Source organism: Gopherus evgoodei, unplaced genomic scaffold (assembly GCF_007399415.2).
Source record: "Gopherus evgoodei ecotype Sinaloan lineage unplaced genomic scaffold, rGopEvg1_v1.p scaffold_32_arrow_ctg1, whole genome shotgun sequence".
Lineage (NCBI taxonomy): Eukaryota > Metazoa > Chordata > Testudines > Testudinidae > Gopherus > Gopherus evgoodei.
This window is the reverse complement of record NW_022059994.1, coordinates 5,461,482-5,584,181: the sequence shown is the minus strand read 5'-3', so window position 1 is coordinate 5,584,181 and position 122,700 is coordinate 5,461,482. Positions and strand designations below refer to the sequence as shown.

At 47.0% G+C, this 122,700-nt stretch overlaps 5 protein-coding genes and 1 pseudogene across 10 annotated transcripts; 3 read left to right on the top strand and 3 right to left on the bottom strand.

Annotated features, from left to right (window-relative positions):
• Nucleotides 1-3,962: 3,962 nt before the first annotated feature.
• Nucleotides 3,963-8,861, top strand: LOC115640900 (annotated as a pseudogene).
• A 1,802-nt stretch (nt 8,862-10,663) lies between these two features.
• Nucleotides 10,664-21,488, bottom strand: LOC115640699 (killer cell lectin-like receptor subfamily F member 1). Its single transcript, XM_030543573.1, is given in 9 exon segments — nt 10,664-10,917; nt 11,868-11,980; nt 13,135-13,292; nt 13,985-14,155; nt 17,916-18,014; nt 19,110-19,255; nt 19,800-19,861; nt 19,863-19,958; nt 21,435-21,488. Coding segments are annotated over 9 exon segments (1,023 nt in total). The 3' UTR covers nt 10,664-10,793.
• A 2,052-nt stretch (nt 21,489-23,540) lies between these two features.
• Nucleotides 23,541-40,430, bottom strand: LOC115640828. Of its 2 annotated transcripts, none has more exons than XM_030543853.1 (2): nt 40,346-40,430; nt 23,541-25,210 (listed from the first exon to the last, which is right to left on the bottom strand). In XM_030543853.1, the coding sequence occupies exon 2, from the start codon at nt 25,027-25,029 to the stop codon at nt 23,923-23,925; it is 1,107 nt and encodes a 368-aa protein (XP_030399713.1). In that variant the 5' UTR covers nt 25,030-25,210; nt 40,346-40,430; the 3' UTR covers nt 23,541-23,922. The 2 variants fall into 2 exon arrangements, with proteins under 2 accessions (XP_030399713.1, XP_030399712.1); XM_030543852.1 differs by lacking the exon at nt 40,346-40,430 and adding an exon at nt 28,016-28,085 and having other exon boundaries at nt 23,541-25,225.
• A 4,158-nt stretch (nt 40,431-44,588) lies between these two features.
• LOC115640881 (C-type lectin domain family 2 member D-like) lies at nt 44,589-66,166 on the top strand. The gene is made up of 6 exons (XM_030543962.1): nt 44,589-44,633; nt 46,498-46,699; nt 57,183-57,281; nt 59,370-59,542; nt 61,449-61,555; nt 64,270-66,166. Exons 2-6 carry the CDS (start codon nt 46,621-46,623, stop codon nt 64,436-64,438), a joined length of 627 nt encoding a protein of 208 aa, XP_030399822.1. The 5' UTR covers nt 44,589-44,633; nt 46,498-46,620; the 3' UTR covers nt 64,439-66,166.
• Nucleotides 66,167-69,795: 3,629 nt separating this feature from the next.
• On the bottom strand, nt 69,796-92,523 carry LOC115640857 (killer cell lectin-like receptor subfamily F member 1). 2 transcript variants are annotated; one of them, XM_030543913.1, is made up of 8 exons: nt 91,796-92,523; nt 80,996-81,188; nt 80,302-80,888; nt 77,569-77,667; nt 75,337-75,507; nt 72,480-72,634; nt 71,806-71,918; nt 69,796-70,657 (listed from the first exon to the last, which is right to left on the bottom strand). In XM_030543913.1, exons 3-8 carry the CDS (start codon nt 80,384-80,386, stop codon nt 70,534-70,536), a joined length of 747 nt encoding a protein of 248 aa, XP_030399773.1. In that variant the 5' UTR covers nt 80,387-80,888; nt 80,996-81,188; nt 91,796-92,523; the 3' UTR covers nt 69,796-70,533. The 2 variants fall into 2 exon arrangements, with proteins under 2 accessions (XP_030399773.1, XP_030399774.1); XM_030543914.1 differs by lacking the exon at nt 77,569-77,667 and having other exon boundaries at nt 80,302-81,188.
• A 6,794-nt stretch (nt 92,524-99,317) lies between these two features.
• Nucleotides 99,318-114,176, top strand: LOC115640849 (C-type lectin domain family 2 member D-like). Of its 4 annotated transcripts, none has more exons than XM_030543899.1 (7): nt 99,318-99,924; nt 101,305-101,420; nt 107,846-107,973; nt 109,746-109,844; nt 112,900-113,090; nt 113,742-113,848; nt 114,053-114,176. In XM_030543899.1, exons 2-7 carry the CDS (start codon nt 101,416-101,418, stop codon nt 114,159-114,161), a joined length of 639 nt encoding a protein of 212 aa, XP_030399759.1. In that variant the 5' UTR covers nt 99,318-99,924; nt 101,305-101,415; the 3' UTR covers nt 114,162-114,176. The 4 variants fall into 4 exon arrangements, with proteins under 4 accessions (XP_030399759.1, XP_030399760.1, XP_030399758.1 ...); XM_030543900.1 differs by having other exon boundaries at nt 99,318-99,966; XM_030543898.1 differs by lacking the exon at nt 99,318-99,924 and adding an exon at nt 100,530-100,683.
• Nucleotides 114,177-122,700: the final 8,524 nt, after the last annotated feature.

The following is a 122,700-nucleotide window of genomic DNA, read 5'->3' as shown; positions in this document are numbered from 1 at the left end:
GACTGAGAGGGAACATGACAACTGTTGTTAAGTACATAAAAGGTTGTTAAAGGAGGAGGGAGAAAAATTGTTCTTCTTAACCTCTGATAGGACAAGAAGAAATGGGCTAAAATTGCAGCAAGGGAGGTTTAGGTTGGACATCAGGGAAAACTTCCTGTCAGAGTGGTTAAGTACGGAATAAATTTCCTAGGGAGGTCGGGGAATCTCCATCATTGGGGATTTTTAAGAGCAGATTGGACAAACACTTGTCAGGGATGGTCTAGATAATACTTCGTCCTGTCTCGAGTGTGGGAGACTGGACTAGACAACCTTTCGAGGTTCCTTCCAGTTTTACGATTCTATCTCTGTGTGCCATCATTATATAAACAGTAAATCTTCATTCATGACCCAGCACAGCTGTGTTAAAGCAGCGGTTCTCAACCCATGGTATGTGTACCCCTCGGGGTAGGCAGAGGCCTTCCAGGGGGTACATCAATTCATCTATTTGCCTAGTTTTACAACAGGCTGCATAAAAACACTAGAGAAGTCAGTACAAACTAAAATGTCATACAGACAATGATTTGTTTATATTGCTCTATAGGCTATACACTGAAATGCACACTTCCAAATGATTTATTTTTATAATTACCGGGTAAAAATGAGAAAGGCAGCAATTTTTTCAGTAACAGTGGCTGTATCACTTCAGCATTTTTATATCTTGTAAGCAAGCCGTTTTTAAGTCAGGTGAAACGTGGGGGTAACACAAGCAAATCAAGACTCTTGAAAGGGGGTACGGCAGTCTGGAAAGGTTGAGAACCGCTGTGTTAAAGAATAACCTCCCTTGGCCCCTCCGCCCTGAACCAAACCCTGCTCTGTTCACTTGGCGAGACACAGTCAAACTGTTAAAAACAAGTTTTGTGGTTTTAGGGTGAATCACTCGCCGGAAACAAGGACAACAAACACCAGCCAAGGTTTGAAAGGGAGAAGCGGCAGCACGAGATTGGGTCAGTTCGAGCAGATGGGAGCCAGGTGGGGCATGCGAGCCCCACATAACTGGCCCGGCCTGGGGGCAGTTTCAGTTACTTTCAACCTCCTGAAGCGGAGCCATCCCTGGATCCACGATGGGAGGGGAGGGCCTCCCACAGACCCTCCCCCCCCAAGTCTGGCTCTGACTTGGGAGGTGAGAGGGGGAGCTGTGGGAGGTGCATCCTGATGGGGGGGTGACTTCTAGGCCCCCTCGCCTGGATCCTGGGGTGGGGGCGGGAAGTAGGGACGCTGAACTGGGGGGGACACCTGCTAACTGGGGCACACATGGGGGCGGCATGAGCCTGAGTGGGGTGGGGCTCTATGGGGCTCACGCAGCTGGGGGGTGTGACAACGGGGTTGGTGGAGCGGCTCCTCCGACAACACGGGATCCGGGGTGGGGGGTGCTCAGCCCAAAGCACCGCTATTCTCACCTCTAAAAAATGGTGGGGGGGACCGTATATAAAAGAAATGCCTCTGCCCTCTTAGTACAGCAAGCTGGAGGGGAGATGCTGCTCGCCTTTCACGGAACCACCACGGCGCATGCACGGGAGACAGGGCTTGGGTGGGAGGGAGGCGTGTCTTCCCCCCGCCCCTTCGAATCAGCTGGGGGAGTCCCATAAAGGGGGGTGTCAACGGGGGACGCTGAAGAGGAGGAGATTAACGGGGAATTCCTGAGGGAAGAGGCTGCTAGTGGGGTCAATGGAGGAATCCCAGATGGAAGGGGTTAATGGGGGGAGTGCTGCTAATAGGCGCCAATGGAGGAATCCTAAGGTAGAGGGTCAATGGGGGGCTGCTAATGGGGGAGTCTAAGTGGGGGGTGCTGCTAATAGGCCTCAGTGGAGGAGTCCCCAAACCACTGTGTTAACAGAGGCAGTCTTCTGTCGATGTAGCGTCTATGCCGGGTGTTATGTTGGTGTAGCTCTGTTGCTCTGGGATATCTGGGGTTTCCCCCCCCCCTCACTTCTTATCAACATAGCTATGCCAATACCACATTCAAGTGTAGACCCAGGCCTGGTCCCTGTTACAGAGTTAGGTCAGAGGTGAAAGTAAGTCAGTACAGCGTACCAGCAAGAGGCAGTATGTCGTGCCAGACCTGACCGGCAGGTGATTTAAAGGGTCTGGCGCTCCCTGCAGCGGCCAGAGCACCGGGCTCTTTAAATCGACTCCTGACCCCTGCTGCCAGAGCCCTGGGGTGGCAGCGGCAGGGCTCCAGCAGTGGGACCTGGGCAGCACTCTAAAAGGCCTAGGGCTCTGCTGTGGCAGGGAGCCCCGGGCCCTTTAAATTGCCCCAGGGCTCCCAGCTACCTCTGCAGCTGGGAGCTCCTGCGGTGATTTAAAGGGCCCAGGGAATTTCAAGGCTACGCCTCTCCCGGTTCAGGCCATGCCCCTTGCTCAGGACTCTGGAGTACCGGTAAGTCCTTTCAGTTACTTTCACCCCTGGCTTAATTACAGCGCTCAAGGCTGTGAAAAATGTCACACCCTGTGCAATATCGTTAAGCCAACCTAAGCACACTAGGTGGAGGGAAGAATTCTTCTGTCGACCCAGCTACCACCTCTGGGAGAGGTGAATTTACTACACAGACAGAAGAGCCCCTTCCATCGCTGTAGGAAGTGTCTATGCTACAGTGCTACAGCAGCACATCTGTAGAGTTTCAACTGTAGACAGACCCCAAGGCTTAGATTGCAAACTCTTTGCGGCAGGAGCTGTCTTTTTTTCTTCTGTGTTTGTACAGCACCTAGCACAGAGGGATCCTGGTCAATGATAATACAAGGAGACAACAGCTTGGGAGAGTCTCCCTGTTGGTTGAAATTGACGTGGTCCTGCAGCACATTTTGATTTTTGTCAAATCAATTTTATCTGATGGAAAATTCTTCCGTTGGAAAGTTTTCAACCCGCTCTGATTACTTGTATAACAATAGCTTAAGAACTAAATCATGGACCAGCCATCAAATAAACCAGAGCCTTCTGCTGGCAGCTGTTTGACTTTAAAGCACAATGGGTTTAACTGACTTGTAATCATTGATATTCTGCAATGCTGAATGTGGACAAGGCCTTTCCCTGGTAAAATAGTGGTGTAAATTGCTTACTGCACTAATGTAGCAGGCTTCTTAGGGGTCTGCAAGTATAGCTACACTAGTGCAATTGCCTCTAATGTAGACAGGACTGTATTCTGGAGGTGACAGCTGTGACACCATTTCACTGTCTTAGCTCTAATCGTGGTAGGTGGCAGGCAGCTGGGGTGCTGTCAAAACAATGTGAGAGGGAAAGCGCTGGGTTACATGCAAGACATGAACTCCCCAACCTACTGTTAAAGTAGCATCCAGAGCCAGGCTCAACCAGGCCTGTCTGGGGCTCGAACCCTCCAGAGCCCCTAGCCCCTCCTCTGGCTGTGCGGCTGAGAACCCCAGGCTGGGAGGAGCCCGAGGCTGATGGGGTTTCACATACACTCTGCCTCGCCTCATCATATGCTCTGCCCCAGTGAAACGCCCCCACTGAAATCAGCACCCTTAGGTCTCTGTCCGGAAAATGCTGATTACACCCTGATCCAGGCCAGATTTGAACAAAGTAAATGATTTTCTACTTCCTTCAAATTCCCTCTGCAGTTTCTTGTGCATGTAGGCCGTTAACAGTTTATGATAAGATTTTATTTTCCCCCCTGTAGCTATGTGCCATTAACCAGCTGCCCCAGGAGTGCCTGCATTCAGTGACTGGCTGAAGAAATCCTTGTCCATAGTGTGCAGCAATGTTTCGAAGATATTTTTAGATTGAAGGTGCCAATGCAATGTAAGACTTGCCCCTGCTGTTTGTTTTGAGCACCGGGTGGCAATGAATGACAAAAACCCAAATGTCCTGACTCTTAAATCTTGGATTTCAGGTCTTCAAATGACTACGGTTCCTCTTCTACACACAGCATCAGCCTGAGAGAGAGTTGAGCAGAGCCCAGTGTTCATAGACCATGTGTCTCACTCAGAGAAGAAAGCCTGAGAATTCTGCTGAGGACCCTCTTAATAACAATGGGGATCAAAAGAGGGCAGGACAACCAGGTAACCAGAGCCTCACTGCTCAGATACAGGGTGGTGGTAGAGACAAATGTAAGACCCATCTACACTGGAAGAACAGCCATGTTTAGACACAGCTCTGAAACGTGGTCATGGCTCTTCTGTGTTATAACAAAATTCTTCTTGACAAGTGGACAGGACAAACATGTTTTAGCCTAGGTGTCTGGCAGGATTAGAAGAGGGTTTATGGCATGGTTAACCTGCCTTTTTCCCCCCTCTGTCCACACTAACCATAACACAGGAGAGCCATAACCTTGTTTAAATACTGAGGTTGCCTTTTCAAAGGAGGATGCAGCATTTGCAAGTGCAGTCAGGTGTGTCTGATCACTCCCAAACCCTCTCCTATTTGTTGTTACCTCATTTTGTACCTGCAACTCTATGCACAGCTGTGGGAACGTTGTGGGTTATTAAGTAGGTTCACGTACATTTCTGGGCTGGAGCATATATTGCACCTGCACTTGATGATTTGGCCCTTGAGCCCCCTCCTTTCCCTCTTTACGGCCAAAGACGGAAGTGGGTGTGATTAATGCATCCAAGGCATTGCGAGCCCAGTATTCTGCATTTGCACATACAAAAGAGGAATTTGGTTCGCATAGGGGATGTCTCTACTGCATAGTGTACCCGGGTCTGTGTACTTGGGCGTGCAAGCCTGTGCTTTCCAACTCACCTGTGAGCATCCGTATTGCACACCTCATACCTGCCCTATGTCCTGGCAGCTGCATCCATACTGGGGATGCACCGAAGCCTGTCATACAAGGTGGCTTCTTGGGGCATGTCCCAGGGTTCTTAGTGCCTGGCTAGCTAGAGCAGTTCTAGGGCTTGGTTCGTGGTGTATTATGGGAGAACGTCTCTGTCCGTCCTGCGACACGCTGGTCGATAGGCATCTTCTTTGCTTTTTTAACAAACGAGGTGGAGCTGTGTTTCAAACCAAGTCATCCGTGTGAAAATGAAGGGTTAAACGCAGGGCAACTGTATTTGAGCCAGCAGGTTGCTTCCAGCTCATGGGAGACAAGCGGGAAGATGGGAGACAGAAGGACAGGAACACGCAGACCCTGGGAATTGTGGGATAGCTTTGTCTGAACACAAGTTAGGCCACGGGAACTTTGACTACATCAGCAGCAAAGTTGGCAGGGTTGGGTGCATGTGACAGTGGAACACAGGTTCGTAGCCACACCACTGGGTGAGCCAGCCAGCCCCTGTTCTGAGGTGTGTGTCTTTCGCTTACAGGAATCTTAGGTCTGGCTTACAGCACTAGTCTCTTTAGAAAATGTTTGGACAAATGGTGATATTTTTAAACTGCAACCTCCCTTGAATGCATGGCTGTTTATAGAGCAACTTAGGTGCCTTGTATCAGAGGGGTAGCCGTGTTAGTCTGGATCTGTAAAAGCAGCAAAGAATCCTGTGGCACCTTATAGACTAACAGACGTTTTGGAGCATGAGCTTTCGTGGGTGAATACCCACTTCGTCAGATGCCTTGTATAGCATAGGCCAGAGGACTTCCCTGAAACAATGTCAAGAGCAGATCTGTTAGAAAAACGTCCAGTCTTGTGTTAAAAATGGCCATTGATGGAGAAACCACCATGACCCTTGGTAAATTGTTCCAATGGTTAATTACTCTCCCTAGTAAAAATGTGCCTTCTTTCCAGCTGACTTTGTCTGCCTTCAACTTCCAGCCCTTGGATTGTGTTGTACCTTTCGCTGCAAGACTGGAGAGCCCGTTATTAATTATTTGTTCCCCATGTTTACCAAGTGATCTAGATTGCTCTGAATCAAAGACCTGCCCTCTTCCTTCAGAGAGATCTGAAGCGCTTCGTAAGCTGGGGGCAAGCAAACGGGAGGTGTTTGAACACAGCTCAGTGTCGGCGTGTACATCTGGGAACAAAGAACGCAGGCCAGGCTTACTGGATAGGGGACTCTCTCCTGGGAAGCAGGGACTCTGGAAAAGATTTGAAGCTCATGGTGGATAAACAGCTGAACGTGGACTCACCGTGCGATGCTGGGGCCAAAAGGGCTAGTACAATCCTGGGATGCATAATCAAGCGAATCTCTAGTAGGAGATGAGAGGTTATTTTCTATCTCTATTTGGCACTGGTGTTTCTGATCTATTGTATAAATGCCTTCTAATGCAGTATAGGTGTAAATCAACATAATCTATCAGACTAATGGCTGCAGTCCCTGTAGTATGGAGTGGGAACATTTTCCATCCTTTAGCAATTTCTCTGCTCTTTCAGGACACCAATACTGAATGTACATTGCTTCTCCTCCTAAGGGAGTCAAATTTCAAGCATCTCTCCCCCACATGGTTTGGCTTAGAGCATCCTGACTTAATGTAGGGCCACTAGGTTTGTGGGCTCAGTGTCTGAGAGAGTCTGATGTCCTGGGTAGGGGGCACAGACAGGGCATAGGGAAGAGACTGCAGAATGAGACACATTCCCCTCCCCTGTTAGTTGGGAGCCAGGCAGTCCTGGGATACTCGGGATCACAGCTCCAGAGAGCCTGGAGTGGAACAATGAGCGTAAGGGAGAGAAAGCAGGAGCCGTTTAACTAAATGCCCTGTCTGGCAGCTGACATGCTGGTATTAATAACTCCGGGTCCTCCCATCCACCTCCTCCAGGAGACCCAACAGGTTTCTTTCTTTCAGGTGGCCAGCGTTGGGCCACACCCTGGAAACACTGCACACGTAAATTCCTCTTTATGCTCTTGACTATTGCTGTCGCCGTCATCGTGGCTTTGTCAGGTGAGAGAGTTCAGCGCTCCTTGCTCCTTTCTGTTTTCCATTCGGCCCAGGAGTTGCTGCAATTGCACGTTTTTCTCCCTTCTTGCCTCAGATAGTTGGGCCACAAAGTGGATTTATACAAGACTCTTGCTCCAACTGCCCTAAACATGACTGCTCATTTGCCCTTCAAACCATCTCTGTGATGTGGTTCATGGATGCCAGTCCCTAAGCCTCCTTTTTTGCCCTGAAAGGGTTAGAATTTCAATGAGGTATTTAGTTTTGTTGCTTGGTCATCTTTTATATCGGATGCAATATCCAATAAAGAGGCCTCTAAATGAGGGTGGACTACAGGCCGGAAACAGAGAACTGCGGCCACTGGGAACTGCAGGGGGCGGTGCCTGTGGATGGTCAATGTCAGCAAAATGACTCGTGGCCAGCAATCAGATTACCCTGATGGGCCGCAGGTTGCCCGCCACTGAGTTAAAACCTTTCTCCAAGCCAGTCAGTGCAAACATTTGTGATGAGGCTCTGATGCCATCTTGTGGCAGGACTTTATCTAGGGTTTTTTTTTTTTTAAATAATGCAGGCTGAATCAAATCTACAGATCTGAGCACTGGGCACAGGATGGTCTGGGTTAATCTCAGGGGGGAAAGTGTGTGTGTGTGAAATTCTTACTGCTGCGTGTAATTGCATAAGAACAGATGGGTCTCTGTCACCCTGTGTCTGTTACTTTCTCTCTTTCCCCCCAGGGGTAGCACTGAAACTTCAGTTTGATCCTCCGGGCTCCCCTGCTGTCCCTTGGTGCCCTGATGGCTGGGTCGGGTACCTAGGGAAATGTTACTATTTCTCAGAGGCCGAATGTGCTAACCACCTCACTTGCTCTCGGCCCCAGCAACTGTTCAGGTGTCCTGTACAATGTGGAACAGCTTCAGCAGGAGAGAGTGAGAGGGACCCACCCAGAAATAACATCTTCCTTTTTCTGTTCTAAAAAGGCTTTCATGCTGCGCTATAAAGGCCTTTCTGAGCACTGGACTGGCCTGTGGAGGAAAGACGGCCAGCCCTGGAGATGGGTGAATGGTACAGAATTCAACAACCTGTGAGTCTTCTTTCTTTCTAAGTGTTGGGATGCAGGTGACTTGAATAAGCATTGAATTGGACCAGTCTAAGATTGGTTGGAAGACAAAACCAGCGATAATCTTTTTCTGGCATTAAAAAGACTGGACACAGTATTTTGGAATTCATACTCATTGCTGGCTGATGTGTGCGGTGGGTGGAGGGCTGAACTGTTTAATGGGTCTGGCTTTGAGGGGACATTAGGTCTTCTGTATGTGGGCGTTTGTTTGCATTCTTGTAGCAGCATTATTGGCTGATGTCCCTCGTGTAACAGACCTGGCCCAAGAAACCTTTTATTAGTAGTATTATTGATGTTGGTATTATGGTAGCACCCAGAGGCCCAAGCTGAGATCAGGGCCCCATTGTGCCGGGTGCTGCACAGACACCCAGCAAGAGACAGTCCCTGCCCCAGCTTAGATCAGGGCCCCGTTGTGCTATGCGCTGCACAGATACACAATGGGAGACAGTCCTTACCCCAAAGAGTTCACAGTTTAACTAGACAAGACAGACCAAGGGTTGGGGACAACAGAAGGTACAATCAGACTGAACAGTGTGATGGGCTGGAAACATCCTACCTATGATCTGATCCCCATCCGGCCTGTCGTTTTGCCTGCATTAGGGACATACCAGTGCTAACTCCAGGCTGCACACTCCACATGGGAAGACATCATGAAATGAACTGAATTTGCTATTAAAACAAATAACAAGGGGATGCTTGGCCCAGATGCAGCGGGGAAAGCAATGGAGAGTGGGGTCATTAAGGCCCCGTTGCTGCTTGCTTTCATCTGCTGCGCTACCCAGAATGCGGAGCCGGGACTCACAGCCCCGATGCGCTTGTGTGGCAGGTTTGAAATCCGAGCTGACGGCAACTGTGCCTATCTGAACGACAAGGCCGTCGGCTCCTCTGTGGTGCCACATGCTGCTCAACTGGATCTGCGCCCAACGCGACATGTACACAAAGGGCTAGGGAAAAACCGACGCTGCGGCGCACGGTGCCTGACATGCATAGGATTGGCCAGGCCAGGCCAGGCCAGGCTTCATTCAGCGGTAGCCCAGAATCTGGAACTCGCCAGCCAAACCTTTGTATATAAGTAGGTTTTTGTATTCTTTTTGGCACTTTGTGTAAACAAATGACCTCACTGCTAGGTCTATGGTTTTGTTCTGTCATCTTCCCTGCATTCGCTTCGGCGCCTCCTGGTTGCCAGTGGGGCTGTGTCCAGGTGGAAGGAAGAAAAGGGGATTTTCTAGCAGCTTTCCAACTCATTTGATGGGGAGAGGAGTCAGAGTTGCCTAATCAACTGCAGAAGCAGCCAGCACCACCCAACCTTCCCCTCCTCACCTGGGGTGGAATCTGGAGCATGGGATGGTTCTGAATGGTCCTTAGCAACGGGTTGGAGGTGGTTTAGGTGACAGGGGAGGGGTGGAAGGAGAAATAGATGTTAAAGATAGTGACTGTGGTAACGAGGGCTCTGTATTAAGTACCTTAGATTTAAAAAAAAAAAAAGAGAGAGAGATTACATTAGACCTTTAGGAAAAACTTTCTAACTGTCAGGTAATTAAGCACTGGAACAAATTACATAGGGAGATGATGGAGTTTCTATCATTGGAGGTTTTTAAGAGCAGGTGGGACAAACACCTGTCGGGGGTGGTCTAGATAATACTCATTCCTGCCAGGAGTGCACGGGACTGGACTAGATGATCTATCGAGGTCCCTTCCAGTGCTACATTTCTGTGATTCTCTCTCTGCCTCCATTTCCCCTTCCACCTCTACAGTAATGGTGATCACTTGCCTTTTGTAAAGCAACGAGATCTGCACAAGAAGGGTGCTACATGCTAAGGATGATGGTTATTGGGGGTTGTCACGGTTCCACATGCCCAGTGCTTTAGAACAGTCCCTGGGAGGACCCATTCAGGGTGCCAGACCCCCTTACGGTCTCATTCTGTCACCAAGGCAAGCCCTTTGGCTTTACCACCTCCTTGGACCGAACCTCAAAGTCTCCAGCCCCCCTGATTCATGCTGTGGCTCCTTTCAATGAGGCCACCTGAGATGGGGCTCTGAGGGAGACTTGTACCCCCAAAAGGAGCCAGGCACCCCTCCTTCAGCGTCGGCCATGACTCCCAGCCAGTGTAGTAAAAGCAGGCGGGTTTATTAGCTGCTGGGAACACGGTGTAGAGAGTCCTTGGTTAACATAGAGAAAAGAAAGTTGCAGCAAGGTCCATTCTGGTTGGCCCAGAACCCCAGCCAAGGTGGTATGTCCCCTCCTCGCTCCCGCTCTGGCCTCTTTGGTCAAGATCTCAGACCAGGCCCATTCTGGATCCTTTGTTGTCCAGCTGCTCGAACACAGCTGGCTTCCTGCGGAGAGGTGGGCCATCCATGGTCATTCCTAGCTTGGTAGCAAATGTCCTGGGGGTTGGCTTTGCCAGTGTCTTCATGGGCTTCCAACGACATGGGTCCCACACTCAAGACCAGCATCAGCCACTCCTGCCTGAGCGTAACCAGCCCTTTTCTGGTGATGATGCAGCATAGAGGGGAAACTGAGGCACACACAGGTATCATACAAAAATATTACAGAAAATTCCCACTCTGTCATGGGTGAGCTGGGCCTTTCAGAGGACTAGGAGTAGAGTGACCAGATAACAAGTGTGAAAAATCGGGAAAGGGGGTGGGGGGTAATAGGAGCCTATATAAGAAAAGGCCCCAAATAGCGGGACTGTCCCTATAAAATCGGGACATCTGGTCACCCTAACTAGGAGGAGCATGTGGCTTTCTCCCATCGGCTTTTTACTGAGTGACATTCGCTGGCCTTTGTTATGCAGGAGGTCAGAGTAGACAATCGGAATGGCCTTTCTATCTGGGAGTCTGTTATTTCTAAGGGTACCGCCCCCCTACTATCACTGCTTAGATCATAACGGCTTCTTTCTGACAAATCCACTTAAATTCAGCGCTGCACATTTCCGAACGCAGCTGATTCCCCTTTATCACCCCACAGCTGTTTCTCACAGCTGGACCAGATACCGGAAACCTGTGGAACAAAGGGGGTGGGGGGGGGAGAAATAATCTGTGTTAGTGACTAGACCTCTCAAACAAAGGTCCAGAGAAGCATCTCTTTGTATTAAATCTAATGGCCTGCTTAGCTGTAGGTTTCCCATTAGCTCTGCGTTTTCCCCTGCAAGGCTATAAATGTCACAAAGCTCCCACTGCATCTGGTTTCCATGCGGCTGTTGGGGACTGAATTTACCACCACGTCTGGTCTCCATGCGGCTGTTGGGGACAGAACTCACCACTCTAGCCTAGAGGCACCAGTGGGAAAGCATGTGTTGGAAGAAAGGTTTCAGAGTAGCAGCCATGTTAGTCTGTATCCGCAAAAAGAACAGGAGTACTTGTAAGTACGTTGCAAGGTCGACCTCCCCCCTAGCTGTAGCTAGGTTGATGTAAGAACCGTCCACTGCCTCTTGGAGAGGTGGACTACCTACAACAACGGAAAAACCCCTTCGGTTGATGTGTAGGAAGGGTCTACAGTTTGGTGCTACAGCGTCACACCTGCTGAGCCGTAGCTGCTGTAGCGTAGACGTTCCTAGAGGGAAAGTTGTTCCGTTGGGATTTTTTCCCCCCGGCTCTCTGTATTATGTGCGTTCTAGTAATGCTTAGAGACCCCAACCAGTATCAGGACTCCATTGTGCTGGGCGTTTTATCTATACACTTAGCAAGAGGCAGTTCTTTCCTCCAGAAGCCTGCAATCTAAATACACAAAACACCCAAAGAATAATTATTCCTTATGACAGCTGGGGAGTGGAGGTCTAGAGAGTTTAAGTGATTTGGCCGAGGTCATGCAGGGAGTCTGTTCGTAAATCCAGATTGCCTGAGCCCCAGTTCAAGGCCAGCCTTTCTCTCCGACTCGGCAAACATCCACAGCTACTTAATTATAAGCTTTTCTCTAGACACATGAAATATTGAACAGCAAGAAACACTCACAGAGTCTGGTTTAAGATGGAGCCATCCACCCAGGTCCATTTCTCCTCTGGGGACGTTACATTAAGCCCAATCCAAACGGGATATTTCCCTTGTGTGACATTCTGTATGAACTCCTGTGGAGAATAGCAGGAGTGTGAATTTAGCCTGGGGGAAAAGCAATCGTTCCAAAGGACACAAGAGTACTTAATCCACAGTCCCCAAAGAGGCTTTCAGTTGAACCCAAAACAAGCAAGGGAATTGTTTTTCCCTATAGAACTGGAATATAACACTTGTTAGGATGCTAACTGCTAGGTCTCAAAATTTAATTGCAAACAGGGAATCGTCACTGAGCAGGTGTGTTTTCAATGGCGTCCCACAGGGACTGGTTCTTGGCCTTATGCTATTGAACATTTTTACCAAGGACCTGGAAGAAAAAATAAAATCATCATTGATAAAGTTTACAGCGGACACAACAATTGGGGGCGCGGTAAATAATGAGGAGGACAGTTCAGGGATACAGAGCGAGCTGGAAGGGCACAAGCCAACAATATGTGTTTTTAATATGGCTAAATGTATATAGCTAAGAACAAAGAATGCAGGATGGGGCCTCTACCCTGGGAAGCCGTGACGCTGAAAAGGATTTAGGGGTCATGGTGGATAATCAGCTGAACATGAGTTCCTAGTGGAACGCTGTGACCAAAAGAGCTAATGTGATCCTGGGATGCTTAAACAGGGGAATATTGAATGGGGCAGAGAGGTTATTTTACATCTCAATTTGGCCCTGGTGTGACCACTGCTGGAATCCTGTGCCCAGTTCTAGTGCCCACAGTTCAGGAAGGATCTTGCTACATTGCAGAGGGGTCAGAGAAGAGCCATGAAAATGATTAAAGGATTAGAAAACCTGCCTTAGAGTGATAGACTCATGGAGATCAATCTAGTTAGCTTAGCAAAGAGAAGGTTAAGGGATGATGTAATCATAGTCTGTAAGAACTTGCATGAGAAACAGATATTTAATAATGGACTCTTCAATCTAGCAGACAAAGGTAGAACATGATCCATGGCTGGAAGTTGAAGCTAGACAAACTCATACTAGAAATAAAGTGTAAATTTTTAAGAGTGAGGGTAATTAACCATTGGAAAAATTTACCAAGGGTCGTTGTAGATTCTCAGTCACTGACAATTTTTCAACACAGATTCAAAACAAGAGGCATTTTTCACACGCCTGAGGAACATAGCTAGGTTGACCTAAGTTTTAGGTGTAGGTGGCCCACTTTATTTTTCACATTACCATCTCATCCTGGTCCTGGATCACCAGGATGTGAGACTTCTTCCTTGGACAGTCATCACGGCTCCCATTCCAGTCCTTATTCCCTTTAGAGAACCAGTAGCACTTTCCTCTGTGCGACAGCCAGTCCATGGGACAGAGTTTGCACTCAGAGCCTTCATCTGGGGGAAAGGGACCCGGCATTAATGGGGCCAAAGACAAGTCATGGTTCAACACTTTCCATGCAGCAGGTTCAGGCACTTGACTGCGAGTCAGGTGATCAGGCTTCAGTTCCCAGCTCTGCCATACACGCTACTATGTTACCTGGGAAAAAGTCATGGCAACCTGCTGTGCCTCAGTTTCCACATCTGTCATATAAGGATAGTACTACTTTGTTCATCTGTCTTGTAAGTTCTTTGGGGCAGGAACTCTCTCACTGTGTGTCTGTGCAGCGCCTGACACAATGGGGCCCTGATCTCAGCTGAGGCAGGGACTGTCGCTCGCTGGGTGTGTGGCATGATGGGTTGACACCTGATGTCCCTTCATGCCATGTCCCAGCACAGCCTCTGCCTTCTTTCTCACTCTGTTCTAGCCCATCTCTTCCCCTCCCACTCTCCTGTGATCCCCCCCGTGGTACTGTATATACCGAGAGCTACCCTAACTGGCCATGAGGTGTCACTGCTGCTCCCCACAGTCCCATCTGAAAATGCTTGTGAACAGCACTCATGTGTGGTACCCAGTGCAGAGAAGCTCTGGAGGATGGGTGGGTGGTGGCACATGTGAGCCTAGTAGCAGGAAGGGACTGTTCTAGGAGGAGCTCTGACAGATGCACTAGACAGGCGGACAGCTCAGGCATGGAAGGAGCTGCAGTTACCTGCGCTGCTGTGCGTTTGCAGCTCGCACAGATTCTGTCTCAGATGAGTGAGGACGTCCTCTGGGCTGCTGCTGCCTTCTGCACTGTTCAGTCTTCTCTGCCCAGAATCACTGTCCGCAGGGGCGTTTGGGGGTGTTCCTGTCTGGCCTTCATGAGAGCCGCACTGGAAAACTTCCCCACACAGCATCCGTGTGAATAGAGGTTAGAGAACTGCCGTGTATGTGTGTGTAATAAAGCACTGAATAATATGGATCCCAGTCAGTCACTTTGGAGAAAAAACTGAACTGTTAAAAATCCAGAGGCAAATTCTATTCTGTTCCTATTTAAATACAAAGGTGAAACAGGTACGTATCAGTGTTTACATCCCCCTTTTCCTATTACATGTAGTAATCTCTTAGCGCTTTCACATTTCTCTCTCCTGCTTTTGTCTATTTCCAGCTGGCCCTGTAGTTCTTTTATTTTAAATGATTTTCCCTGGGCTCAGTTTGCCTCTGCCTCTTTCGTTTCTTTCTTTGGCATCAGCATCTTTGCTTTATGTTATCAGTAGAAGGGTTCTGAAAAACCTGACGGAACAGTTTTCTGTGGGAAAATGCAGTTTCATCAAAATTGAAACATTTTGCAGGAATTTATCTGCTTCCATGAAATTTTTGATGAGGAAAAAAATCTAAAGAAATTGTTTTGACATTCTCATTTTGTTTCAAAATGTTTCAATAAGGTAAAAAAAATTTGTTTTAACTTTATTGTTTTGTGTGAGTAATAGTAGGGGGAAAATTAGACTGGGAGTGGATGAGTCATTACACTAACTAAAAACTATTTCCCCATACTAATTTTCATCTAATTTTCCCCCTACTGTTACTCACACCTTCTTGTCAACTGTTTGAAATAGGCCATCTTGATTATCACTACAAAAGTTTTTTTTCTTCTGCTGATAATAGCCCACCTTAATTGATTGGTCTCGTTAGAGTTGGTATGGCAACCTCCATTTTTTCATGCTCTCTGTGTATATATATATTTTCCTACTGTATTTTCCACTGCATGCATCCGATGACGTGGGCTTTAGCCCACGAAAGCTTATGCTCAAATAAATTTGTTAGTCTCTAAGGTGCCACAAGTACTCCTCGCTCTTTCTGCTAATTATGATACTTTAAATGTCAACGTCGTTAGCTATCACTGTGCAAGATCACATGTGAGAAAGGAGAAGGAAGATCATATTTTGAAGAGACTCCAGCTGATAGGCCCAGAAGCAGGGACTGCTGCAGTGAGGGGAGGAGAATAACTGGGGAATAGCAGGCTAGGATTGGGGAATAAGAGGCTCGGTGGCGGTTACAGTGGATCATAAATGGAATATGAGTCAACAGTGTGAGGCAGTTGCAAAAAAGGCTACTATCATCCTGGGTGTATTAACAGGAGTGTCGTATGTACAATACAGAAGGTGATTGTCCTGCTCTGCTCAGCACCGGTGAGGCCTCACCTGGAAGACTGTGTCTGATTCTGGGTGCCACACTTTGGGAGACAAATTGGGGAGAGCCCAGAGGAGAGCAACAAAAATGATCAACGATTTAGAAAGTCTGACCTAAGAGGCAAGGCGAAAAAACCTGGGCCTGCTTAACCCTGAGAAAAGAAGACTGAGCAGGGTCTTGATAACAGTCTTCGAATATGTGCAGGGCTGTTATGAAGAGGAGGGTGGTCAATTGTTCTCCATGGCCACTGGAGGCAGGACGAGAAGTAATGGGCTGAATCTGTAGCAAGGGCAATTCAGGTTCGATATTAGGAAGAACTTTCTAACTGTAAGAGAAGTTAAACTCTGGACCAGGCTTCCAAGAGAGGTTGTGGAGTCCCCATCACTGGAGTGTTTAAGGACAGGTGGGACAAATGCCTTTCAGGGACGGTCTAGGTGTATTTGGTCCTGCCTCATTGCCGAGGGCTGGACTTGATGACACTTATTCCCCAGTGTGTAGCTGTGCATTTGATTTTTTTCTTCTCAAGTGTAGCAATGTGCACTTGTCTTTATTGAATTTCATCATATCGATTTCAGACCAATCCTCCAATTTGTCAAGTTCATTTTGAATTCTGATCCTTTCTCCAAAGTGCTGGCAACCCCTCTCAGCGTGGCGTCATCTGCAAAATTTATAAGCCCACTCTCCACTCCATTGTCCAAAGTCACTAATTACTTCTGAAAAGTGTGGTCTAAAGTCTCACAGGGGAGGAAAAACACTCTTAAAAATATAGGAAATGAGATTGTAAATAGAGCTGGTTGAAAATTTTCTTTTTTATTACAAATTTCAAAAATATAAAAACTATCTGTTTGCACACTAGACATATTTTGTTTCATAAAATTTGTCCTGGTGTTTGAAAACCACAGAGGCTCGTGTGTGAGACACAACGAGAGAGTGTCAAGAATTGACATGAACATTCATTGTATCAAGGAGTCAGATTAAAAACACCTTGTGCCAACATATCACAACCTGCGCCGACCAAAATCTACACAGTGGCAAACCGAAAACTGAAATGATTTTGACAAATGGAAAAAAGCCCAACATTTTTTTCACAAACAGAACAAAGCACTGAAAACTTTTCAGTGAAATTGTTTGTACAACTGACAAGTTGTTGAAACCAAAAAATTGTTTCCAGATATAAAAGATTTTTTGTTTAATGAAAAAAATTGTCCACAAAATTTTGACCAGCTTTAATTGTAAAGGGTCTGACAGTCAAGAGAACCCAGCAGCAGTGACACTTTTAGCTTGTTTTTCTCTTTTAAATTGACAAGATTTAAAGGTGATGGTCTCTTTAAGGCCCCTAATCAGGAAACCACTGAAGCACATCCTTAATTTTAAAAGCGTCCATATGTGTTTACCTGAACTGGGGCCATTTCCTGCTCAGGGGCCATTTCTTCATGATGTTACTAATGATGTGGTATCTGAATATAGGACAGCAGTTCTCAAACTGTAACCCATGATGAACCAGAGAGCACTTGGTGGGAGTAAAAGCTGGCTACATCGGACTAAATCTCTTTGCTTTCACCTGCTAAATTACTTTACATAATAGCAACAATTACATTATTTTCCTAACGTTACTCTTTCCAGTAAGCAATAGTTGTCATTGGCACAGGGATTATAAATGTAAGAGATTATGTTATGTGCACCAGGGAATCTGTAATCCCTGCTTCCCGCAGCTTCCATTGGCTGGGAATGGTGAACTGCGGCCACTGGGAGCTGTGGGTGGCTGTGCCTGCGGATGGTCAATCTAAACAAACTGTCTTGTGATCTGCCAGTGGATTACCCTGATGGGCCATGTGCAGCCCTTAGGCTGCAGGCTGCCCCCCACTGGTCCATGCTATGGTGCACAGCTACGTGTCAGGGAAAGGTTCTGGCAGGGAGGAGGCGGTGGGGTGAGGCGCGGTAGCAGGGAATTGCCAGGGACTTTCCTCACTGCTAGAGTCTCTCCCTGCAACGGGTAAAGGCTCCATAGCAGGGAGCTGCCGGAGCCTTTCACCGCTGACTTCCCATTGCCAGAGTCTTTCCCCACTTCTGAACCTTCCCCTTTGGCGGGGAAAGACTCTAGCAGTGGGACACTACACTGGGAAATAGAAATGTAGATGGGGAGCCACTGCTTGGGTGAGTAGAGAGCTGTGTAGGGGGCATACCTGAGACGCTGAACCCTGTGGGTATGTAATCTTAATTCCGTTCCCCTAAGCAGGGCCTCATCACCTACTCTGCCATTTATACCCAAGTTAGGGGGGGGCATGTAGTATGTGCTCTGCATACTGCCGAAAAGAGTGTGCAACATAAATGGACCTTCACAGGCGGACTGCACCATGGAAAACTTTGAGAATCCCAGATCGATGAATAGAAAATAGCTAAGCTGAATTACTAAGGCATAAGAAACTTCACCACCTGCGTATTTACAAAACAGACGGGATCCAGACGCTTACCCAGGATAGTCAGAATGATCACGGCTAATGTCAGAATGATGCAAACAGCTCCCAAAATCACTAGCATGCGTTTACAGCACTGGGAACTCAAAGGAGAACCTGTAAAAAATGGAAAGTTTGATGAGACGGCTTCAACCTTATCTTTGCCTTTTAAAATATGGTCTCACGTTATGTCCTTAGGCATTGTTAGTCAGATAATATCCATAATGCAATGCAAACTGAACTTTCTCATGCAACCCTATGTCTGGTAATTTACTGTACAGTTGCATAACCAGTCCTGGCTTGATTTTTTTTTTTAAGCCTCAGTGAAATCTACTAAAGTCAAGTGAAGAAAATGCTGCATAACACTTCAAGTTATGGGTGAAGATTTTCAAAAGTGACAAGTGATTCTGGGTGCTCAGATTTAGAGACCTTAAAGGGGCCTGGTGTTCAGAAAGCATTGAGCTCCTGCCCTCTGAACCCTCCGCAGTTTATCAAGATCCTTCTTGAATTGTAGATATCAGAACTGGACACTGTATTCTAGCAGCAGTCACATCAATGCCACATACAGAGGTAAAAAACCCTCTCTACTCCTACTCAGCATTCTCCTGTTTATGGCTCCAAGAATCACATTCGTGTTCAGTTGCAACCCCACACAAGGAGCTCACGTTCAGCTGGTCAGGAATTTGCCAACAAAACTGTTTTTGTTGGAAAAAGCTGATTCATCTAAACTTCTCATGGAAGCGTATCAGTTCCAGCAAAGCTCTCTCAGGTTCCGGGGTGGTTATGGCATTTCCCCTGGGATGTGAGGGAGCCAGGCTCGCATCCCTGCTATATCAAAGGATCTTATTTTTGTTCTGCTGCAGAATTAAAACAAATGTCGAGACCACTACATTTTTCACAAAAGGGAATTCCTATTGTCCAGCCAGCCCTAAAAATAAGCAGCTTTGAAAATCAGAGCCTGTGGGAATTGAATGTCCAAATCCCATTGATTTTGATTCCATTTGGGTGTCCAGATTTCTTTGGCAGCATTGAAAATCTCAATCTTCAAGTGCAAATATATCTATTTCTGAACAGGAACAGGGAATGTCTGGTCACAGAGTGAAAGAAAAGCCTGTCTGACACACATCCGAATAATGGCGCTCTGCACTTATGCTCTGCACTCATTCTCTCCTTGCGACATGTTCATGAAGTACAACTTTCTAATGTCCGTACCTTGGATCCTCCCTGGTGACAGGCGGGTGGTGGTTTTCTCCTGGCATCGGGGGTTTAATACCGTGTAACCTTCTTCGTCCTCCATCTTCCAGGTTTGCCCAGAAAACGATGAGAAGAGAAGAAAGCAATGACCCTCCACAGACTCACTCTGTCCAATTGTGGGCTCAAGGCTGCAGAGGAAGTGCTGGCCTCATCTCGAGCTGTCAAACCACAGGATCTGCTCAGATGCAAGAGGCTGACCAATCTGCTAGCGAGCTGCAGGGCTTGGCACTTTGAAAGGGCAAGAGGATCAGAGCATGGGTCAGAACATAACGCTAAGTGGGGGAGCACGTAAAGGGAGCAATCACAGGGCAAAGCTGGAGCTGATGTCCTGAAATAAGTCACAGGAAAGTTGCAAGCTGCAGGCCGGACCGAGAACAGCCAAGGCACTGGGGGGGCTATTCTTGAGTCCGTCCCCATGCCCTGCTGTGCCTGCCAGTGATGAACACATCTCTAAACATGCAATAAACAACATCACTGGCCCAGTCTCATGGTGGTGTAAATTGGTATCGCTCTTCTGAAGTCAACGAAGCTTCACTGATTGACAACCAGCTGAGATCTGGCCCCATTGAGTCCAATGGAGCTATGGCCCATTGACACCAGCTGGGGGATCTGGCCCCATTGACCCCAATGGAGCTACGGCCGATTCACACCAGCTGGGGTATCCGGCCCCCAAAAATGTTGGTTTGAAAACACAGAGATGAGCGTGAACGTGTTAGACCCAGACCTTGCAAACACGGAAGCATTTGCTTGGCACAGGTGAGTTGTTTGCCACGACTGCTTGGACTGGGAACTCTTCAGGGCTTTCTTCTACTGATGTTTCTTTGGACAGCACCCAGCACAATGGAGCCAGATTATGATGTTTCTTTGGACAGTACCCAGCACAATGGAGGCCTTGGGCTTGGCATTATGGGCCTGGTATAACTGTGCTGCCATAATGCAAATAAAAATAATAGCCAAACGGGAGTCAATAAAGTTCTGTGCATAAAGATAGCCACGTGCATAAACGTTTGCAGGACTGGGGCTTCTTAAGGAATGTTGCAGTTGCTGCAATTGCACAGTGGATTTGAAGAGATCGGTATGATTCACAGACACTATGTATCATGCCAAGTTTTGAGTAGGGAAGACTTTGCTAAATGACTGATCTATCTTTCGTGTGCTGTATTAGGCACCTCACCGATGGCTACGTGCATTGAATGAGATTTTCAAAGTTGCCTAGAATGTGTTTAAAACCAGTGGTGGGTTTGAATATTGCAACCATAATGTTCAGATAATGCCTCCATGCAGGGCTGTATCCGGGGCAGGGCGAGCAGGGAGGCCGCCCAGGACACAAAACCACAAAGATGGAAAATTGGGGTGGAAAAATTATGGAGAAAAAGTGCTCAGTGCTCAAATTTGCTTGCTCACCCCGGGTGCTAAAATGCCAAGTTACAGCTCTGCTTCCCCATTGGTCAGGACAGAGGGGCACCAGCAGAGCTGTGTGTGCAAGAGAAGCCCAGGGTTAGGGTAGCAGGAGACTGTGGGTTGCAGTTGAGGGGCACTGGCAGAGCTGGGCAGGGAGGGAATCCCAGGGCTGGAGCAATAGGGGGTTGTGGGCTGGGGTTAAGGGGCATTGGCAGAGCTGTGGAGGGAGCTGATGGGTGGGATAGCAGGTGGGTTGTGGATCAGGACTGAGGGGCACCAGCAGAGCTGGGGGTGGATGAGGGTGAACCCGGAGGGAGCGAGCTGTGGGTCAGGAGTACCTAACGGATTTAGATACTTTTGAAAATCCCACTAGGCCCCTCTCTGCATCTTTAGGAGCCTAAACCCCTTTGGATGTCTGCCCCCTCCGTCCTGTTGACATGCAATGAACCACAGGCTCCAGGGCCACTTTTGATAAGGAGACTGTGGCTCTGAAGTCACTCGGGCAGTGTCTTCGCCCCCATTAGACCCCAAACATGACGAGAGTTCAAGTTCCTGCAGGGAGGAAACAGGGGTGGGCGCAGGATGTGGTCACTCTGTTGCCGAGGCTCCTGTGACAGAGTTTCCAGTAGGTTCTGCAGGGACGGCCAATAAATACCAGGCCTAGAACTGCAGGACATGAGGATGTTCTAAGAAGAATCTCTTGTTTCTACACTTCGCACGGCGAGTGACACTGTGTCACTCCTCTGGATGGAGCCCGGTGCATCCTTTGCATGCCATCCTCCTACCCCCTCTGCTTCAGGGACTCCCTGCAACCCTCCCCCCATGCCAGGGTCTCTGTGTGCCCCCTATTCCCTCCTCCCCCATACTCTATGCACCCCCTGCCTTCTGCCAGGGGTTCTTCTCCAGGTCACAAAGGGCCTCTGTGTTCTCCCTCATTCTATCCCACACCCCATGCCAGTCACTGTGTGTGCCCTCCCCCTTTCTTTGTATTCTCCAGCATCCCCAGTTCTCCTCCCCCATGCCAGGGTCTCTGTGTTCCCCACATTCCCTCCTCCCCTATTCTCTATGCATCTCCCTGCCTTCTGCCAAGGGTTCTCCTCCAGGTCACAAAGACAGTCTGTGTTCTCCCTCATTCCCTCCCACACCCCATGCCAGCACTGTGTATGTTCCGTCCCCGTCCCCCCCCCGCCATTCTCCAGCATCATTCCCAATTCTCTTCTCCATGCCAGGGGCTCTGCTTGCCACTCAACCCCCCAGGCCAGAAGCTGTGTACACCCTTCATTCCTCCTTCTCTCCCATAGCAGGGCCCCCTTCTCCACCCTGTCAGGCGTTCTGGGTATGCTCTTTTTTTCCCCAGATATTGTTATTTCTTGGTCAACAGTGTCGGAGAAAAACTCAGTTCTCGCTTTTAGTTTGGGTGCAGCAAAATCAAATACTTTATTATTTCTCAAGCAATATTAATTGAGGGAGGGAGTGCCGTAGGACACTGGCTTGCCCCAGTCCCGGACAGGTCTCTCCACAGGTAAACAATTACAGCAAGCATTTATACCTTTGTTACAGACAATAGCAAGCAATAGTACAGACATGATGAGCAACAGATGCATTTTGTTTATGCATAGGCTATCCTGCTATCTTATTTTTCTCAGCTTCTGGGCACCAGTCTACAGATTTAATTATCAGTGCAAGGTCGTAATAACTTCTCACACAGTTCTTTTCTGCTCGCCTCACACAATCCTCGCTTCTACAAGTCTCACGTCATTAGGGTTACAGCTGGCCTAACTCTTGTTAACAAACTGACATGTATTAAGATCCCCTACAAATTCTTGTCAATTCTTTCCCTTCTTCCACACTCCCCCCTTTTGTACTTCTAGTACAACAGATATTCTCAAATCTCTATTTGCATTAAGCCATCGATTTCTGATTTTACATCAGATGTTTCAACCGTAGGGGTTTTCATTGGATGAAATGACAATGCATGATTAGCATGGACATGAAAGGTATTACTATTACTACATCTTTTACAACAACAATAACATAATCCTAAACTGACTAACAGCAATGCAAGCAATAATATACTCAGAGCAAGCATATGATGAGGTTGTTGTACAATTCTGGTTACAAAGCATAATACATCATACTTAGTACACAAAGTAGATACTCTATAAGCTGTATGAAAGGCATTCTTTTCAGCTTGATATATATTCTGAAGTATGTGAATTTGTCCTTGTAATTCAGAGATTCTTTGAACCTCTGGTAATAATGAAAGCAAATTTTGAAATCAATCAGGCATTACTTTAATCCAGTTAAATGATACCTGAAACCTAAGAGCTACTTGCAACATTCTATCTGCAGGCCAGTAAATGATATGATTGCCTGCAGCAGTGGTAAGATTAATGTGTATATCTTGCAATGTGGTGGCTTTGACATACACACAGCTATCATTAGCTTGAAAAAGTGGGTGTCCTGTCAGGGTAGTTCCTTGTCCTTTACCTTCCCAGCAGATGCTATCATAAACAGTGACAACTTCCCCTGGCTTCAGTTTCCGTACACACTGAAGCTGTGGTGGTTCTAATGGCCAAAATGTCCATTGATTTCCTAATCCCATCCAAATATCAGTTGTAATCCCAGGGGCACTAACTAAAAATCGATTAGGCCAATCAGGTGGTCTAACTTCCCAGATATCTCGATGAATCACCCAATCCCATAAGCATCCTCCCCATGGACCTGGCAGGATTCGGTACGTGGGAGCCCACACTCCCTTAACCGGTCCATATGCTTGGAAGGAGCACTGTGAATGTCTACACTTCCACTCAGAAAGTCTCCAAGTATGTCTCCATGGCCACAGATCAGATGGTATTCCTGACGTGTCTGTAAGGGCAGTGGGCCAAGCCTGGTGCTCAAAATCACTCCGAATGGCCATCAGCTGGTCATTCAGGAAATCCTGAATTTCTGAACATGCTAGATCCCACTGCAATGCCTTCCCAGCCTCAGTGATATTCAATACCATCTCTCTCAGTAATTTCTGGGTCATAGAACTAAGGGCGGAAAGAATATGTAACTCACCCACTCCAGCCTCTACTTGGGTTAGTTGAGTTCCAGAAATAAGGCCAGTAGCCTTCTGTAGTTGACCCAATTGCTCATCATGTTCTTGATTCTTAAAAATATTCCAAACTGCTGCTGCACTGTTGGCCCCATCCCATAAGGATCCAGTCAGGTCCCTTTTCTTTCTAGAGGAAATAACCCAGGCCCTCTGTTGTGCTAATCTAATGGCAGCCCCTTGTGAACAATTTGGATATGTAGAGGTGATCTGGAAATTAGATAAGGGCAATGTAAACTTAACAGTTCCTAGTGTAGTGTTGATTACAGTCCATCAATAGTCCGCTACATCTCTCTTTGGTGTAGGGTTATACCACATCTGTTGGTTGTATACCTTTATATATTTCCGGGAGGCATTAATATTAATAGCATAAGAGGGTGTGTATTGCAATAAGGTACAGGTTACATTATCAATCACTGGAATGGTTTCAATACAAGTAAAATTTCTAGTGGCAGAACAAACTCTTTGGGTATTCGTTTGATCATTCACTAATTGGGTGACCAAATAACAATAAGGGCCTCTTTCAGGTAGCATAGTACAAATTCCAGGGATAGCCATCATATCTACTTCACTATGAAACCCATCTATTCCAATTATAAATTTTTGGGATTCATTTGCAGTAATATTGTGGATCTTTATTTCTACTGATCCATTTGTTTTCCACTCAATTATTTGCTCATATGAATTCCTGTGAACCTTAAAAAATAATCTTTCTGAGCAATATTCTAATAGGTCACTAAGATGGGAAGGCCTTGGCCAATAAATTTCATTAGAATGTACAATTTTGTTTGTATCTGGATAAATTACAGAGGTGATGGCAAGGGTTGAGGGGCTAGTGGGGGTAACAGTTGTGGTAGCAAGGTGCTTTCGGTATTCATCATCTGAAAGCCAATTAGGGAGGGCAGTACATCCCCGAGGTACTTGTCCATAAGCACAAAGCCCTTCCCCTGGAAGAAATCCAAACCACCATTCAATCCCACATTCCCAAGAATGATCACCACAGTTTCCTCCTTGCCAAGTAACAATGCTTCGTTTCTTCCACCAGGGCCAGTTCTTAATGTCTCTTGTGGTCAGGAATCCCTGGAGTTTGGAGGTTTCTGCAGAACGAATGTTTCTTCTTTTCTTTTCCCAGGATAATTGTGGTTTAGCATGATATAGGGGAGAGGTTGCTAGCACTTCACCCTGTAATGTTGGAATTCCTTTAGAAAAATTCAAAGGCACAGTAGGTCTGTCAGTGGACAAGGGAGAGGTTGCTAGCACTTCACCTTGTCCTCCTTCCTCGCTGTCCAGTAGGTACAGTAGGGCTGGAAGAAGTAGTACGTTGGTCATCAGCAGGAGTGTCCTCCCAAGGTGGAGGGGTCTTTTTGCAGTGAGACGCATGGGTCCAGGCAGGTAGTCCTTGACACTTCACAGCAGTGTTGGTGGTTAACAGGACTTGGAAAGGGCCTTTCCAGCGTGGAGCCAGAGCAGTCTTTCGTTGATGGACCTTTATGTAGACCCAGTCTCCTGGTTCCAACGAGTGGCAAGGTTGTACAGGATCCTTGGGTAGTGCTTCTTTCACCTGTATATAAAAAGACTTAACACATTTCATTAGTGCCTGACAATACTTAAGCATTATGTCATCCATCAAATGAATGTCCATCTGAGCTAGGGTCAGTGGGGGTGCAGCTGGTAATCGCATCGGGCGCCCCGTTAAAATCTCATGAGGGCTGAGTCCAGTCTTTCGATTGGGAATGGCTCTCATACTCATCAGTGCTAGAGGAAGAGCATCTGGCCATTTTAAGTTTGTCTCAGCACAAATCTTGGCTAGTTTATTTTTTAAAATCCCATTCTGGCGTTCCACTGTCCCAGCAGACTGTGGGTGATGAGGGCAGTGAAGGTTGTGCTGGATCTGCAAAGCTGCACATAACTCCTTTACAATTTGTCCAGTAAAATGAGTTCCATGATCACTGTTGATACTCACAGGGATGCCAAACCGTGGTACAAAATCTTTAAGCAAAAGTTTCACAACAGTCCTGGCATCTGCTTTCCTGCAGGGAAAAGCTTCAACCCAATTGGTAAATACATCAACTAAAACTAACACATATTCATAACCACAACATTTAGACATTTGAATAAAATCAATCTGAATATTTACAAAAGGTCCCCAAGGAGGAGGGTGAGCTGCCCGCGTAGCTTTAACAGCTTTACCAATGTTGTGTTGTTGACAAATCACACAGTGTTGACAGTAGGAATGTGCTACAGATGGGAAACTGAGTGCACACCAATCTCGGTTAACTGCAGCAATCATCCCCCCTTTGCTCACGTGTGCCATTCCATGGTATATGTGAGCAAGATAGGGCATTAACATCTTCGGTGCTACCAGGTGACCATCTGGGACACGCCAAAGATGATCAGTATGTAGAGTGCATCCAGCAGCACTCCAAGAGCGTTTCTCAGTTCCTGATACTGCCTCCTGGATCTTAGCCAGATCCTCAAGGGAGGCTAGTGGAGGCTGCTCAGTTAAGACACAAGTATGTTCAGCCTGAGGTGCAGAAAGGGCCGCTGCTTTGGCTGTAGAATCTGCCAAAGCATTTCCACGGGTAACTTCATCATGAGGGGTTTTGTGAGCAGCACATTTAACAACAGCAATAGCTTTAGGCAATAAAAGAGCATCCAAAAGAGCAGATACATAAGAACTATTCTTAATAGGAGAGCCCGTGGATGTAAGGAAACCTCTATATTTCCAGAGCAAACCATAATCATGTACCACTCCAAAAGCATAACGAGAATCTGTATAGATAGTAACTGCTTGATCTTGAGCCAAAGTACAAGCTCGAGTTAAAGCCACAAGTTCAGCCACTTAAGAGGAAAACACTGAAGGAAGAAAAGCACTTTCAACAACAGCATAGGCAGTACATACAGCATAACCAGCAACCAATTTACCCTTAGAATCCCGCAAACACGAGCCATCCACAAAATAAAGGAGATTAGGATTTTGCAAAGGCACATCTAGCAAATCATCTCTAGGATGGGTGAGGACAGATGTTACAGACACACAGTCATGTGGTTCTCCATCTTCTGGCCCTGGCAATAAAGAGGCCGGATTAAGAACAGGGCAGCGAGCCAAAGTAATATGAGATGAAGATAGTAAAATAAGCTCATATTTTGTAAGACAAGAAGTGGATAAATGCTGTGTCCTAGATTGTAACAGAAGTGCAGCCACAGCATGAGGAACAGCAACAATCAAAGCAGATCCTAAAACAATAGATTCAGATACCTGAACAGCAAGGGCTGCTGCAGCCACAGCCCGAAGGCAAGGGGGAAATCCAGTTGCCACAGCGTCTAGGGCAGTACTGTAATAAGCAATGGGACGCTGTTTATCTCCGTGCTTTTGCGTTAGTACAGCCAAAGCAAACTCATTACGCTCATGACAGAAAAGAGTAAATGGTTTAGCATAGTCAGGAAGTCCCAGGGCCGGTGCACTGGACAGTTTCTGTTTGATAGTAATAAAAGCTCTCTCAGCTTCTGGTGGCCAAGGAAGTGGCTCAGGGATACCTGACTTAGTCAGATCTTGTAAAGGTTTAATTACTGTTGCATAACCCAAAATCCACTGTCTGCAGTATCCAGTCATACCAAGAAAAGTACGCATTTGAGAAACAGTACCAGGCCTAGGCATATTTAGAATAGCTGAAATATGAGAATCCGATAAATGACGTGTGCCATGGGAAATATCATGACCAAGATAATGAACTTTAGGTTGACATAATTGGAGTTTTTCCTGGGATGCCTTGTGACCTTTGGCAGCTAAAGCAATTAAAAGTATTAAAGTATCAGCTTTACAAGATTCAAAAGAGTAAGATGCAAGCAAAAGGTCATCCACATATTGTACAAGTACTGATTTACCAGGGAAGACCACATCATCCAGATCCTTCTTCAGGATCTGGGAAAACAGAGATGGAGATTCAGTATATCCTTGGGGTAATCTGGTCCAGGTATACTGACATCCTTTGTAAGTGAAGGCAAACAAATACTGACTGTCTGGGTGAATGGGAATAGAAAAGAAAGCTGAACACAAATCCACGCCAGTAAAATAAGTGGCTGATGGGGGAATACAAGAAAGAATTGTAGCTGGATTTGGAACCACAGGGAAAGAAGGCAAAACAACAGCATTAATCGCGCGAAGGTCTTGGACAAAACGATAAGTGTTCTTTCCTGGCTTCTTTACAGGAAAGATAGGAGTATTACAAGAACTAATCGTGGGAATAATAATACCCTGTTGTAACAGAGACTCTATGACTGGAGCTATTCCTTCCTCTGCTTCAGGACGGGGTGGGTATTATGGAACCTTTGGTAAACCTTTAGCAGGGTCAACAAAAATTTTTACCGGCTCGGCTGTCCGAATCTGTCCCACTTCGTTTGCATGTTGAGACCAGAGATGGGAGGGTACTTGTGATAGCAAATGCACAAGATCGGAGCTGAAAGCTATCTTTGATTTAGCTGGCTCTGCTATATGGAGTGTGGCCAACACCAGATTAGTATTCTCATCGGGAACTTGTAAGAATACGCCATCTGGTGTACAATACATGGTACAACCTAATTTACACAACAGATCTCTTCCCAGCAAATTCACGGGAGAGGAGGGACTGAGCAAAACCTCGTGCTCATCGGCGAGGGGCCCTAGCGAAACAGCAAGGGGTTTGTGACAGGATGTGAAACAGGACAGTTTGAAATGCCTACAGCATTAACAGACAAAGTTGACAAAGGAACAGAGGGAAACTCTGAGGATCTTAAAGCAGATCTACTAGCTCCGGTATCCACAAGACAAGTGACAGATTGTCCTGCAATTTTACAATCAACATATGGGCCTTCCTGATTAATAGGAATTAAAGGATTCATGATGCAGTTACGTTCCCTCAGACTGTCCTAGTAAGTGGTATTTTGTGATGAAAAAGCTGGCGCTTCAGGATTTGGGAACGAAGGGTTTTGAGACAATCGGTTTGGACACTTATTTTTCCAGTGTCCCTCCTGACCACAAAAGTGGCATGCAGTGTTCCCTGTCAGGGCAGGATACTGAGTAGGATATGAAGGACCCTTCCCTCTACCTCGCCCGCGACCTAGTCCTCGTCCTCCTCTCATTCCCCCACGGCCCCTGTTTTGATAAGTCTGTAATTGCAAAGCCATAAGTTTTGTTTCAGTATTTTCTTTCTTCTGCTCTATGCAAGCTGTACAATGATTGGCAACTGTCACCAATTCAGACAGGGGTTTAGTTTGCCAGCCAATACAAATAGTTCTTAACTGTAGCTGAACTTTTGGTAAGAGTCCCTGAACAAAAGCAGCTCCTACTGCTTCTCTGGCATTTTCAGCTGGCTGAGCAATTCCCGAATGCTGTTCAAAGACCTTAGTCAGTCTATCTAGATAATCAGCAGGGGACTCTCCTTTGTTCTGTTTGCAGTTAGTAATTTTTGTCCAATCTGTTTTCTTAGGACAAACCTCCGTAACAGAGGTTAAAAGACGGTATTGTTAGGCCTGAATAAAGATATAGCAGACAAAACCAGGAATGCCAACCTGACCAAAGTCAGGCTAACAGAGGTTTGTGGGTAATCCCTGAGTGGAAAACACTGAGAAGCAGCAGCATGTCTCACAAGCGCTGGGAAAAAGTGAGATAAAAGAGAAGCTGCATTCCTGGCATAGTACCAGATGCGCTGTGTTCGGGCAGCTCCTTCGAAGAACTGATAAGAGCCCTAGTTTCCCAGCCTCCTTGTTTTCACTCCCTGGTTTTGTTCTTTGTTTGTTTTTAACTCCCCTACATCTCTAACTTTAGGCATGCATGTATACTAAAGGTGTCTAGTTTCTAGTTGTTAGAAGAAGGAGGTGGGTTGCTCCAGTGAATAATTTATGACGCGATGGAACTGTCTATATAGGCTTATACTAAGATGTAAAGAGGGGGCTGGTTCTCTCCGGAGAGGAGCTGCTCTCTATTGATGCGTGCACTTGTCAATAAAGAGCTTTTGATCGGACCTTGCTGGTGTTGCCTGTCTCTCTCGCGGTCAGACAACGAACTTTGCCGTCGGGGTTAGAGTCCCTGACATCTTTGGCGACTCCGCCGGGACCCGTCTGACTCTCCGGCGGGGGATCAGACCCTGAGGCAACGCAGCGCGCATCCTCCAGTTTAGAGGAGCCTTGCCTGGTGATCTGATCTCTGCGTTGGCGATAAGGCGTGTTCTGTGAACCAGCTGAAGCTCGTAGAAATCCAGCAACGTCCACCTACCCTTTGAGTAGGGTCCAGGTTGTCGGGGTTAGAGTCCCTGACAACTTAGGTCTGGGTTAGAGTCCCAGTCCAGGTCTGGGTTAGAGTCCCAGTCCAGGTTTGCGCAGGATCCAAGTTGTCTGGGTTTGAGTCCCAGTCCAGGTGTTCAAGTCCCTGGAGAGGTAAGCGAGCGCTCAACATGGGGAGGTGGGGGTTAAAGTCCCTTTACCTCGACCCGGGAAAGAGGGGTTAGAGTCCCGTCATTAAAATGGGACAAGTTGGCAATAAGTGCCCGGGGGACGCCCCGTTGTCTCTGATACTTAGAGATTGGAAAGAGATTTCTAAGACAGCTGGCCTAATTAAATTTAAAATGAGAAATCTGTATTGGATCCAATGGCCATCATTTACCTTTCATTTGTCCCCGACTAGAGACTGGCCGGAGGGTAAAACCTTTTCCACAGATAGGATGAACTCCTTAAGGGATATTTTGGTTGATCTTAGGCCGGGACAAATGGATTACTTGTTTGTATGGTATAATTATGAACCCATGGAGGGATGGATAGCTTTTGAAGCTGTTTGTATGGAGAGCTCTTGTAAAAAAAATCCCCCACCATATGCCCCAGAGCCGCACCGGGAGGAGGACAATTTTGTTCCTGTTTTTCCCCGCCTGATGGAGTGCAAAGATTCAAAAGCAGGTTAGGGACAGTTCAGGGACAGAGGAGAATCAAGTGGGAGCTCAGAGTGATGGTCCCTCATCTTCAGAAGAATCAGGCAGCCTCACCCCATCTGTGCAGCCTCCAGCCAGCCTTTTGCAAACTTGGTCAGGGACTGCTTTTCAAACACCCCCAATATTACAGCAGCCCTCGTCCTTGCCCTTGTGGACCCCCACTAGGTTACTTAACTCCATGAGGGAGAATGTTTCTGAGACACCCCTGATATGACAAGCCTCGCTGAGAACTTATCTGGTTCTACTGGTTGCTGGGGAACATGAGATGGTTTCACCCATATCCTGTTTGCAACTTCAAATATGTTTAACTGGCAGTGCACTATGCCTCACTTATGAGACAATCCTGAGGCAGTGGAAAGAATGTTCTGCACAATCTTTTTCACTCATGTGCCCACTTGGGCAAATGTAAATCAGTTATTAGATACTCTCATGACAAAAGATGAAAGACAAAAAGTAAAAGAAAAATCTGCAGCTCATTTGAATGCACCTTGGCTAATTACTGACCCTAACTGGAATCCCAATAATCCAGCTCAAAAGACAAAGTTGGATGGATTTTTAAAAGCTGTTTTTAATGGTATTAGAGATGCAGGGGAGGCTACTTCAAATTGGAGCAAGGTGACTGCTTGTGTTCAGCATCCAGATAAGCACCTCTCTAACTTTTGTGCTCGACTAATTTGTGAAGTTAAAAAGCATGGGAATTTAAATCCTGAAACTGATCATGGAAAGGAGATGGTTAAAATGGTTTTCATGTCACAATGTGCAAAGGATATTGCAAAAAGATTTAGAGAGCATCCAGATGGTACGCAAGGGAAAAGTTTGTTTGAAGTAGTTAGCATTGCTACTAGAATATTTAATGGGAAAGAGAAAAAGAAAGAAAAAGACATAAGGAATGGGTTAATTTAAAAATCATCTTGGTCCCGGGATGGAAGGAGGGGGTTGCTCTGCGTTCAGGGTCAGGAATCGGCGCGGACTGTGCTTGGTGCAGGGAGGGGCTGCTTTCGGCCCCAGCTGGCTGTAAAGGAAAAAATATAGACAGAGGCGAAGCAAAAGAAATACAAGTTACAGAACTGAAATTACATTTGCAAAGCTTAACTGTCCAGTAAGATCCAACAGAGTGCCTTTGTGACCCTGGAGTCGGTGTGGCTTGGTGACACCAAAGAAGCCACAGGCAGCCGACCTGGACTGGAATCTCTGAAAGAGACGCCGCAGGAGATTCCAGGGTGTAAGAGAACAGCCCTCCCAAGAGAAGAAGCATGTTGGAAATTCTGGATGAGCTGTAAACAGGATAATCTCCCTTCCACCTCTCCCCCTTCTCTGAACATTATACACAGAAGTGGCCAGTCTGAACGTACGTGTGTGAGTATGAAAGGAGCTTCGGGCTTGGGGTATTAATATTTTCCTGAGTGATGTGGGAGCGTTCCCAACACTCTCCGTTGTTGTTTTATTATTTTATTAATGAAGCTTTAAAATTCAGTTATATGGTGTGTTTTCTTTATCTTCCCCCAACGATCCTGTAGTGTCAGCCTGATCACCTGACACAAGGGATAGATTGGTAACAGAAATTTGTCACAGTTTGGTGAGCAATTAAGAAGAGGGGAGCCCTGCAGAATTTACACCATCTATTTGTTTTACCCTTGTTATTTTGTGTTTGCTTTGCTTGGTACTGTTGGTGTTATATGCTGAGAACTGCATGAGTAAAAGTGAGTCCTAATAGGATAAGGAAACACTATCTGGTTCTGGTTCTGTTCTATTTAACCAGTTACTGTTGGTTTTTTTTTGCTCTGTTCATTTGGGTGTTAGGAGTGTGGGCGGAACTGAACCTCTCGTTCGTAATTCCTCGGAGTGGAAGCCATGTGTGCGAGAGAGCTCTGAGGTGGAATTGAGATCCTTCTGTCCCGTCCCCTGTAGCGGTCAGTGTATAGAAGTGGGAAAGTCTGGCTTAGACTGTAATTCCCTCTGCGCTCTGTGTAATTCTCTTTTCTGTTTAAGTGTCAAACAGATGAATGAGTCTCTGGGTAAACCCTCTAAGAGTAGTCCTTTAACTTATATGTTAAGTAAATGGCCTTTGCCCAATGGGCCATGTGTCCAGGTGGCAAGCCTCATGAAGGAGGACTCGGGTAGTTTTGTAAGTAAGAATGTCTAAGGCAAGAGACCAGGAGGGGTGGGGGCTAGTTGAGAAGCCCACCCTCCTAGCTAAACTGGTAGTGGAACAAGTTGGTGCCTATGGAAGGGACAGTTCAGTGAGAAAAGCAAGATCGGGCCCAGGCGGGCAGGCAACAGACAGAGAGATTGGAAAACAGGTTGGAAAACTTTAAGGGTGTAGTGGAAGGAAGGAGTAAGTAAGTGTAAGCATGGGGATTTCAAATACCCAGGACTTACTTGAAATGGTGATTTGAGTTAATAAAAGTGGCTGTTGGGAGACAAGCAAGTAATTTAAGGGAGAGTAAGAAGTTAACTCTGTAGTTGCTGAAGAAAACAGCAGTTGAACTTTGTAAAAATGCTAAAGAGGAAAGTTCTTGGTGTCTTTGAAATGTTTGTAAATAAATTGAGGCAAAGAAATTGTTAATTGCAATCATTTAGAATTTAGTTAAATTATCTGAAAAATGTATATAGTGCTATGTAATTAAAATTTTATTAGGCTGTAAGGGCACTATAAGTAGTGATGTTTTCTTTCAGTGTTTGAAAGCAACAGTTAAAAGTAAAAAGCAAGCCAGAAAGCATCTGTATTAATGCAAATTATCTAACTGATAAGGTAGGAGCCACTGAAACCTGGGCTGCCTATGAAACACATAAAATATGGGATAAATCCTCTGTTTTTCCTGAAATCAACAAGGGTATTTGTCTATTTTAAGCAATGATTGACTGCCCAGAAGGGGTAGACCTCTGTTTTTTTTGTCTTTCAGATAATCAGAGAAAACTGATGCCAGCTGAACAGCATTCAACGTACCATGCATTTACTGGCACAATAGGAATTATGTTTTGTGTTCTATGTTCTGTCTTGTGGTGTTTGTCTTGTGGCCAGAATTGTTGTGTTTAGTGTTTTCATGGGATGGTCTGGTTTGGAATCAGGCAAAAAAAGGTTAAATTAAAATGCACATACTTGTTTTGTTCAACTTGAAATACAAAGTGTTTAAATAAATCAGGACAATGTGATATATTAAAGTCTAATGCATTTCCTTAAGTAAGAAAAAGAAACTTCATTGGCCAAATTGTTAATTGCAAAAATTGTTGTTAAAATTTGCATACCAACAGTCTTTGAAAGCAAAGACATGAAAAGTTAACCCACTCCCCATATTGCACATGGGATCCTTCTGGCTACCTCAGATTTCTAGCCAGAGGGCTGGGGATGGTGGGAAGCTATTGGACTACAGGTTGTATTAAGTGAACTCCTCAAAGTGGGTGTGCTTGTCCTGGCCTGTTGCTCCAAAGTTCTGTAATAAAGTTATTTTAGTGAAAGGGTATATGTGGCATACATTAAATAATAAAACTAATGTACTGTATAATGACAATGTGTAGGTGTTCATTGTTGGGAAAAAGGTGTATAAGTAAAAAGTGAAAGTTTCCTTTGCAGGTTAAAAGAAGCCAAGAAGGAAAAAAGAACAAAGAACAGAATAAATTAACTGAAAAAATAAAATAAAATAAAATAAAATAAAATAAAATAAAATAAAATAGCAAGCTCAGGCTATAAATAAGACACTGACTCCATTCAAGGACACTGCTCACAGTTAAGACTTGGTTAACAACCAGGAAAAGGAGAGCTTGAATTTGCCCATGCAGCTATGAGATCTGAAAAACACTGCCAGGCACTAATAAAATGTGTTAAGTTTCTTTTCTCACAGGTAAGGAATCACTACCCAAAGACCCTAGCAGCCCTGCCACTCCTTACAACCAGGAGACGGGATTGATGTAAAGGTCCACCAACGAAAGACTGCCTTGGCTCCATGCTGGAAAGGCCCTTAAGTCCTGATGACTACCAACACAACGGTGAAGTGCCAAAGACTGACTGTTTGGACCCATGATTCTCACTGCAAAAAGACCCCTCCAACTCGGGAGAATTCTCCTACTGATGATTAGCCTATTTCTCCTTCTAGCTGCACTGTGTCTTCTGGACAGTAGGGAAAAAGTACAAAGTGACGTGCTAGTAACCTCTCCCTTGTCCACCGACAGATCTATTGTGCCTTTGAATTTTTCTACAAAAAGCAAAGCCATTACAGGGTTATGTGCTAGTAACCTCTGCCCTATATGATGCTGCACCACGACTGTTTTGGGAAAGAAGAAGAAACACTCACTCCACTGAAATTGCCAAAGTCCAGGAATTCCTGACTAGAAAGGACATTAAGAACTGACCCTGGTGAAGAAACAAAGAATTGTACACTGGCAGAAAAAATTTGTGGGACCCATGCTTGGGAATGTGGTATTAATTGAATTTTGGGGTTTATTCTACAGGCTGTGCTCTGTGTTCTGGATAAATTCTTCAGCATGTATTGGATTTTAAATAACAAGTACCCGAAGAGTTTGTTCTGCCACTGGAAATTTTACCTGTATTGAAACCATTCCAGTGACTAATAATGTAACCCCCTCCTATGCTATTAATGTCAATGCCTTTTAAAAGTACCTAAAATAGTTAAATAACAAATGTAATATAGTACTACACCAAGGAAAGATGGTATTAAATATCACTGAGGCTGGGAAGGCATTGCAGTGGGATCTAGTATGTTTGGAGATTCAGAATTTCCTGAATAACCAGCTAATGGCCATTCGGAGTGATCTTGAGTACCAGACTTGGCCCACTGCCCTTACAGAAACATCAGAAGTACCATCTGATCTGTGGTCATGAAGATATACTAAAGACTTTCTGGGTGGAAGTGTAAACATTTACAGTGCTCCTTCCAAGCATTTGGACCGGGGGGTGTGGGCTTCCACATACCGAATCCTGACGGGTCCATGGGGAGGATGCACATGAAACTGAATTATTCACCGAAACATCTGGAAAATTAGACCACTTGGTATATCTAACTGATTTATAGTCAGTGCCCCAATCCCTTAGTTGTCAGACAAACAAAATTCCGCTCTTTTGTCCGTGCACTCATTCCTGGATTGTGGGTGGCTAAGCTCAAAAGAGCAGTTGTAAATATTTCTGCAGAGCTTAAAAAAACAGCTAATGCATTAATAGACGCTTTCCAAAAGTTGCAACAAAAAACTGATAAAGTAGCAAAAGTAACTTTGCAAAATAAACGTGTGCTAAATGCCATGAATGCTAAATTAGGGAGAAGCTTGTGCTCGCATCGGGGAAAAATGTTGCTTTTCTGTTAATCACTCTGGCTTAATTGGCAAGGATTTACAAGCTATTAAAAATGTTGCTTTTGTTTTCCATGCTATATCTCTTGATCACACTTTTAGTTTTAAGGACCTCCACTCAGACCTTGGGTCATGGTTTACTAGCCTCCCCCGTACAATTGTTAAATAAATATGTGTCCCAAGAGTCCCATTATGGTCCTCTAGGGACAAAGGGGGGATTGTTAGGCCTGAATAAAGATATAGCAGACAAAACCAGGAATGCCAACCTGACCAAAGTCAGGCTAACAGAGGTTTGTGGGTAATCCCTGAGTGGAAAACACTGAGAAGCAGCAGCATGTCTCACAAGCGCTGGGAAAAAGTGAGATAAAAGAGAAGCTGCATTCCTGGCATAGTACCAGATGTGCTGTGTTCGGGCAGCTCCTTCGAAGAACTGATAAGAGCCCTAGTTTCCCAGCCTCCTTGTTTTCACTCCCTGGTTTTGTTCTTTGTTTGTTTTTAACTCCCCTACATTTCTAACTTTAGGCATGCATGTATACTAAAGGTGTCTAGTTTCTAGTTGTTAGAAGAAGGGGGTGGGTTGCTCCAGTGAATAATTTATGACGCGATGGAACTGTCTATATAGGCTTATACTAAGATGTAAAGAGGGGGCTGGTTCTCTCTGGAGACGAGCTGCTCTCTATTGATGCGTGCACTTGTCAATAAAGAGCTTTTGATCGGACCTTGCTGGTGTTGCCTGTCTCTCTCGCGGTCAGACAACGAACTTTGCCGTCGGGGTTAGAGTCCCTGACAGTTTCTAGCCTCTCTTAACTCACGCTCAATTCCAGGGTCGGCATCAGGCCAAGCAGCCTGTCTGCTAAGCCGTTGATGAACTTCAGCTGGCAGAACTGCCCTCAAGAGTTGATTAATATCTGCCCAAGATGGATTATAACACTGAATTACTGTTTGAAGCTCTTCTCTAAACTTTTCCGGTTCCTCTCTAATCTTAGGAAATTCCTTTACCAAGTTTCTAAGATCTCCGGGTGTCCAAGGGGCATGCACTATAACTAACCTCCCATCTCCAGGCAAGTCTCTCAAAGGAGCCTGGAGTGCCTGTGCCCTGCTTCTAAGAAAGTAGTGGGCATTTTCATCAGAAGGATCAGATTCGGGTGGACTAGTGGGAGGATCAGAATCACTCACAGGTGGAGAAGAAACTCCTTCCGTAGGAGAGGAAAGAATTTGTGTAGGGGAAACTACCGGGGCAGGGGGATGTGACGGCTGTGGCCGTGGAATGCTGCTGAAAAAGTCTACTATGTCTTCAGCAGTCTCCTCCTCACTATCAGCTTTAACTAATTGGGGATAAAGAGGAGCAGAGGGATTTGCTCGAGCAGGAAAACTTTCAGACGTCTTACATTTATGTATCAAACCCTGTACTTGAGTTTTTAATTTTTCTTGGGAGTCCTTTAGACTCCACACTCGAGACTCATGGAGTCTTTTTGTTGCTTCCTCCCACCAATACATAAACTGCTCCCGCTGTGTGTCAGAGGCTTTTTTTTGAAGTTAGGATTCCTCTGAGGTATGTAAGTTTATCTAAATTGAAGGTACCTTCTAATGGGCATTGTTTAGATGAATTTTCACGCGTGTACAGATTCCAATTGTCTAAATGTCTGCAGGTTTCAGGACCATAATGTACGTACATGTAATATGCTGGGGTACCCTTAGGGGGTGAGGTGGAATATTTAGACTGTCCCCCACCCATTTTCCACTTACACACACACAGGGAGGGTGCCCTGTTCGCGCTAGCGGCTCATAAACTAAGGATTTTTCCCTACAGGGTACTCACACAGGAAAGGCTCACGAGGATGGCCACGACCCTCCTACACCTCCCTTCAGCAAAGAGCATCAGCCAGTCTCTGGGAGACGGCGCCGCTTACTCTGATTGCATCCAGTGAGATGATCAGACTGTCAGTAGCCCACACGGAAAGGAAAAGGGGTGGGAAGATGGGTACACACATTCCTAGACCCAGGTAGCTTCCTCACCGGACGATGCCAGGCCAAGTCAGCCCACCATGGGTCGGACCTCCTAGAGATCCACTAGTTACCGGGCTTGCGTTAGAGTAGTCCTGGTCACGAGCTTTCGCTTCACAGAGTACTCTGGGCGTCTTCCGGTAACAGTCACTCACACTGGTGTACACACACACACACCAAGGCCTTTATTTCCTATTACCACGATGCATCTGTAAAAGCAGCAAAGAATCCTGTGGCACCTTATAGACTAACAGACGTTTTGGAGCATGAGCTTTCGTGGGTGAATACCCACTTCCTCAGATGCAACTATTGCATCTGAGGAAGTGGGTATTCACCCACGAAAGCTCATGCTCCAAAACGTCTGTTAGTCTATAAGGTGCCACAGGATTCTTTGCTGCTTTTACAGATCCAGACTAACACGGCTACCCTCTGATACTTGACACGATGCATCTGTACTTTATGTCCGGACCCAATACTATGAGGCGGTATGACAACCCCTCTTCAGGCGGTAAAAACCCCTCAGCACCGGTGCATCTCTAATGCATCTCACTATGCATTACCTAATGCATTACCTTATGCATTGCCTTGTTGGCCAACCCAGCAGTTTCCCAGTACTGCTATAAACTAACCTGATTGGGGCTTTCCCCCAATACTACTCTGCATCTGATCTTGCTGCACAGTCAATAAGTTCAGATGGCGTGAGCCCAACAGACACAGAGGTCCCCACAGACAGTCCTTCTCCGACATCCCAATAGAGATTTCAAAAGGTCTCTTACCTCTATTGTGGCGCCATGGGGTTCGAAGGGGAACGATCCGTAGCAGCTGCCTGTGGGTCCGTGGACGTTGCCATCCCGGACGAGCCCCCAAATTGTCGGAGAAAAACTCAGTTCTCGCTTTTAGTTTGGGTGCAGCAAAATCAAATACTTTATTATTTCTCAAGCGATATTAATTGAGGGAGGGAGTGCCCTAGGACACTGGCTTGCCCCAGTCCCGGACAGGTCTCTCCACAGGTAAACAATTACAGCAAGCATTTATACCTTTGTTACAGACAATAGCAAGCCTTATTACAGACATGATGAGCAACAGATGCATTTTGTTTATGCATAGGCTATCCTGCTATCTTATTTTTCTCAGCTTCTGGGCGCCAGCCTACAGATTTAATTATCAGTGCAAGGTCGTAATAACTTCTCACACAGTTCTTTTCTGCTCGCCTCACACAATCCTCGCTTCTACAAGTCTCACGTCATTAGGGTTACAGCTGGCCTAACTCTTGTTAACAAACTGACATGCATTAAGATCCCCTACAAATTCTTGTCAATTCTTTCCCTTCTTTCACAACAGTAACCATTCATCCTACAGGTCATTGCCTTGCATGAGGCTAGAAGTGGAGAATTTGGTGCCAAACTACCCAGAAACACTCACTGGTTTTTTTTTGTCTTAAACTTCATTCAAAACCCCTGCCCTTGAAATCAAGGAAGTGAATAGTTAAGGATCATGCCAATCTTAGTTTGCCCACATGACACAGATGTTACAAAGTACAGAGAAATGCATCTTGCATCACAACACCCTTAACTCTGACCCCTGGATTTACATTTTTCCCCATGGATTTTTGTGATCTCTATTTCGGTATCTTGTATTTATTCCAATTTAAAGGAAAATATAAAAACTTGGCTAGGCAGGCTCTAGGGTCCCTGCCCCAGAGAGCTGACAATCTAAGAGACAACAGAGAGATACAGATTGATGAGGGAGCACAAAGAAACAGTGACACACTAGTGGTCAGCATGCTCGGCCGTGGTCGCAGCACACCAACAGACTGACCGTTGTGAGGTTTGCTGCAGGTATCACAGCAGAAGAGAATTTGGAGAAGAGATTTAAAGGTGGATAATGAGCTCGTTTTGCAGATTTTTACAGGGAGCTTTTCTAGGATTTCATTTGTTCAAAGAAGAGGGGCTGGATGCAGGAGCAGCTGATGATGGTTTCCTCTGCCAAGCGTGAACTTGCACACATCGGACGTGCGAGGTCACACCTCGCACGCCTGGGAAGAGGAGGTGCCAGGCTAAGCGCTGAGCTCCTCCCAAGGGTGGGGAAAGCCTCAAGGGGTTTGTGTGAAAATACTGTGTGAGTAGCACTGCTGGCTGAGAGGGTCTTAGAAGTGAGAGCCTGTCTCTTGGTGAGTTGTGACATCTCCAGATGTATGGCGAATGGGGAAGATTTGAACCAGCTTTATTCCCAGTGTTGTTGTCAGGCTGAAGGAGGTACATCAGATAGTCACAGTCTTAGCTAAAGGTTCTGTCTATAAATGGTTAAGAAATGAGTAAATGCTAGAAACGTAGAGATGACTATATGCAGAGCAGTAAATGACTAGTATTGTTTCACTGTTCCCTGGTACTCCCCCGTCCAGCTACCTGCACCCACCCATTGTCTCCTCTCATACTTACATTAGAAGCATGGACCATCCTTGTTCTGTGTTTGTCCCGCACCTAGCACAGGGAGATCTTGGTCCATGACTTCGACTCCTACTTGCTGCTGCAATTTAAATAATAAAGATGCCATGGGGCTTATCTATGTGAGAAAGTTGAACTGAAATCAGATTAAAAATTACTGCAGCTTAACTAAACTGAAACGTGTTTTTACCTGCTCTTTTTACAGTTTGAGTGGCTGGTTTCAGTTTGTTTCAGATAAGAAAGGAATAGGTTTAAGCTAAACCAGAATGAACTGTCCTTAAACTCCGAACCAGTGTCCAAGTGGGGTGAGGGTGAGGGGTGCATTAACCAAATCAGTTTAGAAATTGACTTAAAAGTTAGGTGCAGCTTTGGGTTGCTCTCCACTACAGAGTTAGGTCGATGTAGCTATTTCGCTCAGAGGTGTGAAAAATTCACCCCCCAGAGATACATAGTTAAGCCAACCTTACTTTAGGTGTAGATAGCCCTACGTCATCAGGAGAATACTTCCGCTGGCCTAGCGACCACCTGCGCAGAGGTGGATTATCCACAGCTACGGAAGAACCACTTCCATTGCTATGGTGCCAATACAGCAGCTGCAACACTGCAGTGTTTCGAATGTAGACGTACCCTATCTCATGTAGACAAGGACTTAGTTACATCTGTGCAACTCAGAATCTAGACAAGCAGTCAACCTCTGGAGCTGATTCTGGCTTGTGTTCTCACAGGGCAGGATCCCTGGAATTGGGATCTCTGCTGCTTTCAGTGGTGGATTTCTGTATGTTGTGACGTTGTCTCCAGGGTTCTGTTTTGCATCTGGTGGCTGCCGGGTTTCTTTTTTGATGTTGCCACGCTGCACACATCTGGCAGGTCAGTGTGCGTTGTGGGTGTTCTGATTTTTGTTACAAATAATCAGTGGTTGTCAGGATAATTACTGCTAAGGCGCTTCCTCCCGGCTGCTCTGGAGATTTGCCCTTTTCAGGTGTGATATTCCCTTCTGGAGCTGCTTGTGCACCTTCCCGCCTCTCTCCCTCACTCTCTGAGATACCAGGTGCTCTCCCTCCCTGGCTCAGCCCTCCGGCCAGGTCACTGTTCTCGGGACATCAAAGTCTTTGCTTGAGACAGTTTCTATGGAGCCTTCTCATTCACTGTCCAGGCAGTGCTGCTTCCCCAGTGGCCGGGAGGGGAACCCAGGCCCACCCTCTACTTCAGGTTCTAGCTCAGGGACCCTTTAATCAGTAGCCAAGAAGATGGACCAATCTTAAACCTTTCTGCCCTTTCCCTCAGCCTTTTCCTACACCCTCCCCCCTAGGTTTCCTCCTTTCCCTCTCCAATGTCCACAGAGCATCTACAGGCTCCTTCACTATAGCCCCTTCGGCTACCAGCTGCCTGTTGACACCAGCCCTGCCTGTTCCTTCTCAGCTGGCTCCATTATCATTCAGCCCCCTATTTCCCCTCAGCTGGGGCCTATCCACTTCATTGTCCCCTTTGCAGCCACATTAACCCCCTTCTAGGCTAGCATGGTGGAGAACATCCCATCTCGGTCCTGTGAGGAGCTTTGCCTGTCCAGAACTGGCTGGAGGATTTGGGTTTCTGAGTCTGATGCCTTGCACCTTCGCTGGATGGAAACCAGACTTAGCTCATTTGAAGGGGGAGTGGGATTTCTGATTTATTTGTTGCATTTCTTCTTGGAAAGAGCAATAGCCTCTTTTGGCCGCTCAGATTGAAACAACAGCTCACTGCACTGAAAGGCAGGAATCAGCTAAAATTCTTCAGCAAGTCCTGATCGTAGGGCACCGAGTTTAACTGAGGGGCTGATATTAGAATCATAGAAATGCAGGGCTGGAAGGGGACTCGAGAGGTCATCAAATCCAGCCCCCTGCGCTGAGGCAGGACCAAGTAAACCTAGACCTTCCTTGACAGGTGTTTGTCCAACCTGGTCTTAAATACCCCCAATGATGGGATTCCACAACCTCCCTTGGAAGCTTGTGCCTGAGCTTAACTACTCAGGAAGTTTTTCCTAATATCGAACCTGAATCTCCCTTGCTGCAGCTTAAGCCCATTATGCAAAGAGTCACCACTGGAACTGGTTAAAGGTCCCAATTAAACTTGCCTCCCGAGTTGTAAGCAAGGTTTAAAACTGTCCCTCTCTTTTTCCTATATGCTCTTAGCTGATTCTCACGCAATAGGGAGCATGCTGCAGGTGCGGGCCAGCTGCAGAGGGAAGGGACTGTTCTCGATTCAGTGCTAAATATGGCAGGGAAAGAAACTTTTCCCCCCAAAAAGAAATACCCGTAAGAAACCCAACCAACACCAGCTGTGAGCCTGAGGTGGGGAGGCAGAGATGGGGATGGGAGTTGGAGTGAACAGTGTATCAGTGCCGGGGAGAGACGTGGCATTTACAGGGTCGTTGACCCTTGCAATGGTTTTTTCTCTGCGGGCAACGGGATTTCTGAGGGTGCTGGAGCTCGTCTGGCAAAGCTCAGAGTTTCTCATAGGAGGGGAAGAGGGAGCAGAGAATGGGGCCCCCCACAGGGCCGGCTCTGGCTTTTTTGCCACCCCAAGCCAAAAAAAAGTAGGGGGGTGGCTGGAGTGGCAAAGCAGTGGGGGGACAAAAAAACCGCACGGCTGGCGCAGCAAAGCGGGGGAGGGGACAAAATGGCAGAGAGAAGGGGGGCGGCCAGTGCTTCAGCGGGAGGGCTCCGCGCCGCTCTGGTCGGCGGGAGGGAAGGACGCGGGCTGCCCTGCTGAGTTTGCCACAGGGCGCTCCCCTCCTCCACGCCGCCGCCCCCTACAGGGCAGCCAGAGCAGCGAATAACAACAACGGTTTGGGCGGAATGCCGCCCGGTACAATCTGCCGCCCCAAGCATGGGCTTGCTCAGCTGGTGCCTGGAGCCGCCCCGATCTTCATTAATGGTCTGGAGGAGGGCGTGAACTGCACTCTCAGCAAGTTTGCAGATGACACTAAACTGGGAGGAGCGGTAGATACGCTGGAGGGTAGGGATAGGATACAGAGGGACCTAGACAAATTAGAGGATTAGGCCAAAAGAAATCTGATGAGGTTCAACAAGGACAAGTGCAGAGCCCTGCACTTAGGACGGAAGAAACTCATTCACTGCTACAGACTAGGGACCGAGTGGCTAGGCAGCAGTTCTGCAGAAAAGGACCTGGGGATTACAGTGGACGAGAAGCTGGATATGAGTCAACAGTGTGCCCTTGTTGCCAAGAAGGCTAATGGCATTTTGGGCTGTATAAGTAGGGGCATTGCCAGCAGATCGAGGGACAGGATCGTTTCCCTCTATTCGACATTGGTGAGGCCTCATCGGGAGTACTGTGTGCAGTTTTGAGCCCCACACTACAAGAAGGATGTGGAACAATTGGAGAGTCCAGTGGAGGGCAACAAAAATGATTAGGAGGCTGGAGCACATGACTTCTGAGGAGAGGCTGAGGGAACTGGGATTGTTTAATCTGCAGAAGAGAAGAATGAGGGGGGATTTGATAGCTGCTTTCAACTACCTGAAAGGGGGTTCCAGAGAGGATGGATCTAGACTGTTCTCAGTGGTACCTGATGTCAGAACAAGGAACAATGGTCTCAAGTTGCAGTGGGGGAGGTTTAGGTTGCATATTAAGAAAAACTTTCTCACTAGGAGGGTGGTGAAGCACTGGAACGGGTGACCTAGGGAGGTGGTGAAATCTCCGTCCTTAGAGGTTTTAAGGTCAGGCTTGACAAAGCCCTGGCTGGGATGATTTAGCTGGGAATTGGTCCTGCTTTGAGCAGTGGGTTGGACTAGATAACTCCTGAGATCCCTTCCAACCCTGATATTCTATAAGCAGAGGGGCGCACTCGGGCTCAGGCTGGGCTCTGACAGCCGGATCGCTGCAGCGGGAGCATCTCTCAGAAGCGGGGGTCCCGCTGCAGGTGTCTGTGTCCAGCCACCAAGTGCCGGGGGAAAGGGTCTCTGGGGAGCGGAGCAGGAGGCACTGGGGGTGGGGGGGGGAACAAAGGGCATTTGAGCAGCGCAGGGGGTGACCAGTCGCGCGCAGGAGTAAACGGGGCCCTGGCAGAGCTACAGGCGGGAGCGGCTGCGGCTGGAGGGAAACTTCTGGGGAATTTTCACAAAATGTCCCCGCGGCATTGGAGGCGAATTTGTTTCCCCGCTACCCCGCCCTCTGAGGCTGATTGGTGGAGAGCTGCCCCGCTCCCACCCCGCTCCCCGGTCCCTGCTGCTGAGCGCTGGTCCCGGGTCCGGCAGCGCAGCAGCATCTGCTCCCAGCCGCGTGCCAGGTACGAGCGCTGGGGCTGGGGCGGGGGCCCAGGTTTGCGGGGGGCTGAGCCATAACGGGGCTGCTCAGGCTCGGGGGAGGCAGCTGGGGCCCAGACCCCGCTGGGCAGTGGCCGGATCCCATGGAGCCCGCAGACCAGCAGAGCTGCCCGGGGCACGGCGGTGGAGGGAGATTCCCCCTTCCTGCTGCTGCACCGGGGGCCCGCAGGCGAGTGGGGCTGGTGGGTGTGTTTGGGGGTGGGGGGACAATTTGGCCGAGGTGCTGTGAGGGGGCCTAGTGTAGATCCAGAGTGGAGAGCGGGTGGCTGGTGTATTGGGGCTGGAACTGGCGCCCCCCCAGACCCGGTTTGCTGTCTGGTTCAGTGGCTCTCAGCACCCTGGGCGGTGGGGTGGGGAGATCACGGGGCGCTCTCAGCACTGAGGCTGGGGTCCCTGTGCAGCGAGGCCGGCTGCAGGGGTGCTGGGAGGGAGGGTGTGGGGGATGGGAGAGCATGGACTTGGCAAGTGGCTCCCCTTAGGAGGGCCCAGGAGGTGGTGGGGACCCACTGAATCCTAGTGTGGATGCTCTGGGGTGAAAACATACCTTTCCGATCGGTGCTATTCCCTTTGTGAAGGTGGGTTTTTTTTTTTATAGTGCTGGGACACGTCTCTGCCACGACTGCACAGCCACCTGAAAGCAAAACATTTTTACTGCTCACAGAAAGCAGCAAAGAATCCTGTATCAGAGGGGTAGCTGTGTTAGTCTGGCTCTGTAAAAGCAGCAAAGAATCCTGTGGCACCTTATAGACTAATAGACGTTTTGGAGCATGAGCTTTCGTGGGTGAATACCCACTTCCTCAGATGCATGACCCACTTCGTCAGATGACATGCATCTGAGGAAGTGGATATTCACCCAGGAAAGCTCATGCTCCAAAACGTGTTTGTCTATAAGGTGCCACAGGATTCTTTGCTGCTTTTTACAGATCCAGACTAACACGGCTACCCGCCTCTGATACTTGCTAACAGAAAGTTCTCCTTTTAGAATCTGACCGCCGTATTTCCTTTTCAGTCCTGGGAATTGCAGCTGTGTAGAACTTGCTAGCTAGCTGGGTGAGGGGGGCATGAGATAGGAGGATTCAGTAGCGTTGTTGAAGGCAGTGTGGAGCAGGGAATGCAGGGGCAGGGTTGTGTGCAGGGGGCTCCTGTGTTGAAGAGACTAGGGCTGTGCACAGGGCAAGGGTCCGAAATGGGGACCTTAGTCCCACCATGCTGAGACATCAGCGCTTAAAGGCTGCTTTGCACACCGAGGCAGCACTGATGGGAAACTCAGGCAGGAGTGCCAAGAGATCCTGGTGCTTTGGGTCTGGTGTCCTTCCCTGCTGTGCACCTTTCTGCGCGTGAGGTCTCCCTGAAACAATCCTCCTAGGCCCAAAGCTCCCCCCACAGCATTGCTTCCCTCTCCCACCAGAAGTGTGTGTGGGGAGGGATAAATGGCTGTGTGAGGGCATAAGGGGATGGAATATGGAGTGGGGGGGGTAGGATAGGCCTGGTGGGGAGAAGAAAGGGCTGTGCTTCTGGAAAGTGCAGGGGTACTATGCAAAGGGAGAACCTGCATCTGGGGAGTCACTCAGAGGCCTGATGTGCTCCTGCCTCAGTTTCCTCTGCCAGTGCATCTGAGGCCGCAGTGTCTTGGGGAGCAGTTTCTACCTAGCATGTGGCCTCAGAATCTTTTAAAGAGCGGGGAAAGTCAGGTCTAGTAATCTGCCAATGGGAACTTTCCATGCCCCATGTCCCATGTCGATAACAGTGATGACTCTGTGACCCACCTAGTGATGATCCACAGAAACTGCCCTTTACATGTTCCATCTGTTCCCTCTTGTGTTGCAGAACAGCCACGTCAGGAGCCAGAAATCTCTCCAGCCGACCAGGACTGAATCCCTGCTCTGGGTATAGTGAGAAAACGAGGAGCCCAGCGCGTGCCCACGTGTCCCACTGAGACGAGAGAAAATAATGGATCCCACTGGGACGAAACTGGGGCCGGAGTTTTATCCTGAGATCCCAGGAAACCCCAAGAGCGGAGCGGAGCCAGGTAACTTAAGCCCCCTTCTGAGCACTTAAATGGGATCTCTAGTTTCATCGTTTGTAAAGCCAAAAGGGACCACTGTGATCACCTGTTCTGATATATCTATATATCTATATCTATATATATACATACACACACACAGACCCCCGCCCACACACCCCACTGCTGCACAGCACGGGCCATTGAATCTCACTCACTGCCCCCTGCATCCAGCCCACACCTGCTGGGGGGAAGCTAGCAGCTCTTGTAAAAAACATGTGCAAACCTCTGGCTCTGTACAGATGGGGCTCTGCCAATACCAAAGAGCGAGTGTAGGAGGAGTCTCACCTTTCAGTGCCTGTCACTGTTACACCTGTGTGGGTGGGGGAATTTGCTGGAGCATCTGCTTTGCCTTAAACACGACTCTGGAAAATGCTGGCAAAGGACCCATGGAGAGACTGAAACTGTTTTCTCAGCCCCAGATGGCCGGGTACCCTGGGTTTATTCCCCCTGGGTAAGCAGTTTGACTGGATGCCAGGCCATCCAGCTTGCCCCAATCAGGAGGTTGTTCAGGAGTGTGCGTGTGCATGTGGGGTTAGGGGCACAGGGAGAGCAGGGGCCCTGGTGTCAGATGTGAGACCTTGCACACATGTCTCTGCCCACCCCATTGCAAGCCTTAAGAAGCTGGTCTGCCTCCAGCAAGCTACAGCTACAATCTCAGATGCTCATCAAACCCTCTTTTATCCCTCTCGACCTGAGCAACTCGCCAAAAATGTGGTTTCTTGCAGTTACGAGGAGAAACAGACAGTGGGGTCTGGTCCCCTTTCATAGAGTCTGGCTTATTTACAAAGTACAAAGTCGTGTTACCCCAAACACAGGAGGAGTCAAATGATGGGAGACAATTTCCTTGCTCATAGTTCCCCGCCTCTTTCAAAGCGCGCTCTCAAGGTTTCTTCTCAGGGTCCCACTGCCAGCACTTCTGTGTCTGGCTTTCTGGCTTCCTGCTCCCTCCACTTCTCTGGTGTTTTTTCTTCTCTTTCTTGTGCACATGTACACACGCACACACATCTATTCACAAACAATACCCGGGCAAGCCCCTCTCCTACATAGCACAAACTCCTGAGTAGCCCAAATGTGCCTCTGTGTTGGGATAGGGGTGTGTAGTTTCATAAAGGAGCTTAGCTATAAGAAAGAATTATTGTAAAGGAAGGATGGTGGTTACACCCAGCAGCTTCAGCAACAACACAACCACCTACAACGTGATAAAGTCTCTGAGGATCTGCTAAGCCTACTAAAGCTGCTTGTTGGTGATGGTTGTCACAGGACAAGCCAGACCAGTGTTGCCAAGGTGTTGGAAGAAGCCAGTCCCCAGGTGTCTGTCAGAGGCAGGTATGCCCCACCCAGGATGGGGTCACATGCAGTGTTTGGGGGTTGACCTCCTGTACCCCGTTACCGTTGCTGTCATTCCTTTTCCGGTGGCAGGTCACTCTGTAGTACAATGTCTCCAGGGTCAGCCTTGGTTTTTCCTTGATGCTTTTCAATGAGACTTATTGCACTTGGAGACAACATCTGTCACTCCCTGATATGTGGGACGTTGCAGTGGAAAATGCCTCTGTTACATCTAGTCCACAGTCTCCCCTCTCTACTCAGCACTCCAGGTTTGTGGAGGGGTGTGTGCTGCAGGGATAGGACTGCGTTATTCGTTATCGGGTTTTTCTGTTGGGCATTTTGTACTGCACCCAGAGCCGTGGTCCCTGGTTTTTAGGATCTATGGTATAAATTAACAAAACAGGATGTTTTTACCAAGAATAGGTGAGGAAATTGTCAGTTAAGGTATTTTTATAACCGAAAATGACAACAGTCATCACATTCCCCATTTCATTAGTTCAAAGCTCGCATGAGTCATGTTTTCCAGTGCAACGCAGAGCTGGGTAAGCGACGAGGAGATGACGGTGCGTTTTAGGCTGGGCTGCACAGTAAACACACAGGGTATAACTTCCCATGTGGACATTCTTATTCTGCAGTAAGTGGCTTTTTTGGTTTAGCTCGAACCCCTTCCAAAGCAATATTAGCTGATCTAAAGGCCACTCGTCTACTGGAATAAGAGTCTCCCCATGGGAGGCTGAACTGGTATAACTATTGGTTTAAACTCCCACCTTGGCTTCTACTGGGATCACTTTCCCATATAGACAAACCTTTATACTCCAGGGGATGGTGACCAGTGGTCTGAAGTTTGTGGCTGTCTCCTTGGGTAGGAAGAGTGGGTAAAAAACTGGATCAGAGGAGACTTTCAGGCATCAGACAAAATCTGCCCTCTGCTCTCCGGGTTGGCTTTAGCTGAGAGGCTTTAGATGAGCAGGCAAAGACCAGAGCCACCTAAGGGGTGATCTGAAGCACCATGAAGGGGCCTGATGCTCATTAGAACTGGAATTTGGGAAGGAAATAAAAGGAACCTACGAAAATTGCCTAGGGAGGTTGTGGAATCTCCATCATTGCAGGTTTTTAAGAGCAGGTTAGACACACACCTGTCAGGGATGATCTAGATAATGCTCAGTCCTGCCATGAGTGCAGGGGGCTGGACTAGATGAGCTCTGGAGAGACTGACACAGCAAACCACCAAAAAGCAAAGCCTAGCACCGCCCCTCTGCACCCTTTGTGAGTTGTACTCTCAGCCCATGCCCAGTCACTGGACTTGACAGAGATTTCCAGGCTTTTTAGTCCAACCATCTTAACTGGAAAACTGAACCATCTTAGGGAGCCTGAAATATGTCAACAGCCTTTTAGTTTTCCCAGCATGCTTAACGGGACTTGGGCTAAGTGACTTCAAGCCTCTCCACCAAATTCCAAGCTACCAGCCCATGCTCCAGAGGCCTCCAATCCATTGGGGTCTTTTCACTCTCTCCTAGAGGCAGGAGCCACTGAAACAGAGGCTCTTCATGGTGATAATTCCCAGCTCTGACAGCACTTGTCATCAGGAGATCTTTGAGCACTTTACCAAGGGAAGCCAGTATCGCTCTCCCCGTGTCAGAGAGGGAAACTCAGTCCCGTAGAGGGGATGTGACTTGCCCAAAGTCAGGCAGTAGCAGAGTTGAGAACAGAACCCAGGCTCCCAATGTTCCAGGGCAGTGAGCTGACTTAAGCAGGTTGCCCCTAGTGAAGCACTGGGGATGGGTGGGTGCAGGCCCCTGCCCTCAGCCTAAGGAGAGAAGCCACTGAACCCAGGCTTTCAGCTAGTCACTGGGGGACAACAAATGAAAAAACGGGTGGGAGTGAGGGTCACAGATTGAAAATCAGGGATTCAGAGGGGGACCTCGAGAAAAGAACCCAGGACAGCACCTGTTGCTCCTCAAATGTGTCCTGGTAGCCAGCGGACAGGGCGCAGAGGAACTCTGCCCAGAGACGTGACTTCAGGAGGGAGCAGGTTGCAGGTGAGGCGACATGCTGAGATTCCCTTCTCCATTCCCCTCCCTCTCTCTGACCACTTTTTTCCTGCTCCACTCCCACCCCCCCAAAAAAAAATTCCATGCTGTCCTCTGCAGACCCCTCCAGCAGAGCAAACATCTGTATGCACCTTAGCAAGGCTGCAAAAGTGGGGTGCAGGGGCTGGAAAGGGGCTCTAGTGGGGGGCAGCCAAGCAGGGGAGTGCCCTGAATTTTACTGTCTGGCAGATGAAGCCAAAACCGACCTTTCACCATCTTGCTGTCAAGTCGGGATCTGGGGGTTTTTTGAATTTTTTTTGAATTTTCTAACTCATGACAGTCGCCAAATAAAACTAACTTGAATTATTTGAATAGTAGTTTAAGAGGGGAGAAGAGGGGAATTTATTAGCCGCCCACTGATTGCAAATGTACTGTCAGTGCCCTTTTCTGATTTACCTTAATCAGTGTTGGGTTTCTTAACTGGGTTTTTTTTTCAGTGATTCATTTGCTAAATCAAAACAGGACGTTACTCTTAACATCTAAACTAAGATTGTCACTGCACAGATTTGCCGGAGAGCCAAAACAACATGAGGGGTGAACTGAAAGTCACATGGGTGCATGTGTGTGTGTCAACCAGTCCCTAACTCTGCAAATGCCCAAGCTTTTGTTTAAGGGACTGTCCATACTGCAGTCACGGGCGAGTGTTTGCAGACCTGAGCCAGCTTTGATTTAGTGAGTGGCAGTATAAATAGCAGCGGAGCAATGGCCTGGCTTTCAGCATGGGTGATGTGAGCCCCTCTGACCCACCACTTATGTACCTGCCTTCCTAGTGTAACCCTTCTGCCCCTCTGAGTTGGCAGCAACAAGGGCCGGGTTCAGTATCCAGGGGTTCCGTTTCAATAACAATGCATAACCGGCTCGAGCCCCCACCCAGTGACCTGGGACACTTACATACCACACCCTTCTGGGTGCCTCTAGGAGGCAATATTTCCCCTCTCGCAAGCACGGAGTCTGAGTGTAGCAAAATCCTTTTAATAAAGAAAGGAAACAATGCGGCCTCCCATTGGAGAAACACCACAAACAGGATTATAGCACAAACCATAAACAAAACCCACCTCCAAGTACATTTGGCAATGTCCTTTCCCCTTTAGGGTCTTAAGTCCAATTACCCCAAAGTCCAACAACCCAAAAGTCTCTGGTCAGTGCCACCCCAGACTTCAAGAGTTTATCTGCTGAGTTTTACCCCCCCCCCAGCCTGGGTGTAAAAGGGAGGTGAGAGTCCACACAGGGTGTTAAGGGGCACCTTATGTGGCCAGGGCCAACTGCTCCACCTCTCCGTGAAGTTCTGCTGCAGCCTTCACCACGACCCGCTCCACCACACCAGCCATGCCACTCCTCCAGCTGTCCATGCAAACCACTTCACTCTCCTCACTGCTCCAACACATTGCAAACCACTCCGCTCTGCCAGCTGCTTAACGATAGGTCTTCAGGCTCCCCCACAGGTTAACACAGCACTCAGTCAGCTCAGCTCAGCTCAGCTCAGCCCCTTCAGTGATTTCAGCTCTTAGTAGGGGAGCCCTGGTGTTGGTGCACCATTGGCTCAACATGAATTCAGCTCAGCAGTCTTTAGATGGACTCCTAATGGAATCAAAATTAGCTCTACTCTTTAACAATGGAGAGAAGAGGCTGTGCAATTGGTGTTTCAGGCCCTCACAAGGGGCCCATACCATCAGGGGTGTGTGTGTGTGTGTGTGTGTGTGCATGTGCGTGTGTGTGCACGCGCACACACACCAGTCCCAACCTCTCTCTCCTCATGGGGTTTTGGAACCCATGTCCCATGTTTAGAAGTTGAGTCATCTCTGTCACAAAGCAGTCCCACAGCTCTCCATTCACACAATCAGGGTGACAAACTTTTTTTTCTTCCTGCCCCAATAACAAAGAAATTGGGGATCCCAGAGCTGTTAAAATAACCATCCCAGTCTGCTGTGGGCTTATGCTAAGTGGGGAGTGGATGCCAATGCAAATCTTTCCCCACTCTTTGAAATTCTTGGAATTTTTTCCACATTCCCTACAATTCACCACCAGATATCAGGGTAGCGCTCATCCTGACTCTGCTTACACTAGCTCGCACCAAAGCCTGCACTGACACCGCTTCTCTGCCAGTTTTTAGCAACACTCGTTAAATCCAAGCCAGCTCCGGCACATCCACCCAAGCTGCAGTCACACCTGCCGACTGCAGTGTAGACATCAGCTGGTCTGTTCCACACCAAGTTCCGGCTGACGCTGGAGGAGGGTGAATCAGCAGTGGGAAGGATAGAGGGCTGGAAGGATGCAGAGGCGGGTGGGGGAAGGGGACATCAGCCAGAGGATGAGCTGTGATAAGGAAGGGAAGGGGTCAGCTGTGGGTAGGAGAGACGTGGGAGGAGGGCAGGAACCAGCAGTGGTGGAAAGGGAGGGGAGGAAGCAGCGGGGTAGGGCAGGAAGCCAGCGGCAAGTGGGGGAGGGTGTATGGGAGGGGAAGGGGCCAGCAATGGGTGGGATGGGGATGATGGAGCCGCAGTGGTGGGGAGTGGGCTGTGGCTGTAGGGGGAGCAGGAGGCCTGCAGTGCTCAGTGGAAGGGGATTCAGACCGTGAGCAGCCAGGAAGGGGATGTGGTAAAAATAGTAACGTTGTAGTATGTAGTAAATCCACTGTCGTGTATGGACAATGGAGGAAGCCGGAGTTTGCCTTACGGAAACTCTGAACAGCGTCGATGCCGGCTGCTTCCTTTTGGTGTTAAGTCTTTCCCTTCTGGTGCTCTCTAAACGTGTGAGTGACTCAGACTGGAAACCCCTGAACAGCGTGACTGGTGCGTAAAGTGATCACAAGATGCCACACGGTCCCCAGGGCCGACACCAACGTCCTACAGGAGCATTGGAAGGAGCAGTTCCTCGTTTGTGACTCAATATTTGTAGCATTTCGGTCCCTGTGTCAATGTTGGTGCAGGCGGCTGTTAGCTGGGCTCTGGGGCTGTGACACTCGGACAGCCTAGGAAAGTGGGGAAGAGCTGAGATACAGCAGCCCCTTGACGGCCATGGAGACCCGCTGGAGCGTCCCTGGCTGGAGATAGAGAGGCTGCGGCTTGCACAAGTGGGGCTGAATTTTCAGCGTTGGCTGTAAATGGCCAGGCCCTTTGGGGGAGCAGCAGGGAGCTGATCACGGTTAGGAGCAGGGCAGGTGGTTTGCACTCACAGCGACGGTATCTGGTGTGCGCATCCAGGATCAAGGGCATGTCCTGGGGGTGGGAGGACTTGGCAATAGCCCCTTGTCTCCCGTTATTCTCCTGTCTTCCCTGTCCTCTTCCTTCTGTTGGTGAGGGTGAGATTTTACAGGTGCATCCACCCCAACCAGCCTGAACAACGAGCTGGGATTCTGACTGAGGTGTGTATGGTGTGGGGGGGCAGATATATCCTTGGGAGCCTCATATTGCACCCCCATTTGAAGATCTTCCCTGTCTCTCTCCCTTCATCACCTCATGTTCTTTTTCCTGCTGTTCTTTGGGGCCAGTTTTTCCCCGTGCGTCTGTGTGGACACAGACAATCCTGCCGCATGTTTCCCGCTCCCACGTGTTACGAACCCCCCTGTGTGAACCCCACCATCCTGCACAGCTGCTGGGGTGGGACTGCAACTCCCTCAGCTCAGGGCACACACCTGACTCTTTGTTGCTGTGATTCACATTGTTTGGGAGCGGGATTTTTCCCATTCACCCCTGGCACTGACTGCTGAGAGAAGGGTGGCCTAGTGGTTTGGGGGCTAGGCCAGGCATTGGAAGACATGGGTTTTATTCCCTGTGTGACTCTGGGCAAGTGTTCGTCTCTCTCGCCTGTTTCCCATCTGTACAATGGTCAGAACAGTAATTCCCTCTCTCATAAGGCCGCTGTGCAGGTAAATTCATTAACAGGCTGTGAGGGGCTCACATATTGTGGAGATGGGGGCCAGAGAAGACCTTACCTAGCTAGGGCAGATTTTTTTTATTTTGGGGGCTGATCTAGTTCCCCCAGACCCATGGGATTCCTCTCCCACAGGGGTTGCCTGGGTTCATTCTGTCCATATCTGAGATCATCATGAATCATTAGTAGCAAAGATTCAAAAATTCTTTAGAGGAAATGAGGAAAGCTGGTGGGAACATTTTCCATCTAAGTATGTGGCTTCATTGAAGCTAAAATGTTTTGCACAGTTGTATCAATTTTGATGGGAAGGTTTCTGAGGTTCACAGCTCTCTGGTCACTTCTGAAGAGAGAGAAGTGCACGTGTCTACGCTGCAGGAAAAGGTGTGTTCTCAACTGGGGTGAGTAACCCGCATTAGCTAACTTGGGTGAAAATAGCACTGAAGACACGGCAACTCGGGCTAGCAGCTCACATTAAATCCTGAAATGGAGCCTGGGATTGAACTTTGGGGGCTAACCCCAGTTGCTTTAAAGGTCTTTACTGCCTTTTTAACCCAAGCTAGCTAATACAGGTTAGCCAACCCGACTTCAGAACATCCTTTTTTTTTTTTTTTTTTTTTTTCAGTGTGGACATACACAGAAAAAGGCACTTAAGAAAAATTTGTGGTTTGAACTAAAACATATGAGAACTAATTTCCAAACTCAGAAAACTATCACAAAAAGGAATTGGTATCAGCTCACCAGCCTAAGATAGATTTCTTGTGAGAAGAAAGATACTCATTGACCTCTCTAGAGTAGCCCAGCCTCTTGGGCATAGCTAGGCATGCAGGCTTAGTGTCTAGGAGAGGGCACAGGCTGGGCAGGCGTCACAGGCTGCCAAGTGAGGGTAACTCAGAGAGTAGTTATTAATGGCTCCCAATCCTGCTGGAAAGGTATAACAAGTGGGGTTCCGCAGGGGTCTGTTTTGGGACCAGCTCTGTTCAATATCTTCATCAACAATTTAGATGATGGCATAGAAAGTACGCTTATTAAGTTTGCAGACGATACCAAACTGGGAGGGACTGCAACTGCTTTGGAGGACAGGGTCAAAATTCAAAATGATCTGGACAAATTGGAGAAGTGGTCTGAGGTAAACAGGATGAAGTTCAATAAAGATAAATGCAAAGTGCTCCACTTAGGAAGGAACAATCAGTTTCACACATACAGTATGGGAAGAGACTGTCTGGGAAGGAGTATGGCAGAAAGAGATCTAGGGGTCATAGTGGACCACAAGCTAATATGAGTCAACGGTGTGATACTGTTGCAAAAAAAGCAAACGTGATTCTGGGATGCATTAACAGGTGTGTTGTAAACAAGACACGAGAAGTCATTCTTCCGCTTTACTCTGCGCTGGTTAGGCCTCAACTGGAGTATTGTGTCCAGTTCTGGGCACCGCATTTCAAGAAAGATGTGGAGAAATTGGAGAGGGTCCAGAGAAGAGCAACAAGAATGATTAAAGGTCTTGAGAACATGACCTGTGAAGGAAGGCTGAAACAATTGGGTTTGTTTAGTTTGGAAAAGAGAAGACTGAGAGGGGACATGATAGCAGTTTTCAGGTATCTAAAAGGGTGTCATCAGCAGGAGGGAAAAAACTTGTTCACCTTAGCCTCCAATGATAGAACAAGAAGCAATGAGCTTAAACTGCAGCAAGGGAGATTTAGGTTGGACATTAGGAAAAAGTTCCTAACTGTCAGGGTAGTTAAACACTGGAATAGATTGCCTAGGGAAGTTGTGGAATCTCCATCTCTGGAGATATTTAAGAGTAGGTTAGATAAATGTCTATTAGGGATGGTCTAGACAGTATTTGGTCCTGCCATGAGGGCAGGGGACTGGACTCGATGACCTCTCGAGGTCCCTTCCAGTCCTAGAGTCTATGAGTCTATGAGCCCCACACTCCTATCCCTTCTCCCATGTTAGTTTGGAGCCAATTGCCCTGGGGACATTCTGAGTGACAGCTCTGGGAAGGAGCAAAGAGTGGAATTAAACAGCCCCATTCATCATGTGGCACAGGTCTGGAAGCTGGGCTAAGTAAGCCACCATCTCTGCAGTCATCCCAATGAAACTGTTGCATGCCAATTGGGAATAGAGTAAGACTGGTGATTGGTTGAGTTACCTCTGACATCACAATGGTCTAGGCCAGGAGCTCTCAACCTTTTTCTTTCCGAGGCTGTGTCTACACTGCTCCTTTCGGCACCAAAACTTTAGTGGTTCAGGGATGTGGAAAAACCAGACAAACCCTGAGCAACAAAAGTTTTAGCACTGAAAAGCGCCAGTATAGACAGCACGTTATTGTCAGGAGCTACACCTCATTCAGGGTGGTTATTCTTTTTATCGCCATGAGAGCTCTCCCTCGGTGATAAAGCATGACTACCCGGCCCAAGTCACAGCACTGCTGCAGCCGTGCCCTAATGTGGGCAGTGTGGACATCCCCTGAGGCCCCCCAACGTGCTATTAAAAACTCCACAGCCCACCATTGCCACAACAGCTGTTTTTCTGCATATAAAAGCCAGGGCTGGTGTTGGAGGGTAGCAAGCAGGGCGGCTGCCCGGGGCTCCAAACCACAGGGGTCCCCAAGGCTAAGTTCATGATGTTTCAACTTCAGCCCCAGGTGGCAGGGCTCAGGGCCGCAGGCTTCAGCCCTGCACAGCGGCAATTCTAACACTGGCTGTGCTTGGCGGCCCCCTGAAACCTGCTTGCGGCCCCCGGGGGGCCCCATATCCCTGGTTGAGAACCACTGGTCTAGGCTCTTGGCATGGCATAGATATGTGCCTTACTGTAGCTGTACACTGCATGGTGTAATCTGTAAAGTCTGAATGGCTGAGAACTTAAAAATTGGGCGGTAACAGGCCAGGGATGTCAGTGGTGAATGAACCTGGTGATAGTCCGAACAAAAAGAGCTTTTGGTCATATTAGTAGTTACTTCCATTGCTTCCCAGTGACTCTGCAGACATTGTAGGTTCCAGAGTGACACAGACAGACTGACACTCCTGAGGTCCTATTCCATAGATAGATAATGGCAGCCATTCAGCACAGTGCTCCTTGCACCAACACAGCTCAGACCCTGATGAAGCTACTGACTCTGGGTACTCCGCTATCAGGAGAATTAAGGGCTTTTTCTCTTTCAGGTAATGGCCGTAGCTGCAGGCTCAGGAAACATGCTGCATGTACAGTCTCACTGAGTGTTGTACTTGTCGTTCTGGTTGTTGCTGTTGTTGCTCTGGCAGGTGAGTGGCTAATCCCGGTGTCTGTGTGTTCCATTTACATCGAGCTGGCCACGCCGCTCAGGGCTGTGAAAAATTCTATGCCCGGAGCACCACAGTTAGGTCAACTCAACCCTGAGTGTAGACACGGCTGGATCGACAGAAGGGTCCTTCCATCGACCTAGCTACTGCCTCTCGGAGAGGTGGATTAACTACCGTGATGGGGAAAACCCTTCCGTTGATATAGGAAGTTTCTAGGCTCTGGCACTACCATGGCAGGGCTGCAGCAGCGCAGCAGTGCCATTGTTGTGCAGACATACCCAGAGTCACAGGCTGTCTCCTCTGAGGCATCAGCCGTGGGGTCCAGGAACGCATCTTCAGACTCTCCCTCCTACTCCTTTCTGGAGCCTTGTTTGTGATGACAAAACTGGCCCTTTAAACTGTCTTCCTGGGTAAGTATGTATCATTGTAACGAAAGGGAGAAACGTCAGTTCCTGAGATAATTCAAACAGGAAAGAAATTTCTCCTCCAAAGAACGTACAGTCTCGGGAATGTCTGCCCTACAGAGACTACACTGGCATAGCTGCGTTGTTCTGGCTATGCTGGCATAACACCCTAGTATAGATCCAGTGTACGTGGACAAAGATTTTTTCCGTCGGTGTTGGAACATCACCTCCCTGAGCAATGGTACCCATGTCAAAACCAGCCTGGGCATGGAACAAACCCATGGGTCATGCCCCCAAGATCATGAGATTGGCTTAGAAATTATGTGACTTTAAAAAATAAATTTGAGTTCTGACATCTGCACTGCAGTTTATAGCCCTGCAGGCCAAGCCCCGTGAGCCCAAGTCAGCTGACATGGGCCAGCCGCAGGGGTTTTAATGCAGTGTAGATGTACCCTAACCTGCAGCTCCCAGAGTGTGTCTACACTCCAGTGACAAGGAACAGCCACGACTAAAGGCCTGTTACATTGATTCCGGGTTTGAGCTGGACTCTAGAATCTCCCCTGTATTCACAGTGACACCTAGTGGCTGGTTAGAGTAATCCCAGAGGTGAATACACTGGAGGTAACTCCCAAAGCTGATTTCGGTATAAAAAACTGCTAGGTGGTGTCCCATTTCCAGCTTGCAGGGGGCAGTGGGCCAGGCTCAGCTTTCCTGTTTAACAGTGGGTGTTTGATTGTGATGTGGAATTTTGGTTTCTAGCTGCTGTATCCCCCAGATCTCCTTTTCCACCTCCCCACTCTCAGGGGAGTGGCCAGATTTTTCAGGACTGTGGAGCCCAGATGAATTCATCACACAACCCTGCCCCATTCTTTGCATACTGAATGAAGCAGGGGTCCTGTAGAAAAATATAACAGGTGACCTCATAAAGATAGTACAACTAGGGCCCTGGCAAATTCACCGTTTTGAAAAACACGTCACAGACTGTGAAATCTGGTCTCCCCTGTGAAATCTGGTCCTTTGTGTACTTTTACTCTATGCTATAAAAGTACCTTATACTATATGGTAAAAGTATATAGAAGTACACAGCGTTTCTCAAACTGGGGGTCCAGACCCAAAAGGGGATTGCAAGGCTGTTGTGTGTGTGTGTGGGGGGGGGGAATGTCACAAAATTGCCACCCTTCTGTGCTGCTGCAGGCGGCAGTGCTGCCTTCAGAGCTGGGCACCGGGCACCAGCGGCTGCTCTCTGGCCACCCAGCTCTGAAAGCAGCGCAGAAATAAGGGTGGCCAATACCATAACCTCCCTACAATAGCCTTGTGACCCCCTTTTGTGAAATGCTGAGTGTTAAGAGCTTTACGTGTTTACATTTTGCCATTTTTAAATATATATTCATATTTTGTTGCAATCCCGTGAAATGTAAGATTTAAATACCTGAAACTGTGAAATTCAAGATTTTTAAAATGCAGTGACCATGAAATGTAGGGAAATGAACTGTGATTTTGGTAGGGCCCTAATCATAACTGATGCACATAAAAAGGAGCAGGGAAACCGGGGTTAAGGTTGCACTTTGGAGCCTTTCCTCATTTCCATCTGGTGGGTGTTTGCATCTGGGGGAGCGGGGGAGGGAAAGGTCGAGCACTTACCCTTATGTTGCTCTCTCAATTTCAGTGCTGGTACTTAAAGCACAGCCCCAATTCATGGCCTGGTGCCCAGACGGCTGGATCGGATACCGAGGGAAATGCTACTATTTCTCCGAGGCTGAAAATAACTGGAACAACAGCCAGAGACACTGTTTTGAGCTTGGTGCTTCCCTGGCTGTGATCGACAGTGACCAGGACCTGGTGAGAAAAAAACAGACCCTGGGGACGATAGGCTATACTGAAGTAATGGTCAAGGTCTTCAAGGCGCTCCGTGGCCTGGGCCTAGGGTGTCTAAAAGAGCCAAAAGCTCCAGGATGAAGACCTTGGTTGACATCTCTGCTCCTCTGGCACCATTTAAGGGCAAAACTTCTCAGTGAGGGAGATGGAGCTTCCTTGGTGGCTGGTCCTAGCTTGGGGAATGGACTCCACCAGGAACTAAGGATTGTCCAGAATCTCACCACCTTCTGCTCCGAGAGCGAGGTGCACTTCTTTGAGCTATCTTCTCGGATATCAGCGTAACCCACCAGTGAGCGTGTCACTGGTTACACTCTGTGCTCGTTCACAGAGGATCTGTGCTGACTGGAGAGAGTTGCTTTGTTAGTTCCAGCAGTTGTGACTTGGGCTTTTTCGTTATGGAGGTTCCCCGTGTGTCAGCCAAGAAGGCCGCCTTCACATAAACATAGCATGTGCACTTCAAATAACAAAATCCTACTTAAACTGCTCCACTACACACACACAATTCTTCCCTTTGGGGAGAGACAACAAATCACATGTAATATTTTTAATCGTGTCGCTTAATTCATGAGTGGAAGATGCTCGACTACAAGGGGAATGGGGTAAGACCCCACGTAGGATAGAGGAGGCACATGCGATGATGCATATTGTTAAAATTGCCTAAGCCACTGGTCTCCAAACTGTAGGGTGTGACCTGCCCTAGGCAGGCACAGAGGAATGTTTTTTGGGGGGGTCTATGGCAGGGTCTGAGCCAGCCCCTACAGGGGGCAGGGAGGGAGCCTCACACACAGCTCAGCTCTGGCTCCAGCCACAGCTCTGCTCCGTCTCCCAACCTAGCTCTGGCCCCCCATCCCCAGCTTCCCCCTGCCTGTCAGCTGCAGCTCCACCCCGCCCCTCAGCCGCAGGGCTGCCCCATCCCCAGCTCTGCCCACCCTCCCCCCACATCTCCAGCCCCAGATCCATCCTGCTCTCAGCTCCAGCCCCAGATGCAGTTCCGCCCTCACCCTAGCTCTGCCCTCATTCCCTCTCTGCCCCCAGGCCAGCTCCACCCCCAGCTCAGCTTCGGTCCCACCTGCAGCTCCGCCCCTCCACCAGCTCTGCCTCTAGCCCCAGCTCCTCCCCCAGCCCCAGCTCCGCCTTCAGCTCAAGCTCCTCCTCTGACCGATTCCGTTACTGGTAAGTGTGGACACAACAGGAAACGTTTGGGCACCACTGGTCTGAGCATTTCCATTTTTCAGTTGCTTATAACTGCCCCTGGGTTTTCCTTTTGTGTTCTTTGTGTGTGTGTGGGGGGGTGTTTCTCTGAACTTTACTCTCTCAAGGCGACATTTTTTTTTCCTGAAAGTTTCAGCAGATCCACTTGATTATTTCTCTCATGGTAGCACCTAGGAACTCCAGCCTAGAATTTTTCAATGAATTTACAAGTCACCAAAAACTTGCCCAGCTCTACCTGGAAATAAGTCAGAGCTCCCAAGTGCCACCTTAACTCTGGTTTTCCTTCTCCTTCCTTTTGGTGTGGCTCAGTTATGATCCAATCTTTAGTTATGTGGCCCCCTGCTGTGTTTTCCCATGGGACCCTGCCTCATTCAGCACCCAAAGAATGGGGCAAGGTTGTGTGATGAATTCCTCTGGGGTCCGCAGCTTCCTGCCACGTTTGCTGCACTGGTTGTACGGGGCACCGTGACTGAGGTGGGGCTGAAGGGATGGCCTTGAGGTTAAGCCACTAAAGTGGAACCCAGGAGCTCTAGTTTCAGTTCCACACTTTGCTTTAACTAACTCAGGAGCATTTCTGTCTAACGTGGTTCTCTGTGCTGCCGAGAGCCCTGTGAGCAGCACATGTGGAATCAGACTCTTTCCTTTTTCTCTGTTACAGGCTTTCATGATGCGATACAAAGGCATCTCCGAGCACTGGATTGGCCTCTGGAAAGAGCAGGCGAGACAGACCTGGAAATGGGTGAATGGTTCTGATTTCAACAGCTCGTGAGTCTTTTTCTTCCTGTCTGTTTAGCTTCTGAACACGAGGTTGTGGGGCTGAATTCAGGCAGAGTCAACATTCCCCATGTAAACCCTGGAATACTGATGGGGAATGAGGGAAATCTGTGTTCTCTCCAGGATTTGGGGCTCAGTCCCACTGCTGAGACATAGATCAAGCTAAGGAAGAGATCGTGCACTGTTAGGGGGATGGTAACACTAGGGTTGTTGAGAACTTTTCACTGAAACTGTTTTATGATGGAAAATAGGGAGGTTGGTAAAATCTTTTCATAAAATGTCTTTTCATGGAAAATTTTGACTTTTTGATCAAACTCCTCCGTCTTCCGCCCCCCAAACAAACAAACAAAAAACAACCAAAACCTGAAATATTTCAGCCCCAAATGGTGGCCATATACCTCATGGGAGTTGTTTGGGGATATGAGGAAACCAATCTCCCCCTTTATGGGCTGGGCTCCCCAGCTGGAGTACATGTCCCATGGTGCAGCATGGCCGAGGGACTCCATGATTTACCACCTCCCCTCACCAAGAGTGAGATCAGGGGGCATCATGGGAGGTGTAGTTTGGACTTGGAGCTTGGCCTATAGAGAAGAATGGGAGTATGAGGCAGTTGCACTGCATCTCCCATGATGTATTGCCTCCCCTTGACCAGTAGTGAGGCCATGGTGCACCCTGGGATATGTAGTCTGAATGGGGAACCTGGTCTATAGAAGAGAAGGGGAGCACGAGGCACCTGAACTACAGCTCCCTTGAGACACCACATCAGCCTTACCAAATTGAAATATTTTAAGTTGTGATTTATATATATATATTTTTTGGTCAAATTTGTCTGGGCCAAATTCACCCACCTCATCTCCTCCCACTCAGACTCCATTCCCTGGAGAGCTGCAGGCCAGTTGCTTTGGAGAGTCTAGAGGGAATCGGAGGCTGGAGGAAAGGGGTGATATGTGGTCCGGGGCTGTACGTTTAACACCCCTGTCTTAGATTGAGACAACATCAAAAAGAGGGAACAGAATCTGCATGTGCGTCAGGATGACTAGACACAAAGTCTCCACAGATGGTTGAGTCCTTTGAGATCCAAGGGAAAGCAAAAGGCACCACAGTGTGTCAGTTCCACCACAGCTAACAGGCATCATGGTTTGAGTTATTCACACGGCAGTGACCGTCAGTATGAAAGGGGCCACAGAGAAACCCTTGTGAGTGGAGACTCACTCCCCTGCTCACTGCCACCTGGCTGGGGCCACCTTCAGGAATTGGGTTCCTCAATGCAGCCCGGCTCGGTCAGGCCCTACATGAGCCTGTCACGTACCCAGGAGTACAGGAAGGCCCAGGCTGGTTCTGGCCCAGGGTCCATTTGGCCCAGTCTCCTGTCTCTGCCAGTGGCCAGCGCCAGCTGCCCCAGAGGAAGGTGTAAGAACTAGAGCTGTCGGAATGAGCGATATTGCCGTTCGCTGGCTGAACTGAAAATTGGGAGCAGAAGAACTTGGATCAGCCAGAACTGAAAAAAATTCAGATTTCTCAGCGAAACAAAGAGCCAAAGTTTTTGCTTTCACATCAAATGAATTTTTTTGTTTTGTTCAGCCAGAAACGAAATGTTTTATTTCAGTTTCAGGCATTTTTAAACCCCCTTTTATTTATTTATTTTAAAAGCAAAGGAAATTTGGAAGCACGACGAACAAACCCAGTGGTGGTGTCTGTCCTCCGTCCCCCGTAGCCCCTGGTTAGAGCACTCAACCTGGGTCTCCTGTATCCCAAATCAAGCCCTTGCCCTGTCTGATTTGGCACCTGGCTCTGGATAGAAAATCCTTCCCCCACACACCTGCAATAGTAGTTGTGGGCTCATTTGGCCCCCATCACACATTGGGGAGAGATACCGTGATCCAGGCTGGAGGTGTTAGATCAGCAGTTCCCAAACCAGGGGTCGCGCCATCAGCAGACGGGGTGGTAGTGACCTCCAGTGTGCAGAGGGTGCCACTTTCTCCACACGGCTTCACCTCAGCTGTACGTTTCCTGCGAGGGCGCAGTGCACGGAGGCCGCCATTTTGCTCTACAAAGTAGCTTCCTCCGCACTGCATGACTTTGCATGACCTAGGTATGAGGTCACGCTGTGGAGCAGATGTCATTTTGTAGAGCAAAATGGTGTCCTCCGTGCGGCATGACTCTGCACAAAATGGTGCACAGGAGACCACGCTGTGCCATCGGTGCCAACTTACACAGATCCCTGCCCCTGCTCTGTCCCAGGCCCTGCCCCCGCTCACCCCTTCCCCCAAACCCCCAGCCCGGACCCTCCCCTGCCTCTTCCTGCTGCTGCTTCTCCCCCTTGCCCCCAGTGCATCCTGTGCACCACTGAATAGCTGATCTGTGGTGGGTGGGAGGTGCAGGAGCTGATCCGCGGGACCACCAGTGGGCAGGAGGCACTGCGGGGGAGGGCAAGGCGCTGATCCACTGGGGGGTGCTGAGCACCCATTATTTTATATTTTTATCCACCGAGTCAGCGCCTATGTCCTATGTGGAGATGCCATTTTGTTTATGCTCTACAAAATGGCGTCCTCTGTGCTGCCTGGGGTCCTGGGAGGAAACCATCCATTAACGTGGAGTCATGGTGGCAGAGAGTTTGGGAGCACATGCGTCAGGCGCATTCTCCTACTGGCAGTAACAGGACAGGCCCAGCTGCTGGCTGATGATGGCTTTATCGTTTGTTGCAGGTTCCCGATGGGAGGAGGAGGGGACTGCGCATACCTGAATGACAAGGGCGTCAGCTCTTCAAGGTGCATCACTGGGAGAAACTGGGTCTGCAGCAAACCTGATGCATATACAAGCCAGAAAAATGCAACTCAGTGTCAGGAGCTGAAAAGCTTCACAATGGGCTACTAGAGAAACTGCCTCTCGCACAATTTGTCTACAGTCGAATTTATAAACAAGGGCTGAAGAATAAAATAGAAACATTTCCAGTGGATGCTGGATTATTAGGTTAATTAAACTGAAAAATGACAGGAGAAAGGAACGTCAGCAGGGTCTGGCCACATGAGAGGAACGGGCCACAAATGAAATAGTGTGACAAATACAGATAAGGTCCAGCAGAGGAAGAACTAGGCATTACTCATCCATCTTCCTACGTCCAAATGCAATTGCAACAGCTCAGGAGAAGGAGCCAAGGTGAACTGCTGATCCCACTGAAATCTATGCACATTTTCCCATTCAATTCAATGAGGCCAGCGTTTCACCCGGGGTGTCATTGTAGATCACCCAGTGCAAACCTTGGCTGAGTGTGCAGCAGCTGACAACAAAGCAAGCAAGATGTTGGGGTATATTGGGAACACACTAGGTGATGTTACAGAAAATTCTCTGATGTCATTATATGAATCAAAGGGACACCTGATGGGGAACACTGTGTACAGTACAGGTCACCCATCTCCAGAAGGACGCTGCAGAACGAGAGGAGGTTCAGAGACTGGTAACAAGAATGATGGGAGGCCAGGTGGGACTTTCGTGTGTCGAGATTGGAGCTGTTCTTGTCGGAGAATAAGAGGATGTGAACAAGGGGAGAAAAACAAAGACTGGGATGAGGAAGATAGATTGAGGTGCTGCTAGTCAATCCATCTCTTCATACAAGAGCAATGGGAACACTTAACAAAACTGAAAATCAGCAAATTTGCAACTGATCAAAGGACCGATGTTTTTGCACAACACGCAATTAGTCTACAGAACTCACTGCTACAAGATGTTGTTGAAACCAAGAGTTTGGCAGGATTTGTTTTTAAAAGGACTGGGACATTAGAGGAGTTCTTGTTCATACAAGAGAGGAAATGAACAGAAGGGAAGGGATCCAAACCTTCTTACTTCAGGGCATGAAGCACCATCTAAGTAATGAAGATCAGGAGGAAACTTCTCCATTTGGTCGGTTATTCCGTCACTGTCCACTAGGAGGTCTCTTGACCTGTGTTCTGAAGCCGCTGGTGCAAGCCACGAATGCACTATAGCTCTGAATTCGTCTTGCAGTTACTCTACCCAGTGACCTCACCCTTTAATAACCGATGGCTCTTCCTGCGCCAAAGACGATCCCTGCAGCTTTTAGAAATGAATTCAGCCTTAGTTTTGCTTCCTGGGGCAGGACCCCCGGGCAGTGTGGATTTTTGCCGAGCAGTGCGGCTGGATAGCAGCAGATGTTCAGGATGTCCAGAACTGACTTTCCAACCCCAGGGCTCCTTTTCATTGGAGCAATTTCCCTGCTAGAGCTGCCCAGTGCTCGGGAAGGAGCATTTAAGAGAGTGCCTCCATGCTCCATGGTAGATTATCCATGTGGAATTGCTTCGTTTGATCTCATTTAATTTATTTATTATTAGGATGACAGATCTAAATAGTTGATAAATCAGCCGCTCGCTGCTTTTAAAACAACCGTCTCTCCTGTCTTCTCCAAAAGGGGGTGCAGACAGGGAGCTTTAACACTCTTAATACGTCCCAGAGAAATGGGAAACCGGCCTGACTGAACTCACGTGGGCCAGTTCTCTCAGGATTCAGAGTTTAAATTCTTTGGGCAAACAACCCAGCTGTGAAAAAGTCACCTTAACTGATCACTCCAGTGTGTATGGTAATACCCATTGTTTCATGTTCTCTCTCTCTGTTTTTATTTATTTATATATCTATGTATCTATCGTCCGACTGTATTTTCCACTACATGCATCCGATGAAGTGGGGCTATAGCCCACGAAAGCTTATGCCCAAATAAATTTGTTACTCTCTAAGATGCCACAAATACTCCTGTTCTTTTTACTATGCAAACGTTATTTACTGTTCATAGCCTTTCTCTGCAGACCTCCACATGTCTTTGCTTCACTGTATATTCATGTGGGTATTGCCTTTCATGACCTCCTTGAAACAAAATAAAATTAAATCCTGTTTGTAACTGTGCCGCATCCATCTCTCATGAACGCCTCCTTCTGGGCGGGAGGGGCTGCAGTCTTTCAGTTTGCGGTGAGACCTGTCGGTGATTTGTCAGGTAGTTTTTCAGTGACAGCCTCTGGCCAAGTCTCACACGCCGTCCGGGGTGTGCAGCCCTCCAGAGGCCTGTTCCAGTACCCCTCTGTTGGTATCTCTGTAGCCCTCCCTGGGATACACTGAAAGGGTTAAACTTCAGCCATTCACTGACTTGTGTGGTCATCTTTCCCGGCTGCTAGGTCTGAGGAGAGTAAGGGCTCACCGAGTACAAACTGGCTTGGGTTAGAGCCGCTCTCAGAGCAGGCTGGAGAACTTCCCAGAGCAAGCACAATTATAAAAACGTGACACTGACTTGGCAGCTGAGATTTTGGTTTAAAAATTGCCTGTGCTGGAGAATCCAACACGATCCTTGGTAAATTGTTCCAATGGTTAATTATCCTCACTGTTAGACTCAGACTAAAAATAGAGCCTAAATTTCTGTTACTTGTTTACACATTGTATTCATTGCCCTATATATTCATTTGATTCCAAGGTGTAAGAAGCAGGTAACTAGCTTACTAGTATGCAAATGTTAGTTACTGTTCATATCCTTTATCTGGAGACATACATGTCTTTGCCTCACTGTATATTCCTGGGTATTTCCAGGGCGGGCGCTTCCATTAGGCAACCCTAGGCAGTCGTCTAGGGCGCCAGGATTCAGGGGGCAGCATTTTGTGCGCTCCCCATGGGGCACACGGGAGCTTCCGGTTCCGCTCCCATCACGCCGCCGAAGAAGGACCTTCTGCCAATGTGCCACGGAAAACAGCGGCAGGCAATTGAGCAACTCAATGACTGCCGCTGTCGCCTACAGCATTTCGGCGGAGGGTCCTTCTGCGGCAGCACGATGGGAGTGGAACCAGAAGCTCCCGCGCGCCCTGTGGGGAGTGCACAAAATGCCGCCCCCAGAATTCTGCCTAGGGTGCCAGAAACTCTGGCACTGCTCCTGGGTATTTCCATTAGTTCCCTCTTTGAAATTAATACAATTAAATCCTGTTGTTCAAAATAGACTGAGGAGCTGTGAATAATGCAGATTTCACTGTCACTCTGACTCCACTTCACTGCCTCTGCACCTGTATCATTATCAAAATTGGGCTGAACCATTTTTTGCCTTTGCTTAGACTTCACCAAAAAAAAATCACTTTTAGGCAAGAGCTCAGACATGACAGTTTTCAGCCCCAAAGGAAGAGTTCAGTAGGTGCTGAGGTAGAGGAGTCAGTGGTATTCTCACGAACTCCGTCAGCAAAAATGAACTCTGCCCATTCTGCATGCCAGAATGAGAAGCCACTCTCAGGAGATGGTGCACGTGTGACATGCATGATTCCTGGACTCCCTGGGTTTAGATAAAACAAGTTTATTATAGAAAAATATATTTTAAGTGATTTACAAGTACTGAGGCATAAAAGTCATAATTGGTTACAAAGAAAATAAAAAGATAAACCACATGCTAATGCTTAACAAGCTAAATGAACTTAAAAGCAAAAAAATTTCTCTCACAATAAGCTTACAGCAGTCTGGCTGGATTGCTTCAGCCAGGACCTCCCACATAGTTCAATGATGCTTCCTTTGTCTTTCAAACATTGTAGCTGCCATGAGTTGAGATGAGGAGAGAGAAGTAATTTGTGTTTTGTTTGTTTTCTGTTTTTATACAATTCTCCCTTCTTTGAGGATTATCTCCAGCTGGGGTTCAGGCAACAGACAGTCTGCTAACACAGGACGTCCAGCTGTTTCCATTGCCAATATGTAAAATTCTTGCTCACACTCTTCTTCCTGCCAAAAAATGGCCACTTAACTAGGTGATAGTCCATGATAGTTCATTTGATTATGCTGATATCTGCCTGGGGCACCAGTGTGTCTTTGTCTCCGAAGAACAGGTTTGGACCTGATTTTCTAAGTCTGGAATATGTCAGCAATGCTATACAATATAATCTTATACATATACAAACAATGATACTGCAAATATTTTACCCGGACAATAATGTTCAGCAGATTATGTGTTCTCAAATGATACCTCACAAGGCATATTTTGTACAAAAATTATCAATAGCGTGTAAAAAGGATGAACATAGGGGTACAGTTTGTCCCACCCACAATTAAGCTGGCTGCACCAGATCAATAATCGTCCTGTGACAGACTCCTATAACAAAGCCATATATTGTGGTTGTGGACATTCAATACTATGGACCTCTGCCATCTAATGTATTGTTGTTGTCAATGTCTGCTAGAAAATCCAGAGCCCAGCCAGCTTCCAGGTATTATTATGTATATTACTATAGACCTGGTGACCTCAGTAAAGATATGGGTCCCATTATGCCGGGTTCTGCACAGACACGCAGATCAGGGCCCCATTGTGCTGGGCTGCACAGACACACAACCACAGTGCCATCTTCCGGCATATAGCACCCACATATGAGCTTTCTAATTCCCAAAAGGTGAACATGTTTTGAGCTGTAGATAACACAGAGCTGTGTTGCAATTTGACTATTTTCCCATTTAATGCTAGTTTATGGCATTACATTTTCCCATTTATAGAGAGAAAGGCAAGTCCTGTTGAGTTTTTGAGAGCAGTGAAATCTGGTGGCTATGTACAATGTATAAAAAGCAGTAAAATAAGTCTTTTTATGTGTGGTGTACAGGGGTGGTAGTTTTAATTTTTGTTGCTCTTTCATAGATTATTAGGGTTGGAAGGGACCTCAAGAGATCATTGAGTCCAATCCCTTGCCCAAAGCAGGGCCAATACCCAAATCTCTAAATGGCCTCCTCAAGGATTGAACTCACAACCCTGGGTTTAGCAGGCCAATGCTCAAACCACTAAGTTATCCCTTCAGAGATTAGTAATATCAATTTTTATAATTTTTAAAAGTTGTATTTGGTCACTATTTTTGAAGTATAAATTGGTTTGTTTGGGGGATTTTTTGGTCAAAAATGTCCTTTTCTCAACATTAGTATTTTTCATTTAAAATAATTTCTTTTTAAATTTTACCACTATTGTTAGCAAATTTTCCCTTGAACATTTGTTGTTTATTGCTTTCATTTTGTAAAATATTTTTTAAAAAAATAATTAAATAAAAATCCACCATGTGACTACGCTGCCAAAAACATTAAAATATCATAAAATAACATAAAAACATGCATCTGAGGAAGTGGGTATTCACCCACGAAAGCTCATGCTCCAAAACGTCTGTTAGTCTACAAGGTGCCACAGGATTCTTTGCTGCTTTTACAGATCCAGACTAACACGGCTACCCTCTGATACATTAAAATATCCTTATTCTGAAAATGAAAGGTTATAAGCTATAAAAAATGTTGATAATTTATTAAAAATGGAAAATGAAGAGAGGTGGTTAGAAATTACAAATGATGCAAAATTCACAAAAAATATGAGAAATGCATAGTCGTGGTTAGCAATGTTCTGATTTGTTTTGGTCAGAAAATGCCAACTCATCAAAACTGAAACTGTTCAAAAGCCGTCGGCTTCCATGAAACACCTGATTTGAAAAACCTTAGGTTAAAAAAGTTCCAAGCTTGTCAAGGGAATGCTGGAGGAGGAATAGTCAGAAAAGCAGGAGAAGACCCAGGAGAGATGGCAGAGAGACCAGATCCAGGAGAACACTGAGCTAGGTGGAGAACAAGGGAATTGAAGTATTGGCCTGAGAGGCAGAAAGCAGAAGAGGCATTGGGGGTGAATAAAAAGGGGTGAAGGAGGAAGGGATGGAGCCAGGGAATCAATGATGGTGGAAGGGGATACAGGGGGAGGAAGAGGCGTGTTCTTGCTGAAACAGAGTCAGTGGTGCAGTGTTTACGTCCATTAGATGCTCCTTTGCCCTTGGGCCTGATTTGCACATGCATTTACCCGAGCTGAAGATACAAACAGCTGGTTTGAGGATGCACGTACATGTCTCCGCAGGCACATCCGCTCCTGGAAGTCTGGCCCGAAGACTGATACCCAAGGCAGCGTACTGGTCTGTTACAGGAACGAGTGTCTCTAATGCCACTGTTTATAGCTGCATAGCTTCCTTCTGGCAAATCCATTTGAATTCAGCACTGCAGGTTTCAGAGTGAATCCGATTCCCTTTTATCACCCCGCAACTGTTCACGTCAGTAGGACCCGTTACTGGGAACCTGTAAAACAGAGGAGAAAGGAAGCCAATGAGCCAAATTCAGAGCCTCTGTGACTCTGCCGAAATCAGTGGAGTTGATTACATCAGGGACAAATTTGTCCTTATTGTGCTTAGATTAAATGACAGGAGCCTAGAGTAGTTGGGTCTTCATTCTAATCCAATGGGCAGTTTGAATTATTTCATGAGCTCTGTGTAATCCACGCTAGCAAATCATTGATTTTTATTTTCCAGTTTGGGAGCTAAACTGGAAAAAAAAATTGCTTGGTTCAAACCAAAACTGATTTTTCCCCCCCTTGGTTTTTCTTTCTGGAATGAAAAACTGAACAGGAAAAAAAAATCATCACGAGTCAAAAAACATCCCTACATTAAATGAAATGCAAATATTTATATATTTGCATTATTTTTGTATTGTTCTGGGAACTTATTACATTTTTTAACACACTGCTACATTTTGAAGCAAAGCATCATTTCAGAATGAAAAGTTGCAACACTGCATTTCAAACAGTCAAGCAAACCATTTTAACTTTTTGGTGGGGAAAAATGGGCAGCCAGAACTATTTGTTCATTTGGGTTGACTTCACAAACAGTTAAATTGCCCTAAAAATGCACTATTTTTTCCAGTGAATTTACTGGTCACTGACAAAAAAATCACCATTGTAGTTGCGCAGGGGTAGGCAACCTTTCAGAAGTGCTGTGCCAAATCCTCATTTATTCACTCTGATTTAAGGTTTTGCGTGTCGGTAATACATTTTAATGTTTTTAAAAGGTCTCTTTCTATAAGTCTATAATATATAACTAAACTATTGGTGAATGTAAAGTAAATAAGGTTTTTCAAATGTTTAAGAAGATTAATTTAAAATTAAATTAAAATGCAGAGTCCCCCAGACCGGTGGCCAGGACCCAGGCAGTGTGAGTGCCACTGAAAATCAGCTCATGTGCCACCTTCGGCACACGTACCATAGGTTGCCTACGCCTGTGCTGGAGTCTCTGCATTCACAGAGCTGGCCCTGGAGCTGAAGGAATCTTGCAGTTTGGTTTGTTTAGATACACAGCTGCTGCATGTGTTCAAGGCCTATGAATAGCTAAACCAGATGGTGCCATTACATGTGCTTACAAAAAATAAAACAGCAATCACCAGGCAACACTCACAGGGTTTGGTCTAACATGGAGCTGTCCACCCAGGTCCAGTTCTTCTCTGCAGATGTAACACTGAGCCCAAGCCAGACGTGATATTTACCCCGTGTGACATTCTGTATGAACTCCTGCGGGGTGAAGACAGAGGGTGAGGACAACCTGCTAGAGCTCTAGGGTTCTTTGCTTCAGCCAGCAAACTGGACAGACTGTTCTCGAACAGGCTTTTGAGTGTTCAGGATTTGTCTACACTAGAATTCCTTTTGTTGTTATAATGTCCCAGCGTTTCTACCATCCGTGCAGCGACACTAGTGAGGGCGCTCATGTAAACGGGGCTCACGGCTAGATGACACAGGGTGGGAATGCCAAGTGTCTATGTAAATTAGGAGCAAAAGTAACAGTGACAGTCACTTGTCACCCCATTGACAGGGAGTTATGCTTTCTTTTGAGCTTCTGAAAATCACATGCAGAGCAGTTAATATACCTCTCTGCCTCCCACCCTGCTGTTCCCCAGCGTGGATCCTGATGCGGAGGGGGCATCCATCAGAATGAGGCAAGAGGAGGAATACGCAGAGGCAGTGGGGGACAGACGGGGTTGGGGCTCTCCCTGCTCCTTCACCTCTTGCATATCTGGTACCATGTAACCAGTGACCCCCTCCAGCAGAAGTCTAGCCCCCTTTGTTTTACGTTACCATCTCCTCCTGGTCCTGGATCACTAGCTTTCGAGAGCTCTTCACTGAGCAGTCAGCACGGCTCTCGGTCCAGTTTTTGCTGTCTTTGGAAAACCAGAAACACTTTCCCCTGTGTGACAGCCAGTCCATGGGGCAGAGTTTGCAGCTGGAGCTGTCTGGAGAGAGATGTGGCAAGACACAGCATTAATGATTCTTAGCCCCAGGGAACGTGTGTGCTTATAACAGCTCAGAGAGGGTACAAATCTCACTGAGTTAGGCACTATCGGTGATCCCATCCGGAGTCTTTTTCAATATTTAACCGTCTACAGAAAACCGTTTTCCATTAGAAAAGCTGTTTCAACAAAATGTTCTCATGAAACCGTGTCAATTCTGACACATATTCTCACAGAAAAAAGTTCCAGAATAACAAGTTTTTTTATTGTGGAAAATGTTCAGCTCCGAACAGTTCAAAATTTCACTTTGAATTTTATTTTATGGATTCTTATTTTTATAGGATTGGTATTATTTTGTATATTGTTTCATGATGTGTCATAATACGTTGAAAGATTCTGTGATTTTATTTTAATTTAATTTTATAATTCATTAAGGGCAGCTGCTACTTTGTGCTGATCAAAAACAATGTTGATAAACTGCAGAGAGTTCAAAGAAGAACCACGAGAACGATCAGAGGATTAGAGAACCTATTGTACAGTGATCGATTCAAAGCGCTAGAGCTATTTAGCTGAACAAAGAGAAGGTTAAGGGCTGACTTGATCACAGTCTGTAATTATCTATGTGGGAAACAAATATTTCATAATGGGCTCGTGGTCTAGCAGAGATGTATAATGTGATGGAACTAGAAAAATTCAGATTAGAAATAAGGTGTAAATTTTTACCAGTGAGGGACCATTTACCAAGGGTCATGGTGGATTCTCCTTCCCTGACAATTTTAAAATCCAGATGGGGTGTTTTTCTGAAAGATCTGCTCTGGGAATTAATTTGGGCAGTTCTCTGGCCTGTGTCATACAGGAGGTCAGACTAGCTCAGCGGTTCTCAAACTTCATTGCACTGCGACCCCCTTCTGACAACAAGAATTACTATACGACTCCAGATGCGAGGACCGAAACCTGAGCCCTCCCCAGCCTCCCCACCCCAGGGGGTGGGGGCCCAAAGCCTGAGACCCGTCACCCAGGGCTGAGATCCTCAGGCTTCAGCCCTAGGCTGTGGGGCTTGGGCTTTGGCCCTGGCCCCAGCAAGTCTAACGCCAGCCGTGGTGACCCCATTACAATGGGCTCGCGACCACTTCGGGGTTCTGACCCCCAGTTTGAGAACTGCTGGACTAGATGATGACAATGGGGGGGGGGAATTAAGCAAATAGTGAATTTGCAAAATAATGCCCTCTTTTGCACTCCAACTATTCACAATTTGGGGTTGAATTCCACAAATCATTTTGGCCTCAACTTTTTTTTTCCCCTGGAAAAAGACAAAATGGTTCATTTCAACCATATCAAAATGTGTCATTTCGACCTCATTTTGAAAAAATATTTCAGCTTCCAGTCTGGCTATTATAAAAAATAAATACATTTTAAAAGGGCGAAATATCCCAGAAAAATGAAAAAAAATAGTTTTAGGTTGACAAAATTAAGCCAAAATGAAGCTTTTTTCATTTTTTTCAATACACTGAAAATTTTCAAAAAAATCCAGTTTTGGTTTGAACTGAACTGTTGTTTATTTTTTCTCCCTCTTGCCCCCCTTAGCCCGCTTTTTTCGTTCAGCCCCTGAAATGAAAAATCAATTATTTGCTCAGCTATTCTGTCATCCTGCCAATTGCCCTGACTGACCACTGTAGGTCACTGTGCCCCACAACCCCACTGAGAGGTATCTGCCATTGGTGCTAGTTGGCCAGCAAACGTTGTCCAAATTAGACTACAAAAGTATTTACTTGTCTGTCCATAGCCAGCACGTCCCCCTTTGCCTTGATGCCACCAGACTGGGAATTCAGGCACCCAATGTCTGCCCTACCTCCAGCCACTGCTGAGGAGGCTTGGAAAGAAATTTCCTTCCTCTGAACCCTCTTGGATGGGGGAGGTCGGATATGGCCATGTCTCCAACCCCTGGCCAGTGCTTTCTCTGATAGCCTGGCCTCTGCTGGGATCTGGTGCCAGATGCTAATATCCATGTTTCTGCCCCACCTCCATGATCCACTTCTGCCCTCCCTCCTGTTGCTGGGGATGGGGAAAGATGTCCCAGGCTCATCTTCTCCTGGCCAGAGGTTAGAGGAAGGAGACTGTCTCTCAGCAGCACCACTTCTCACAGACTCATAGAAACGTCGGGCTGGATGGGACCGTGAGAGGTCATAAAGTCCAGCCCCTCCTGCGCTGAGCACGACCAAGTAAACCTGGATCGTCTCTGATGGGTGTTTGTCCAAGCTGTTCTTAAACACCTCCAGTGATAGGGATTCCACAACCTCCCCTGGAAGCCTGTTCCAGAGCTCAATTACCCTCAGAGTTAGAACGTCCTTGCCAATATTTAACCTGATTCTCCCTTCCTGCAGATGAAGCCCGTTAGTTCTCGTCCTGCCTTCAGTAGCCATGGAGAACAACTGATCCCCGTTATCTCTATAACAGCCCTTAACGTATTTGTTATTCTTGGAGGAAATATGGGAGAAGAGCCCCTTTTGCATCCCCCATCCACAGCACCCCCCAGCCTCCCTGAGTGGGAGAAAATCTCCTGGGCCCCCTGAGAACTGGGATGGGAGGAGGAGAGAGGCTAGCAGGCTGGCCTGCCCATGGCCTGCCTCCTTCAAACAGGCCCCCCTCCACCTGTGCGGTGCATGGAACATGCCGAGGGGCTCAGGGCCACAGCGAGTTGTGGTTACCTGCAGTGGGGCTCTGGGCTGAGTGACACAGACTCTGCTTCAGACGAGACACGAAGTCCTCCAGGCTCCTGTTGCATTCTCTGCCAGGGGAGTGTCTCTGAGCGACACTGCTGTTCTCAGGGACCGATGAGACTGCGTCAGTGTCTGTCTGCAGGGAGCGGCCCTGGAAAACTTCCGAGCAGCAGGCAAGTGAGTGGTTGTTACTGCTGCTGTTATGGCCGCAGGAGCTCAGGTTGTGCACTTTAGGGGTCACTGATGTACGAGCTCCCAGGGGCCCCTGGGCTTTCCCAAGGTCCCTTGTGCTGCACAGCACCTGGCCCTAATGAGGGATAATGGCCAGGGCACCGGTCCAGACCATGCAATCCTAGGTGAGTGGCTTAGACTATGGGGGTTTCCCCAGGGCCAAGTCAGGAATGAGGAACAGGGTGAGAATGCAAGAGACACAGAGGATACCAGCTTCTTGGTGACCGGCACTGGGGTTTCTGCAAGGGGGCATTGCCAGGGAGCAGTTTACAACCAGTAGCCAAGATATCATCTATCTATCCCCATGCACACCCTCCCTATCTATCTATCCCTATATACCCCCCACCATCTATCTAGTAAATAAACAAATGGCACTAGGAAATATCCTGGATCTGCATTACCAGTCTCTCCTCCAGACAGGAAACTGACCTGCCAGACCCTGAAATCTGCCAGCATCCAGCAAAGGGGTAAGGAAGTGGAATGATCATCACTATTTAGGGATCTGAACTGTGAGAATGTGATGATGTGAAAAATCACCAAGGAGCATCTGTTGACCCTGGTAGGGACAGAGGTGATGGAGCGCAGCAGGAAGGCAGGAAGGGCTTTGTTCATGATGAATATTCTAATCCATTCCATGTTTTCCTTCATATCATGATATTGAAAGTTCTCATCCAGGGGGTTTTTGACCCAAGGACAATCGCTGGCCTAATGAAAGCAAGTGGGGAGCTAAGCAACCTCCTTCAACCTCAACAAAAGGGGCAATTAAGCCCCCTTATATGGCAGAGACAGCTGCTAGCAGCAGAGGTCACCACCCACTGCAACAGGCCACGTGGCAGATCAGAGCTAAGCCAGGTGAGCGGAAAGGTTTCCTGGTTGGAAACGCAGGGGCTAGGTTATTGGCTGTAGCCTGTGTGTGTTGGAGGGAAGGAGGCAGGAGAAGCAGGTGTGAGCATGACGCCTGAGAGGAAGCACGGGGACAGAACTTCTTGGGCACAGAGTTCAGTGGAGAGGCAGGCTTGGGGATTTCTGAGCAAAGAGACTTCCTGCTGCTATTTGTTTCTCCTGTGATCAGAGAAACAGGACTTGGGGCATGTTTTTTGTAAATAAACAAGACGACACTAAGAACAGACCTGACTCATATTGATTTCTCCTGATGGCCATGGACAGCAGCGAACCATTCAGACCAAAGGGGCAACGACGTTTGACAAAGATGACGTTTCCCCCCAACTGGATGAACTGAGTTTCAGGAACAAAGTTCAGACAGGACCTTGTTCTTGTAACCTTTGCCCTGGCCGTGATGATGCGTCCAGTCATCTACTGACAAGTGGAGCAAAATTTCAAGGGAACTATGCCGGGACAGGAGAATTGGGGCTACGTTGCTGAAGAGTTAATCAGCTAACAGATTCTCCATTTCCAACGTTTAGAAATTTGTTTTCATTCTGAATTGGAATGAAAAGTCAAAATTTTGACCTTTCCCGCAAAATGAAAACTCTGAAAAAAAATTCTGTTCAGAAACATTGGTTTCGATAATGTCAAAAGGCATTTCGTTATGACAAGCCAAAACATTTTCATGTCAAATTCAACATGATATTAAATGTGTAACATCCGGAACTATAAATATATCATTCACATTTTGCTTTTTTATAGACTATAAATGCAGAAATAAAATGAATCAAAATAGGAAAGTCAAAACAAAACCTTTACCTTATCGAAATGGAACATTTTTACCTTACTGAAACAAAATAAGTCAAAATGAAACATGTTTACCTCATCAAAACAAAACATTATTGAAACTCAATGAGAAAATGTAAACATTAGTTTGGATGCTTTTCTGGTGACAATTTTATAGACATTGACACATTCCCCCAAAACTCTTTCATTCTGATGAAACTGTATTTTCCAATGGAAAACCGTTCCGTTGAAAATGTCCCAACCAGCTGCAGTCGCGAGGGACCTGTTCCAATGGACAGCAGGCCTTGAGCTACTCACCCTGAATGCCCAGTGCAATTACCGCTGTAGCCAGGATCACGTCGCCAGCCAAAGCAATCCACAGAACGAACCCATGCCTGCGTGCAAATCCCCGGAGATCTGTGAGATGCAATATTCAGGGAAGCACTTTCTGTAGCTACTTAAGGACGTGTTAAACAAAGAGGCATATGCGCTTATCTACGCTGCAAACAAAAACGCGCCATGCCAAATCTCAGAGCCTGGATCGACTGACTTGGGCTCATGGGGCTTGGGCTGTGGGATCAAAAATAATAGTGTAGATGCTCTGGCTGGAACTCAGGCTCTGAGACCCTCATGGGATTTCAGAGCCTAGGGTCCAGTCCAAACCTGGACATCTATACTGCAATTTTTAGTCCTGCAGCCTGAATCACTTGGTCCGGGCTCTGACACTCAGTGCCACAGGTGTTTCTTTGCAGTGTAGACATGAAGGCAGTGTGCTGCTGGAGCCAGTTGTAAAGCTGTCAGACAGGGATACACTATTCTGAGGACTTCCCCATTGACTGGCTGGCCAGAGTGTTGGACTGTTATTTCTGGAGCAACGTGAAACTATTGGAAAAGTGGATCAGATTTGAGCAGGAGTTTTAATCTTCCTGTCCCCGCTGCTGTCCTGTCCAGTCAGCCCATGAGAAAAGCTGCCAGCACCAGGAGTGATTTGGGGCTATATACCAAACGGACACATAATCCATTGCAGTCAATGGGTCAGATTTGAATTGTATCTAAACATACTGTTCCTGTCTTGCATTCAGCATCCTGCTTGTTGGCTGAGTTTCTGCTTTCAGTGCTGGGCCACAAAGCAGAACCCTTCAGCATCTGTTTAGACTCCTCGTGTCCTCTTCGCTATGTGCTGGTGTGACTTGTGATTGCTGGTGATGTTGAACAAAACAACTTGATTCAGAGGTGAGATCTGTGCTGGCTAGTATAATAGGTACCCCTCGGGCTGAGCCTCCTACACAGGCATCGGGCTAAATTCGTTGTGAGGTTTTGTCAGTTTCTAGCGGTGTGAACCCTGATGGAAATTCTGCTGTGGGAACAGGTGGCAGCTGCACAAAACATCCTCCCCCACTGGTGTGAAGGGGTGAATGTATACACACACTCACAGATGCGCACACACACACAGACGTGTGCACACATACAGAGATGTGCACACACACACACACAGAGACACACATGCACATACACACAGACACGAGCTCTCACACACACACACAGATGCGCACGCACACACACGCACACACAGAGACACACACACACATGCACACACACACAGAGACACACATGCACACACACACACAGAGACGCGCACACAATGGGCTTAGCTGGCAGGGAGAGATACACTTTAGAATTCCCTACACCAACAGTGATGAATTGGGCCCATTCTTTGCCCTACGATTAATGGACTCTGGATTTTCTTTGAGCCTTTGAGCTGGGAGATCTAAACAGTTTCTAAATCAACCGACATTTCACTTTTCTAGTAAAAGGGAAGAGACACATTTCTCCTCAGCCAGTTCAGATGCGAATACATCTAATGGCAGCCACTGGGATAACCTCACTTTGTCCTTCTGTCCCTTCCACCCTTCTACACAACTTCCATCCATCCCAGCCCCCGTCGGACTCCCTCGCTAGTTTCATTGCAGCCTCAATGCCTGTCTCTGCCGTGCTCGCCCTGCATCATCTTGTCCTGGCTCTGGATTCTCATCTCCGTTGCACTAATTCAGAACCTGAACCTAAGGCCGAGGACTGCAGTGGGGTTACCGGGTGTTACGTGCCTGGATGCTCTGCAAGGATGAGGCCCACACACACAGGTGAATTAATTGGATTTAATGAAGGTTAAGTGACACACCCGCAACGGGAACTCCACGCGTTGCTGCCACTGGCTTGGGGAGTCCAACATCCGAACAGCTCGGTCAGGTGCGAAGTTCAATGCGCAAGCTCTAGCCCTCAACAATTGTAGCATCATGCTAATAGCATGCAAACTAGCCTTTATATATACAATAAGGGACTTTCCATCAGCAATGGCCGCCTCCCCTGGCCTCAGGCCAGGGACTTTCTGCAGATGGTCTGCAGTTCTCCAAAACACCGAGGCTTCCCACACAAAGCAATTTTATCTGGTTAAAAGCAGCAGCTGCTAGCAACGTCTGTCCGCTAATAACCTCTCCTTGAGAAAGTGCAAGCCCTAGCTTACACCGTGACAATATCTTCCAGGATCCCCTACACCGGGTTTACACTGGGGTCACCCGCATCAGGAACTTGGCTCCTCCCTCCAAATCCAGTCATCAAATTCTGCTCACTGAGTCTCTCAGGGTGTTCGTGCTCAATTGCCACCCTGAACTTGCCCCTTCCTTTTTTTCTCACTCCCAGCTAGACCCTTTGGGCCAGATCCCCAACTGGGGTATCAGTATAACTTACTGAAATCCCCCAGAAGATGTATAAAAGCTGTTATTACATTTTACTGCCCTGGCATGTGAGTGTAAAGGAGGTTCCTAGTTGCAAAGATTCCAGTGATATTTATACACTCATGTGGCTGTAAAGAGAAATCAAGTGTTCTGTGTTATGCCAAAGACTGGAAGATACCAGGACAAGCTTTTTCTAGGGTGCTGAACACCGCCTGGTAGCTACGGAATTGCTCTCTGAACTCTGCTGGCTAAACTTTAATAAATACATGTGTGGAAAGCGGAATCCCGAATTTAGGAGGAGAATAAAATCGAATACACTTACCATGGTGTTTAAGGGGAGAGGGTTGGCAGGCAGGGGATGGATCTTCCAGAACATTTATATCCGTGTAGATAATTTCCTCAGTCATGGTCCAAACAGCAAAAGATGACAGCACCCAGCAAGAGACGTTGTGTGGAAGGGCAACCGCTGAGATATACGTGCAATCCAAGGCAAGTGGTGCCTTTTAAATCAGGAAGTAGCACCTGTCAGGGGCTTGTGAATTTCCATCCTATCTCTGTGTTGGGGACTTCCTTCATTAGCAGGTCTCACCTCCTTACCCAAGAGCAATTGACACCAGAGGCAGGGGCAGTCCAGTGCCTCCGAGGCGCTGACAGAAAGCCGTCCTGTTGGGCAGCGAGCCCCCGACACGAGAAGTTCTGCCTTCAAAATGGCCGTGACAATAAAGCGTTCAATGGTTCAGTGGCAGTTTCCTGCTGGGGTCGGCCGTCTTGAATCCAGACACGTTACCCTTTCTTTCCCAATGGTTTTGGGATGGCCAGGCCCATGCGTCGATGCTCCCATGTCTGCACAACTGGTGCGGTCGATGGGCGCTGGGCATGAATCCTCCTTTCACGGGAGCGGCTGCTCTACTGCAGCGAGGTGAATTTGAGCGTGAGTCACAGTCGTGTAGAACCAGGTGTTAAGTGACTGGGTTCCCCCAAGCAGTGGGGGCTGAGTTTTGAGGGGTCCTTCTCACCTTTATACGCCCATGAGGGCCTGCAGCCGTCCCCGCTCATATCAGCGTTGTGACAGCCAACTCGATGGCCACCCAAAACCAGCGGGGGTGGAAATTCAAGTTAAGTTTCCATTAGACCCAATCCAGCCACCGCTCCACTGCCGCTGGGCCAAAGTGTGGCTTGGAAGTGAAGAGGCCAACGACTGGGTCCGTCCTGTGGGGAGAACAATTGTTATTTCATTTTCCCCCCAATCCCTTGGCATTTGGCACTCCCCAGAAACGAGCCGTGCCCCTGCCTCCCAGCACTGGCCATGTACGCTCAGCTCTGAGACACCAAGTGAGGGTCGCCCACGGGCCCAGGCGAGAGGAAGGATGAGGGTAACACTAACAGGTTCCTACAGTTGCTCAGTGTATGTGTGAAGGTCGTTGCTTATGCAGATGACAGCCGAGTGAGCTGTTAGGAGGGCTTAGAATGAGGCCTGGGTGGCAAGCTGGTAACAGGGTTTGGTGACCCCATAAGGGGCAGCATGAGAGAAGGTATATTTGAGGCCACTTCCCTCCCTGCTAACTCAGTGTCCCAAATTTAGCCAGCTGTGGGAGCTGCTCATGTTCACCGCTACAGGCTTCGGCAAACCCCTTCTCTGCTCAGCCACTGCACCTGCCCACACCCAGGCTTCGGCAAACCCCTTCTCTGCTCAGCCACTGCACCTGCCCACACCCATGTGCTGCTGGAGACCCCTCCGCAGCTTTGAAGGAGAGGGAAGCGTGGACGAAACGAGCAAGAAAAGACAAGAAGGGTGGAAAGGTAGGAAGGAGCAAGAGCAAAGAAGACTCCAGACTCATTGATGAGTCGCTATTTCCGTTTCCAGCCTGCAGGGGAGCCCCAGTTTGGGACAAGCGTGCTTGGGAAGGGGGTGCCCCAGAATTGAGAGTGTCCCGGAACAAGAAGAACTCTGGGCGCAGCGCAAGCTCATCAATCCATGCAGACCACGTTCGCCCCCAGGGGTAGGTAACTCCCTGGGAAAGAAAACTACGTGCAGAACACGAGTGGCGTAACTGGCTCTCCCAGTGGCAGGGCTGGACTCAAGTGCACTGGCAGAAATGTGGGTGAGATGACCCAAGGCTGAGACATCGGGGCCTTGTGCATTGAGTTTGATGGGCATGGCAAAGCTACATTTGTATGGGAGAAGTTAGCATGGCATCGGCCAACTCCCCAGGCTTGGTTCTAATCAGCCCCTAAGTGAATTCACTCACATGAACATTTGAAGAATAAAATGCAGATTCTTTCAGAGGCAGCACTGCCAGTCACTGGCCAACAGGAACTGTGGCATCAGGAGCCCTGATTCTTTCTCTTTTCAGACAAAACTCATTCTGCTTTCCATGAGAGGAGAGGTGCTGATCCAGGACACAAGGGATCGAGGTACCCACCTCTGCCACAGGCTCTCTTTGTGCCCTTGGGTGAGACACTTAAAGTGGACTGTTTCCCTTTAAGAACATAAGAACTGCCATGCTGGGTCAGACCAAAGATCCATCTAACCCAGTATCCTGTCTTCCAACAGTGACCAGTGCCAGGTGCCCCAGAAGGAATAAACAGAACAAGACAACTATCAAGTGATCCATCCCCTGTCGCCCATTTCCAGTTTCTGGCAAACAGAGGCTAGGGACACCATCCCTGTCCATCCTGGCTAACAGCCATTGATGGGCCTATCCTCCATTAACTTATCTAGTTCTTTTTTGAACTTGTTATAGTCTTGGCCTTCACAACATTCTCTGGTAAGGAGTTCCATAGGTTGACTTTGGCAGCATCAGGAAAAAAACCCTCAACCATCGTGCCTCAGTTTCCCATCTGTAGACTGGTCCTCCTGTTGAGAGAAAGTGTGGCTTGGTGGCTACTGGAGAGGGACTCAGGAGGCCTCAGTTCTGCCAGCTGGGTGACCTTGGGCCATGGGCCCTACTCTGTGACTCAGTTTTCCCATCTGTAAAATAGGGATAATAACACTGGCGTTGCTTTGTGAGCGCTTGGTGCTCTATGGATGAAAAGTGCTAGCTAGGAGCTAGGGATTATTATCAGTTTAGGTGAGGGGCTCGGATAGCACAGTGAGGAGGGACTGAGTCTGTTCTTGCACCTTTGGCCTGGCGATGTGCCTCCACACTAGTCATTTCCCTAGTGCTAAAAGCAGGCAGTATTTTTAGAACAGACTCAACTACTCTCTTTCAAGGTCTGTTTCTATGCAGGTACTGGTCAGGGAGGTCTGCAGTCTGACTGGAAATTACCTTACCACACAGACCCCAGCTAACCCACAAATGACCTTATGGGTTTGGTTTTTTCCCTCCTGTGTGGACTCTGCGCACCTTCTTCCACTTGCAATAGGTGCTGAAAGATGTCGTCTCTCAGATCTAGCTTGTGATGGCAGCCTCCTGACTTGCACCCTCTTGATATGTGGACCCACCTCAGAATGTTGTTACTCAGTGTCCACACTGGACAGCTGCCCCTAGGGGTGAAGACCAGTGCTGGGAAATGGTTTCTTTTTCCTCTGTGAAAATGTCAGGTTGGTGAAAAAAAATCAAACCCCAAAATATTTAAGAGTCCCAAATGTCACTGCAGTGCCTTGTGGGATTTGTAGTTCCCCATAATATATCGATTGCAAAGCCAGAAGGGACCACTGTGATCATCTGTACCTCCGGTGTAGCAAACACCATGCAACTTCCCCAAAATCATTCTGATCTGAACTACAGCAGGTCTTTTAGGACTAGTCTATACTAGAAGTGCTGTGGCGGTGCAGCTGTATCTATGCTGACAAGAGGCAGTAGCTATGTCAGTAGGAGAAGCTTGTCATACACTGGTGGTTAGGGCTGGTGTAATTTACGTTGTTTGGGGTGGGGCTTGGCTTATTCACAGCCCTTAGCAACATAAGTTATACCGACATAACCTGTAGTGTAGACAAGCCCTTAGAAAAACATCCAGTCTTGATTTTAAAATGGCCAGTGATGGAGAATCCACTACAGCCCTTGGTAAGTTGTTCCAATGATTAATTACACTCACTGTTAAATATCTTGCACTTTATTTCCAGTCTGAATTCATCTAGCTTCAACCTCCAACCACTGGATCTTGTTTGATCTTTTTGCCTGCTAGAGTGAAAAGCCCATTATCAAATGTTTTCCCCCTGGTAGATACTCACAACCTTCTATTTGTTAAGCTAAATAGATTGAACTCCTTGACTCTTATCACTATAATGATATGACCCAGTTGCAACTATGTGGACGAAACCAGACAATCACTATGTTCTTCAATGAACTCACACAGGAAAATGATAACAAACAAAAACACCCTGTCACCTGTGGATGAACACTTTTCACAGAGTGATCACTCCATATCTGACCTCTCAGTGCTCCTCTGCAAAGGAATCCTGCACAGCGCCTTAAAAAAACTGAGCCTGGGAGCTTAAATTCATTACTCTGGTAGGCTATGTCTACACTACCACAGTAAGTTTACCTAAGTGACGCTACTCCAGCTATGTGAATAACGTAGCTGGAGTCAACGTAGCTTATGTTGACTTACTGTGGTGTCTACACTGCACTGGGTAGACGGGAGACACTCTCCCATTGACTTACTTTACTCTTCTCATTCGGGGTGGAGTACTGGAGTCGATTGTAGAGCGATCTGCAGTCGATTTGGCAGGTCTTCATTAAACCTCCTAAGTCGACCCCCATCGATCCGGTTGTAGTGTAGACATAGCCTAGACACAAAAAATCCTGGACTGAACAGAGACACCGGATTTATGACTTATTACAACAATCGGTAGCCTGCTAACCCCTCAACTGCCCTTTTTGTCCTGTGACTGCAGAGGTGTTAATGGGCCATTCCACCTTGAATGGTCCCTTTCCATGTGTGCTAACTAGTTATGCTACTTACAGACACTAAAATGGCAGATGAAATTCAATGTTGATAAATGCAAAGTAATGCCCTTTGGGAAACATAATCCCAACTATCCATACAAAATTATGGGGTCTAAATTAGCTGTTACCACTCAAGAAAGAGATCTTGGAGTCATTGTGGTTAGTTCTCTGAAAACATCCACTTAATGTACAGTGGCAGTCAAAAAAGCGAACCGAATGTTTGGAATCATTAGGAAAGAAATAGAGAATAAGACAGAAAATATCATACTGCCTCTATATAAATCCATGGCATGCCCACATCTTGAATATTGTGTGCAGATCTGCTCATCCCATCTCAAAAAGATATACTAGAATTGGAAAAGGTTCAGAAAAGGGCAACAAAAATTATCGGGGTATGGAACAGCTTCCATATGAGGAGAAATTAATAAGATTGGGACTTTTCAGCTTGGAAAAGAGATGACTAAAACAGAATATGATAGAAGTCTATAGAATCATGACTGGTGTAGAGAAAGTAGATAAGGAAGTGTTCCTTAATACTTCTCATAGCACAAGAATTAGGGGTGACCCAATGAAATTAATAGGCAGGAGACTTAAAATAAACAAAAGGAAGCATTTCTTCACGCAACACACAGTCGACCCGTGGAACTCCTTGCCAGAGGATGTTGTGAAGGTCAAGACTATAACAGGGTTCAAAAAGGAACTAGATAAGTTCATGGAGGATGAGTCCATCAATGGCTATTAGCCTGGATAGGCAGGGATGCAAAACCATGCTCTGAAGTGTCGCTAGCCTCTTTTTGTCAGAAACTGGGAATGGGCGACAGGGGACGGATCACTTGATGATTCTCTGTTCTGTTCATTCCCTCTAAAGCAACCTGGCAGTGGCCACTGTCAGAAGACAGGACACTGGGCTAGATGGATATTTGGCTTGACCTAGTATGGCCACTCTTATGTTCTTAATCTGTTGCACCCTGTATTTTGCTGTGATGCTGGGAGAACCTTTCCTAGCCCTGAAGGACTCAGGATGCCTCAAAAGCTTGTCTCTCCTCCCAGCAGAAGTTGTTCCAATAAAAAATGTCAGCTCACCCACCTTGTGTCTCTCTGTCACTCACAGGCAGGTTTTCTAATCCTTTTAATCGTTCTTGTGAACCTTCTCTGACACCTCTGCAAGGTATCAACACCCTTTGTGAACTGTGAACACTGGTAGCTCATATTCAGCTGATTACCCACCAAGGCTCCCCAGGACTTTTTCAGAATTCCAGGATAGAGCCCCCAGCCTATCGGCAAGGCCTGGTTTCTTTGCTCCTACACGGATGGCTTTACATTTTTGAAGTATTATCATTAAGGGACTGAGCAGCTGGTTGGAGTAGGAAATTCCCTTTGATAAGTAAGCCCTGTGGTACGTGGGCAGTGTTAGTGTTAGCACTACAGACATCCTGTAGATTGTATCAGCATTAGAATATGGGCTAGATGCAGAAAGCAGTGGGTTTGTCACTGCTGATACCGCTGCCTGTCATATTAACTAATATAGTCTCGTTTACTTGTAAACCTCCTCCCTCCCCCAATCTGTCTGTATCCACTTCTTATTGCTTGTCTTAGAATCATAGACTGAAAAGTTGCTGCCTTTCTCTTTTTTACCATGTAGAATGATAAAATAAATCGATTGGAATATAAATATTGTACTGTGTAGGCTACAGAGCAGCATAAACAAGTCATGGTGTGAAATTTTCGTTTGTGCTGACTTTGCTAGTGCTTTTGATGCAGCCTGCTGTAAAACTAGGCAAATAGCTAGATGAGTTGATGTGCCCCCTGGAAGAGCTCTGCGTACCCCTAGCTGAGAACCACTGAACTAATCTAACCTCCTGCCAAGAAAGATGCAGGATTTGTTGTGTCTATTCCATCCAAGACAGATGGCTTAGACTTGGATTGTCAGCTTTTGGGGGGCAGCTTTTTCACCCTTTGTTTGTACAGAGTTTAGCGCAACAGTGTCGTGGGACATGCCACTACGATAATGCAAAATAATAAATAATAACAACAAATCTCTGGCAGTGGAGCCTAGTGGGTCAAGCACAGGACTAGGACTCAGGAGACCTGGGTTCCACTCCCTGCTCTACCACTGGCCTGCTGGGTGATCTTGGGCATGTCACACCTCTCTGTGCCTCAGTTTCCTCATCATTATGTAAGCGGGGAAATGGTCCCGCTATTGTGGGGAACTTTCCTGGCTTCTGCACTACCCCAGTGCAATGGGCTAGCAAACGGATCTGACTCCTCGCTCCCACTTCCTTTACCCAGAGGCCTCCCTGCCCTTGAGAACTCCCCTTCCACTCTCCTGTCTGGCAGAGTCCTCGTAACTCCAACAAGGCTGGGCCAAGGATTCCTGGGGGGGGGGGGAGCTCAACCCCCAACCCTGCTGTGGACACCTTGGACAAGGGCTAGGGTGTCCCCACTCCGGGGTGCTCTCTCTGCACTGGGCACTTCCCTGACCCACTGATTATTCCAAACAATTTAAAGCAAATACAAGTTGTTTAATTAACAATTAATTTTCAAAAGGAATAAGGAAAAATGGGAAAGGTTAAAGGAAAACACATCACCCCGCTCTGTGGCAGGGACCATCACAAACAGTGTCTCTGGACATCAGGGCAGTTCACAGTCTGTTCCTTGTAGGTCCCAGGCCTCCTTCTCAGGCTCTGGCTGTGCTGCAGGGATGCTGCGGGTTGGACACTTGCTCTGGCGGTGGCCACATGCTCTCAGGCTCTAGGTGGCAGGACTCTTCTTCCCAGCGTCGCTCCCACCCTGTCAGGGTTACAATCCCCCCCAAGTCCAGCCTGCAGGGCCTCTTAGCTGAGGTGTCTCCCTGTGCTGGGCCCACTGCCCAGGGTCCCCCTCGCTCTCCCCAGCTGCTCACTGCACCCGGCTCCGGACTGCTCCAGCTCCAGCTCCACTCTGCCTCAGCACTGATGCTGCTTCTCTGGCCCCTCTGGCTCTGGTTGCTGCAGCTCTGCTCCCAGCACAGGTCTGCTCCCTGGGCTGCTTCTGTGACTCTGCGCCCAGCACTGACCTGCTGCCTGGGCTGCTTTTCTGGCCCCTCTGGCTCTGGTGGCTGCAGCTCTGCTCCCCGCAGCTCAGCTCGGGCCCCTGCTCCCTCCTTAGCTTGGCCCCACTCCGACTGCCCCCAGGCTATTCCATTTCACATGGAGGACAGGACCCACCCTGGCCTCCTGACTCCCTAATTAGCCTCCCGCCCTGCCAATCAGGCTGACCTGGAGCACTGGTCTCTCCACTGTCAGTCTCAGGCTCCTGATTTCCCATTGACCCTTCCCCTTTTAGTGCTGGGAGCAGCCAACCAGAACACCCCCACTGAATGTTAGTAATGGGGCAACAGTCCTCTTACATGTAAAATAAGGCTACTGCCCCCATTTGTAAAGTGCTTTGAGCTCTACTGCTGCAAGGCACTAGAGAAGAGTGAGGTGTTGTTCGCCAGGAAGTCTGACTCAGTACTGCCAACCTCAAATGTCCAAAAATCGTGAGTCAGACACTAAAACAATCGCAGGAGACTGGCTACAATTCATTAATAAAGTCGCCACTTTCGTCCCGCCCAAAGCAGAGCCCAGACTCTCAGCTGGCAGCGTTTGCTTTGATTAAAGACAGGCAGCAGGGCTGGAAGATAAAGGGCAGTTGCTCCCAAGGCTTGTCTACGCAGTGAGATGATACGCGCTTACGGGGGTGTGAATGCTGAAGCTCACTGAATGGCTAACTAGTCCACGTAGGCCCTGCAGGTGCATGCTAGTTTCCATAGTGTCTTTTAATGTTGTGTTGACTACAGTAAAGCACACTAGGGAACCTCTGATGCACCAGCCTACACAGATCAGTTACTGCATTATGCATTAGCAAGGGTGGCGGGTATCGCAGGCCAGGGAGTCTGAGCATCCCCAAACAGCCTGGCGTGGCCCTGTCCCCATCCTCCCTGTTTCCAGTCCCCACTCTTCCCCCGTGGCCAGGCCAGGGCTGGGGCAGGCTGCCCTGCAGCCAGGACTCTGAGCGGCTGGTGCTGGTGCTCATGTCACCTGGCGCTAGGGTGACCAGACAGCAAGTGTGAAAAATCTGGACAAGGGGTGGGGGGTAATAGGTGCCTATATAAGAAAAAGCTCCCAAAATCGAGACTGTCCCTATAAAATCAGGACATCTGGTCACCCTACCTGGCGCTGAGGGCTGCATCACCCTCCTGGTGCTCTGTGCTGGGGCCGCATCACCCTCCTGGTGCTCCGGGGCTGGGGCTCTGCCACCCATCCAGCGCTGTGGGGCTGGGGCTGGAGGGGGCTGGGATCGTGCCGCCTGCCCAGGGCTGGGGCCTCACTGACTGCCTGTTGCTCCAGGACTGGGGGTGCTCAGGCATCCAGGGATGGGGCAGGGGGCCCAGTGGCCACAGTAGAGGTGCTCTGGGCTCTGGTGGGGGAGAGGGTTGTGAAGGGGTGGGGACGGGCCTCGGGCAGAAGCAGAGGAACCAGGGACTAGCCTCCTCCAATGGACGGTTCACGCACTGCCCACGTATGCTGATGAAATCACCCCCTGGTAGTGTGCAGTGCCCCACCATATAGACAAGCCCATGGCATCATTTATGGCTAGGCCGAGATCTTCAAATGCAACTAGTGATTGCAGGTGGCCAATCTGAAATACTTTAAAGGGGCCTGATTTTTAGAAGGTGGGTGGTCAGGCCCCTTTATGGTCTCACAGGTTGGGCTCCCAAAAAGCACTAGTCACTTTTGAAACTCACAGCCAGATAAAGTGTGTTTTTCAAAACAATCTAACATAATGTCAGCGCCACCAGTCCCATGGATTTTCAGCAGGACTTGTACTCTTGGGTAGAGCTGGGCAAAAACATCTGAGTGAAACTTATTTTGGAGGACAAAAATGCAGATTGAGGTTTGACGGAAACATTTCATGACTTCAGGTCAAATTTGCCAAATTATTTCAGTCCACTTCCACCTTGCCCAAATCTGAAAATGTTTTGTTTCAACATTTTTTTCAAAAGAATCATTTTGATGTTTCAATTTGAAATGACTTTTTGTTTAAAAATTTCTTACCGTTATAATTGTAAAACCCCCTTAAAATAGCTCAAAATCAAACAATTGTTTTCATTATTATTATTATTTGGAACTGCCCTGAAACCAAAACCTCAATTATTCCCCCAGCTCTATTCCTAGGTAACTTAGGTGCTTTTTGAAAATTCAACCAACTTAATAAAATTCTAGGCAGGGCTTAATTTGTAATGAAAGAGGTGCTGGGAATCAAGCAATTTTTTTTACATCCAAACTGATGCAGCAGGCCCAGAGGCACCGGGGCTCTGAACTGCCAGGCCCAGAGGCACCAGAGCTCACTCCTGGCACAAATTGAGTACTGGTTTTAGGGTCATTTTTGTCCTGCAGTCAATCTTTTGATTCATTTTTGTCTTCTGGCTCACAAAAACAACTCTGCTTTGTTTTACAGAGCTGAGAGGTCCTGTTTAACAGCCGTAGCACTTGTGTGTCCATCATCTGAGCTTCCTGTGTGGTTTCAGTCAGAACCTTTGAGGAGCTCTGTGGGCTCCAACCCAAAACCAAACCGGCCTTGTGACCAGTCGGAGCGGTTTGCTTTTCCTGCTCTTAAATCCTTTGGAAAAGAAAAGAAAAGAAAAGAAAAGAAAAGAAAAGAAAAGAAAAGCATCTGGGTGAGTGTTGGATGGTGCAAGATGAAGAACGATTCATGGTAATGAATTTCTGATGGATGAGGAAGAACCCAAAACATCTGTCTCAAGGTGAGACCCTAGGGCAGACGTCCCCAAACTGTGGGTCAAGGCCCCCTAGGGAGGTGGGGAGGAACATTCCAGGGGGCATGGCAGAGTCTAGGCCAGCACCCAGAGGGGGCGGGGAGGGAGCAGCACCCAGCCCCACTCCACTCCTGCCTCTGCTCCGGCCCTGCCCCCAGCCACACACCTGGCCCCGTGCCCAACCTCAGCCCTTGAACTGCAGCCCGGCCATGCCTCTGGCCTCGCCCCTGCCCCTAACCTCGGCCCCTGGCCACGGCTCTGTTCCCAGCCCCAGACCTGCCCCCAGCCTCAGCCCCCTTATCCCTGTCTGTGTCTCCCTGACCCCAGAGCTGCAGCCCTACTCAGTGGGAGGTGGGGGCGGGGAGTGGCATGGAAAGGGGTAAGGGAGGGCACGACCCAGAAAAATGTGGGGACCACTGCCCTAAGGACTAATTTCAGTCCCCATTATGGTATTTATAGTCGCAGTGCAGGAACTTTCTGAAGGGGTGTGGAAATCTCGCTCCGAGGGTATATCTACACTACAGCTGGATGTGTAAATCCAGTTCAAGAAGCCGTACCTGAGCTATCACCGAGCCAGCTAGCGCACTAAAAATAGAAGTAGAACCTGTTGTAATGACTGGGCTCACACATTTAGGCTAATTCATCCACAGCTCTAAAAAGTTTATAAAATGTCACAATAACCTGTAGCAACAAATGATGGGTAAAGGTACACAAGGGGAAAAGAGAGCCTACATTAGTCCAAACAAAAAGACCTCCTGATATAATTCAAGGTATAGACACTGACTTCACCTCTACCTAGGGGTTGCTCGACCCCCGCTCCTGCCCCAGACCCCGTCCCCACTCCACCCCTTCCCCCAAGACCCCACCCTGCCTTGTTCTGCCCCTGCTCCAACCCAGGCCCAGCCCCCACTCCACCCCTTCTCCCAAATCCCTACGCTCGCCTCTTCCCACCCAGATCCTCCCCTCCCCCAATCACAGCCCGTCCCCACTCCTGCCCCTCTCCCCTAGAGAGAGGGAGCCAGGGGACATGGCAACCTCCACCAGCTCTGACTAAATCCTGAATAGCACCTGGGATACGAGACTTTGTCATCTCCTTTTCCCCCCGTGCCCTTTTCCTTCCTTACCTTTTTTCTTTCCTCTCCTCTCCCGCTTCTGTTGATTTCTGTGTAAGATCCCCCAGCTGGTGCCAATTGGCCGTATCTTCTCTGGACTCAGTGGGGCCAGATCCCAGCTGGGGTGAATCAATGAAGCTTCGTGGACTTCAGAAGAGCGATACCAATTTACACCACAGGGCCCGTGGTGTTGTTTATTGCATGTTTAGAGATGTGTTTATCACTGGCAGGCGCAGCAGGGCGTGGGGACGGACTCAGGAATAGCCCCCCAGTGCCCTGGCTGTTCTCGGTCCGGCCTGCAGCTTGCAACTTCCCTGTGACCTATTTCAGGGCATCGGATCCAGTTTTGCCCTGTGATTGCTCCCTTTACGTGCTCGCCCACTTAGTGTTATGTTCTGACCCACGCTCCAATCCTCTTGCCCTGCAAGTACCAAGCCCTGCAGCTCGCTAGCAGGTTGGTCGGCCTCTTGCATCTGAGCAGATCCTGTGGTTTGACAGCTCGAGATGGGGCCAGCACTTTCTCTGCAGTCTTGAGCCCTCAGTTAGAGCGAGTCTGTGGAGGGTCGTTTGTTTCTTCTCTTCTCGTCTGGGCAAGCCTGGAAGATGGAGGATGAAGAAGGTTACACGGTATTAAACCTCCGACACCAGGAGAAAACCACCACCCGCTTGTCACCAGGAAGGATCCAAGGTACGGACATTAGAAAGTTGTGCTTCGTGACCATGTGGCAGGGAGAGAATGAGTGAAGAGCATAAGTGCAGAGCGCCATTATTCTGATGTGTGTCAGACAGGCTTTTCTTTGACCCTGTGACCAAACATTCCCTGTTCCTGTTCAGAAATGGATATTTGCACTTGAAGATTGAGATTTTCAATGCTGCCTAAGAGATTTGGATATCCAAATTGAACCAGAATAGATGGGATTTGGACACTCAATTCCCACAGGCTCTGATTTTCAAAGCTGCTTATTTTTAGGGCTAGCTGGACAACAGGAATTCCCCTTTGTGAAAAATGCAGTGGTCTCAATGTTTGTTTTAATTCTGCAGCAGAACAAAAATAAGATCCTTTGATGTAGCAGGAACTTGAGCCTGGCTCCCCCACATCCCAGAGGAAATGCCATAACCACATTTTCCGACAAAAATAATTTTGTTGACAAATTCCTGACCAGCTGAACGTGAGCCTGAAACAATAGTCCTGATATGTGAACTACCCCACCCACTTTAACAGATGATGACTTACAGTCTATGAGTCTCAGGCCAGAAGGGACCATCATGAGCGTCTATCTGGCATCCTGCACATCGCAGGCCACAGAATTTGTATACTCATTATGTATCAGAGGGTAGCCGTGTTAGTCTGGATCTGTAAAAGCAGCAAAGAATCCTGTGGCACCTTATAGACTAACAGACGTTTTGGAGCATGAGCTTTCGTGGGTGAATACCCACTTGCATCTGAGGAAGTGGGTATTCACCCACGAAAGCTCATGCTCCAAAACGTCTGTTAGTCTATAAGGTGCCACAGGATTCTTTGCTGCTTATACTCATTATGATACTTTAAATGTCAACATTGTTAGCTATTTCACTGTGCAACATCGCATGTGAGAAAGGAGAAGGAAGATCATCTTTTGAAGAGACCCTAGCCAATGGGACCAGAAGCAGGGACTGCTGCAGTGAGAGGAGAAGAATAACTGCAGAATAAGAGGCTAGGTATGGGGAATAAGAGGCTTGGTGGTGGTTACAGTGGATCATAAATGGAATAACAGATGAACAAAGTAGTACTATCCCTATATGACAGGTGGGGAAACTGAGGCACAGCAGGTTGCCATGACTTTTTCCCAGGTCACACAGTAGCGTGTGTGGCAGAGCTGGGAATTGAAGCCAGATCACCTGATTCACAGTCAAGTGCCTGAACCTGCTGCATGGAAAGTGTTGAACCATGAAGTGTCTTCAGCCCCATTAATGCCGGGTCCCTTTTCCCCAGTTGGAGGCTCTGAGTGCAAACTCTGTCCCATGGACCGGCTGTTGCACAGAGGAAGCCTGTTTAGAACAGAAAAAAGAAGACGTTATTTCAGGGCGGGTCCTTGGACAGTCACTGCGGCCAAAAGCGAGTGAGATGGACTCTCTAGCCTAGTGGTTGGGTCACTCACCTGGGAAGAGACCCAAGTTCAGGTCCCTGCTCCAGGCCCATTTTGTAGTCTGGTTGCTTCTCACCTTTTCAGGCAGGGTGTCGATCCCAGCCAGGGAGGCATGGAAGGAGGAGCAGTTGCTCTGGGTGAAAGCCCAGTCTCCTTCGTCTCTGAGAAATAGTAACATTTCCCTAGATACCCGACCCAGCCGTCAGGACACCAAGGGACAGCAGGGGAGCACGGAGGATCAAATTGAAGTTTCAGTGCTACCCCTGGGGGGAAAGAGAGAAAGTAACAGACACAAGGTGACAGAGACCCATCTGTTCTTGTGCAATTACACGCAGCACTAAAAATTTCACACATTCACTTTCCCCCTGAGACTAACCCAGCCCATCCTGTGCCAAGTGCTCAGATCTGTATATTTGATTCAGTAAAAATAAAAAAAGAAGAGGATTTTATTTTTAAGAAGAAAAGCATCTGACTGAAAGTCACAGCATGAGACCAGCCACACTGGGTCAGACCAAAGGTCCATCTAGTCCCATATCCTGTCTTCAGACAGGGACCGATGCCAGATGTCCATCCCAGAGGGAATGAAGAGAACAGGTGATCATCAAGTGAGCCATCCTGTCACTCTTTCCCAGCCTCCGGCAGCTGGATATTTGAAGCATGGGGCTGCGTCCCTGATCACCCTGGCTAATAGCCATTGCTGGACTTATCCTCCATGAACTTATCTAGTTCTTTTTTGAACCCCCATTATACTTTTGGCCTTCACAACATCCCCTGGCAAGGAGTTCCATAGGTTGAATGTGCGTCGTGTGCAGAAATACTCCCCTTTGTTTTCAACCTGCTGCCTATTCATTTCATCAGGTTACCCCTAGTTCTTGTGTTATGTGAAGGGGTAAATAACACTTCCCTATTCACTTTCTCCACACCAGTCATGATTTTACAGACCTTTCTCATATTACTACCTTAGCTGTCTATTTTCTACTTTGAACAGTCCCAGTCTCTTTTATTTCTCCTCATACAGAAGCTGTTCCATTCTCCTAATCATTTTTGTCACCATTCTCTGCACCTTTTCCAATTGGAATGTATCTTTTTGGAGTTGAGGTGACCAGGACTGCATGTCGTATTCAAAGTGTGAGTATATCACTGATTTACTTAGTGCAATTTATGATATTTTCTATCTTATTATCTAATCTCTTTCCTAATGGTTCCTAATATTCTGTTAGTTTATTTGACTGTTGCTGCACATTGAACGGATGTTTTCAGAGAACTATCCAAGATCTCTTTCTCCAGTGGCAACAGCTAATTCAGACACATCATTTGGTATGGGTTTTTTTCTAATGTGCATTACTTTGCACTTATCAACATTGGTTAATACATGCAGGTAGCCTGCATTGTTTAAAAAAAAAAAAAAGAAAAAACTAGATAAAGTCCAGGCACAAGAGCCTCATCACAAAACTTTGCACTGACTGGCTCGGAGAAAGGTTTTAACTCAGGGGTGGGCAACCTGCGGCCCATCAGGGTAATCTGATTGCGGGCTGTGAGACATTTTGCTGACGTTGGCCATCCGCAGCCACCACCACCAAACTAGGGTGCCCAGACAGCAAGTGTGAAAAATCAGGACGGGGGTGGGGGGTAATAGGAGCCTATATAAGAGAAAGACCCAAAAATCAGGACTGTCCCTATAAAATCGGGACATCTGGTCACCCTACCCCCCCGCAGTTCCCAGTGGCCTTGGTTGTCTGGTTCCCTGCGGACAGTGATTCCGGGCAGAGAGGATTGAACAGCGCAGAAGGCAGCACCAGCCCAGAGGACGTCCTCACTCATCTGAGACAGAATCTGTGTGAGCTGCAAACACACAGCAGCGCAGGTATCCGCAGCTCCTTCCATGCCTGAGCTGTCCGCCTGTCTAGTGCATCTGTCAGAGCTCCTCCTAGAACAGTCCCTTCCTGCTACTAGGCCCACATGTGCCTTTCAGATGGGACTGGGAGGAGCAGCAGTGACACCCAGTAGCCAGTAAGGATAGCTCTCAGTATATACAGTACCACAGTAAAAAACAAAAAACAGAGTGAGGGACAAGGGAGTGGCTGTGCTGGGACATGGCATGAAGGGACATCAGGTGTCTACCCATCATTCCACACACAGACACACAGCGAGAGAGAGTCCCTGCCCCAGCCAAGATCAGGGCCCCGTTGTCCCGGGCGCTGCACAAACACACAGCGAGACAGTCCCTGCCCCTCCTGAGATCAGGGCCCTGTTGTGCCAGGTGCTGCACAGACACACAGCGAGAGACAATCCCTGCCCCGGCCAAGATCAGGGCCCCATCATGCCGGGTGCTGCACAGACACACAGCAAGAGACAGTCTCTGCCCCAGCCAAGATCATGGCCCCATTGTGCTGGGTGCTGCACAGACATACAGGGAGAGGCAGTCCCTGCCCCAGCTGAGATCAGGGCCCTGTTGTGCCGGGCGCTGCACAGACACACAGCGAGAGACAGGCCCTGCCCCAGCTGAGATCAGCCCCCCGTTGTGCTTGGCACTGCACAGACACACAGGGAGAGAGATCATGGCCCTGTTGTGCCGGGCACTACACAGACACACAGAGAGTGACAGTCCCTGCCCCAGCTGAGATCAGGGCCCCGTTGTGCCGAGTACTGCACAGACACAGAGAAAGAGACAGTCTCTGCCCCAGCCAAGATCAGGGCCCTGTTGTGCCAGGCGCTGCACAGACGCACAGTGAGAGACAGTCCCTGCCCCAGCTGAGATCAGGGCCCTGTTGTGCCGGGCGCTGCACAGACACACAGTGAGAGACAGTCTCTGTCCCAGCCAAGATCAGGGCCCCATTGTGCCGGGCGCTGCACAGACACACAGGGAGAGACAGTCCCTGCCCCAGCCAAGATCAGGGCCCCATTGTGCCAGGCGCTGCACAGACACACAGGGAGAGACAGTCCCTGCCCCAGCTGAGATCAGGGCCCCATTATGCTGGGCGCTGCACAGACACACAGGGAAAGACAGTCCCATTGACTTTTCCTTGCTATTTTTCCTGTTTGCATTGTGGGATGTTTCTTCTTCAGGATACGTCATCCATTTGAATGGACCATATTTTCCTGTAGTTATTTTAAAAAGACGCGACCAACAATATTTTTATTTAAAAATATTTATTTTAAATAAATAAAAATGTCTTAAAGAAATCGCTTTAGAAAACAACTTCCTTTGTCATATAATTATAATAAATAATAATACCCAGCTCCTATGTGGCTAACCTCAAAGCTAAGGGACCCAGCAAGGACATCCATGAGTCATTCTTAAACTAACTAGGGCTCTGAGCCTGTGAACCTTACACTAGGGCTGATCCCCACTGAAATCATGGTGGAAGAGGGTCTTCTGGAGGAAAAAAATCATCCAATTTCCCACCTTTACTGTCTCCAGTAGTTGCCGAATGCTGACCCCACAGGACATTACTGGGAGAGGGCTGGAGATTCTCACCTTCATGGAAGAGATTAATCCCTCCCACATAGTCATTGCTGGATACCCAGTACTGTTAGAGAAACTGCCCTTGGAAAGAAACCTTCTGCTCCATGCGTGTTGTGGTCAGGGATGCATTTGAGTGTTGTGTAACTATGTTGTGGAGCAGTCCTTTGTGGAGTGAGGGGCGGAGCAGTACTTTAAAGTAATGTTTTAGGCCTCTTGAAGTGTGATTTACAATACGGAATAATTAAAGAACTGCCTCAGAGAAGTCCGTTGAGGAAGAAATCACAGCAGAAAACTTTGGCTACAATCCACTGTCAGCTCCTGTCAAGGAAGCAAAAACACCTGTTCAGTGAGTGGTGTGGTTTTATATCTATACAGAAGGAGCAATCTGAAACTTTGTGCCTGGATTACATTAAAAGAAATGATAAAAATAAGATTTAAATAAAGTCTCCAGGAGAGAGCACAGCGTATGTGTCTCTCTCTGTAACAGTCTGTGACACTGCTGAGAACCGAAGTGGCAGTTTGCAGACAGCGTAGCCATTTAAAAGTTTCAATGTACAGAAAATAAAATCCGTAGGTTTATCACAATGCACAAGTAGTTAAAGCGAAGCTGCTACTGAGAAGTAAAAGGGTGCTATCAATTTGAAAAGCACATTTCCATATGGAAACTTGGTGTTTATTGGTATTACAAGTAACCTTTAAAGCCATGTCTACACTCAGATTTCCAGTTGTGTTTTAACAAATTTGAACCAACTTATGTTAAGTGGAGCTAGACAAATAACGGGTTTTTCAGTTTGCTGGCAATTCCAAAAATCTGGGAGGAAAAACATTGGTCTCAGGTCAAACCAAAAATGAAATGTCAACCCATCAAAAAGTTTAAACCATAATAATAATTTCACATTGAAGTAGATGTTTTGACAAAATCAATTCAATTTTTCCTTTTTTTTTCAAATATCATTAAAAAAAACAAAGTCATTTTGCACAGATAAATAAAAACATTTAATTTTTAAAATGTCAAAAAAGAAAAAGAATTCTGAATTTGTTTCCTTTGGTTTTTCAGCCAAAAAAATTTCACCCAGCTCTAGTGTTAAGTAACATGATTGTAGATTCTAGTGTAGGCATGACACCTGTGTTTATTCCTTGTCATTAAACTGAGATGAAGAAGAATTTACAATTATGTTAAACACCTTTGGTAACAAATATTTGTCATATTTTAATGTAAATGTAGACAAACCCTAAAATAACTGACAGAGATAAAAAGAAACCTTTTGCTTTCCTCTATTTTTTCCTATCTCAGATGTCCAATGCCGATGATTTAAATGTCTATATTGTTAACTATTTCACAGCTCAAAGAATGTAAGAAAAGAGAGGGAGGAGGGTCATATTATGAAGATCTCTATGAATGCCAGCTCATTCTGATGCTGCAGGAAGCAAATTTGGGACATTATGCCAATTTGCCCCCCCCAATCAAGAAGGAGCCACACCCCCAAAACCCAGCAGAACCCAGAGACCTTCCCTGATCATATTTTTAACATCTGAACAATCTACTCTGAGGGGCAATTGAACAGGTCAGGCATTTTTCATTGAAACGTTTTTCATGCCAGACTGTTTCATTTACAAATGCAAACAGGAGCTACAGCTTATGTTTTCTAGATCAAAGTATCTCTCAGTACTGAGAAGCTGCCGTCTTTCATGATTTTAAACAAAATAATGGACTATTTCAACTTTGTCATTTGATAACGTCAATAGCAGTAATGCATATTGTGCACTAATACATGGAATAATAACAAAAATGTAAATTAAAAGCCCCCATCAAATGAAATAAAAATTTCTAACCAAAGGTTTTAAAATGCCAATACAATTTTTTTTCTAAAACCAAACATTTTTCGAAATTTCCAACTTGGTAGAACATTTCATATATATTTGCGTGTGTTCTGATTCGGAATAAAAAGATTTCGACACACCAAAACGTCCGGCGAAACAGAAATTTGGAGTTCTGACCAGCTCGAAGTGGCATCTAATGTTAGCATCTCAAATCAGTGGGACTTCGTTTGGAGGCTGATTGTGGAAGAACACCACTACTATTTTCCCTTTCCCTCATTGGCTCAAACCCTCATCTGGTTGCTGCCCGTCCAAACTACCCATGCTAGAGCCTCACTCTCATAAGCCACACCTCTTATTTTGGCAGACATCTGATCGCTTACTGGAATACTGCAGAATATTTCAAGCACAGCAGCTGAGCGATGGTTTGGCTCTGCACAAAGGTTATAGACACCATCTGACCCTTTCTCTCTCCAGCATTTCATGACAGAGCTGATTAGACTCACTTGAGAGTCTTTTGTTATGGATCACTAGAGATGAGATCATTGATAACCAAGAACGTGCTAAGTCTTACATCTACTGTGGTGAAAAAGACTGCCCAGTCTGCACTAGCAGAGAGGATCCCCCATTAAGAGCCGACTAAAGCCAACAGCTGCGAGTGGGATACAGTAGAAGGAGAGGGGAGCGACGTGTTAAAGGAACATTTGTTTGTTGGACTTTCACACCACAAGGTGAGGAACTGAGGCAAAGGCCACTGCCCAGCATACTCCGGGGTGAGCGTTTTGCTCATAGTCATGTTTTCGAATCCTGCTTGTGGCGCTTTCCTGAATGATTGCTGGGTTTCTTTACCTCTTTTCATTAGAAGTTTTCTTTGCTATACACAGATGCAGTGCTTGCGAGAGGGGAAGTACTGTGTTATTGAGGTGCCCGGGGTGGTGTGCAATTTTCCCAGATTTCTGGGTTGGGGGCTCAAGCTGCTTCTGTGTCATATTGTTGAAAGGAACCACTAGATACTGAACCCAGCCCTTATTGCTTCTGACTTCACCTGGTAGAAGGGCTACATTCATAGGTGCTGGAACTAGGTGTGCTGGGGGTGTAACAGCAGATCCCCTGGCTTGAAATGGTTTCCATCATATACAGTGTTTACAGTTTGAGTCAATCGCTCCCAGGCCTCCCCCTCCCATACTATACACATTGTTCCAGCACCCCAGTTACATTTACTTCTATGGGCATGGGCACACTGCCTAACATCTGACTAAATCAGAATGGAAGTGTTTCAAACACCCTCTGCACTGGGGTAAATGCCGGCACAAGATGCAAGACAGCAGAGTCCAGTTTAGAAAGGGGAATGAGTCTCACAAGCTTTCGATCTGTTTTTAAAAAACAGCAGTCTCGGGTTTTAGTTGTAGAATGCCGTATACGGAAGTACTCCCATTTCACATCACTCTCCGTTGGACATATTTGCCATACAGGTCATGGCTGGGCTGCAGGTGCCATCTTGGAATTCATAAAATTGAGCGGGAGTTGGATAAGATCAAACAAGATTGGGTGTGGCTCGGCTGCCGGCACCATCCTGGAATTCTTTAAATTGGCTGGGTGTTGGTTCAGCCCCCTGGCTAGTTAGCTCTGTTCAAAGTACCCACTCGTTATCTCTTTTGCAATTTATAGTGGAAAATGTTGTAACAACGGATCAAATAAATTCCGCCTCAAGATCCTCTCAGAGCTACACAAGGGTCAGAGAAAATCAGCAAACCCTCTTTGTCCTGTCTCCTTATACATCACAGTGGCTGAGGTTAAACCCTACCTCGCATTCAGATGGGACTGTTTTAGAACCCCTGTTTCACACTGCAACACACTGAGGGTAAACGCAGGATTTCCCAAATGTGTTCATTGCATGGACCATATTTAAATACGTAGCTCAACCTATGGATTCTCTTCTCCTTCCATTCCCTACCATGCAGTGGTCCTTGTGGCTAACGGGGAACTGGACTAGAAATGACCTCTCAAGGTCCCTTCCAGTCTTATGATTCTATTCTATGATTCTAACTGCAGTGGTTGATTCTGATTAAGAACCTATGTAACACTTTTATCTATGATTTTTTTTTTGGCAGCTGAAACAAGGAGAAAGAGCCAGTGCTCTGCGACCAGCTAGCTCTCTGCTGAGCCTCACCAAGCAGCCTGCAGACCACTCTCTCAGATCCTCTGTGCTACACAATTTTACCATGTGGTAAGTCTCAGCAGACATGCATAAAAAGAAGTGCACTATTTTGGTTTTCTTGCCCCCATGCAATGCTTCCAAAAAATGGTTTTAAATGCTCCATTGAGTCAGAAATTTTTCACTCTCCTTCATCAGTCTGGGGAGGGGAAAATAAAGACATGGGGAGCTTGGACATTAATTGCTTAATAGGACTATGATCCTGATGGATGTATCTCTTGGTGCTATGAACATTTAATAGTGAATGAAGTCTGGTATCTGATGGCTGTCAATATAACTTTCTTTTTAAACACGTTTCTGTGGGCTGATGTGCTCACTCCAATATTTAGAAATTAAGAGTTAGATTTTTAAAGATAAAAGCTGCTTTTTTGACCAAAAAACAAACTATTTTTTGGATTTTGGCCAAACTATTTTGGGGGCCTTTGAAATTTTGAAATATGCAAAAGTTTTTTTCAGACGGCACTGGCAGGCAGACCATGCCCTGTGTTTTTAGGGCTGGATCCAACTCCCCCTGAAATCAGTGGAAAGACTCCTATTGAAAACTTTGCAGAGGGGGAGGGATAAACCCAGGATTGTGAGTTCAATACTTGAGGGGGCCACTTAGAGATCTGGGGCAAAAATCAATACTTGGTCCTGCTAGTGAAGGCAGGGAGCTGGACTCAATGACCTTTCAGGGTCCTTTCCCGTTCTATGAGATAGGTATAGCTCCATATATATTCTGTCTGCATTTTCTGTAGAACATCCCATTTTCTAACCAGCTGTAGTTTACACGGTGCCTGCCACCACGGAGTTCTAGTCACTGGCCCATGCTATGAGACAAACGCTAGATATTTAGTATGGTCTTTGAGAGGCCAGAAAAGGTAAGAATTTGTCTACCCTGATTAGAAAAAAAGTCTCGCCTTCAAAAATATTTTCTGACACCAATTTCAAATATAATTTATATAGTGATTTTTTTTCTGTTTTACAAAAAGTTGCTAATAATTTAAGTGCCACCATCATGCTTTGCTTTCCCCAGGTCACAAAAATCTAATGGGGCCAGGTCCCTCCCTCGTGTACCTCAGCTCTGTTGCAAAAAACTTCCATAGGGTGGGCTGTCTGATCTGCAACGCGGTCAGGTTAGAGAGTTTCACTTGCAGAGTCTATCACCCCAAAGCAGAAACTGGGTAGCGTGAGGCATTCTCCTTCCTCACTTTAATTTTGTCCCTGGTTTGTCATTGATTTCAGAAGAGATTGAGGGGGCTACATTGCAAACTTGCCCAGCACCTCTGCCAGGCTGACCACTTATAACTTTTTACGTTTTCTGCACTGCAGTTTTTAAGCAGTTCGTGCATTGCATATTTTGCCTTGTTAACAACAGTCACTCTGATGATGCTGAGGTGGCAGGTTAAACTGTCTGAATTTGGGGAGTAACTAGAACAGGAAAAAATGTAACCAGTAAACTTAGATCCCACCCTCACTGTCCTTCTCAGGCTCACTCACTGTTCTTTCCGGTCACTATGTCCAACATTATCCTTCTCCACATCAGTCCCTTTTTTACCTGTGGAAGATTGAAATTGTCCACATACCTACTCGCTGAATGCCCTGGTAAGTCCATACTTGCTCACTGTGGGTCATATCTTCATTACTGCGGCCACGAGCAAACGGAAAAATCAAAATCTCCCGGGCAGAAGGGCCACCAAGAAAGATAAACGTGAAAGGAAGCTGGAGACCGCAGCAGAGTTCTCAAAAACAGCCAAATAACAGTTATGAACCACATAGTACGATATCACTGCAGGCGAGAGTCTAACGTACCCGTCTGGGCTTCGCTAGCTTGGTGCAATGAGACACTGAAGTGAACAAATATGGTCACAAAAGCAGCTCGGGGAGCGGATCAGGAAGTGTTTATGCAACAGAGCCGTTAGCATTCTGCCAGCACCCTTTGGCTTCTTTCCATCTTCCTGATTCATAGGGCTCTTCTCCCCACTCTGTGTGTGTGTATGTGTGTGCGCGCGCTGGATTCACCCACCGTGCCTCTGTGTGTGTGTGTGTTTCTGAATTCACCTACTCTGTGTGTGTGTATGTATGTGTTCTGGATTCACCTACCGTGTGTGTGTGTGTGTGTGTGTGTGTGTGTGTGTGTGTGTGTGTGTGTGTGTGTGTGTGTGTGTGTGAACACAAAAGGACCAGGAGCATCCGAAGCCTGGTGTCTGACCCAGGTAGACAGCTGGTGATTGGTTTTTAGGTCAAGGGTGCAGGAGGAAAAGATTGTCTGTGAAGAAGCTATTTCTTGCTGTTTGCTTCTTTCTGGGTTCACAGACTCAAGACTTTGTACATGCTGTCATAAACAGATAGCTAAGGGTTAATGTTCTTTTACCTGTAAAGGGTTAACACAGGGAACCAAACACCTGACCAGAGGACCAATCAGGAAACAAGACTTTTTCAATCTGGGTGGAGGGAAGTTTTGGGTGTGAGTTCTTTATCCTTTGTTCTTGTTCTGTTCCCTCTCTCAGCTCTGAGAGTGATTTTTCTGTCTCCAGGTTTTTCTAATCTTCTGTTTCCAAGTTGTAAGTACAAGGATAGTAAGACAATAGGTTTATATTGTTTTTTTTGTATTTACATGTGTGTAGTTGCTGGAATGTGTTAAATTGTATTCTTTTGGAATAAGGCTGTTTATTCACTTTTTTTCTTAAGCAATTGACCCTGTATATTTTCACCATTATACAGAGACTATTTTTAATGTCTTTTTCTTTCTTTTTTATATAAAGCTTTCTTTTTAAGACCTGTTGGAGTTTTTCTTTAGTGGGGAATCCAGGGAATTGAGTCTGCAGCTCACCAGGGAATTGGTGGGAGGAAGAAGTCAGGGGGAAAATCTCTTTGTGTTAGATTTACTAAGCCTGACTTTGCGTACCCTCTGGGTGAGGGGGAGAGAGATTAGATCTCTCGGTACTTGTGTTTCCAGGACTGGAAGCAGGGAATCTCCTAGGGTCATCCAGGGAGGGGAGCCTGGGAGGAAGTAACAAGGAAACAAGGGGAGGGGATTACTTCCCTTTGTTGTAAGACTGAAGGCATCTGAGTCTTGGGATCCCCCAGAGAAGGTTTTGGGGAGACCACAGTGAGCTAGGCACTGTATAATTCTTAGCTGGTGGCAGCGATACCAGGTCCAAGCTGGTACCTAAGCTTGGAGGTTTTCATGTTAACACCCATATTTTGGACGCTAAGGTCCAGATCTGGGAAAAAATGTTATGACACATGCCTTGTAAACAAACAAGATTGCATCTAAGAAATACCTGTCACCGGGGCGGCGCTGTGGAGGGGGGGCCTTGCAGGGGCTATAGCCACCCCAAAATTTACCTTACCCTCCCACCCCATGTAGCCACCCTTCCCAGTGCAAAGGTCAGACATTCCACAGATACTTCTCTGCTCCCATTCAAATTCATTCTTGCCATCCAGTAGAGCAGGCAGATTGAACCTGTCTCCTGCCTCCTGGGTGAGTGCTCTGCCCACTGGGCTAAAAGTCATAAGGTTGGCAGCTCCTCTCCTATTTTTTTAATATAGTGAAGCAGGTGCCCAAACTTCCCGCAAGAAACGATTTTGGCACAGAAGCCGCATGGCTGCTGGAGAGGGGTCCCTGGCAAGCGGCAAGAGATGCTTCCCTGTAGCCTGGATTTAAGGACCTAACTCTGTGAGAGGGATGGTGCTTAGGACACGCCCCAGCTGGATTAATCTTTTGTGGGCCTCGGCGCCCACAGCGTGGCCCCGCCCCCCCCCCCGCTCCGCCCTAAGGCCCCTGCCAGCTCTGCCTCTTTCCTCCCCAAGACTCCACCCATGCTCCACCCTGAGGCCCTGCCCTCACTTAGCCTCTTCCTCCCAAGGCCCGTCACGCACATGGGTGGAAGGGGGTGGAGGGGAGCGAGTGGGGACATGGCCTGAGGGTGGACCACAGGTGGAGATGGGGGCAGAGGCCCCGGTCAGGGCACCAGGGACCCTTCTGAGTGTGGGCCTGCCACCACGTCACCAGTGGTGCCATTGAAAACCTGGTGCTGGACACTCTCCCTCTCATGCCACCTCCCATTGGCTAGTTCAGGCAAGGAGCCCCCTAGCCAGCTGGTTGTTGTGGCTCCCGTGTGGGGGCACCTATCTCTCCCCATTCACCTAGGACCACATGACATAAAAACGTGGCCAGGCCATTAACCATCTTTTGTGCAGCTATTCTGCAGCTGAAAGGAACCTTAGAAAGGTTTACATGTCCCTGGGAGAAGGATTTAACCCATCACAATTATCTGAGTTTGCTGTATCCTCTTTCTATGAAGACTTTCATCTTGCATACTCATATACCAGTGACTCACCGTTGCCACAAAAAACTGCCAAGAAAACCTCCTGACATGCCTTTTTGCTGTGATTAGATGACATTCATCTGGTGATTATCCTTATATGTTCATGTTCTGACTCCCAGCTGGTCTTTGGAAAGTCACTCTCAATTGGAAGAGTTTACGACTGTTACCCTGTGGGTGGCACTCACCCTTTTCTGGGCCCTTCACATTCGTCTGTCTGCTGAGCAGCTCTGAGCTCCCACGTAAGACATGAGTCTTGTATTGTGCAGAGGAGCAGAGGAGAGGAAATTGAAGAGTTGGGTGTGTAATTTAGATTCTAAGTTTTTTGGAGACTTTAATTTTTCTGTAAAGTCCCATGTACATCTGTCTAAGCAACCAGACTAATTGATACAAGCCCTCTTCAGAGTAAGGTTGCCTACATCAGTGGTTCTCAACGCCCCTGGGGGTACACCGAGGTCTTCCAGGGGGCACATCAGTTCATGTAGATATTTGTCTAGTTTTACACCAGGCTACATAAAAAGCACTAGTAAAGTCAGTCCCAACTAAAATTTCATACAGACATTGACATGTTTATACTGCTCTATAGACTATCTGCTAAAATCGAAGTACAATATTTCTATTCCAATTGATTTCTTTTATAATTATATGGTAAAAATGAGAAAGGCAGTAATTTTTCAGTAATAGTGTTCTGTAATGCTTTTGTATTTTTATATCTGCTTTTGTAAGCAAATAGATTTTAAGTGAGGTGAAACATGGGGGTACGCAAGACAAATCAGACTCCAGAAAGGGGTTCAGTAGTCTGGAAAGCTTGAGATCCACTGGCCTACATCATGTTGGTGATTATGGAGAGAGGGAAGGTGGTGAAAGAAAATAAAAACGAAAGGGAACTATGACACGTTATCCTGGGTGTCCTTGTCAAGTGGACACACGATGTTGCATCAGCTTGGAGAAAGGAAAGAGAATACTGCCAAGAGGTGAGATGTGTCCAAAAGGACTCTGTATCCTCCTGCAGATCCCCTAGCCAGCCAAGTAGAAGCATGTGTGTGTGTGTTCCTTCCACATTTCTCTTTTCCTTCTGTGCCTGCTCCTCTTTTTCCCTCAATTTTTCATTTCTCCTCCCCACTATTAATCTTTCTTTCCCCTCCCTCTCTCTGAGTCTCCCCCTTCTCCTTCTCTCCTTTCCATCCCTCTCCAACCCTTTCTATCCCCAACACACTTTTCTCAACCTGTCCCCAGTTTCACCGTGTGCTCCCCACTCCCCTTGCTGGCCGGAGGAGGAGTAGAAATGCGCCTTGAGGCTCAGCGTGGCTGAGAGCAGGGATTGAAATGGATTGAAACAGGAGAGGGGAGCCCCTCAGCACACCAGCCTCAGAGGAGAGGCAGCTGTGAAGGGGCCCACACGTTCTGCCATGGAAAACAACCAGCCTGTGAAATCTACCGCTCAGAACCCACAATGCCAAGGCAACTCTCTTTAACTCATCCACGGAAATGGATCTCGGGTTGTAGCATCCCTGACATCACAACTACCTCCTGCTTACATGGCTCCAGAACTGACTCTCTCAGTGCAATGAATTTGGGAGGCTGCTACACCGCTAGAAATGGAAGACATTTTTCTTCCTTTTGGAGAAAAATGCAGATTCAGCAACACCAAAATGGCTTATAAATGATGATTAACAAATTGTTGTGGTCAATCATAACAACATCAATAATGAATGGGGCGCATGTATACTTCTTTTATTCTCCTTTCACACACACACCCCCAAATGTTGAGCTACTTTTGCTCCAAATCTGGAAAAATTTATCCTAAGCCAGCCCTGACGTGGAAAAGTTCAGATGGACGGGTGAAAGTCTCAGACAGCGATTTAACAGGGGATTATGATGGAAACACTTAGGCAGCCTTAGTCACAGCTATTGCCAGTGCTGTGCTGTTGCAAATTGACAGGAGATCCTGACTATGGGAGAAAACTCAGGGCCAGCATTGCTTACAGCTGTCTCTTATGACATAGGTGTACAATACTTAGGCTGTTGTGGTGTTGATCTCAAGTCGAGGCCTCTCGGTGGTACTATAAGACACTCAGTAACAGAAACTAGCTCTGCCACGTTTGAATAACGTATACTTCCTTGCAGCCAGGCGATACTCAGAAGATACAGGAAAGCAATGTGCCCCACCTGCTACATGGATCAATCAGAGAATGGAGGAGAGACAGCTAAGGCACTTACTAACCCTCCAGGCTCACAGACAAAAAACAGATCAGGTAAGCGAAGCTTTGCTGTCATTAGACAGACGGAAGAACGAAAAAGAAATATGGAAAGAATTGCCGTGTTTACAAGCTTACCAATGAGCCTTTAATCAAAAGGTTCACAGCGTTCCGGTACTCTGAGAATTGTACTTTTATCAGGTGTAGCAGAATGCTGTTCTCCTCCCAACAGAAGTACCAGAACTGGAGTGTTCTGGCATGACTCAGGCCCTATCCTTGTCTGATCCTATTTATTAACCATTGGAGGTTGTGGGAGGACAATAAATAGCTGCATAGATGCTCAGTATTGTGTCTCCTTCACATGTCTTAGAAGACAGTGTAAATTTCCACACTAATTGTTACATAACATAACACTACAGGCCAGCCCTACGTACTCTGTGGCAAACTGGATTTAAATTCTGCTTCAGTGGTCCTGGATTTCTGCCGCATCTGGTGGAAATTCTCTGGTGGCATCAGATAAATTTAAAATGTGAGCTCTTATGAGATTAAATATGAAAACGATAATGCAATCAGTCAATGGTGGATTACCACATGGGATAATGGGGCTGGAAGAGCGCTTGCTTCCTGCTTCCTCCCCACTCTGGCCCCGGGGCCATGGCAGGGGCACAGAGCTTCTCCAGTCTCACGGCCACAGTAGGGGTGCGGAAAGGAAGAAGTAGGGGGAAGGGCCCCAGGGAAAGGGGTGGAATGGGGTGGCACCATGGGTGGGGCCTCAGGCGGAAAGGATGGGCAGGGACATGGTATTTAAAACAGACTTCACAAGAAACTGCAGAACTGGAATTAATTTGCAAACTGGACACCATCAAATTAGGCCTGAATAAAGACTGGGAGTGGCTGGGTCACTACAAAAAGTAATTTTCCCTCTGTTGATATTCATCCCTTCTTGTCAACTGTTGGAAATGGGCCACATCCACCTTGATTGCATTAGCCTCGTTAGCTCTGAATCCCCCACCCCACTTGGTAAGGCAACTCCCATCTTTTCATGTGCTGTATATTTATACCTGCCTACCGTATTTTCACTCCATGCATCTGATGAAGTGGGTTATAGCCCACAAAAGCTTAAGCCCAAATAACTCTGTTAGTCTCTAAGGTGCCACAAGGACTCCTTGTTTTGTTTTTAATTTAATGTTTTTCATCTTGGGTATTTTTTTTTGACCATTGAAATTTTTGAAAAAAATTGAAAAATTAAAAAAGGAGGGCATTTCAAACCCTGCAAGATGAAAGCAATTTCACAACTGTTGTGAAATTGTTCATTTTTCAAACAGCTCTAGTTATAATAAATTAAGCTTATTTTACTCTGTTCCTACTTTTTCTATATGTGTCACATTGTTATCTGTAAGTTTTAGTGTTAACGCCCCATAGTGATGAATTGGGTAGTTGCCCTCTCTCCGAGCTGTTGTTTCAGGCTTTCTGCAGACTCAGGCAAATACTGCTGCATCGGTTACACTCATGTCACCTTTTCAAGCTGTTCTTTGCAACCACGGGGACTAGAAACATGTATTTTTAGATTAAAGGTCAGATTCTGGAGCACAATTATGCAGCAAGGTATGAACCCTGCCTCCATAGAATTGTAGAATACACAGGGCTTTGGCTATAGTGCACAATATTACATTCTCCAGGATTTACTAGCAAGTGCAGTTCATAACAGATAGCAATTGCAAAACAATACTTGGCCACTGGGGGCTTGGCTGCAGACACTGTTGATAAATGTGGCTTCACTATCTCTCCTCAAGAACATTAATGGGGTTTTTTTTGTTTTTTTTTTTCAGATGAATCTCACTTCTGGCTTTTCCATATCGTGTGGAAATATACATTAGTCACGGTTCTCTTTCTAGTTTTTCTCATTAGTGCTGTTATTGTTTTGGTGGGTGAGTTGACAGCAATTCCTAATTGAGTTTTTGGTGTTTGTTTTCCCTTCACAGTCTGAATCATGGAAGATGCACAATCCAGCCTCCCCAACCTTAGTAGTTTTGAACCAGCATGTGATAGGAAAGCAAAAAGCCTGATTTGCTTCATCCCTCTGGCTGAAACTAGTTGGTTCACCCCCATCAAAATAATTCTTACAATCTTCTGGCTGAGAATCTCTAGGGCCTCTCTGCTTTGGAGTGGAGACTTGAAATTTGACAGAGGAGGTGGTTTTGGGTATGTCTACACAGTACAAATAACACAGGTGTTTGGCCCCCAGGTTGGAACACCCAGGCTAGCTTCACCCAGGTGCAGGTGTCCCCACAGCAAAGTCCTACCCGAGTTACTGTGTCCTCACTAGTTGTGTGCGTCCCATGTCTCGCTAGGACTTTCCCATGGTTCTTTGTGCCAAGACCCTCTGGGATTTCTTCCCAGTCACTTGTGGGAGAACTTCTCTGTCCTTCAGGGGGTGTTGTGGGAAAGGCCTTGGATGACAATCTGCACTTGAATGATTTGTATAGCATCATTCACTTGAGTGATTTAGGCTGTGTCCTCCCTACAAAGCTGGTGGGTTCCAGACTGAGTTAAACTGGAGCCTAGATCCTAATCCATCCCCCAGCCAGGTCAGCTAGTGTGGGCATAAATCACCTCCAAACACGTCACTGTTTTTACCTGTGTGGACGGGAGCTAAAACCTGGGGAAGAGCCTGAGTTAACAGTTCGGTGTAGACATACCCTTTGTGTCAAGGGCATGCTGCTGGTGATCCCATGAAAAGCCACCCAAATTTGGGGAAGTTATAAGCCTTTGAAAAAATTCCATTCATAGGTGTTCAGTAGAGATTTGTTAGAAGCTGGGATTTTGAGTGGCCTCCTGGCCTTAACTTTTCAGTGTTTGACTTTGCAAACGTAACGTTCCATGTCATTGTTTGTCTGTATTAGACTGTCGGTTCCTCTGGGAAGTAGCCAGGTCTTAATTCTTACGTGTAACATTCTATGCACACCTCCATCCATATCTAAGTACACCTCTACCCCGATATAACGCGACCCGATACAACATGAATTTGGATATAACACAGTAAAGCAGCGCTCTGGGGGTGGGGGGAAGGACTGCGCACTCCGGCGGATCAAAGCAAGTTCAATATAACGCTGTTTCATCTATAATGCGGTAAGATTTTTCAGCTCCCAAGGACAGCGTTATATCGAGGTAGCGGTGTAATCATAAATGGGCCACAACAATAGAGATTTTCCTAGAACGTGTAAAATTGATAGTGGTTTAGGGGCATTTTCCATCCCTGAATGGTCACGTTTGCAGATAGGAAGGCCGGAGCCCTGGGTGTAAAAATGCATGGCTCTGTCTGCACTTCCCATAACTGCACATATAAATAGGTTCTCAGCACCTGAGATCATCATTTAGATGCCTGCCTAGCATTTAGGCATGCAGATATCTCACGTGAAGTCTAAATGTGGTTTCAGGCCACCTCTGCTGGCCTCTGCTGGCCAAACAGCACTCCCGGCCTGAGTTTCCTTCCCCAAGGTGGGCGTTCTTCGTTTGCCAGACACCAGTCAGTGCTGGAAATGTGGCCGGTCCCTCCAGTTATGTTACAAACAAACATAACCCCCTTCCAGGGTAACAAGAGTATAGGTAAAATCCCACCCTCCAGAGTGAGTTCCCAGTTCCTTCTGGGTTACCTTTCCGTGTCTCTGGGATGGAGCACTTGCCTCCCCAGGCTGGAGTAGCAGCCTCCCGCAGACCCTGCCTCAGAGTCTTCCAGAGGCTCCTACCCATTATCTGTGGTTCCACTCTCAATTAATTTATTTCACCCCCCTTAGTCCCAGCCGCTCAGGCTGGGAAGCACACAATTATATATGGCACAGATCAGGCAGGCCCCATCTCTCCTTAAAGGCCAAGTCCCCCGGTGACGATGTTATTCCACAGTATTGGCATGTCCATTTCATAAAACCCTGCCATCAGCCTGCGGTTTTTGTGTCTGATTGCGAGCTTCCAGGTACATTGCACATTAAGCTGTTCACCTCCATTGCTTGCTAATGAGCTATGATGGAATTTATACTGGGGATCTGGGGCCTGGCGTTCCTCCCATTGAGCTCAACGGCAAAGCTCCTGTAGCCTTTCATGATGCAGGATCAAAGCTTCGTGGCAGAGCTAATCTGGTTAAACTCCGGTGTTGATCTTATATCTAACAATATAAGCTACAGACGGGGTATTTGAACATTCAAGTAAAATACAGAGAAGGGCAATAAAAATGATCAGGAGAACGGAGCAGCTTCCTCATGAGGAGAGATTAACACGACTGGGACTATATAGCTTAGAAAAGACAATTAAGTGGGGAGATGATAGAGGTCTATAAAATCATGAATGGCCTGGAGCAAATGAATAGGGAAGTGCTGTTTACCCCTTCACATAATACACGCACTGGGGTCACCTAATGAAAATAACAGGCAGCAGGTTTAGAACAAACAAGAGGAAGTATTTCTTCACCCAGTGCACAGTCAACCTGTGGAACTCCTTGCCAGGGGATGATGTGAAGGCCAAAAATATAACTGGGTTCAATTAAAAGTAGGTAAATTCAAGGAGGATGGGTCCATCAATGGCTATTAGCCAAGACGGTCAGGGATGCATCCCAATGCTCTGGGTGTCCCTAAACCTCCAACTGCTAGAAGCTGGATGTCACAGGAGATGGATCACTTGATAAATTGCCCTGTTCTGTTCATTCCCTCTGAAGCATCTGGCAGCAGCCACTGTCAGAGACAGGACACGGGGCTAGATGGATCATTGGTCTGACCCAGTGTGGCCGTTCTTATGTTCTTGTCACCCAAGTGTAGACTCCGCACACAATCTTTGGACCACTTATGTCTTATTTTGAGAGCTTAAGTGTGGGAGTGGGGTTAATCTTTGTACGCAGGCTCTCAGCCCGGGGTGGAATATCACTCTTTGCCTCTGAATCTTGTACAGAGAAGGGATGGGGAAAGTTCCTCACTGTTGTGTTAATTTCATTTTCAGTGGTTAGCAGTAGGCCCTGCCCAAATCATGCTGCTTCCACATGTCCAGTCAATTGGATCGGGTCCCAGGGCAGAACATACCCATGGAAATGCTACTACTTCTCACAGGTCGATGGGGATTGGAACTCTAGCCAGAGAAACTGCTCTTCGCTCGGTGCCTCCCTGGCTACAGTTGACACCTGGGAGGAAAAGGTGAGAAACTCTGCAATCCCAGTAGTCCGGGCTTGGCAATAGGTAGGTAATGACTGCGGAGATGCTGCACGGAATTCTGTAGCTAAATCTGAAGAATATTTTATGCTAGGACTCAGCAACTCTAGAACAAGGAGATGCCTCGGTGCCGTCTCATGATGCGAAGCCAAAATAAGGCCCTGATCCTACAGTGCGCTCCACGCAACCAGATTCCTGCACTCCCAGAGGCAGGGGTCTGCCCAAGCTGAGTCTATTCTAGTCCAGTCTATAGAGGTTCTTATGTTGCACTCATCGCTGATGGGCTAATAATATTCTTATTAATATATTCTTAATAATATAAAAATAGCCTTTTCTGCCCACAGCATCACACTGTTGACTCATTTCAATTTGTGATCCCCCGTTAGCCACTTATGGGATCAGGGCCTGAGTACTTCTGGGGATAATTAGCATGTTAAAATTGTTCACGTGGTCTTAAGTTCCAAGTATTAAAAAAAACTATTGGATTTTTTCCCTCAGTCTCTGATATATATTATTGCATAGGCTGGTCCTGTAAGCGAGTTACACGTGTGGAATGTGATGCAGACAGTTGTGTCTTTATTGCATCTCAGTAACATGTAATGCATAATATTTGTTTTCACTTTTTTTTTTAATAAGGAGTTCATGCTGCACTATAAGGGACACTCAGAAACCTGGATTGGCCTTACCAGGGAACAAGTAGAGAAGCCCTGGAAATGGGTAAATGGCACCCCATTCAAGAACCAGTAAGTCCTTTTCTTTACATTCCCTTTCTATCATGTTCTAAGGTGACTAACGTGCAGGGAGATATTCTCAGCTGGTGCATTGGAATAGCTCCATAGACTTGTGCAACTTAAGTGCAGCTATATGACTTACGCCAGCTGGGAATCTGCCCCACTGATTCCAGTGGAGTGGTTTGTTTTTTAAATCCCATGGCCTTTGTGTTGCAGGTTTCAAATAAGGGGAGGAGGTGAATGCGCGTATCTGAATGACGACAAAGGTGTCAGCAGCTCAAGATGCAGCACAGGGAGACGCTGGGTCTGCAGCAGGCCAGACTGATGCACAAAGCCAAGACAAAAGGCAATGCAAGGCCTTCGGAATGTGGGAAAATGATTAGTCGTCACTTTGCTTTCTGAACTGGAGATTTTGACCCCTGTCGACTCACTGAGGACTGGTTCAAACCTGTGTTTCGATGGAAAACTGGGCTGGGAAACACAGTTCTCATAGATTCTGAGGCCAGTCTTCTTCGTGTTTCCTTCTGTGGGCCACCTCCTCTTCTTCTAGTTTTCTTTTGTGGGCTGCCTCTTTGGCTGCTTGTTCTGTTTTGTAGGCTGCCAGTTTGATGCTTTCTTCCTTTTATTTCAGCTCCACCTCTTTTTGTCTTTTTTTCCAGTTGTCGCCTGTGTTCAGCTTCTTTGATTTGTTCTTCTACCTCCCTCTTTTCCTTGGAAGTCATGGTTCCTGTTTTCTTGTGTTGGGGTGCCCTCTGGTGTTTATTGTCTGAACTGCAGGCTCTGTTGTCTCCTGGGGTCTGCCTAGCAACAGTGCCTTTTTCCCTTTCTTCCTCTAGCTAATTTTTTCAATGTAAAGTAAACCAGAAAAACCACTTTATTTGCATGTGTATAGTGCTGGTATTTGACTGCTAATGGGAGTGCTATTGTGTCACAAAAGAGCCTTTTGTCACAGCTTAATGGTTCCTTGCTGAATATGCAAGCCAGTTCCCTTTAAAACCAAACTGTTTCTCTTTGCTTAAAAGCCCCTAGCAGAGAAAAGAAAAATATAATATTGCTATTGGCTTGTGGATTCTATCTTTTTCACAAACGCTGCCACTCATATCATAACCCCAGTCCCAGATTTGGACCTTAGCGTCCAAAATATGGGGGTTAGCATGAAAACCTCCAAGCTTAGTTACCAGCTTGGACCTGGTAAAGCTGCCACCACCCAAAAAATTAGAGTGTTTTGGGGCACTCTGGTCCCCCCAAAAACCTTCCCTGGGGACCCCAAGACCCAAATCCCTTGAGTCTCACAACAAAGGGAAATAAACCTTTTCCCTTCCCCCCTCCAGGTGTTCCTGGAGAGAGACACAGAAGCAAGCTCCGTGAATTTAAACAGAGGGATTCCACCCTCTCTATTTCCAGTCCTGGAAACAGAAGTACTTCCCTATTCACCCAGAGGGTATGAAAAGTCAGGCTAGTAAATCTAACACACACAGATTTCCCCCTGACTTCTTCCTCCCACCAGTCCCCTGGTGAGCACAGACTCAATTCCCTGGAGTTCCCCACTAAAGAAAAACTCCAACAGGTCTTAAAAGAAAGCTTTATGTAAAAAGAAAGAAAAAAATACATGAAAATGGGTCTCTGTATTAAGGTGACAAATACAGGGTCATTTGCTTAAAAGAAATATGAATAAACAGCCTTATTCAAAAAGAATACAATTCAAAGCCCTCCAGCAACTATACCCAGATAAATACAAAAGAAAACAATAGAAACCTTACTGCCTTACTATATTTGTACTTACAACTTGGAAACAGAAGATTAGAAAGCAGGAAACAGCAAAATCCTTCCCATAGCCGAGAGGGACAGATTCAAGACAAAGAACTCAGACACAAACTTCCCTCCACCCAGATTGGAAAAAGTCTGGTTTCCTGATTGGTCCTCTGGTCAGGTGTTTCAGGTACTTCTTTCCAGGTGTAAGAGACATTAACCCTTAGCTAACTGTTTATGACAGACCCCTGTCGACTCACTGAGGACTGGTTCAAACCTGTGTTTCGATGGAAAACTGGGCTGGGAAACACAGTTCTCATAGATTCTGAGGCCAGAAGGGACCACTGTGATCCCCTCTCCTAGATGGGAGACTGTGGTGCATTGTGGGAGACATAGTCTGACCAAGATGCCTGGCATGTAGAGGAGAATGGGAGCATGAGGAAACAGAACTACATCTCCCATGAATAGCATTTCCAAAAATATTTCAATTTTGGCTAAAAAAATGGAAGTTTTCTACACAAAACCTCTCCTCTATAGTCTGACCAGCTCTGGACTCAACTAATGTGCCAAAGTGTCAGCATTGGGGCCTTCACTAACGTAAAAGTTATTTTTCTGAATATTAATATATTTTTCCATATGACCAGCTAGCAAAACCATCAAAGAAAACACTATGTTCTTCCCTTCCTCTTGAAGCAATACCTCTCCTACCAGCTTCTCAACCTGGGTGTTGCAAACAAGCTGTTACCAAAGGACTGTAATCATGCTGCCTTTCCTGTAGTGTTAAGTGAGAAGACGGTCTTGATGTGGAAAAGATTGAGACCCTGTCATAAACAGATAGCTAAGGGTTAATGTCTCTTTCACCTGAAGCACCTGACCAGAGGACCAATCAGGAAACCGGATTTTTTCAACTTTGGGTGGAGGGAATTTTGTGTCTGAGGTCTTTGTTCTCTGTCTGCCTGCTTTCTCTGAGCTTTGGAGAAGTAGTTCTACTTTCTAATCTTCTGTTTCTAAGTGTAAGAACAAAGAGATCAGATAGTAAGTTATATGGTTTCTTTTCTTTGGTATTTGCATGAATATAAGTGCTGGAGTGCTTTGATTTGTATTCTTTTTGAATAAGGCTGTTTATTCAATATTCTTTTAAGCACCGACCCTGTATTTTGTCACCTTAATACAGAGAGACCATTTGTATGTATTTTTTCTTTCTTTTTATATAAAGCTTTCTTTTTAAAACCTGTTGGAGTTTTCTTTACTGGGAAATTTCAGGGAAATTGAGTCTGTACTCACCAGGGAATTGGTGGGAGGAAGAAATCAGGGGGAGATCTGTGTGTGTTGGATTTGCTAGCCTGATCTTGCATCCTCTCTGGGTGAAGAGGAAAGTGCTTTTTGTTTCCAGGGCTGGGAACGGAGAGGGGGAGTCACTCTGTTTGGATTCACAGAGCTTGTGTCTGCGTATCTCTCCAGGAGCACCTGGAGGGGGGAAGGGAAAAAGGATTATTTCCCTTTGTTGTGAGACTCAAGGGATTCGGGTCTTGGGGTCCCCAGGGAAGGTTTTTCAGGGGGACCAGAGTGCCCCAAAACACTCTAATTTTTTGGGTGGTGGCAGCAAGTACCAGGTCCAAGCTGGTAACTAAGCTTGGAGGTTTTCATGCTAACCCCCATATTTTGGACGCTAAGGTCCAAATCTGGGAGTAAGGTTATGATAGACCCCTTGATCTACCCACTGCACAAACAATTCATGAACAGGCATTCTCATCTTAGTCTGTAAAAAAAGTGGGAGAGACACTGCGTATTGGACCTCATTCACTAAGATGTGAGAGGTAGCTGTGGTTAGGTGACTAATACAGCAATAAGCCACCGAAGGGTATGCACTGATAGGCTACTGGCCTGTCCTTCTGTGGGCCCCGTCCTCTGTTATTATTATCATGAGTCATTGTGTATTATGGCTGTGCACAGAGGCCCCAGCTGACATCAGGACCCCATTGTGTCAAGTGCTGCACAGACACACAGGAAGAGACAGTTCCTGCCCCAGCTGCGATCAGAGACCCGTTGTGCTGGGTGCTACACAGATACACAGCGAGAGACAAGTCCTGCTCCAAAGATCTTGTAATCTAAATATACAAAGGGAGTATCATTATCCCCCTGTTACAGATGGGGAACTGGGGCCCAAGGAGCAGGGGTGCTGAAACTCAGGGTGCTGGGGTGCCAGTAAATAAACAAACTGTACCAAGAAAATCTCAGAGCTCTGAGATGTAGAGATATAATATCGGAGGACAGTGGTCACACTTTAAGAAAGATGTGGACAAACTGGATAAAGTCCAAAGGACACTGACAAAAAAATGATGGGTGGTTTAGAAAACATGACTTATGAGGAGATGTTGAAAGACTTGGTCGAGTTCAGTCTAGAGACGAGATGGCTGAGGGGAGACATGATAATAACTTGCCAGTATGTAAATGGTTCTTATACAAAGGGCTGTGATCAATTGTTCTCTCTGTCCACAGAAGGTAGGACAACAAGGAACCTGCTGAGCCTGCAGAAAGGGAGATGTAGGTGGGATATTAGGGAAAAAACTTCTAACTCTAAGGAGAGCTAGACTCTGGAACAGGCTTCTGAGGGAGGTAGTGGAATCCCCATCACTGGAAGTTTTTAAGAACAACTTAGACAAAGTCACTTCCCTGAAATAGCCTTACCAGATAGCCTTACTAACCAGGTGACTGTGCATATCCAATCTAGTTTTGCTAGACATGGCGTATCTGACCTAGTGATGTCTGACAACGGGCCCCGGTTCAGTGGGCATGAGTTTAAACAGTTCACAGTGATGTACAGGTTTCAACATGTAACCACTAGTCCCCGTTCTCCCCAACCCAGCAGGTTGGCAGAAAATGGTACTAAAATAATAAAATGGAGGCTGAAAAAAGGACGCAGAGTCAGATTCTGATCTGTGTTTATCACCATTAAATTACAGAACGGCACCACCACAGCATGGGTTCTTCACCAGAAAACTGCAAACAAGCCTGCCTGCATTGTTAGAAACTGATTGTCGTGGTATAATTCCCCACTCTGAACCTTAGCGTCCAAAAGATGGGGTACCAGCATGAATTCTTCTAAGCTCAATTACCAGCTTAGATCTTGTCGTGCTGCCACCAACCAGGACTTGCAGTGCCTGGTACACTCTGGTCCCCCCAAAACCTTCCCAGAGGACCCCAGACCCAGACCCCCTGGATCTTACACAAGGAAAGTAAACCCTTTCCCCCACCGTTGCCTCTCCCAGGCTTTCACTCCCTGGGTTACCCTGGAAGATCACTGTGACTCCAACTCCATGAATCTAAAAATAGAGAGGAGTGCACCTTGCCCCCTCCTCTTTCCCCCTCCCCAAGAGGTAATACAGATTCAAGCTCCGTGAATCTAAAACAGAGGGATTCCACCTTCCCCCCTCCCTTCTCTCTCCCTGTCTCCCACCAATTCCCTGGTGAGTACAGACTCAATTCCGTTGAGCCTCAACAAGGGGAAAAAAATCAATCAGGTCTTAAAAAGAAAAACTTCTAATAAAAGAAAGAAAAAAGTAAAAGTTGTCTCTGTAATTTAGGTGGTAAATGTTACAGGGTCTTTCAGCTTATAGACACTAGAGAGAAGCCTTCCCCCCCAGCACAAATACAAATTAAAATCCTTCCAGCCAAATACACATTTGCAAATAAAGAAAACAATCAAAAAGACTAAATGGCCTTTCTACTTGTACTCACTATTTAACAGAAAATTAGAGAGCCTGTAGGTACGTCTGGTTACTCTCAGAACCCAGAGAGAACAACAGACAAACAAACAACACAAAACAAAGACTTCCCCCCACCGAGATTTGAAAGTATCTGGTCTTCTGATTGGTCCTCTGGTCAGGTGGTCCAGGTTCACTGCTTGTAACCCTTTACAGGTAAAAGAGACATTAACCCTTAACTATCTGTTTATGACACTGATGTTAGAGTCACTGGGGATTTTCAGATGTAGAACAAGACAGCTAAGGCAAAGCAAAAAACTGAAGATGATTTGGGGTCCCAGGAGCTGCCACGACATCTTTAAAATGATCTGTATACATGGGAAACGCTGGTCGCAAATAGCCGCGGAGTCACAAGAGGTTGCCCGGTGGTTGACTGACACTGTGACCCTCGCTGGACACATACTATGGAAGAACAGGTGACGCTTTCTCCAGATCTCAGAAGAAAGGGAGATAATGGGGACAGAATCAGCTGTTTTGGCTGAGAGGGTCTCAGGCCTGGTCCACACTACACTGTTAAACCGATTTGAACAGCGTTAAATCGATTTAACGCTGCACCCGTCCACACTACACTGCTCTTTATATCGATTTAAAGGGCTCTTTAAATCAATTTCTGTACTCCTACAAAACGAGAGGAGTAATGCTAAAATCGATATTACTATATCGATTTAGGGTTAGTGTGGACGCAAATCGACGTTATTGGCCTCATTATTTCACAGTACCTACCCACAGTGCACCGCTCCAGAAATCAACACTAGCCTCGGACCACGGACGCACACCACTGAATTAATGTGCCTAGTGTGGACGCACACAATCGACTTTATAATATCTGTTTTATAAAATCGGTTTAAGCTAATTCGAATTTATTCTGTAGTGTAGACGTACCCTCAGACAGGCAATAACCACAATGGGTTGAGACAAGGGAGATCTCAGACAGGCAGGGAAGGTGCAACCATTTAGGCAGACTAGGCGGTTGCCTAGGGCACCGAGATTTGAGGGCGCCAAAAAGCGCCCTCAAATTTTTTTTTAAATGGTTAAGCAGCCGCTGCTGCTGGGACAGAGAGGGAGTCTGAGCTGCCGCAGTCGTGCCTGCGGACGGTCGGCTGCTCGTGCGGCTCTGGTGGACCGCCCGCAGGCACCACATATCACTGTTTGGAATGGTAAGTGTCCCCCTTAGAAATACTAACAAGCTTATTCAGCGAAGTTTTGATGCACTTGATACATGCTATTAGATCGTCAATTAGGCATCAACTGGATAATTTAAGAGTAAATGTCTTTTTGTTTGAAGTACCACTGAACACTAATCTGTCCATTGCCCCCTCCCTCCTGTGTTACTGCTTGAAGCAGAATCCTGGGTAACAGTAATGGGGATGCTGGTAAAACCTTTTAAAATATTTCCCCTTTATAATGCCACATTTTTAATACAATATTAAAATTAGATCCCATAATTTCAAGGCATCGATTTCCCTGTTTGGACAATTAAATTGCAATTGTCGGCATGAACATCATTTTAAAGCTAGGTTTTGAAAATCTAATTTAACTTCAAAAATTAATGACCAAAAGATGGGCACGTGAAGTAAGGTAAAAGTAATTAACCGAGGGTCTAGCATTCACTCCCAACACCGCAAAAGAGCTGAGGGATTTCCAAAGAACTCCGACACCACTACAGTGTATCATTCAAACGTGAGAACATAGTTACTACAGATAATAAATAATAAATGACCTGGGTTGGAAATAGATCTTTGTGGAAGGGAAAGCAGGAAACTTGTCTTTTTGATTACAGAATTATTTTGCTTCTGGATCCATTAAAATCATAACCGATTTTTGGGGGGAGGGGATGTGGGGAAGAAATTATTTTCTCTACTAGGTTTGTTTATAGGCAGCTGAAAAGAAAAGTTAACTGGCTTTGCACAGAACTGAAACCTAAAGGTCTCTCTCCCTCCTTCTCTACTCTGACCCAGGGCCGTCCTTAGGATTTATGGGGCCCTACGCAGTATTATTAAACTGGTGCCCCTATGCCGGATGGCAGCCCAAGCTCACAGCCTGGTGGGGGAGAGGGAGGAGGGACTTGACAGCAAAGGATAATGAGATGCCCAGCCTGCCTCATGGTGGCGGAGAGTCACAGTTCCCCGCAGAGACTTCCATGCCCTCTCCCTCATGCAGAATGGACATGAAGAAAGTACCTAATTAAAAGCACTAAAATTTGGGAATAAAAAATGTTAGTCACAGGTTTTTTGATATGCCCTGAAGTTTGTCAGAGATTTATTTGCAAAAACTTCATAGTAAGGGTGAGTCAGCTGTCCTGCTGAATACAACATTACATATAATGGAATACATGATGCAGCTCTTCTCTGTTTTACATTTTCTTCATCAGTATTTCTAAGTTGAATTTATATTTTAAATGTACTCAAATCTTAAGCCAGCATTCCAGATTACTACATATTTAACTCACTGAAACAAAGACATTCTTTTAAATTAATCAGAGAGGTTTAGTGTGTTCATAACAATGTTCATTGCTTTTAGAAAAAGGGAACAGTAATTTACTTTGTGTGATCTCCATAACAAGAGACATGGTTATGAAATTTCACCAACTTTAAAAAAATATGTTTCCAAAGATTTTAGGTATAACAAGGATTTTGTCTTACTAAGGTACTGATTTTGCTGGAGGGTTCTTTTAAAACTAGTTCATCGGATAGTCAGAAGTAAAGAAAGGGAAACTCTTTGTCCAGCTATCTGGAAGGGAAGGACTGTTGTCCCATTAAGGGCTCTCTTCAGTGGGGAGTGGGGGGAGAGGTGGTGAAGAGATGGACAGAAAGGACAGGAAGACTTGGAAGCACTTTTTTTTTTAACTATAGTAATTAAAATGTGTATTTTAGATAAGGGAGGTCTTTTGAAGGATTTCTTTAAAAAACTGTATGTCTGAAGATCCACGCATTTAAGGCTAAAGATGATTGTGCATCTAAAACTCTATGCAAGCATTTTTTAGAAATGTGATTTTATAATCTTCACCAGCTCACTAATGAAATATTTTTAAAGCAAATTTTAAACTAAGATCCTGTAGACTGACATGTTCTGTGTAAATATTACATTAATGCACAACTGTTTTTGTCAGTAAAGTCAGAAACTGACATTATAAAAATTTATTTGGGCATAAGCTTTCATGGACATCGGATGAAATAGGTTCTAGTCCACAAAAGCTTATGCTCAAATAATTTGTTAGTCTTTGAGGTGACACAAGGACTCGTCCTTGTTTTTGCTGATACAGACTAACAGGACTACCCCTCTGAAACCTGTCAGTATATACCTTGGGGTTGGCAAATGCCTGTTAAATGGCTTTATTACCCCTTGAATGTC

Excerpts from the sequence above, each read along its gene's own strand:
- LOC115640881 (XM_030543962.1), top strand. The coding sequence starts at position 46,621 with ATGGATCCCACTGGGACGAAACTGGGGCCGGAGTTTTATCCTGAGATC. Across the intron at positions 46,700-57,182 it reads CAAGAGCGGAGCGGAGCCAG|GTAATGGCCGTAGCTGCAGG; the intron begins GTAACTTAAGCC and ends TTTCTCTTTCAG. Across the intron at positions 59,543-61,448 it reads TCGACAGTGACCAGGACCTG|GCTTTCATGATGCGATACAA; the intron begins GTGAGAAAAAAA and ends TCTCTGTTACAG.
- LOC115640828 (XM_030543853.1), bottom strand. The coding sequence starts at position 25,029 with ATGCGTCTCACTGCAAAAAGACCCCTCCACCTTGGGAGGACACTCCTG.
- LOC115640849 (XM_030543898.1), top strand. Across the intron at positions 101,421-107,845 it reads CTACACAATTTTACCATGTG|CCAGGCGATACTCAGAAGAT; the intron begins GTAAGTCTCAGC and ends ACTTCCTTGCAG. Across the intron at positions 113,849-114,052 it reads GGCACCCCATTCAAGAACCA|GTTTCAAATAAGGGGAGGAG; the intron begins GTAAGTCCTTTT and ends TTTGTGTTGCAG.
- LOC115640857 (XM_030543913.1), bottom strand. The coding sequence starts at position 80,386 with ATGACTGAGGAAATTATCTACACGGATATAAATGTTCTGGAAGATCCA. Across the intron at positions 72,635-75,336 it reads AGCCCAGAGCCCCACTGCAG|ACAGCTCCAGCTGCAAACTC; the intron begins GTAACCACAACT and ends ATCTCTCTCCAG. Across the intron at positions 70,658-71,805 it reads TCCATGTTAGACCAAACCCT|GTTCCCAGTAACGGGTCCTA; the intron begins GTGAGTGTTGCC and ends TCTGTTTTACAG.